Source organism: Ascidiella aspersa, chromosome 3 (assembly GCF_963924565.1).
Source record: "Ascidiella aspersa chromosome 3, kaAscAspe10.2, whole genome shotgun sequence".
Classification (NCBI taxonomy): Eukaryota; Metazoa; Chordata; class Ascidiacea; order Phlebobranchia; family Ascidiidae; genus Ascidiella; species Ascidiella aspersa.
Genome location: NC_139449.1, coordinates 25,779,088 through 25,903,979, shown reverse-complemented (window position 1 = coordinate 25,903,979; position 124,892 = coordinate 25,779,088). Strand labels below are relative to the sequence as shown.

General features: G+C 37.8%; 10 protein-coding genes across 18 annotated transcripts; 4 read left to right on the top strand and 6 right to left on the bottom strand.

Moving 5' to 3' along the window:
- Window positions 1–4,458: 4,458 nt before the first annotated feature.
- On the bottom strand, window positions 4,459–8,033 carry LOC146161155 (transmembrane protein 33-like). The gene is made up of 6 exons (XM_083384553.1): window positions 7,886–8,033; window positions 7,722–7,813; window positions 6,889–7,076; window positions 6,136–6,337; window positions 5,977–6,060; window positions 4,459–5,639 (listed from the first exon to the last, which is right to left on the bottom strand). The coding sequence occupies exons 1-6, from the start codon at window positions 7,952–7,954 to the stop codon at window positions 5,483–5,485; spliced, it is 792 nt and encodes a 263-aa protein (XP_083240679.1). The 5' UTR covers window positions 7,955–8,033; the 3' UTR covers window positions 4,459–5,482.
- A 3,924-nt stretch (window positions 8,034–11,957) lies between these two features.
- Window positions 11,958–21,771, top strand: LOC146161154 (uncharacterized). 2 transcript variants are annotated; one of them, XM_083386085.1, is made up of 13 exons: window positions 11,958–12,176; window positions 12,559–12,714; window positions 13,119–13,230; window positions 13,836–13,971; window positions 14,480–14,663; window positions 15,476–15,895; window positions 17,265–17,463; window positions 17,967–18,099; window positions 18,529–18,649; window positions 19,258–19,392; window positions 19,615–19,728; window positions 19,837–19,947; window positions 20,131–21,771. In XM_083386085.1, exons 1-13 carry the CDS (start codon window positions 12,066–12,068, stop codon window positions 20,854–20,856), a joined length of 2,658 nt encoding a protein of 885 aa, XP_083242211.1. In that variant the 5' UTR covers window positions 11,958–12,065; the 3' UTR covers window positions 20,857–21,771. The 2 variants fall into 2 exon arrangements, with proteins under 2 accessions (XP_083242211.1, XP_083242210.1); XM_083386084.1 differs by having other exon boundaries at window positions 19,834–19,947; window positions 20,131–21,769.
- Window positions 21,438–53,025, bottom strand: LOC146161153 (adenylate cyclase type 9-like). 4 transcript variants are annotated; one of them, XM_083386080.1, is made up of 27 exons: window positions 52,785–53,025; window positions 52,432–52,540; window positions 52,119–52,286; window positions 51,150–51,366; window positions 50,753–50,914; window positions 48,496–48,746; window positions 48,241–48,398; window positions 48,042–48,119; window positions 47,770–47,885; window positions 47,353–47,509; window positions 46,977–47,086; window positions 46,611–46,649; window positions 45,179–45,226; window positions 44,240–44,338; window positions 42,709–42,824; window positions 41,651–41,810; window positions 40,136–40,255; window positions 39,327–39,427; window positions 37,510–37,674; window positions 32,918–33,140; window positions 31,650–31,781; window positions 30,956–31,088; window positions 29,089–29,175; window positions 27,887–27,969; window positions 27,149–27,331; window positions 24,985–25,057; window positions 21,438–24,617 (listed from the first exon to the last, which is right to left on the bottom strand). In XM_083386080.1, the coding sequence occupies exons 1-27, from the start codon at window positions 52,921–52,923 to the stop codon at window positions 24,520–24,522; spliced, it is 3,525 nt and encodes a 1,174-aa protein (XP_083242206.1). In that variant the 5' UTR covers window positions 52,924–53,025; the 3' UTR covers window positions 21,438–24,519. The 4 variants fall into 4 exon arrangements, with proteins under 4 accessions (XP_083242206.1, XP_083242208.1, XP_083242207.1 ...); XM_083386082.1 differs by lacking the exon at window positions 44,240–44,338; XM_083386081.1 differs by lacking the exon at window positions 45,179–45,226.
- Window positions 53,026–55,360: 2,335 nt separating this feature from the next.
- Window positions 55,361–66,043, bottom strand: LOC146161152 (uncharacterized). Of its 3 annotated transcripts, XM_083384596.1 has the most exons (12): window positions 65,917–66,043; window positions 65,291–65,403; window positions 64,073–64,202; window positions 63,082–63,246; window positions 62,384–62,476; window positions 61,621–61,846; window positions 59,682–59,822; window positions 59,544–59,601; window positions 57,850–58,590; window positions 56,842–57,050; window positions 56,709–56,781; window positions 55,361–56,011 (listed from the first exon to the last, which is right to left on the bottom strand). In XM_083384596.1, exons 1-12 carry the CDS (start codon window positions 65,978–65,980, stop codon window positions 55,847–55,849), a joined length of 2,178 nt encoding a protein of 725 aa, XP_083240722.1. In that variant the 5' UTR covers window positions 65,981–66,043; the 3' UTR covers window positions 55,361–55,846. The 3 variants fall into 3 exon arrangements, with proteins under 3 accessions (XP_083240722.1, XP_083240720.1, XP_083240721.1); XM_083384594.1 differs by having other exon boundaries at window positions 56,709–57,050; window positions 65,297–65,403; XM_083384595.1 differs by having other exon boundaries at window positions 56,709–57,050; window positions 65,297–65,403; window positions 65,923–66,035.
- A 7,297-nt stretch (window positions 66,044–73,340) lies between these two features.
- On the bottom strand, window positions 73,341–75,955 carry LOC146161151 (TOM1-like protein 2). The gene is made up of 2 exons (XM_083383862.1): window positions 75,391–75,955; window positions 73,341–75,318 (listed from the first exon to the last, which is right to left on the bottom strand). The coding sequence occupies exons 1-2, from the start codon at window positions 75,906–75,908 to the stop codon at window positions 74,508–74,510; spliced, it is 1,329 nt and encodes a 442-aa protein (XP_083239988.1). The 5' UTR covers window positions 75,909–75,955; the 3' UTR covers window positions 73,341–74,507.
- Window positions 75,956–77,321: 1,366 nt separating this feature from the next.
- LOC146161150 (proton-coupled amino acid transporter 2-like) lies at window positions 77,322–88,838 on the top strand. 2 transcript variants are annotated; one of them, XM_083385694.1, is made up of 11 exons: window positions 77,322–80,350; window positions 80,520–80,620; window positions 80,956–81,042; window positions 81,498–81,674; window positions 82,148–82,331; window positions 82,461–82,637; window positions 83,097–83,195; window positions 83,308–83,477; window positions 84,646–84,806; window positions 85,519–85,690; window positions 86,423–88,838. In XM_083385694.1, exons 1-11 carry the CDS (start codon window positions 80,339–80,341, stop codon window positions 86,691–86,693), a joined length of 1,611 nt encoding a protein of 536 aa, XP_083241820.1. In that variant the 5' UTR covers window positions 77,322–80,338; the 3' UTR covers window positions 86,694–88,838. The 2 variants fall into 2 exon arrangements, with proteins under 2 accessions (XP_083241820.1, XP_083241819.1); XM_083385693.1 differs by lacking the exon at window positions 84,646–84,806 and adding an exon at window positions 84,020–84,189 and having other exon boundaries at window positions 77,331–80,350.
- Window positions 88,839–92,106: 3,268 nt separating this feature from the next.
- LOC146161149 (uncharacterized) lies at window positions 92,107–101,830 on the top strand. Its single transcript, XM_083385095.1, has 15 exons — window positions 92,107–92,155; window positions 93,254–93,423; window positions 94,368–94,449; window positions 94,592–94,692; window positions 94,865–94,952; window positions 95,471–95,677; window positions 96,046–96,171; window positions 96,399–96,524; window positions 97,197–97,334; window positions 97,631–97,824; window positions 98,446–98,680; window positions 99,199–99,393; window positions 99,726–99,818; window positions 100,220–100,332; window positions 100,690–101,830. Exons 1-15 carry the CDS (start codon window positions 92,107–92,109, stop codon window positions 100,813–100,815), a joined length of 2,043 nt encoding a protein of 680 aa, XP_083241221.1. The 3' UTR covers window positions 100,816–101,830.
- LOC146161148 (sodium/bile acid cotransporter 7-like) lies at window positions 101,413–110,749 on the bottom strand. Of its 2 annotated transcripts, none has more exons than XM_083383523.1 (9): window positions 110,645–110,749; window positions 109,307–109,500; window positions 108,033–108,139; window positions 107,422–107,537; window positions 106,842–106,992; window positions 106,076–106,159; window positions 104,746–104,911; window positions 104,101–104,229; window positions 101,413–102,992 (listed from the first exon to the last, which is right to left on the bottom strand). In XM_083383523.1, exons 2-9 carry the CDS (start codon window positions 109,464–109,466, stop codon window positions 102,817–102,819), a joined length of 1,089 nt encoding a protein of 362 aa, XP_083239649.1. In that variant the 5' UTR covers window positions 109,467–109,500; window positions 110,645–110,749; the 3' UTR covers window positions 101,413–102,816. The 2 variants fall into 2 exon arrangements, with proteins under 2 accessions (XP_083239649.1, XP_083239650.1); XM_083383524.1 differs by having other exon boundaries at window positions 109,307–109,494; window positions 110,645–110,717.
- A 261-nt stretch (window positions 110,750–111,010) lies between these two features.
- LOC146161147 (uncharacterized) lies at window positions 111,011–116,460 on the top strand. Its single transcript, XM_083384765.1, has 11 exons — window positions 111,011–111,085; window positions 111,616–111,751; window positions 112,320–112,417; window positions 112,581–112,823; window positions 112,942–113,030; window positions 113,102–113,676; window positions 113,849–114,016; window positions 114,313–114,511; window positions 114,617–114,667; window positions 114,788–114,896; window positions 115,626–116,460. Exons 1-11 carry the CDS (start codon window positions 111,011–111,013, stop codon window positions 115,755–115,757), a joined length of 1,875 nt encoding a protein of 624 aa, XP_083240891.1. The 3' UTR covers window positions 115,758–116,460.
- Window positions 116,461–117,817: 1,357 nt separating this feature from the next.
- LOC146161146 (ras-related GTP-binding protein C-like) lies at window positions 117,818–123,415 on the bottom strand. The gene is made up of 9 exons (XM_083386152.1): window positions 123,188–123,415; window positions 122,293–122,449; window positions 121,529–121,732; window positions 121,124–121,180; window positions 120,759–120,901; window positions 120,415–120,529; window positions 119,763–119,905; window positions 119,199–119,338; window positions 117,818–118,745 (listed from the first exon to the last, which is right to left on the bottom strand). The coding sequence occupies exons 1-9, from the start codon at window positions 123,193–123,195 to the stop codon at window positions 118,603–118,605; spliced, it is 1,110 nt and encodes a 369-aa protein (XP_083242278.1). The 5' UTR covers window positions 123,196–123,415; the 3' UTR covers window positions 117,818–118,602.
- Window positions 123,416–124,892: the final 1,477 nt, after the last annotated feature.

Here is a 124,892-nt window from a genome sequence, read left to right as displayed (position 1 = left end):
TCGTTGTTTTTTTTGCAGTTTTCAGTGATTCAGACGCCCCGTTGGGAGTCGGCATGTCACAGCAATCGTGCAGGACAATCTCAAATCGCAAACGAACCCGTCCCCTTTTTCGACATCTCGAAATGATAGGTAATGACTGTCACCCGCGCAGCATTTAAAAGCAATAGCGCTAGTCTTCTCGTCACACGGCCGAACTCCTGGCACGGCGACGATTTAACCGGATCACGGCATAGGGTATTCGATAAGGATCGCCGGCGTAGGCCACAGGTGTATTCTTCGTAAGTTCTTGAAAGATCCCCATCTTATCGCCAAGTCGAAAACCAAAGCTAGACACCTTATCCGCAGGCGACATTTTGAACTGGGTTGCATAACAAGTAAACGACGCTCATTGCTGCCATTTCTCTCGGCCGTCAGAATGACCTAATACTGTATTACCAACTGCGATTTCTCTGTGGAATTTCGCCGCAGATTTTAACAGGCGAGTTTTCTTACCTTGAACTTTTACTCCTGGCAACTATATATTTTCCCTATGCGATAATTTATCAGCAGTCTATTTAGGTTTGCATGCAGGCGCTGGCAGTTTATCATTTTAAATTTGTCATAGTTACATGGTTTTTTGTGCAACACCACAAGAATATATAGTGGTAAAACACTTCCGTAATTTAGATTGTTATCGCTTTGTTTGTTTATTCGCAAGTATAGTCATTTTGGGTTTACTGCACTATTTTGAGATACCTTTTGGGGCTGCTTTCTGATATCACAAACACAGGTCTAAGCTGTTTCTATAGGGTGGAAGAAGGGGTGTACGCAGCGACTTGATTTGTATGCTCCAACGATATAAGTTACTTTATTCGAGGTAAATATGCCAGGATGCCGAAAACAATATAGGAAATACAATTTCCAGAATGCATACATTTCTAGAAACGTATGCCACGGGCTTACAAAGGTGCGATGGCTTCCTCACCCCTTATTATTTCCCCCACACGTTTGCAAATTCGAGGCGCCACATTAGGGAAGCGTGTTGTGACCAAAGCATCAGCATCAGCAATCGTATGGTGATAAACGCCTTGCCATAAGCCGGTTTTGATACTTTGCTGGCAGCAAAAAGTGGGGAGGGCGTGCGCCCGGCTCGAAAAGGAAACGACGGGCGTTGAGACGCACATAAAGAAAGAGAATGGAAAGTCGTCTGCGATGCAGTCTGTTGACAATTAAACGAAAATTCGCCGCTTCCTATATATGCGAGAGACAGGCGCCCCGGGCTCTCAACATCTTGTCGAAGGCGCTTCTGGCAAACACAAACAAAACAGCCGTGTCAGCGTCTTGAAAAAAGTTTATGATGAAAAACAAACTTGTTTCCAGCTCGACATGAATTCTGAGAGTTTATTTAAAAGCGAACTAATTATTAAGCGCGTACAAGAGAACCTTGCACCCCCAAAGCTTTTTTTCGCAGGCTGATAACATTTAACCGTCAACACCGTCTTATAATCATCTTGTACACCAACACGTTTACTGACAGCGGTGTAATCCAGGCGTGGTCGTTCAGTAATCGGATAAGTGTCGTCATTTTGCCTGTCTATTAGACTCGGATGAACATATTACTGAGCCCGAGGAACGTTCCATTAGGGCTACCGCGAAACCGCTGATCCGGTAGGCATTTCAACCCCAGCCTATATCGACGCCCGACAGTGTTGAAAGTAAGTAAGGTAATCCTCGTGTTACGGGAGTGATCTCCGTATCATCTGAAAGATAAAAATGTTAGCTTTTTCATTTAAAACTCTTTTATGAATAACAAAATGCTGCCTGGTTTGAGAATCGCCTTTATTTTGCCGCGGCCAACTTCTGTAAAACGCCTGCGTCAATGCAGATACTAATCGATCCGTACCATACCTTGACACGCGATTCGCATGGTCAGACACTGCGGAATCAAAACAAATGCCATTATAGTATCGTGTGATCACATTGGGAGAAAGCCTCCCGAAGCGTGCCATGTAGTCATTATCCCATTACTACAATCCGCCCTTGAAAGCAAACTTCTCTTTGCAAAACCTGGCCAATTTACATCAGCAAAACATCCAGACCAAAATAGAGCTGGAAAGTGCACGGCGTTCGTTTCAATTATGGGCTCCCAGAATGCGGGCACTGTTGCCCGATTTTCGTTTACAGTTTATTTGTTTGTTTGCTTGATTTCCGCATTTCTCAATCTGTCATTTGACGGTTCGCCTTTTCTCGAATCGATTCCGATTGGCGCGTCGCAGACGAAACGCAGTTGTGTTTACGTCACAGACGACGACATTGGAAGCGGTAATTGTCGTCGCGTCTGCGAAGAATAATAAGCACAGGAACCGCCCGGCCTCGGCGCCCTGGTCAAACAAGACGTAAGGGTGGACCTTAATACGACACCGAATTTGACAACTATCTTTATGCAGAACAACTCCGGCCGCGGAAGGTGAATAGGCCAGGGTCGCGTATGTGTTTCTCCCCAGGCGCGAGGCAAAACAACAACTGGAGCGACACGCGGCGTTGTTTGGGCAGCGGCGCGCCACGCGGTCGCACTTGGACGCGGAATTTAAATCTGAAAATTGTCCCGGAGTTAGAAAGTTCACGGCCGCGCGATGGCGAACGTGTTGATGAAGTAAACGAGCAGCCGGGGAGAAACGCCTGGCCCATATCTTATCTCCTCGTGTAGCAAACAGCCACTTTGCGAATTAACCGAATAGACTATGCAGATAATAACAGGGGTATCGATTTTCGCATCAGGCGAAACTTTAACGATATTACTATTTACCGTCGAAATCACACCTATGTACAATACACTGTCCTCCAACAGATTGTGTTAGACGCACTGACGCATACAGTAGGCCTACACGACAAGAAAATTCTCGTTATGCAATTGAGGAATTTAAGCAATATGCTGCTAATTCTATAGTTCCAATCTAATTTATGCATTGGTTGTTTGTTTTAACTAAGTTAAAATCTAACTTTTTTATTAACTTTTCATATAAGGCTATATATATACATTATTTAAGGGTGTTTTCAAATTTCTCAGTCACAACATAATGTCATGCAAGTAAATCAGACGGCCTGAAAGGTGCCAATCCTTGTGTACGAATTTTGCCTTTCATATTCTTATTACACAAAACTTTAATGGAACTAAAGAAGTAAAATTCTGATTTAGATATTGGTTTAACCTATGCTTTCTGCGAATTCAGTCATTCTAAGTTTTACCGAATTGGAGAAAGTTGAAAAGCACGCATTGAATTTCTTATCCAATTAGTAAAATCTAAAGAAATTCCGATTGTCCATACCTGGCCACAGAATATGCAGGAGAAAAATAAATAAACGACCGATAAAACTGTACAGAGCTGTCTGATAACATCGGATCAGGCTGATACCCGATATTGCAAAGTCGGGAGCACCCCCGCCAAAGAATAAATATAGCTTCTTCGGTAATGGTTTGTCATCCAACCTCTCGGGTTCGCGAATCGTTCTGGTGTGCCAGAATCTAAAAACTCGCTTTTTTATGTATCACTTAATTTCCTTGATGAATTATACGGATATGAAATTGATAATTATACGGATAAAATCTAAACTCCACGATGTTTTGCCTAATTGAACTTTCGCTTAATTCTAATATAGTGGTGGTTTTGACATATTTTGTTGCGTTATATCAGACAAATTTGCCGTGTAGGCTATTCGTGTCTAGGTACTGCATTTTTCCTAATTGTAAACAAGCACAGTTCGAGGCTATGGGTGAATTGTTACTACGAAATGTGACTTCCCGACACTAGAAAACAGTGTTTATTCTAGACTCATTGCTTTTAACTGGAGCAAGTAGCAGTTATATACTGTACATGGTCAGTTTCGCTTTTTACAGTTACATGTGGCTCTGAGAATTCGCTTACTCATATCTGTTAGGGGTCCTTCTTTAAAACACACGACAAAATTAATATCTAACAACTAAAGTTAGAAAAATTGTTCACCCGTAGCGATCAAGTGTCATACTAAGCGAGATTTCTGTTTATTTAGCTCTTTACGTGGAAATAAAAAAAGGTTTTATACCTTGCGTCATCCAGAAAACATTTTATCAGGCAAAATATTTTTGCTCACTGGCCTGAAGGTCCATTACGTAATCTGGCTAACTTACGCTCTCTAGCGGAAACGTTGGAGGCCGATTTGGTAATGGACTTTTGTTTGAGTGAAGTGCTTTGTCCAAATAACTCAAGTCGGGTAATGGTCTTCGTCGAGAAACATAAGTCAAGTTATTTGACAAAAAATTCGCTAAATTGCAGTCATTGACCAATAGTGACTACAACAGCGAAAACTTTTGTGAAACGAAACTATAACTTTAGCGTCATTATACAGTTCTTAATGTAAACGTCTGACAACACTATAATAATGGAGTAATGTCCAAATAAATTTACGTAAAAAATATTTTGAAAAATCAAACGTACAATGTTTAAATCCTTTTAATTATGACAAAAACAAAACAGGACGGAACGAAAATCACGGTAAGACTTCCTCGGCAGATCAAACATTCGGCGTAGTTTGTTACTCTCATGCAATAAATGTAGGATTCCATCAGTGTGCAAGCAAACAAACAAAATGCTCTTAAAGTGGATGGCCAAAATAAGGTACATTTGTATATCACGACAAATCTCGAAACCTATGTGAACTGAATTGGTTTAAATGAGGCGTGGAATCACATTTTTGTGTACCTAATAACGTTGGTGAACCACAAACATAAAAAACAATAATTAGAATAAGGGTTCTAAACAATTTATTAAAAGCCGTATAAACGAAAGATTTTCAGTGTGATCATTCGCCACGTTTTTGTAATCTGTTTGAGCTTATTACTATCATAAATATTGTTGAAAATAACTATCTTTTTATATTAACAACATGGGAGATTCGACATTAGGACATTTTGAGTATTACCAAATCGCTGTGCGAGCAAATATATTTATGTTTACGCCAAATGCGGCGGTTATTTTGTGGATTGGTCTAATGTTTTAGCCGCTATGAAGTTGGAACACAGTATTCGTTGCATAAAGAGAAACAACTTCATAAAAAGTATAAATTCGGTACTTTTTTGCGTTACTCTGATAACCCCCAGGTTGGTAACAACTTCATGCAAAAAACGTGAGCATATATTCTATTACAAGTTCGTAAGTAAACAATTGATATATATGTTGAATAAAAATAACACAAGTAAACCAAAAGTGAACTGGTATCTGGAGAAGCACACAGGTTTTATTGAAGGACGAATAAATAGAACGTTAATTGTCTTGAATGTTTTGGAAGTAAATAACAACCGTCTCCAACGAATAACAATATTACCGCCGGTGTATAGATATGTCGTCATGCGATTGCAATTAAACTGTTCTATAAAAACGTTTCGGTTAGTTCACCCTAATAAATACTTTATTGCTAAACTTCAATTCGCAAAATGTCCAAGTTAAACCATTCCGGGGTTATCATTTCACTATTGCTGTGGCTGGCTTTGTTGTTGGTATTCCATGGGAGGAGCCATCTTGTAGCACATCGACACGACCTTGTGGATGGCAGAGGTAAGAAATCCTGGGCAGCTGGGGCTTTGGGAGAATGTTTCCATTGAAACACGCAGCTCGTAAAACACCATCCTGTTAAGGAAAAAAAATGCAGTTAGAAAATACAATTTCACGGCAGGTGCAGCCAAGGATCTAATTCTGTTTGACTTAACTATCTGAAAGGCCGTGCTGGTACCCTGTAACAATAAAAGTTTAATTGGACATACAACATCAATCAGTAATGCTGTTGCCTTCAACAAAATAATGTTTTATTTGGTCCAAGTGGCCTATACTTTATACATATAATGTGATATTGTGCTAATTAGGCAGCTCATGTGAGTTTTAGTTAGGACCAAAATATAGCTTTAATCCAAAAAATGAATATTATTTATTAAACTTAATTTAATGATAAAAAATTTAAGGACCATACCTTGAGTAGGGATTCCTCCTTGATACGTATCGGTAAGACAAGAACTTGTAGTAAAGAAAGGGGGCAACTACAGTGGCTTTTCCGCTGTAGGATGCAATTGTGGTTGTGCTAAATAATCCAAAAAAACGCAATACAGTAACAACATTCAAAACAACTTACCCAATCAGCATAAAAATAGTGGTTGGCATTAGCAGGACCTCATTAAGGGCAACAAAGCGAAACAGAACAGCTTGGTTCTTGGCAACAGTGTTGATGATTTTTCTTAACAGCAAGTAGGAGTTGGTGCCATATACATCAAACATCTGACGGGTGAAGTTGCTTGCATGAAGAATAGCGAACACAACCACCGGCATCAAAGCAACTTGAAAATGGATCATTAATAAAGGATTGAGTTGAAAATTTTTGACCAAGTTATTTAACATTTTGTTCCTAGCTAAATTTTAAAGCATTATTTATCTTTTGAAATATATTTTTGTTTCATATCATGGAAAGTTAACATACAAATCAAGAGTTTAATAAATTGAGGTAGATAAACTGAAATGTTATTTAGATTTTATTTTTAATTACTGATATTTTGACCATTTTATCCGAGAAAGTTATATCAGCCGATCTATAGGATCAAAGCAACATGACGATAAGACCTAGTTGTCCAAAATAAATTCTGTGTTTTTTCACGAATTTGATATATATGAAGCAGAAATAAAATAAAAACATATAGAAAAAAGCATACAATCCCATTATCCTACAAATTTATCTACACTATTACATGGCAATTGATTATATTTACATATCAATGACATCCCAATGTTCATACCAATGCATTTTGAACTGACAACAGTTTTCAAGGTGCTTTTAAAAAAAAGTCAACTCTCCCTGATAAAGTGTAGTTACACATGCCTGACTTAAACTTACTAGTGATAGGATGTGAGGTGCAAAATATCATTGAGTAGATAAGGTAGTGACAGCTGTCCTCTTGCAGTAAAAGAGCCAAATGTTCTCTTGTAAAGCGAAACTCTGGAACCCTTTGGTGAAGGCGTAACGCACAAACAATTGCATTTGCAATCATGGCTCGCTGAAAGTACTGACCCATGTCAAATGCACTGAAATACAAGCAAAATTGACAGTGTTTCATATTCAATTACTTGTTGAAAACAAATGTCAGATTTTTACTAACAGAATTAATTTTTAGTGCATTTTTATAACATTCAAATGTTAAGCACAGAGTCATATTTGTTTTGTGTTATTTATCATTGACCTTCTCGTAAATAGTTAAGTTTGTGTAGCATTAGGAAAGGCATTCCATGTTGAAAAGTAAGGCCATTTTAGCGCTCAGTCGCGGTCATAGCCGCGCATTTTGTGTAAAATCAACGTTAAATGCGGCCAGCCGCGGAAAATCGCTCAAACACACAAAACTTTGGTCGCGCTAACAGTTTTCAGTATAGTACTCCATTTTCAGCCGTGCAAATTTTTACAAATAAGGTGATTACAGCCGCGCAAATTTGGACGGAAATGGTATTACAGCAGCGCAATTTCAAGCTGCAAAATCGTCTCCCCGCGCCAAATCCAAAGTTTCCAATCTGGAAGGCATTATTAATTTAATTTATTTATTTAAGGTTGATTTCTTTTTATTGTAACGCCGTTGTCCCAAGCTATAAACTGTGTTTCTAAAATTTCAGTCCTATTTTTAAAACATTTTTTTAGATTGAATAACTCGTGGCAAACTATTAAATCAAAAGATTACAAACCTGCAAAAGAACATGTATTGGATACTGAGAAACAGCAAATATAATCTCATGACCCACATTGCAGTTCCAATTTTTCTTGCTGCCATAAAGTTCTAAAAGGGGGATATTTTGGTATTAGGAATGATCAATTTTATATTATGTTTATTATAATAAATGTAACTTGCCATTATAGAGCCAGTTTCTCTTGCTTCATTATCAGCAGCATTTTGCTGTTCAGATGATGCCTCTGACATTTTGTATGCAGATAATTAGCACAAACAGGTGTATAGATAGTTCAAATTAGAAATAAATAAATTCTATCTATAGATCTTAAAAGCTGTGGATGAAACAGTAAAGTAAGGTATTTATTAATTGCAAAACCTTAACCTATTTAGCAACATTGCAAAAAATGAACATATCTTGGAGATTGTTGCTACCATGGTTACGTATGTGACCAAATAAAAGCACACACAATTAAACCTAATTACCTTATCTAGCATCAAACAAAACGTTTACTGCGTATTAGAGTCTACGATTACTAAACTTAAATGTGTGCGCTGTCAACGTGCGGAGAATACCGGTTTTGTTTCAACCGGAATATTTGTATAAAGTACGATGCCAGTTATTCGTTACGCTCAATAATTATTACTTTTATGCATATTTACCAATCGTGCTTCATTGCTTGTAAGTTGTAACCCTTTCTTTGAACTTTAAAAAACTACGATTTCGAATATTCATTTAGCTTTTGCGGCACAAAAAGGTTCGTGCTTAATCGACTAAGATGTGGAACACTGTTTTTTTTTCTTTTTATGTTCTCTAAAAGAAAGGAAACATAACTAGTGCAAATTCTTGCATCACTGCTAAAAAGCATGATGCACTTTTCATTCACTGGTGTATTTCTATTTCCATAAATCATGATTCAGATCAATGAACTATAACGTAAAAATACAAGGCGTACGATTTTTGCTTATATAATATTTACAAGTTTTTCTTCTAGACTAAACATAAAAAATAATAAAGCAAAAATAACACAAAAATGCATAACAAGTGTAGACAATTTAAGAAAACTTGTCATTACGGTATGTATAGTTTAAAACTTTCTGATATAAAATTCTCGAACGTTCAACGTATCATTACACTATAAAATTCTGACTTTTTGAAAAAATCCCCTAAATTGATAAAATATAATATATTATATTAAAATATTCGACATAAATTGAATAGTGTGCGTACTACGTTTCGAACGTTAACTAGATACCTTGATATTTACTGTCACACAGCTTTAGACGCAGTGAAAAAAATGATAAACAAAACAATACGATAAAGACCTTTATTTAAAGTTCATAAAATTCATACTTTTAGTACATTGTGTCCCAGAGTCATTAAAAATAGGAATGTTTTCTTAGTGGTTATTGTTTGTTCCAAAGTGTCTAAATTTCTATGAACTTTGGTTTGTACTTTAAGTTTAAATGATACGTCATCGCCCTACGTATATATACTAGTTCAGTGTGGTCGAACTGCAGGTCCGCGGGCCAAAGTTGGCCCCGCGAGTTCCACTTTTTTATTCCGCGAACTGGACGTCAGCTTTGCTGCAATTTAGCAATATCACTTCAATTTTTGTTTCTTTGTTATTGTAATGGACAAAAAAGTTCGTAAATCATCCTTTGTGATTTCATAATTATCGTAGCTGAACAAAGGTGTAGATTTCAAAGTTAGTATGCCATAGGCCAGCGGTTCTTAACCTGGTGGGCGTGCCCTCCTAGGGCGCCAAGCAATTCTTAAGGGGGCGCGAGCTCCAAGTCAATATTTTTTGCAATGATTTTAATAGTTTCGTTTGGGTTGTACACCACTCCTACAGCGCTGTTGGCTACCAACTCTGTTTTTGCCATGTTTTTTTTAACATTGAAACTGCAAAAATTGTTCGCGCTTCGCGCCAATCTTGTTTTTTTACTTTTCTTGACTATGTTTTAGCCCCAAAGTCTCTTTCAGTGCCATTGCATGTTTTCATATCATCGAATGTATAACGGCCATTTAATTACAATTTTTCTAACTTATAGATAAACGATAAAAGTCACCCCCCGTTCAAACTATTTTTTATCCATACCGGTATTTTATATATGACAACAGGCTTGCAGCAGGGGGACTCAAACTTTTTTGCGCGAATCTATAATGTTTTTGCAATATGGTCGTTGTATTGTGTGTCGCCACATCTTTTGAAACAAGATAACGTACTGTTTAAATCAATGTGTCGAGTTTGTTGTGTGCCCAATGCGAAAAGACTCCTAAATTTATAGTTTAGCGCCAATCAACCAATTAAACTTATTTTTTTTCAAGTTGTCTTAGTGATATTTAATAGAAAATGCCGAATTGCTTTTCGTAGGGGGGCGAAAGGCATATGAAAATTACCAAAGTGGAGCGCTGCTGAAAAAAGGTCAAGAACCACTGCAATGGGTTATGTATAATTTGCCAGGAATAAGCCTAGAATCTCTATTTAAAACATTGGCCCGCAAAAAAAATTGTTTCTGGCCCACGATGAAAATAAGTTGGACCACGCTGGGCTAGGTAATTATACTAAACGAAGTTTTATTTGCGGGCGAATTTTATATAAAAAGTGAATTTTATATTTTGACACATTTATCAGGCCTACCCGGCCACATTAAACAACACTATTTTGTTTATATTCATGATAATTTTTTAAAGACGACGTCACAAAGTTACTTTATAACGCGACATAACAAGTTTACATTAAAATAAAATGTCATAAAGTTACATGTAAACGTGACGTCATAAAACGTAACCTTGAGAACACAACACATTTCTTTCGTTTGGTTAAAATTTTCGGTTGGAGAGGTGGTGTTATTTTCAATAAAAAATCTACATAACAAAGATGTCAGTGATTCGCGCAAAGCGAAAAAACGCTTTCTTTTTATAGCTTAAGTTGCCGAAACTTTCATTTTCGAAGGTGTGGTCTGTGGTGGGACGCACAAAGCCTTTGAGCTAAAAAAATGCGTTTTCGTAGCTAAACCAAGCAAAAAGTATAGTTTTTTAAGGAGGGCATGGCCACGTGCCTACCCCCTTGGATCCGACCCCGGCCTGATTCTGTTTTTACTTAAACCAAATAGCGTTAAGTTAACCTAAAGTGTAGCCTATCGTTTTGGACTTTGTTTAGGGTCTTTTTGAGCAACGACACAATGGTACAAAACTTTGCGAGAATGTTCCATTCTTTAAAACCGGGTATTTTTTTTCTTTGGCTTAGCGCAGTGAAACAAAACGCGAATCAAACTTCACATGTCAACATTGGTTCGTCGGTGACGTATTTGTTCTGCGATTCGTTGCATCCCATTCCAGCTCAGTCGAGGTTGCGTATACGCGCGAACGAAAATAACCACCCTCCAAGGAACGATCACGTGACTCATCGTCATAAATCTTGATTATCGCCGCCTAATGAATGCGCTTCATCCATTCGACGCCCCACCATTGGCAAATGGCAGAGTGAAATTCGAAACGGTGAGGGTGGACAGTAGACAGAACAAGCAACCTAGCCTTGAAGCCAAGTCAAATATTTTAGAATTTAGATTATATCTGATTGTGATGCTTAACTTAGTCGTTTGGAAATAATCTGAATGTAAACAAGGTTATTAAGCCAACAAAGAATATGTAACATGTTTTGAGATGTTTAGGCAATATAAGAAATATTACCTCGAGAACATAAAAAATTTGTCAGGAAAAATATTTTATAGCGAAAAATCTTTTCAGTGTTTTAATTCCTAGAATTATTTAAACTCACAAAGTGCACCTCAATATAAAGAGATACTGCGTAAATATGTGTAGTATATAGATAAGTTCGTTGAAATTCTATCTCTGTTTTCATATTTACTAGCGAACATCGCAGGAACATAGTGTGTGTGTTCCGAACTTTTACAAACATATGTGTTTCATCAAGTTGATTGACGTGTGGGACTGGTGCGAACCTCAGAACGCGTTCGTATGTGGTAAACGCATTATCGCTGAACTTTTCAAGCGTACGGCCTTTGCACTTTTAAATCAATACACCCTCAGAGGAATTATGAGCTGTGCACTTTTAGCGTATGCATATACTGATATGTGCTAAAAAAGCGTCGGTAAAAAGATGTTTGCGAAAAGAGATATAAGACCTATTAGTTGTCAACTTATCACAGATATTAATGACCGTTTCAACATAAGTTCATGTTTTTATGAAAACACGACATGTTTTTATGTGTTGTTGTAATCAAGGCCGCGGAGGGTAGTTTATCACGGGTAAGAGTAAGAAAAGTTAAAAACAAATTGTAAGGCGAACTTCTGTGATTGTTTTGAAAAGCAATCCAGTTGCAGTTCCCTGTAAAAATGTCTTCAAACGGAGGCGATGGTTATGGACATATGCTGGAGAAATACAGAGAAATTGACGAAGATGAGATTTTGTGCAATCTAACCGCAGAAGAACTTGAGCAGCTTGAGGTATGAGAACATATCACGTGGCAATTGTAAAAATATAAATGCAGAATTAAAGTGGCATTTCATTGCGTTTAAAAAAAATAATTAGTGAAAATACATTGGATAGCTGTAGTCTCACATGTCAGACAATACCACACCAATCGTACCATACCTAAGGCTGCCTAGCATACAATTAGGCGAAAACATTTAGTTAGAAAACTGCATTTGTTAAACATAATATAAAAAATCGGTAAACTGCGTCCTTGAATCGTTTTTCATAATCAGTTTGATGTAACTATAATAAAAACGGCCTAAATCTAATTTATGTATAACAAAACAATTGAACAGAGCTTGATAAAGTCAAAGATAAAATTTAAAGCAAGTTTTTACTACTGAATCAATGCAGGGAGAAATCGACAGGGAGGTGTTAAACAAGATACCGGAAGGTCAACCCGAGGCGGCCAACGGCTACAACTACTCCTCCTCTTCGGAAAGTGAAGAATCTGAATCTGATGATGAGTGCGAAGAGCAAGACACGACACCGTCGCAACATCTTGAGGAGGTACGATGGTTTATTCTAATCCCCGTCTAGTTTATTTTTTACATTTTTTTACAGTTTCCACGATTAACCACTCCATTTAAAGCGGTACAAATGTAAAGACTTCCTCACTCTAAACATATTATTGGTGGTTTGATTTGAACAGGGATAATAAAGATGATGCCAGTTATTAGCTTGGGTAACATTTTGTTTTTAAAGTTTATACGTTTAACAATTCAACTCAGCGCTTGGTGGTAGTAAGACTTTTATTCTTTTTTAACAATTGTTTTAAAGGGGTTTAACACAATTGTTAAAAAAGCACAAATGTTAAAAAATCACAAAAAGTTTTAAAACGGTCTAAAGGGACGAAATCAGCTGTTTGACATGCCTTTTCAAATGAGACTAATTGTATAATTTTTGTTCGCTAGACAAGAGATCGATCAAGGCGCTTATCTTCCCATCAGGCAGATCAGACTCCTAAGGTGCCAGAATTCGCAAAACAAAGACGCCCATCGCACGACATTCAAAAGAAGAAAACAGGTACGTCTCGAGACTGTGTCATCCATTCCAGCAACATGATTGTGTAATAAATTTAACTAACTTTCACTACGACATTATTGAACTAATAAACTAAGATATGTTGAGTGTGTGCTTGAGCAATATGATAAGAGTAAGATGGATAACCTAGGGTATTTTTTCGACTTTGTTAGTGGTTAGCAGCCAATCGATTAAAATGAAGGTAATGTTAAATTACAATGCGACAAGATCAAATAACAGTTCACAATATGTTTCACAAAGCTGTTATCAAAAAATTTAGTTGATTTGGAACATGTCCTCTATAGCATTCCTGCTTTGCCACATTGAAGTTGCTAGTACTCTGTAGTTTTGTTTTTTCTTTTTTATCAAACGGTGGTCTTACCTAGGAGAAACGAATGAATAGCAAAATGCATATTAGGTAAAGGGCGGTAAGTCAGCATTGGTGCAGGCCTAGCAGTCGTCCGACAACCGAGCACTCTTAAGGTGCTGGTGCCGCCAAGGGAGGCAATTTTTGTCAACACCCTGGCAGTATGGGTGTGCGAATTATCTCTCTCGACAGGGCGCACTAAAATGGCAAGTAGACTAACCAAAACAAATCTTCTCACCAGGCAAAAGTCAGCATCACGTCTTCAAAGTGCCGGCGCTGCGCAAGACCAGCTCCCGGGAGCGACTGAGGAAGCAGGGCAGTGAGGATGGAGGCGAAATGAAGAATGAGCTCATGCACGCCGTCAAGCAACGATCCAAGTAAGTTCGAACTGGATGCTGTGCAACCCATTTATCTGCTGGTTGAATCCAACGTCATATCACTGCAATGCCACTATAGTGTTGGTTAGGGATAATGTCAGTTCCGATTCGATACAATTTTCGTTAAAAACAAATTCTAGGCAGCATGTCTATCACGGGATAATTGCGCGCGCGTAGTTTCTAATATGTGCTCATTATTATCGTTCAATTTCGTGCTTTGTAGAATCTTATTAATTAGTGACATTTAAAAAAAATATGACTGTTATAGTTAATTATAACTGTTAACTTACCAATTGTTTGTTTATATTTTCAGAAAACCTTTTGCCGGTTATCCAATTTTATTAGCCATACTCTTTCGTATGTATATTTTCTAAAAATTTATGTTTTTTTATGTCTTTCGTAATGCTCTTTTATGGTTTAGTTTATCCATCAAACTTAAAATGCGCGCAGTAACCTTTATGCGCTTAAATTTTATCCAATCCCTTAACAAAAAAGTATCAATCCGCAGACGGAGAACGTGTAGGGCAAACAGCAGTGGAGTAAGTCGGCGATACACAAGGAAAAACAGTTCAGCCTTGTTTAAGCGACGCAACAAGGAAAAGATCGCCAAGGAATCCAAGAAGGACGCCCAGCCTGTCAACTCCAACTTCATCACACAAGAAATGTTGTCACTCCGGCCCCGTTTAAAAAAGGTAAGTACATTAATGAGGTCATATCCCACTGTAGCAATTACTAGCAAAGCACAAGATGAAACAGTACTGACAAACATATATTATTATGAGCCTTGATTGCGCTTCAAAATGATGTCTATCGTAGAATTAGTTAAGGCCCCATGTTGCTAAGGTTATGCAGGCTTGTATCGGAAAAGCATCGAGAAAATATATTTTTTGTTTTTGTAGAGATTGTAGTTAAATGTAGAATGAATAAACCTTGCACAAAACTATAGGCAGTATTTTGTAACAGTTTCATAAATTTAATTCTACTTTTCGTTTTGTGATTTATGATAAATTTTAGAACTTTTGCAGCGAAAGAATTACTTATTATCTGTTGGGTATAGTCTAGGACTTTTTTACTATAGCATTGTTTACCCCTGGGAACCCGCCCATGAACCAACCTCTTTTATGAGAAAAAGCCAGGTTTACGATTATTAAGTTTAGTTAAGTTTTTGCCAGTGATATGCCTTTTTTGATAATCGTTTTGTTTGTTGGAACAAATTTTAAATAGTTGATCTAAAAAACAAGCAAATAAAATATTTGTAAACGTTAAAAAACGCAGATACCTAGTTAACGCGAATATTCCAACTCACCATTCTATCGGTATATTCAAAACCAGAATTTTAACACGAATCAAACTTTCCGTTTTCACCAAGGCACTTGACGAAATATCAAAAATTTGTTTATAATACTGCTGTATGAGCAACACTCGGTTATACATTATGCCTAGCAGCAATAGCTTATTTCATCAAAATTTAAGTTTAAAAAAAATATCCACATCGCCTTGCCAGGTGGAAACGCGTGAAGCAAAACTGCCAGATGTTCTGCACGGCGTAAGCCTCAAGCACATCACGGAGGGCGTCAAGCGAAAGGAGGAGCAAGCAGCGGCCAACAACAACGACGACGAGAGCGAGTTCAGTAACTCGCAGAGTTGCGTTGACGAGTCGGACGCGGACTCCGAGGGCAGCGTCAACTCGGACCAGCGAGTCGACCGCGCCGTGGCCGAGGCCAACGACCACCTGCACCGCCAACTGAAGCGCTCGCCGCCAAAGGACCCAGTGGATGACGTCATGACGATGACGTCATCGACGACGGCGGGTAGCACAAGCGCCGAGTCCTCGTACGACGTCATCGGCGAGCTGTCAATCAACCCGAACAGCGTCGAGGAAACCCTGCTGCGAATTTGGGAGAACGATCCCAGTCTGACGGAGGTAACCGCATCAGGTCGCGCTTTGCTTTGTGACGTCATTGCCGTTATTTTCGGCGGCAGCTGCTCGCTGCAGGTTAGCGCGCGCCTTTGCGTCTCTCCGGGTGTTTGCGTCACGACGCAAAACGGACGTTGTGACGCACGGCCCGCTGCTTGACATATAAACACATTATTATTTAACAAACATTATATAGTTCAACTAAAACGAAGAGGGAACGTTATGAGTTAAAAGGTTAGGTATCGGATGGCTCAAATTGTTTTTAAAACGTGTCTATTTATTTATGAAAACACGCTGTAAGTTCAAACCATATAAAGTCTTCTGGCAGTCACATGACACGCAGCGCAACTGGCGATATTACTGATACGCTGACAGCTAGCGCAAGTGCGCCGGCACCACTTGGCATCTTCCGGACCCCAAACGGACGACAGGCCCGACTTTCAGCGAATCGTAACCCAGTCACCCTGTCCAAATAGCAATAGACATAAAGCGTGTCGCGTCTGCTGGCGCCTACAGCGACTCGTACAGCTTCAGCTGCTGCTCGCTAACGATGATCTTCGGCCGCACGCGCTCTCATGGGATCTGGCCTGGCGCGATCAAACGGGACTGGAATCGCAGTGCTGGCGGAAAACGCTAACGTAAATAATTAATCCCAGTGTTGAGCGAACCGTTTGGAACTTTGGTACATGTGCAAACCTTGATGTATTGCACTACAACTTGATCAATTGAAAATATTGCAAATAACGATAAGAACACCTAATTTAATGTCGCACAAGCCGATAATGAGCTTATTATTTCACAATTCGGCCATATGTTGTACTCATGCAAACGAATTAAATAAACGCCAGCAAAACCTTTTCGAAATGTAATCACAAATAGCAGGAATTTTACATTTTTCTCTTTTATATTACTGGTTGTTCTTTTTGTAGCCAACCAACACACCAAATGTTTAAAATGCATTTGTTTACAGGTTTTACTCACCTTCCCAAAAAAACTAATAATAAGCAGATTGCGCTTATTTTTTATAGCAAGTGGAACAAGTTTTTTTCTACAGAAAGTTCTTCTCGTTAATTTGTATGTCAAAAAACTTATGAAGACGTTAAGTATTATGTAAACTAACAAAAAGCCTTAATGTTTTTCCTGCTACATATGTGTGGCATTATATACCAAGATCTCTTATAAAAACTCCTTAAGAATTACATCTTGCTGAAAAGCTTCTATCATTTTGAATTAAGGCATGTGATTCACAGCTAAATACTACTTTAGTTCCTTAGAGCTTAACCTATTAAAATTTACTTTATTGTATTAAAATGCGAATTTTGTCGTTACTTGAAAATATATTGATGTCAGTTTGACAACCTTGGTCTTGCATCAGGTCAATCTGAACAACATACAAAACGTTCCGATGGAAGCCTTCGAGGAGCTGGCAGACGCGATGGAGGAAAACACGCAGGTGAAATCGTTGCTGTTGGCAAACACAGGGCTGACAGACAAGGCGGCCCGGGCGCTCGCCTCCATGATCAAGAAAAACAAGACGCTGGAAAACCTGAACGTCGAGTCCAACTTCATAACAGGTGTGTTCGAAAAAAACAGAAAATATTTGAACAAATCATTGCAAGCAACCTGGTCATGTTCATAGTTACGCAAAACGAATGAAGGTCGAAAAGCGTTAAAAATATAGTTTCATTAATAAAAACATCTATGTAAAACACATTATAAAGGAAAAACTTGTTTCAGGTACAAAACAAGTCAAATTGAATTTTAGGCTATTTATTGCATTCGATATATTTTTGACAAAAAGTGTTTGTCATTTGCCAATGTTGGAAAACAACTTAACCTTAACTCAAGCATGCCTTTGTATGAAGATACTTCGTTTTTAAAAGATTTGGTTCAACTAAAAATAAATTAAAAAAGGAGAAACTGTTTTCCTGTTGTCCCAAGACCATCTAGCGTTGTAACTTATAAGGTTTGTAACGGCTATGACTCGAACAGATTTCAAATTTCGTTACCCAAAGTAAAGACCAAGTTATCCGCCTTACACTGCAATGCCACGGATTAATTGGAATTACTTGCGCAGGTGGGGGCGCGCTTCGAATCGTCGCTGCTCTGCGAAAAAACGCGAGCCTTCGCGAAGTGAGAATCGACAACCAACGACACATCTTCGGTGCCAATGTCGAGCACGAGTTTGGCAAGATACTGCGCGACAACCAGTGAGTAAATGCCTGCTTGAAATCTTTCACCGCAACGAATGACGTGATGTTCAGTTTCGGGATTGTCGACATTGAAAAGTGATTTTCTATGTTGGGCTCTCGAATCATAGCGGTTGCGTATTCCTTAACTTGCCTACTAAACAACTTTTTATGATTACCATTGAAACACCGGGCAAAGTGAATTAAGCTGAGCCCGAAAAACTTATATCATGAAATTTATGTAAAATTCGCCCAAATTAGAATAGGTCAAAGTTAAATAATTTTTTTTTATAACGATGTTATTTTGTTATCGAACAGACAACATTTTTGATAATGTAAAAATAGTGATTAAACTGTTAAAATTTATGTCAGACACTGTTCCAGCATGTTCGAAATTCTCCATTCAAATATTGCGTAATGATTGCTTAAAATCTTGTTGTTGTGACGCAGCACGATCTTACGGTTCGGCTATCAGTTTGCCAACCCGGGCTTGCGCATGACAGCATCTAACTCTCTGACCAGAAACATGGACCAAGTGCGAAAGAAGAGACTGGCTGAACAACGCATGAATGTATGTTGAAAATCCCGGGGTTTGTTTGAATTGGGGTTATAAAATGCAAAAGTAGCGAACGACATCGCTTTACCCTTGCAACGAAAGTCCAAAAAATCATTGATTGGTGTTATAAAAAATGACTTTAAATTTCTACTATTCATGACTTTTAATTTCTACCACCTGGTTTACGTGTTTACTTTATTTTGTATTCGTTTGTTAGAGACTGATGATGCCGTGATTGGCGAAATATATTTCTCTTTTATAAACTAGAACCTATAGTGACTGATTTTGACTGAAACAAGAAAGTCTATACTGTTTTGCTACCATTCGAAGTCATTGTCGTCATTAACGTGCATTAGGGCGAGGAGATATCTTCTTTTTCACATATTCAGTTTGCATTGGTATTATAACTATTTACGAACTTTGTATCTAACTCACTAGGCGAAATTGGGTTAAATGAGCAACACTGAATGAAGGTTAACTTGTCAAGCCTCAGTCATTTTCGTAGTCATCCTTTGGGCCAATATAAGAATTTTTTGTTTTATAATGTACACCTAGTTTATTTTTTTTTGTTATAGCTTAGCCGCCTCCCATGATGAACTAATCAATCATTTGCGTATATTTAGCCCACTAGGCCAACACTTCGTCGCCAGACCAGCAGCGAATGGTACAGAAGAGAAAAAGCCCAGCGATTGGAGAACATGAAGAAAAAATGCGTGTTACTTGATGCAACCGGATCAGTGCAGGACAAGGATCTGCAGGTGCACACATTAACACCATGATCGTCAGAATAAACATTTGTGCTTTGACTTAGAAATGTGATTAATAGAACTGCAAAAATACAACTGATATGACACAATAAGATGTGTCATTTCTGAACAGCCACAGATTGAATAGCTTCATACAAAAAGTAAAAAAACTTTTGAAATTTTATAAAACTTGCATTCTATCTACTTGCGTATTTGACAGATGTTTTGTTTCAGAAAATTCTGGGCCAGATGAATCCAAACGAATTGAATATGCTGGAAAACTGGTTTTCAAACAGACTTCAAAACTTAGCTACTGGTGAGCCCGAGAGAGAAAACAAAACGGGCAAGGTAAGATTTAAAATGCAGACGAACGCCCTTTCGTTTGAAAAATGTCCTTTTACGTTTTCCCTCAATTGCAATGCTATATATCTATGACGTGTAATATATTTTTAGCAGACGCAACCGAAACCGCACAAAACTGCAAAACGAGCCAAGCCGCCAGTTGATCTCAGAACGCAACTCATGGACTCAATTCGCACCGAAAGTCCGATGCTAAACCTAAAAAAGGTAAGTTAGGTATGTTGTGGTTCTAGATTCTTGTCGACGGATTGTTTTCAAAGTTGCCTCCAACGGCATAAGTGATCAAATAGTGCGATAAAAATCATTATTACTTCGACGTGAATAGTTTTAACACAGTGTCAGTAAACTCTCCTTTGATCTCGGATTGTGCACAACCTTCATCGTGTTCAGGGCAAAACGATAGCGAGCGACTTCTCGGCCACCGAATCCGAGGCGGAGCAGGAGAGCGCCACAAAGCAAAGGGCCCAAAAGCAGCAGGAGCTCATAAGAGAGGAACCGGCACCAGCGAAAGACGTTAACACGAACAGGGCGAGAGTTGCACCCAAGCTGGTCATCCCACCGACTGAACAACCAAAGTCACCCCAGGTGCACGGAGATCACACGCCGACGCGTTCTCTCCCGCGGACGCCGGAAGTGGCGACGCCGTCATCGTTGAGGTCATCTTCCGCTGCGAAATCGAATGACGTCACGTCGAGCGAGAGCGATGACGTCATCGAGTGGAATGAGGACGAGGAGTACGATCCGGACGAGTACGAGGTGGTCGAGATCGAAGTAAGCGAGAGCGACGGGGACCTGACCCATTCGTCATCCTCCGAGGAGAAAGATGAAGATGAGCAGAAGCAAGATGCGGAAACGAAGAAGAGCAAAAAACGAGACGCTGTCCAGGCTTTAGAGCGCTTGCATATTTTCGACAAGTACCAGGGCTTGTTGGGCAACGAGGAAGACAAGGAACAAAGCCCGCCTTCTCTGTTGAAGTCCAGCCAGCTGACGCCGTTCACGTCGCCTACGTCATCCAGGGTATCGATGACGTCAGCTAGTCCGTCGACTCCGCGGCCGCTTCGCGACGACGAGTCGTGGATCTCGGGCAGACCATTTTACAAGTTAGGGGCAAAATAGTTGCTTTGGATAGAAACTGAAAATGGTCGTGTTTTTTTTTTGTATATTGTTGTTCGTTCGTTTCGCATTGTACCATAAATGTACAGTTGCTGGTGTTGTGTTATGCTGCGCGCGTGCACTAAGTATTGTATTGTTGCGAAATGGAAAGAAGCACTTGTGTAAAAGCAAAGATCCAGCTTTCAAGGACTGATGGTTAAATTGTAATTGTACTCATGCCCCTAACAACAACATTTTTATCAGATCTGTTATGAAAAATTTAGCACAGGTACAATTTCCAGATTACGAAGTATGCCAACTCTTTAAGATACTTCTAACACTTGGTTGTTTGCCTTGACGGACGTAAAAATGGAGAAGCTATTATATAAACAAGGTATCACACCATTAGCCTGAGTTTGTATCTAAATATTTACAAGTGTGGCTCACTTAAAACATATTGCCTGTGCTAAGTTTACATACCGAACAAAAGGTAAAACTAATTAATCACCGTGAATTCTGTAAAAACTCTTAAAATGGCCACAGTTAGCTATCTGCGTCTCTCAACTTCTCAACCTGTTAAGGTGCTATTGCAACAGACAAACGCACACAATGCAACAGTCGCCTATATTGTAAGTAACGAGGTGCGCTCGAAAACAAGTATAACGCTAAGAAATTCGGTCTCGGTTGTTGTCGACCGGTGTGCGTGGCGCTAAGGAGGAAGCTGTACAGAAAAAAAGTACTACACACAATAAGAGCCAAACGCTGCCCGACTAACGTGTCGAGATTTAAGGAGACTGTACACACAGTACACGCATTTTTTACGCACACAAAAATGTTATCCATAAAATACTTTTATAAAATTGTCTTTAGTCGACATTATGTCTGCATATGCAAATTGACGTCAAATAATGAAAATTATACTTAGTGCGTTGCGAAATAAACGGGTCAAACACGCGTACTGTGTATATGAGAACCTTTGAAGTGCAAATCTTCGACGTAGATATCAGGAAATCGTAATTGGGAGAATATTTTCTTATCGTTGCAATTTGCAGGAGTTGAATTTACAACGTCGTACCGGAACACTTCTGAAAGAAACGCGGTTAAACGGCCGCGTGGTATGGATTTGAGGAATGTCGAAATAGGTCTATGTTGACGACAAAACGAAAAAAACGAATGGGTTTCACCAACGAAGAAAAAGCGAAAGTTCCTAACCGCGTTATTTTATGTGGTAAACAAGAGACACTATGGACAGATGTTGGTGGTTTGAATTCTGCCTATCCAAAGAGGAACAAAAAGAAGAAAAAAAACCTAATACCTTTGTGGAAGTTAATTATTGCTGATGGGGAAAATAAACGGCGTGTTATTTAAATCGAGTATTGCTTTTGTACTTTTTGTTTCTTACGTTAAACGCCCGCGAATGTGTCATCAAGACAAGAGGTGCCAAATCTTTAATGAAGAAAAATACGGTTGGAAATCGGAAATACGAGTAAGCAGCAGCTCGACTAGTGCTGCCTGTAAAAAGCGACCGCGCACGAAAAAATAAAATCGAAACAAAACAATGAGAAATCATAACGTGTTACCCTGGTCGATTTAGGCCGTTCAGACACGATTTGAGTGGACATAAAAATGTATTGCGTTTTGGATTTCGCATCTTTAGGCGTCACCTTGCCAAGCAAAATAAATTCATCGCAGTTTTTAACTAAAAAAATACAAACGAGGATAAATCATTGTCTATAAAGGTATTTCAAGTTTTGTTTACATTTGCAATTGGCTGTGCTTGAGAGCACAAGCATTTTTTCCGCATCGAGGTTATAGTAAAGAAAGCAAATCAAAAGGCATCGAGTTAGCAAAATGACATCCGGATAAGAGCCCGCCGTTGCAGCAAGTTACAGAACGTGCTAACCATTCGTTTGAATATTCGACGCTTCGCAACAATACCACGATAACGTTCCTCGCTTTCTGGCGCATTGCAAAGTAACGTGTAGATTGTCAATTAAAAAAGTCCGCAAATTAGCAGTTCAGGCGTGTCAGTTGATTAGCAGCTGAGCAGCGACACCGGCTACGGGTGCGTTAAAATGGGGAACGAAGATAAACGTGTTTTGCACGCAATTCAAAAGGATCGCGGCATTAGCAAAACCCACCCTAAAAAGTAAACGTTATCGGTTAAAAAACTATAAGTCAAACTAACAACCGCTATATCGGCAGGTAAGTCGGCTGTTTTTGAAATTAATGATACATATGGAAAATTGTTGGCTGTTGACTCATACTAGACAACGCAAATGGTGGTTTGGAGGGCATTATTGATTTTGCAGTTTAAAAAATACGCAAAAGTGTGGTATATAAGGCGAATGATCGTTATTATTGCAAACCGATGTGTTATTTCATGGTAAGCGGCAGAGCATTTGCTTGTTGCGGACAGAAGGAAAGTCGTATTGGAAATATTGCAATGCAAAAAGTGGTTGACGGGGAGTAAAGGTAGTAATCTATGTTGACCAGGTAATAAATGCGATGCGGTGATTTTAGTGATTCAGTAAAGCGAGTAGGGTAAATCGGAGGATATAGCGGGCCAGGCAGGCTGCTAACCCGAAACAGGGTGTTAGGCCAAATAGTGAATATACATAATATAGATATATAATGGTAAAACGAGCAATGCAATGAAAACGACGATGGTAGTATTGCAATGGAAAAAGCGCCTGGGTAAAAGTGAGCGATCTCGCACGCAAAAACAGGAAAAGTCAGTAACAACTACTAGGTACAACGCACGACATTATCGGGAAGCGGTTATTGACATGCAGATGAAAATAGAGAATCGTTGCGGGGAAGCATTGCCGACGCGATACAAGCGCACATAAAGAATCAAATGGGTCGTGCGCCGACCGTGGAATCACCTTGGGGAATCCGCGCGGCAACAGGTAAAACATGGACGCGGCGGTAGAAGACGGAAACAAAGAAGGCGAGCACGAAAAGGGGTGTTGAAGCAACGCAGATAACAACAGGTACAACATCAACGACGACAACAACGGCAAATATCATCGTGGAAAAGAAAGCAATAACATCGGGGTAGTCATAATAACAATAATAATAATAATATCATCAGGTATTATTTGTCGCCGGATTTAGAAGCGAGCAGACACGAAACCGACAACATCAACAACGATAGAATAAGAAAGAGTAATAATCTTGGTTAAAACGCGGGCGACGAAAAAAATGGAGAGGGGTATAACACGCATCACAATCACATCACGTGGTTAGAAACTTTCGAGATCGCACACAAGGCGACGTGAAGAAGACTGAACGCGAGGTGCGTAGGGCGAAACGACGAAATACTGAAGGGAACGGGGGACTTTCCAGACTGTGCCATCGTAGCAGGAGTTTTAACCACTATTCGCGCGACGTTACTGCATTAAATCAGGAAAAAATAGTGCCACAAAAATTAGATTGTTTCGCGCTTATAAAGGCAGGCTTTACCGTTCGGGCAGTTAAGGTTTAAAACGCCGCGTTTCGGTTTTATGTTTAAGTGTGCAAGGAGGATAACGCGTTCTGTGCTCACTTTAGCATTTGTCGGGCGTGATCAAATAATCTTCGTCAGGTAAGTTTAAGTTCGGTTCACATTAAAACTGTAAAATCGTCGCAGGGCGTGAAGCGGTTGTTTGCACAAATATGGAAAGTTCTCGAAAGCGGAGGCCGTCAGCAAAAGGGGTTGTAGTCGAACTTTGGGTTAATGGGGAGCTTTCGGGTGGACTCGTCGTCTCGCACCATCAGGTACGTCTTCATCATTCCTTTGCCTGCGATACGAAAAAACGGGCGTTAAACGTATACGGCTCCAGAGCGCTGGGTCAACATTGTTAGCTTCTTAGAAGAAAGGCTTCTTTGGACGCTTTGGGTACGGTTTTAAAAGTTGTAGCATGCAACGAAAGTAGATTATTTTTGGAAATGGAAAATTGAAACAGATTCTACTTGGTTATGGAAAAGTGAAACAGATTTTACTTAGATAATTTAAGCATATGTCAATTAGAAATGGTCGAACAAACGCTGACACGAATTGCAACCAAAAATATTTAGACTCTTTAAATACAATCACCTGTCAACCCGCGAAAATATTACTTTTTTACTATTGGAATAGCAGATCAAAGCAAAAACTCTTCAACGAACCTTTGACTCTTTTTTCGGCGAGGAAGGTAAAATTGTAGTGCTCATCCAGCGCCAACTTGCTCTTCTCGGAAACCTAGGTTATAAAAGGACATAAAGTCGCATTTAATATGACAAATAAACTAATAAATCATACGGAATGACACATCTGTTTCACGTTGTGTTTGCTTCATACCAGGACAAAAATAGATAGAAGGGTTTGAGGACTTTAGCTTTAAAACTTTGGAGCATAATGGTTGGAGGTTGTAGTAAGAAGTAATAAGAATATCAAAGCCCATACAGAAGTAGGTATCATTTTGAACGTTTCGAATAACTCTTTATTCACTTTCAACATAGCCTATAGCAGGGGTGGGCAAACTGCGGCTCGCGAGCCACATGTGGCTCTCCGGCATGTTTTTTGTGGCTCTTCTAGTTGAATCGTAAATTTCGACAAAATTGTAAAGGTTACCAAGAGTACAGTTTATAAACGTTTCTCTCTTTTTCTTTTCGTTATTTAGGCTAACATTTCGTTTATCACGTATCACTAGACATAGAGTCCGAAGAGTTAGTTAACAAAAGACTGATTTTAATAAATATTGTGCGCATTATTATTATTGTGTTGATTATTACCGTTAAGTTTTGTTATATTACAATTCTGTTATTATATGCAACCAACCTTTTTTTAAGAGTTTTTGTATTGAAATAATTTTGAGGCTCTGAGGTACTTGGAGTTTCTGCAAATGGCTCTTCCATTGATTACATTTGCCCACCCTTGGCCTATATCCTTTAGCAGTGGTCTCCAACCTTTTTTATAGGCGACCCCAATTTGAATAAAATGAAAGAAAAAATTACATTGCGACCCCATTTTGTTTTCATATACGAACAAAAAAATCATTGCGCCTGTCTAGTATCCACTAGGTTTTTCATCCCTTTGCATAAGCATAGTCGCATGTCATGCTCTACTTTCAAGCGATTGTGATGTTTTGTTTTTAATATGCTCATTGCGCTGAATTCCACTTCACAAACCATTAGTTTAAAAACGAAATAACGGTTCAATAATAAAATCTGATAGAGTCCGGTACGTTAATTGCATCTGAGGCCATAAGTAAATATTTGTTGAAAGAGCATTTTACTTTAATCGAGTTATTTATAGGAAATGTGGTTTGCTGCATAATATGAAGGCTAGTCCTTATATCTGCAAACCACATTGCCCAAGTTAAGTAACAAAAAGTAGACACTTTGAAAAAACAGCAAATTTATCGAGAATGTCGCAATAAAACAATTTGAGATCGCTTCGCTAAATCAAAGAAACCTAATTTTGTCAAATGTCACAATAGCTGATTTGAAAAAATGTCACGACAGCTCTTATAAGAACTAAACACAGCAATTTTACGTAGAAGATGCGCTCAGTCACGTTTAATAATGGGGCGCCATTCTAAAGCAAACGAAATACATAAATCGTAAGTTCACTCAAATCAAGTCATTTGCCAAATTACCAGAGTCAAGTCAAGCCGTTTTAAAATAATGACTTGTTCACTCAAGTCAAGTCATTTGTCATCAGTCATTGCAATTCTGCTGTGTTACATTGCAAGTAACAATAAGGACCGACGCAACTCTAAATCGATCATCGTTTCTTTGGGTTTTGTTGACGCACAATGCACGTCATACGTGGAGGAGTTGTAATAGACAATGCATTGACGTCACAATCGATCTGTACTGAAAGAACGCCGTATGGCCTCGAAAAGGCAAACCAGAATCTGTCCAACTGGGTAAAAGCGACATTGGCCTCTAGAAAATACTAACCCTCAATCACTCATCGGGAGGCGGCGCTTAAAAGAGAAAATTTAGCATTGTCGCGGGGAATCAAGTACAAAACGGATTCACGGAAAAAATAAATTATTTTTTACATAAATTATTCTAGATTGTTTTTTTTGCAATGTGAAGTTTTTGGAAGTGCCTTTAAGCAAAAAGTTGTGCGCAAAAACTCGCATTGGTTTATAAAAGATCGCATTGGTTTATAAAGGATCGCATAAAAGCTAAAATAGGGTCGTGTAAGGTCAACAGATTGGAATCGACTGCTTATTCAAATGAGTTATACAGGGTCAGTTGTAATCGTGACAATGCATTCATAGCCAAGTGTTTGTAGCCACGTTGAGCACTGGGTAAAAAATGCCTCCTTTTTTCCCACCTGAATTCGCCCGGGCTCGCCGGTCGAGTCCATTCGACTGGCGGTGTTGACGGTGTCGCCCCAGATGTCGTACAGGCGCTTGGTGGTGCCAATTACCCCAGCCGTCACCTCGCCGTGGTTGAAGCCGATGCGAAGGATCAGCTGGAAGTTGAGCATGTTCTCGTTGAAGCGATCGACGGCGTTCTAGAGAAAGCGATTGCGAAAAGAGGCTTGCTTTAAATTGGTTATTTGCGCCCTGTGAACAAACTCGAGCGAAAGCAGCCGGACACGCAAAAAACTTCGAAAGGTTTCAATTTAATTTGTTAACCATAGAGGAGAAATTAAAAGTGACATAACATTCGTAAAAACTAAAGATTTAATAAAAAGGTCTTGCTACAGCAGAGTTTTGTCAATCCCTGGTGTTGTCAAAGCCTTGACGGGTGAACACTGTTTTACCAGTGCAGCCTCGGATACTGTTCAACATTATCCCCTGGGACTAAAAAACTCGTTATGTGACGTGGATCACATTTTATGCCCAATATATGGGGCCTTGATTACTGTCAAACACCTGTGGCCTGGTATACTTTCTAATACCTAGAGAATGGGATACCGGGACAGGGCAAGGACAGTAAGATTAGCAAGTGTTAAATCTTCCAAAAGGCACACATCTGGCCCTGTTTACTTTGTTAAATGATAACAGATCTTTTTTATTGAAAAGCTATTAAATCGTTTAAAAGTTCAACGTTTTTTCACAGTCACCTGCATGGCGATACAGAACTCCATGAGCCGCGCAAGGTGTGATTCTGGTCCGGTTGTTTCTTGGTCGGTGTCCGGGTGGAGACCTTTATATTGACAATAAACAAGCGAGAGAGAATAAGCTTTAATTGATAAACAAACAGTTATATCTTTAACTATACACATATTACGTTAAAGAAGCGGGACGAACTTGTCGGGAATTAAATATTTTTATGTTATATTACTCAAAAAACAGCTCTTCTGGTAATTGTTATTCTTGCCGTTGCCGAAACGTTGATAAAGGAATACAATTACCAGAAGAGCTGTTTTTTGAGTAACATTACTATGCCTGGTAGCAAGAGTTTATATACTTTAATGTTATAATTTCCATCTTAAAAGAATACGTATTGAAGAATTATGATTTTAACGTGCTACGTTCTTTCCTTTATTTGCATGGGCAACCGACGCACGCAAAGGCTATCAGCAACAGCAAACAACCGCGCGATGCGAATCGCCCGAATCGGTCGAATCTCTTTGGCGCGGCGCCGTTTAAAGGTCGGGAAATGTCAAGACAGCCGCAGCACGCAAAATCACCGCAAAGTTTCGGCGAAACGCAGCGACGGCAAGCTATTTGAGGCGAAGCAGCCCTGCGTCACTTCCAATATATTTCACGACGTTCTGCGCCGCAGATTTTGTGTCATTTGGCAACGAGCGCGTTTTAAGACAAGGCGCGCTCCTGTCAGTGACAAAGCCGCGGGCGGACCCACAAAGGCGCCAATTACCGTTCAAATTTGACTCTCTCAAGGATAACAAAAGCACGATTCCACAAAGCACAGTTTTTTTTTTCTTTAATTTGGAGTAATCTCGGTGTATTGTGTTAGAATAAAGAAAATTGAATCGGAATACACGGATTCTTGTATCTGCACTACAAAGCCGGGTTCGTCCAAGGTAGTGTTTTTTTAACAAGATAATGGAACTGTAAATGTTTACAATTACAAAGGCACATTTGGCCATCCACGTGTTTCTATTTCAATATTGCACTAATATTAATGATTATAATTAATAATTAAGTACTCCGAAGACGAGTATAAAAAGGAACTAAAATCCAGATCTTTAAACACTGGTATAATGGGTAGTACCCTATTGCTATCTATAGTACACGGCTCAAATCAACATTTTATTGCTAAACTGTGGAACAGATTGACTCTGGTAGTCAGGTAACCAACCTGACGCGAGCATAAAAGTGGTACCGATCGTCTTAATCTTCTCGATGTCTTTGAACTCCTCCTTGTTGAGCAACTCGTCGACGTCGCCTGAAACCGGCAAAAGACAACCGTGTTAAGCGAATCTTGGTTGATAGACGTATTTGTCCTAATTAAAAACTAAAAAAAGTGACACTTACGAGCTTTCGCACGACTGTGCTTCATAAGGTTCTGATAAAATGATGTGAAAATACAATTTGTCTACAGTGCCACTTCTTTTCCTTGTTATACGAGTTTTGTGAAATAGAAACAGCAGAACAAACGTTATTCCCTATAACCTTATATCAGGAACTCGGAAAAACAAACGCATTTGTTTGTGGCAACAGAATGCATGTTCATTGCTCATTGCTCATAAAGCCACAGGCCTCGAGTGGGAATAGGTAAAAACCGGTTATTGATTGTTTTTGAAACAGTTTATATTTTTGATTAAAAGCCTTTTTGTTGTTTTGTTTGTGATGAAGTTAATTGGGTGGCAAATAAATTATGTATATTCTCACGGCGTCCAACAATAAGGCTTTTAACGACCTTACACAAAAAGGTTCGAATAGCGCGTTAATGGATGGATATTTCGCAATAGGTAACAGTAGCTGTTTTAAATTATATTTTTTATTTTTGTTCAAGCAATCGAAATGGTGTCATTGTTATTGGAAATCGAGACGCGAGAGAGGAATGGATGATTTAGATCACTCTCTAATCTGATTTAAATCTTACTTAGCTTTTAGCTAAATTACCAAGAAGTTGCACAGAAAACAGTTTAGGAGGCATCAAAAAGTTTAAACGCGCGTCTCGCGTGCCTTTACTAAGGCTAAAGCGAACGGAAGTGCATTACCGTCTGTAGAAGGACGTGCTTTGAGCTTCCGCATAGGCGCAAAATCACGTTTGGGGGATTTTGCCCGAGGTACTACGTATTGTGGTTTACTATGGGTAAAAAGGGGGAGTCATTGTAGGCGAAGTAAACTCGCGTTGCTCAAATAAACATGTTTCAAGTACTTGCCAATTCGGTATATTGCTATGTGTAGTATTACATTAAAGCAAATACGTAATTAAAATCAGTTTAGTAACTACTTATTGTAATGTTTCAGTAACGATACCGACGATTAGACAGCTTTAATTGCCTCGACTAGTTATTTGCTCAACCCTGAAGCATATCCTAGTGTTGTCATGCTATAATACAATAGTATAGCGAAAAAGGAAAAGCACTTTTTTAATATCAGAGTGTGATGACGCACACGGCGGGTCGTGGCGCATTTGAAGTTTTAAGGTGAAATCATCTGAGTTGAGGGAAAGGTACCGAATATCGTTTTACATTGTTTAAAGCCCCGCATGTGCTAAAGTTGATTAAAGTTCGTTTGAAGCTCCGACCACTATGACGCCTCTTGAAAAAACGACTAGGCACGAAACTCACCAAAAGCGTACGTTTTACTTAAGGCTTTGCAAACTATTGACGAATCGCAAGACAAATTACAATACAAAACGCACTGAGCTTTACTCTGTCCACCTAACGCCGGAGTTCTTAAACTGAGGTCCATGACTCCTTGGGGGTTCGTGAACTAGTTCCGGGCCTAATGGAAATATTAGTGTATAATATTAGTGTATATTCAAGAAGTAATCAAATTTTATCAAAGAATTTAACTAAAAGTAGAACGGTTTTGCACTGAATCTAGACTCCATTACACTTTCACATTTTTTAGCTCGAAATCAGCAGATATCTGAAGTCTATTTGTATAATTACGGCATTTTGACGTCATATCTGAAAATTGCTTGGCAACCGTGCTGATTTCCGAGGTAAAATAAAGCTCTAGAACCCCTGATCTAAGGGTTTTTAACTCGCCTATAAGTTCGCTGAGGACTCGGATGAACTCCATCCCGCCGGCGTAATCCTCCTCGTATAGTTCGTTGAAGTTGACGATGGTGGCAAAGATCACGCCTACTTTCTTGTGCGTCTTCGAGTAGAGCAGGTTGTCCTGCAAGCAAACACGTAAAACCTTTATTTGACGAACCGAATTGTTGCGAGTTTGTACGAGCAGTGGCGAAGAAACGGGCCGCAAAAATGAAAATGCATTTTGTTTTATTCTTGTTTAACTTGCACTGATGCGAATCTAAGAGAGGAAAAATTGTGCGAGCCTGGACGTGATAACACTAGTTAAGCTACATAATATACTAGACGAGAGAGAACATTTTTAGCAATTATTTATTTTTTGCGGCATAGTTATAGGCTATCAAACATGGACCGTAAAGTCAAGTTTTCTACATAAACGTCATGCGCTTTAAAACGTTAAAAACGAGATCCTCTGTTAAAAGCTTGACTGTTACAGCGAGAAACGTCATTTAATTTCCATGTTCATGACGCAACAATGTAACTGTTTTCCTTTCCAATTTCGCAATATGTTGCCAGCGAAAAGCACATGGCGCAAGTTGTTAACTTTCAGTTCTCAACAGCCTGAACCGTAACACTTGGCAATACATGAAGCGCGTGTGTTTTATTTAAATCCGCAAACCCCCAAACAGGAGCAGCAGCAATTTACCTTCATGGCGCCCCTGACGTGGCTCGGTATAAAGTTCTCGAGCAGCCACTCGACGTAGGTGTGCTGCGTCTCTGTCTCCTCACGGATGCGTTGCACCTTCCGCTCACCGCTGTAGTGGAGGCGGTAGCCCAGCTGTGAGAAGGAACAACATGAGGATGATTTATGGCGGGTGCGCTTACTCGACGGAAACGCCCGCTACGTTACGGACACACCTAGGTGCCGAACGTGGGTGTGCAGAGCGTTTTTTCAAGCACTGGATTTCTTACATGCAAGAAAAAACTATATTAAGAAAACGCAAAATACACCGCCAGTAACACAGCATTATATTTTAGACGTTCGTGTCTGATTAATAACTAGAACATATAAATGACTGATTTCGACTCAGACAAGGAAGTCTAAAGTATATTGCTAGTTTGAAGTCATTGCCGTTATTAACGTGTAAGGGCGAGGAGATCTTCATTTTTACATTTTCAGTTTGCATTCCAGTAACACAGTTTAGGTTTGTTAACACTGGGTTACCACACATATTTATAATTCAAAGGCATTCAAAGACTTTTCTAAGAAAATTTGAAGGTTTTTAAAGACCTAAAATTGGATCGCTGGACGTTCTTTTTTTAATATAATTTGAAAACAAAACAGGGCAAATGCCATGGTCAAAACAATCAAATTATTTTTTACTGGTACTTTCTAAATACATGACTTAAGCTGCACAAAAAATAAATTCAAAGACGTTTCGGAAAAACTTTTAAATCAATTAAAAACATTGAAAGACTTTTAAAGATCCAAAGACTTATGACAATCCTGTAACAGAGTGCGATACCTTCCTAAATTACAGAACGAGTACTAGTATCATTTGCGAAAATGTTGGTCCGCACCTACAAATATATAAACATTGCTCCAATGAATATGTTATAATAATACTTTTTATTTTTTTATTTTAATTTTATAAGAGCTGTTACGTTTCGTTAGAGATTAAGCATTTTGTTCTGGTTAAAAAAATACCCTGGAGGGGGGGGGGTAAAACTATCTTATCATATAGGTGTATATTGAGTATAAAGCGTTAGGATATGCATATCGCGTTCCAGCTACATTATAAGATCGACAATGCCTCAATCTTTCAAACAAAATAACGTAAAACGACATGCAAAGCTCGTGTGAAAACTCAGTAGCTTCATTTTAGGAGTGCAGTGTCAACGCCAACTCCATCAAAGTCTCCCTAAAATACTTAGCTGGAAAAATCAAACGCCATTGAAGGCTCGATGGTTTACCTCGTTGTGTCGGTTGAGAAAGAAGACGAAGACGACGGCCAACACGAGGTCGATTATGAACTCGTAGCGCTGGCCTGCCTCCTTGTCTAGGAACTGGCAAAGGCGAGCGCTGCTTCCGTTGGTCGAGTTGCCCGAACCCGTCTGTGCGCCAGCCGTGGATGTGCAAGGGTTGGCGTAGACCAGGGCCAGGATGACCAAGGCGATCAGGGCTGCCAGCGCCGTCCTGCAAAAAGCGCAAGTCTCGTTTGTATCGTTGGCCTCAGTGCCAAGATATCCATTATGGAATATTCTAAAAGCCCAAACGTTTGTTTTTGGACAAAACTGTATATAACAACCAGTGATTCTCAATCAGGTGAATGGTTCAACCCAGGGTAAATACAAACTTTGCCTGGGTGAACCAAATAAAAGGGGTGAAAGGGTGAACCTGCAGAAATGGATATTTGGATACAATAGATTGCGAGCAGGGCGGATATTCCGGGTGTTCAAGCTGTTCAGTGAACAGGTGATAATTTCCAAAAACAAAATAAATTTTAAGTTTTTCATTTTTTATGAGACAAGGGTGAATGAAATCTGGAGATAGATGCTAGGGTTGAACAAAACTAAAAAAAGTTTAAGAAGCACTGTAAAAAAACTATACTCGGCTTGTAATGATCCAAACTGCAAACATTTAAAAAAAATATATATATATGAATTTAGAAGGTAGTTAATGAGTATAATTTTATTTTTTCTAAAAAAATAAGCGTATTTTTCATTAGGGATAGTACGACAGATGTTCGGCCGCATAGCGGCCAGGTTCCTAAAACCTTTTTTGCTTTTATTATTACGAAAAGGCAAAGGCAAAACGGATTGCATATTTGCCAAGCAAACAAAACACGATTTATTGTCATACCACAAAAGTCTTTCCAGAAATTGCGAATCCTTAAACGAGCGAAGAGTTCGCATAGCCGAGAAAAGCGAGGTGGCGCTGCTGGTGTGAAAGCGTTACTTGTTCGGCTATTTTAATTATTTATAGGCGTCTCGTTCGGAGACGATGTGGCAGCTAATTCGGCCGCAAATAATGTACGAGGAACAATTACAGGCGGCAAATGGCGATGTTGTGTTTAGGCGACAGTAGGCTCATTGCGACGATAAACATTTGTAAAGAAAATAGGAAAGTTTGCCTGAAGATATGCCCAAGCTGAACATGGGAATGTAATGTACACATATTAAAACCCTATACTAAGGTCATGTGTACGTAGGAAAATTGATCACTTCTTTTAGTAAATTGTTAATTTTATGCAGATTATTATTATTGCTAATAAAGCTACTCTACAACCATGGTACAATTTTATTACGGTTATAATAATAAATATACGATGAGAAACCCAATGCGTTAAGGTGTAGGAGTGTTGCAAAACATAATTGGGTCAGGTTTGGTTTAGAAAACGCTAACGCTGACCAACACATTACTGCGATTACCTTTTTCTGAATACATTACTGCGATTACCTTTTTCTGAATAACAATTTCAAAAAATCTAAAGCTTTTTTTAATCCTTTTATGTGCCTGAAAATATCGAATGCTCCGAAGCCTGCCGGGGTCGCAATAGGATTATCACAAGCCGACAAAACAACACTTATGGCACATTATCGTTAGACTGTCATTTTCTGTTTCATTTCCAGTGCTTCTTGGGTGGGAAACCATAATGACGGGCTGCTGGCGCATCAAATAAAACGAACTGTTCATTAAAAAAAAAAATTCTGAACAAACCCCGCCTTTCAAATGACACATGAGCACACCAACAATTGGTTATTTCCGGGCATATTTTGGGGCAGTGGTTCTTAACCGGGGTGCCGCGGCGCGAATGCTCAAGGGTGCCGATAGGTATTTTGAGATTTTTTAAGAATCCGATTTTTGCTCAATTGGTAAGCTTCTTGATAAAACTATTTGTGTACGATTAAAAAACATTATATCAAATGACCTTTTCCTTCGTGTTTTAGGTTGATTGTGCCAATTGCATTTATAGTGACATTTCAGTAAATTATTCAACAAAAATTTCAGTCGGGGTGCCGAAAATCTATTTATTATTTTTGAGGGGTGCCGTTAGCCATAACTGGGGCGCGTTATGGACTTTGTCTGTTCAAAAAACGGCAATGGGCTAGTTCCAAAAGTATCTATATAGCCGCGGACAACCATCCTTGGCTACTCGTTTATTCACAGCACCAACAAGTGGTAGGGGCGCGGCACTCATAAAATCGCCGACGCGTGGAATTTCGGCGTTTGAAACGCAAAGCTTGTTCGCGTCCAGATAACGCTTGCTTGAGCTGCGGCAATGCCGGGCGACGAGTCTTGCGTGAAGAAACGTGCGGCTTGCCGAATTTATACCCCGGGTTTTTTAGCGATGCAGCAATAGAAGGAAGCCCAGGTTGCGTGCAGTAAGGATTTCTCGGAATTTCCACGCAAATTGGGGCCACCTGCCTCCTTTCGAATTCTTAACTTCGCAAAACCAGCAGCCTAAACCGAGAATACACTTTACGGGGTGAAGGCAAGTGTCTAGGTTTCTTCATCCCTGTATTCAAACCAGCTCAAGCGTCAATTACGATAAACAAGCCTGATAATTCTACAACGTTGTCAAACGCATGAAGGGCCGATTAAATGAGTTGGACTGTTAACGTGGTTGATTGGTTGCATACATTGTTATAGGTGTTTACATCAAAACTGAACGCATTGGGCTTTACGCTCTAATAAATCGCAACAAAGTTAGATCGCCGACTTAGCGTACGAGCCAGCGCGACAGAACGCAGGCCTTTCGCGCATTCAAGCCGAACAAAAACCTCGGCAGGTAAATTAGGACCAGTTCTACATAGCAAAAGCGGCAAAGGCCATCGACCCGGGGCTTATAAACGATAATGCGTTCTGGGCGCTTTGGCGAAAGAGTTTTGTATTATAGGATGAATATTTGATGAGCGAAGCTATTACGGGACGCCGGCGCGGGTAATGAGCGGGTCGCGTACCGCGGCAAACGAGTTGCACCAATGCCGTTGGGACGAGGCCGGAGTGATTAGCCGCACGGGAGAAAGAATCCCGGTTTGGCGCGGAGCGAAGGGACCCGGGTTCGGGTCCTTTCTTTGTCGTAATGAATCGGGGCGCCGACGACAATCGACGTCAAATCGCATTATGCATACACAATGGCGGGCCGGAATCGATAGAGGTAATCCAACGAGGGCGTTTTGCGTCGGCGGGCTGCTGACAGGCGTGATCGGAACATGACAGCGTGGCAGTGTTGTTTGTACCCACATGGTGCGCGATAACTTGATTCGGCTGGAGGGTCACGTACACCACGCCGTAAATTCGTCAAAGGCTATAAAATCATGGGCAACTCAGTCGCTAACCAACGAACCCCATAAACTATAGTCATTAATAATTATATTATCAAACTGCGTGACAAGTGTACCTAGATAGATTTTTCAAAATTGGTGTACATTTTGGTCTGTTATCCGTTTAGCAGCATTAACAAAATCGCCGTGCTGTCTCAAATGTTCGATCGAGGCTGTTGCCGTCTTAAACCGCCCAATTGAGTGTTTTTGATTTGCACCAGATAGTGGGCCGCGGGTCACTGATTTTTGCAGAACGAGTTATCACCAGACGGGATTTTCCTAGGACCCGGTTATACACGCTGGAGAGTGATGCGGAATTTGGTTACATTGATAACTCTTGCAGTCGCTTTGGAGCGTGAAGCATGAAACGAAAGAAAACCGGAGTATGTCGAACGCGTTTTCAGATCGTTCGTGCGCAAAAAATTCCTATATCAGAGACCAATTCTGAAAACACGTCGTTTGGCGTGACGGATTTCAGCGGAATATACCCTATCGAACTTTCGCGTACACAGTCAGTTCTAAAGCAAGCGTTTGTAATTATGTAAACAAGCGACCCTCTGTACTGATAAAGACAAAACAATATCAGCGTTTATTTGTCACCAGGTAAAATAAAATGGGGCAACGGTTGCTTCCACTCCTTTTTTTAAGTTGCACTAAAAACAGAAGGAAGCCTGTTTCGCTTTAGAAAGTGAAAGAGGCGTATTCGGCGAATGATTAGGTACGGCTTTAAACAAGAAAAAACTTTTTTAACCATCGTCGCTAACAGTGTAGTTGTACAAAATGTCCACCCTAAAAAAAGTTACCAGTGGCCGCATAAAAGGTTAATAGCTACCATGGCCTCTATTGCAAGGCTGTTGTGGGAAGGGGATTAAACATGAAACTAGTTTTAAAGTTTGTCTGAACGCCTTGGCTATTGGTTGAAAACAATTGTACTTGACATTTAAAACAACTCACATTGACTTACAACAACAACGTTTAACTTTAACACTTCTGGAGATGTGATTAGCGACCTAGGCTTGTGAATGTGATACAATAGTAGGTGGGGTTGAGCATAATTAGTCTTGTGATGACCACTTTAATTGGGTTACTATTTTTCACTTACTCGCCTGAAAATATTGGCTATTTGTTGAAAAACTATTGTACTTAACATTTAAAACGTTTTACATTAACTCGCAACAATACTTGACTGACGGGTAGTTTTTTTACAGTTAACGCAAAACCGCAGCCAAACAACTCACCGCATCCAGGTGTTGAGTTGGTCGAAGTTAAGAAAGTGAAGGATGACGACCGCTCCCACGATGACGTAGTTGGAGCACGAGGGGGCGCTGCCGAGCGGCTGGCAGGCGTAGTGAGAGAAAACGACGGCGGCCGGAAAGAGGAGCAGGAGTCCTCCGATCACATGTCTGGAGGAGTGGGAAAGAGTGGACAGTACTGTTAAATTTAAAACAAGCACTTTTAACCGTGGTCAATAGTTTTCAGTTAATCTCGATTTGTTGTTGTTATTATTATTTCAGAGACCCCCTTAATGACGTTCATATACGCTTAATGACGTTCATAGAATAATTTGAGCTAGAAGGCACAACATGTTGAGAGACATTAAATGGGCCACGACTTACACAAGTTTTAACTAATATTTATTTTAAAACCTATGCACCTTACAATGGTCAGTTGTTGAATAACTAATAATAGACAGCGACTAATTTCCAAAAGTTTGAGAACCACTGATTTAAACTGACTAATTTAAACCGTATACCTCCAAATAAACAACAATGGCGAGTCTACTTAAACTTTAAATTAGTACACTTATATTAAAGACAACATACATGGATAAATGCCTCAAACAATCAGAGGACAAAAAGTGAAGAAAGCAAAACCTTAAACAAAGAGAGATATTTTAAAACGTCATTCATCCGAACTACAAGGCTTTCGGTGCGTGGAGAATTATGCAGTTGTACATCCCCAAAAAGTTATGAAAAAATAAAATGGCAAACTTTTTTTTAAATAAGGCTAAGGTTTAGCAAAAACCTTAGCCGGTAAAAGGTAGATTAAAAAATAGGAAAAAACCCTAAGGAACAGTGGAAGAAAAGCAAGCCGCTGTGTTCGCATGTGCCATAAAACATAAACCGAAATTACGGAATATATAAAATCCTTGGGTAGACTATGCACGGATCTGTAATGTAGCTTGAAAATAAATTGCAAAGCCAAAAAGGTCGAGTAGATCGACATCATCTCGACATTAACTGAAGATGATACAAGCTCGTATCGAAACGTCTTAATCAACCTTTTTGGCTTTGCAATTTATTATCAAGATATAAAATCCTGTTTTGGATATGTTCTGGGAGGCAATTAGCAAGCAAATTGCTGCGCTCGGCTCAAGCGATTTTATTGGCCTTGGAAGAACTTCGAAATTCGCGGAAGGTTGGAATGCAATCAACACAGATTTCCAAAAGTACAGCCGTCGATTATGTGCGGATGAACGTTTAATTTGAGCTTCGATCGAACGCCTGGAACAGGAATAGCACATCGCCGCTCGATAAAACAATTCGATCTAACTGTAAACGGGCGAGGCGCGATATATAACTGTCATTTTTGGTGTTAACAAATGACACACGTTCCTGCGGCAAGACATACGTATAAGCTTGGTTTAGATTAGAAGATTGGCCGACAATGTTGACCCGGAATCAGTTTTTATTGTAAGCCTCCGTTTTTTACCCACTGAGCAGAGTATAGTTATGGTAAAAAACACACAAAAATTAAAAGGAATATACAGTTGCTGCAATGCATTGTTCAAACTGTAAAGTTGTAAATTTAATTAAAATACCAACGTTTCGACTACATAGTGGGGAATCTTCTTCAGGGCAATATTATTGCAACTGTAGGCGAACAAAACATATATAAACCACATAAACACTAAAAGGAAAAAAACACAATGGACCACGTTTTAAATAAGGCAAAAAACGTTGTCGCTTTTACAAAAATAAAAAACACTAAAAAGCGTAAAAAACGTAAGTGGAAGTCAAATAAGTTTGTAGTAACACAAGCAAAGTTATCTTACCGAAGCTCCCAGTTGGCCAGTGCTCCCGCAATGGATCGAGGTGTACCGGTCAAATCGGACTTGCCGTACACGTAGAGCGCCGACAGCACACAGAAAGTAGCCTGGATAAATATGAGCAAACTTACTGACTGGTGTAATCAGGGTTTGCAATCCAAACGCATTTTTAGCAGTTTCAACGTTTTCCGTTAACAACGTTCTAAGCTTAAACGGTTTTCATCCCATATAAGTGGCAAACCGCATTTAGTGGTACACGATTAATAATAAAATTCACTGGAGGTTAATTTAGCTCTTTGTAGCGCGCTAAACCGCCACTGCAAGAAATTGACACGGCCAAGTATGGATGGAAGAATGCATCTGAATGCGCTTATACAGCGTTGATATATAAAAAAGAGCGCAAAAACGCACGATTCGACAACATACAACAAACAAACATCGTCGTAATGTACGATAACAACATACTACTATCTTAAAATGTCTTAAATCTAGCAACTAAAAATCAATTCATATACACTCAGTGTTGTGAACAAGTCATTTTTAACTGACTTAAGTCCAGTCAAGCATTAGAATAAATAACCCAATTATACAAAAAACGCTTAATAAAAACACATAATTTGAACCCAAGTCATTTGTCTAAAAGACTTAAGTCAAGTAAAGTCATTTGTCTAAAACACTTAAGTCGAGTCAAGTCATTTTGCCCCGAAAAATAAAGTCAAGTCAAGTCAAGTCATTTGAAAACAGTGACTTAATTGCAAATGACATTGACTTAAGTCATTACAACACTACACTAGAGCGCAGGTGAAAGTACTCACCAATAAGGCGAAGAGGATGACAAAGGTCACGATCCACGAGACGTCGGATGCTGGAGAGGCGAGTAGGAGGATGGAAGCCACGAAGACCAGCACCGTCACCAGGGATGCGGCGACCAGGTCCTGGAAGAAGAGCCGCGATTTTATCAACAGAAGGAATTTCGGCAAAGTAAAACTTAGGATGAGGCCGAACGAGGTTAAAACGTGAACGGATTTCGATTAACCTATAACCAGGGTTACCCTAAATAAGCACGGGTGCGAATCCAGGATTTTATTTCGGAGCCGCATACCTTACAGATAAGCACGGTATGGTAACCCGGTCTAAAACACTGGTTCGAGGTGCCGTTCTCGTTCCGATACTACAGTTATCAAATTGCAGGCAGATTTGGCAACGACAGTCCATTAATGCTTAAATTATCACTTTGATTATTGTTTATAGGAAATTCCGCGGAAATCATGTCTGCTCCCACTACATCGCTTATGTATACGTAAAAAAAATATTCCGCGTAAAAAACTATAAACTTAAAGAAGGTCGACAGGGAAAAGAAACACAAACAAAACATAACCAGTTGATTCGCAGCCATCTCATTTACTGCTGTTCTGTGAGCAACCCCAATTAGAATTGAAAAATAAAAATAGACCTGTTTTTTTTGAGAGAGTCGTAATTTTAGTATGGCATAATTATTGATGAAGATTAAACACTTTAGTTATACGTCAGTAACCATGGGCCCGAAATAAAGTAATGGTTTATGATCTTTGCTTGTTTTAAAATAGTTTTTTCACTCCCGTTAAATTGGTGTTGGAGAAACACTAATGTATAATTTATGATATGTTGTTAAATTTAGACGGAGTTTTAGAAATGTTGAGCTTGTCAAATTGCTTTACAGGTCTCGCTTTAACTGTGTGGATACCAGCACTCCCTGCGTAAATACAAGTTGTTCTACAAGGCTATCGCGTTCGCACTACGGATGTTTACGTGTACCCGATCTGTTTGTTTTGATTAATGAACAACAATGCGCAAGTGCTACTGAAAAACGTGTCGGTTCCCGCCCAAGAAGTGCGCGTGCCTATTATCGCGCGTATACACCTTTAAGTGGTGTCTTAAAAGCGGGGTACCGTTTTTGTTTTCTGAAAGCAAATCAACCTTAAACTTTACTCTTTGTACCTCAAATGTAAAAAAGAATAAGCCTGAAAATAAACCAAATAAGCCTGAAAGGGCAGCCACGAGATTTAAGCTTATTTTCGCTAGTTGGATATACTCACCAAATCGGCACGCCTTTTTATAAACGGCAAGCAAATATAAATCTAGAATTTGCAATTTTTTATTGAGATTATTAAAGAATAAAACCCATCCTGCCTATAAACAAACCAATCGCGCATAATGGGATGCTGAGGTGACACCAGGCAAGGATTTCGAAGAAAACTTGCGACAATTTTGCCCGTTAATGCTATTTCGCAATATCGCAGCTAACTAACGTCACCGATCCCTTGTAGAAAATCCCATCAACACCAACTCACCACGAAGATTCTGTAGCGTGCCGATACACACATTTCAATGGGAAGGTCCGACCTGGTCTCGAGCTCACAACTTCCCTGGTAGGATTGTTCCAGGGACGAATTGGCGAAGCCTATGGTCACGTGATCGACGTCGCTGTTGTCGTAGAACTCGAGCACTTCCCTGAAGCAACATACACGTACAGTAGAAGGAGTGTGAAGTGGGTGGGAGGGAGGGTTCGCTGGGGCATATGGTACCATCCGAAAAATGAGGAGCGGACAGCGCGTGGGCATAACGACCAGGGATATATTGTGGGGAATTTTCCTTTGTTGGAAGTCGGCATAAAGTGACTGGACTCTTTGAAAGTATTCCACTCGGTTCGCCTTGGACGGTTGTGAGGCCGTAGTCTGGCGTTGTAAGTAAAGCATGGTTACAGCCATTTAACTTTTTTTTACCCAGGCCCAAATGTTGAACACCAGTTACTGTTTAGATCTAAATCGGAGCTCGCAGATACCTACATAATCAAAACTAACCAAAAGTTACAACGCGATATATTTTATACAGTTTTTCGCCAAATATAATTTTTAGTATGTGAAAGCCGCGTTCGGGTGCCTTAGAAATACGTAAGAAACACAACAGCGGCAAGTGAGTCTTTAAATTATGTAGTAGTGTATTGGTTCACGACTGCGCGTTCGCACACAGGTTGTACAAGCGACAACTAAACAAGATTGGATGCATAGGCGTAGCCAGGGGGGGCACATGGGCCAAGCCTCCCTCCCAAAAAATATAAATATTTTACTCTTAAAAATTTGTTTGTAGCATTTTTGATCAGTACCACTACAGTCGATCACAGGCATGCCACACCTTCAATTGTCAATGACAAAGGCTAAACAAAAAAGTTCAATTTTACAGGCGGCCATATTTAAAGGTAAATTCCACGGCGCGCCAGCAGAATTGGAAATGTTGACATTTCGAACACATGGTGATGGCCTAAACTCAGGCGCAAAAAATGATGTGTGTGTGTGTCGTTTAGCAGGCGGTCGAAACGAAATAAAGAATATTTTTAACGATAGAGACGCACTCATATTTTCCCATGTCGTCGACCACCTTCTTGTCCTCGAGTTCGCGCATTCGCGAAAGGGCACCGGGCTGGGCGAAAGGGCTGGTGTGCTGTTCCAGGTACTCCATCAGCTGATCCTGCGAGTAACACACAAGAGAGGCTTTCAGTAATCGTCGGCTGTTGTGCTGGTTCACGCGCGAGTTGGCCTCGAACCTCTAGGTCTTGATTTAAACTCTGAAGGGCCGCCGGTAACTGTTTTAAATTGCGGTGACAGCGCCAGTAGGGAAAGTTGCAAATGTTTTCATATTAAACAGGTAAAGACCCTATTTAACCTGGGCCACGCCGCGTCTAGTCATAAAAAAAACTAGATTTGCAATTTTTGCTTGCTGCTTGCGCTTGACGTGGCAATTGTCAACTTTTGAGCCACCCTGTACAGAGCGGTGTCGCATATTAACGGCATGAAACCAGGCAGGAGATATGGGAATACATATCGACTTAACGGCGCCTTTAACCCTTCTAAACGTAATCGAGGAGTTTTAGGGTGTCGTTGTAAATACGCTCCAGACATACATTGGTATGTGGGCAATTTTGCTTAGTTATTTATAACCTTCGCAGTATGCAATAAAAACGGATTATCCGTGTGCGTAAGACAAGACAGACGCATTTGTTTTAACGGGAAAGTTGGCCAAAAGCGCTGCAATTGTTGCAATATATTTAGGCCAGAAATTGATTCCGATCACTCTTTATGTTAAGTCAGTCCAATCCCATTGTGCATTAAAAAGCACGCGTATAACCGTGCTTTCACCAGAACTATTTATATATAGCTGATACCGTCTGACGCCCAGCAACTCAAGACCCTGATACACTGTATCGAGTTGTGTGGATCGTTATGCAACGGCGAATGCTCGAAACCGGCAAATGCGTGAATAATTTAGACGAAAGGCCGACGCGGCCAAACGAAATTGGAAATCTGGCCGAAGAGCACTTTACTTCGCAAAGGACATTTCTTTCTCATCGAAAACTAATTGATGGGCGACGTAGGCAAATTGACAACGAGGGTCGCTACTGTGAAAGAAACACGCCAAGCGTGAAAACACCCAACTTCGTTTTTTCTGTAAAATCCATACCTTAATGAGTTACGCGCATAGAAAGTCTCAGGTGGACTCAGTGCGTGGTTTTAACGAAACGCATAAACGTATATACCAGCGCATTAATATAGAGCGCTGATCGATTTATGCAAAGCGGAGATTCCTAAACTTGGTTCGCACAACGGGTTTAAACGGCGGCAACTAACAACAACTTTACACATAGTGTTATATCCAAATAAATCGTACTTTCTAGCTTGCGATAAGCAATTTTCAAAACATCAAATCGAAATCATCTTAAATTAAAAGTTAATGAAACAAATCCGTGCGGTAGCAAAAAACGAGACATCCAAAAGTAAAAGTTCACAATTTTTTTGGGTAAATTAAAAAGGGGCACAAACTCAAAAAATTGCTTTAAATTAAAAAATACTTAAATAACAAATAGTTCGGTGTTCGGCGGCATGCACCTGTTTAATCATGTATGCCAGCGAATTCTGGCTGGTGGACATGTTGCTACCATCCTGCAAGTTGTTTGCCCCGCCATGTTCGAGGTGACTTTTTCTCTTCTGAAATTTAAATCGGCTTGAGAACAGAACAAAGGGTTAAGAAGCCAAATAAATTTACCAAAACGGAGAAGACATTTTTCGAAGTGGTAAAGTAAATCGCATTTTAGCGGCAGAATTGGTGAGCAAACTGATACGATCCAAAAAAAAAAATCAAACAAAACTTGTTAATTCGGCCAAAAAGGGGAAAAGAAAATAAGTCATTGACGAGTACAGGCATTCATCAGCCTACAGCGTTACAAACTCGAACGTGAGTTAAACGCCAAAAAAAATCGAAGGCATTGAATTAGAAGAAACATAATATCCACTGGTACACAGCTAGTCATATTTATATCAGAGATTGTAATGTAGCATTACATTATATAACAAACATAACAGAAAGAGGCGGTGGTGCTCGAATGGACATGCAAGCAAAATGTAATTACGTGGAAGCTAACAGAAAAACATGCCCTAGGAAATTTTATCACCCAAAGTCATGCGCATGCTGAGAACATATTGTGCATGAATAGCGTTAAAATGTCAATAAAATAAATGAAACAATGATGCATACTGTTACATGATGCTAGTTGCGTTAGAAAATCAAAAATGGTAGGACGGCATAAGTGCAGTCCTATTTTGCCTTGTAAAACTTTGTCATTGTGAGCCGCCCATTACAATTGCAATTGACCAATACAAACTATGGCTGTTGTTACATCTATCTACTATCACGCAAGACAATTTATTACAACGGTGATAAAAACATATGAAAAATTATAAACCATTAGGATTTGAGAAGCCAATCAACCATGACACCCTGGGCTTATTTTTTGTTACATCACAATGGCTTAGAATGACAACACCTACCTTGGAGGATAAAAGCGGTTCGGTGGAAGGTACGTTGTTGCTGTACACCTTTAATCATTCACACAACACATAGAGATTGTAAGACACAAAACAACAATAAGATGAACTTTTAGAAAAATATCGTAAAGGAAAGTTTTCAAAAGTTTTTGGTACTTTTAGAATTAAAAATGGCAACAGATAAAGGTTTACGCTTAGCAAAGCCTAATGGACGATATGGAGTGAAATTAGTAACAAACTGGAAACATAGATGGAGTTTCGATATAACACGATGCTATGCTTTCATGGTTAATGAAAACATAAAATGCAAATGAGGTTATAAAAAGGTAAGACTAAAGCGAACTCGATCTAATACGGATAAAATTGTTATATTTAATTAACCTAAGCCACAATAAAAAAGTGGACAGAAAAAATGGCTTTTTTACAGGAAATATACAGTTAAAATAATTTGATTAAACATAGTATAAAAAGCGGTTAATATATATATATATATATATATATATTATATATATATGACTGCTGGACATTTGTAAAACCAAACTGTTATGCTATTTACCAGGTGCAAAACACATAAACTTAAGACTAAAAATACACACACAGTTTAACAGTGTATTATGTTTGTCAACAGCTCTGTTACATTACACAAACAGAAATGCAACAGGCAGTTTGTTTGTGCACACCAGAAGCACCAAAAAGTGGAACACATTTTTCACACCCACACCAACAGCTGGCAACAGTTGCTGGTCAAAAGTTGAGGTTAGGCATTCAGTTAGCAGGTTTAATTCCCGAAGTGTTAAAACCAGCACTGCAATCAATGTTCATAGAGAACAGAAACTGTATACAAATTTGATGAGGAGTAGGCAATTTTACAAAAAACTAAAAAAACAAGCTCTATTATGCCCAGTGTAAAACCAATACATGTGTTTAAAATAATAAGGGCATATAACAGAAGTCAAGCTGCATTATAAATCATTGGCTATTTGAAGGACAAATGATTTTCTTGCTTTTTATTTTTTTTTAAAACTTAGTTTCTTAGGTTGTCTATCTTAAAATTACTGTGAAAAATGCATAACGTATTACTTACATTCAATTTATCTCACTGTTTACATTTTCTCTATTTGATATTGAAATTCACATTGTTAAGTTAGCTAAACATGCAATTCTTCACGTATTCAAATTTTTTTTGAAAATTCACAGAGAAAACTTTTCCTAACTTATTAAACGGTTCATTGGGTCATTATGTCATTCTCAAGAAAAAGAAGGAAACAAAGCAGAGAGCCTATGTTGTTGCAGGCAAAAACTGTGCGCTATTTGTACTGATAAATACTGAATGTGTTAAGTTGTTACAACACAAAGTCACTGTAAACTGGCAATGAGATAGAGATAAGTACATATCGGACAAAGTCAATAATTACTGGGCAGTTGGGATGCTTACCTTTGATCTCTGTTTCTCCAGTTTTATTGGAGTTCCAACCTTAAACATAATTACAGGGCGAGAATTACATTTAAAGCTGATTAGTAAATCATCAATCAATCAATGAACCAAAAACATCAGTTCCAAATTTAGCACTGTTAGTTTGGATTCAAACAAAACAGAATTTGGATCTAAAAAAACAGGACAACAAGCAAACAATTTTCGGAAACAAAAGTGTGCATTAAAGAATAACCAATTCTTAACATAAAACAGACATTTCTTTCTCATACAAGCTTGATTATATTAGTATAATGCTTGGTTTGGTATTTAAAGGTAATATCAGTGCTTTGTACATTATTGAAAGAAAGTTTAAGTGGCCTGACATACATTGTTTTCAGAATTTCCATCAAGAGTAGTGGAATTATTTGTGTGGGTCGTGTCCTCAGCGTTTGGTTTGTCTTTTCGTGCCACTATCAGGTATGTAGTTCCAGTTTTGTCTAAACAATTAAAAAAGTATACAATGGTGTACTACATATTACTTTGTATGTTAAGATGATTTAAAAAAAATCCTACACCTAATATAGTAAAATATCTGGAGTAAAGAACCAAACCAAAATCATTAGGGCTAAGAGTAAAGTTTAATTATATAGGTTATTCGTCAAAATATAGGGAGCACAAACAAACATAAATTTATAGCTACATTCATCTGGGAAAGAATTTTTCATTCCTATTTGGAGCTAAAGAATATTAAATTTGGAATTACTTTTGAAGTTCTCATTTCTTGTTTCAAGTTTGCTGTCTTCCACCTCATAGGAATCTCCCAGAAAATCAAGGGTCTGCTGTGAGATGTGAATTCGTCCTGGAATTCCCCATTGCTCCATTCCATTTGCCAACGACACATCATTTGACCACACATCAAACTAGAAAGAAACAGGGTTTTAAAATTGGGACACAAAAATTAGCAGCATATTCCAGTGCATTGCTTTTGTTTTATAGGTGTACCTATTTCCAGACTAGCCTATTGCAAAACTGTTTACATTTTCACAAAGTTACTGCTAAAACAACAAATCATAAATATGTTTTTGAATTAGTATTATCACCAAGCGTAAAGCAATCTTGTTTGGCAACATAAATTGCTGAAACAACTGCTGTCAAAATGAGTTACTATAAGCAAATTTACCTTGCGTCGTTTTAGTCCTACAATACCACAAAGAACATAGCCTGTATGAATTCCAACCCTCATGTTAACATTTGTGTTGTTCTGGATGCAGAATTCTTTAATGGCAACTATCATCCCTGGATAAAAATTAGACAGTTATGGCAAATGTGCTTAAAATAATTTATATGAACAGGGAGCATATACAAAAAGCCTGCAGGTAGTCTTAACCAAGAAATCAATAAATTATAAAAAAACAAATAAAAATAGGAAATTTTTTCTTATAAAAAACTTGCCTAATCCCATCTCCACACAACACTTTGCATGATCTGCATTTTCGATTGGGCAACCAGCCACACAATAATAGCAGTCACCTGCAAATAAAGTTTTTTTCAACATTGTTAAGATACTTATTTTAAATATTATATACTTGTTTACTTATTTGTTAGCAAGCATGCTTGAAACATGTTAGAATTGTCAACCTTGACAACCTACCCAGTGTGCTGATTTTTTCACATCCAGTTTCTTCACAAAGTTTGTCAAATCTGCCAAATAAGTCATTGAGAAGACCAACAAGTTCAGCAGCCGTTTTGTTGGTGCTCATTTGTGTAAAACCGACAATGTCAGCATATAAGATCGAAACATTGTTCATTCTAAAAATAAAAGCAACATTGCTGCACTTTTGCTTTTTAAATTTCACACAGCGGTGAATTGCATTGGGGTAATTCACCACAAGTAAAAAAATCCTACCGCTTCATTGTAAATGAACGGAAGTGGGGTTTCTCTTCGACAACTTGCTTTCTTTTTCCATTTTTGTTCCACCACTTTAATTTTAAGCCTTTGCTCGGGGCCTCTTGAAGTTTTTGCTTATTTTTAAGTTCTGATTTCTCGTTTTCCTCCAGTTCTCTTGCAACAGAAATCGGCATCACGGTGCTAATCATCATGTCCTTGAACTGAACTTTCTTTTCTTTTGCGTGTATGGATTTTACAAGTTCCAAAACCTAGAAAATGAAGAAGATGTTAATTCTCGTCAGGTACTTTATTTGCGTAATTTTATTCTTATGTATGTTAGCATGAAGGATGGGTTGTTAATGGTAATAAACTAAATAAACACATAAATTTCTTGCATCATATTGTTTTTATGTAAACCCGTAACTATGAAATGCAAAAAGCATTACTAAGTTAACTAAGGCAGGTCAAAAGTCAAATTACAAAGCACTGATTAAAAATTTATGAAGAAATTAAAGATTGGTTTCAAATAGAAACTTTGTAACCCGTCTTTTTATGCTGAGTATTTCCTATTGCTTTTACAATATTCTTACAGAAAACATAATTTACAAAAACAACAAAAAAATAATGTACCATAACTTTTCCATAAAGACACTTTACGGTTTGCTAACTTTAACTGTATAATTTTTCTCTGTTAACATGTCACAACCTGTGTTTATTATATTATGTCTAAACTAATAGATAGTTCTAAGACATATACATTTTGGTCTTATTACCTTTTGTACAAATAAAAAAGCAACTAAATGCAAACAGAATAGCAAAGGCTGTTTGGTGAAACAACCGGTTAATCCCAAAACCTGAGGTTAAAAATAGACATCAGCAAAACCTCATAAATTGCATTAAACCTGTTGTTTCTAGACCTTTGACACCTCAGGCAAAAATTATGAGCGACTCATACTACAGTGATCAGACGATTTTGATGACAAATCACTTGCCCTTAATACAGAAATATTTGACTTGCTACAACAAACATGTGAGTTTTAAACTAGCCAAGTTAAGGTTACAGGCATTCCAGGGAGTGCTTAACACAACAGACTTCAAGAGATTTTGAGGCCTATTCATGTATTGCGTCTGGTAATTGGAAAAGTTGGCTAAAAGTCATTGTTGCTTTTGCACAAACAAAACAAACATATTATTTTATTGAATGACTTTAATAGATCTGGCTTTACGCTATTGATTTACCAATATTAGTTTTACAACAAATGTGAAACTATGTTGGTTACACTTAAAAGTTTAAACAGGTTGGTAAATAGGTTGCATAAGATAACAAAATCCAATGCATAACATTTACAATACAATAAATATTTGAATAGTAATGTAATATATATATATGTGACAAACTAGACAGCCAAGATATTGCTGACAGAAAGCTGAAAAATTGCCAATATCAGACATGTAAGAATACCTTAGATAAAAAAGTCTAACTAATTCCCAGCACAGAACAGTCACACATTGGGTTTACATTGGGTCATGGGTTCCAAACCATATAAACTGAAGCCTTTTAATTTAATGCATATAACATAACAGCACAATGGGAAAGTCTCTTGCCATTTAAATCACTTGACTAAAAATTGCATCTACAACGAATGTGCATTTTGTGTATTTTAAGTTTGGTGTTTTATGTTTAAAATGGGGTGCATTATAATACAAAAGCAAATTTTATTTAAACACTTTCTTTAATATTAGTCTCAGGCTTAAAGTATGATGGCGGTGGGTATTTTAAAGTGACTGCTATTAGGTACAAATTAAAAATTTACTAAAATAAACATAGTGGTTAATGCACCAATAGCCATTATTGGGAGGTGATGGGTTACACTTATGCCTTTGCATTTTACCTGACCTTCATCAGTCAGCTAATGGAGCCATTTAGGAAGGTAGTTAGTTAATTGACAAAGTGTACTGTATATATTGCATCTGCATGCAGTGGATTAGGTGTGCAGGAAATCCAGGCACTAGCTTTAATGGAATTGGATAGTAGAGCACAACACACCCACTCATGCGTCACACAAACATTAAAAGGAAGTCTGGCATTATGTGATGTTAAAACTTTATTTGAACACCAGGCCAAAATTCTGCATGATGGCCGGTCAATATATTATATACATGTAATGCACAACTATTAAACAAATTTATAAAACTCATGTCATAATACACATAGATAAGTATATATATTTATCAGATCAGGTTAATGAACAGGTAAAATCATATTTTTATTTACCTTTCCAAATGTGCTGTACCTCAGGATTTGAATGTTAAGAAGGGCATGCAGGCCGACAATGTGTATAGCAATGAGCAAACACAAACGCCCAATAACACTCTGAGGTGGGGTGAAAGGGGAACCCAAAATGATGAATTGATACTGTCCGACATGTAAGAGTACCTGCACATAATGAACTTATTTAAGATAATTATTACCTGGTAAACAATGTAACATTATATTTGACAAACATGAAAACTCAGAATATATATACAAAAAGTTAAACAGTAACAGATTTGGTAAAAGTTGTATTAAGTATCAAAACTTATGATGAACAAGTGTCATGTGTTTCCCTTGCTAGTCACATACAGTCATACAAACACATTCAAATATATAACATTTTTCTGACATACAGCACCTCATGAATGATTGTAAAGATTACTGCAACAAGAAAAGTGACTGGAACGGGCAACGGTGAAATGATGTAAGTCAAAAGAATGATTTCCGCAGCGATAACAAAACTGCCAGCACTGGACATCACCTCACGGGTGAAATACGCTGCTAGCAGCCCACTGATCATCAAAAGACAGATCAAAAGTAAGGCAACATGAATTGTGTATTTTTGATGAAATTTTCTAAAACCAAAAAAAAATATTACTCAATTTAAAAAAAAATATGCAAGTCAAGTGACAACAAGCTTGCTGTTACTGCTAATAGATTTGAGTTATTTGCACAAAAATCATTGAAAAAAAAACATTGTTTATTTGTTGGATGCAAGAGCAGTTCTTCACCAAACTGAAATATATGATGTGCTCATTCCAATGCAATTCTGCAGAGGTCAGATGTTGATCTTATATAATGTAAAATTAAACATACTTGGACACACGTTGCAGTTAATACCCTAATGGCATCGATGTGTGTGTGTAATTGGATGAAAATTCTTTAAATTAGAGATTAATTTATTAAAAGAAAGGGCAGAGTAAAATAGAAAAATGAACAGATTTTAGCTATACAAGCCTACACTATACTTAATAAAAATAACAGGACTTCCATTTCTAGACAAGCTATAATATAAGCTGAAAGTTTAGGCTAGTGGTTTTCTTTGGTGTGCAACAAGAAACTAAAATATTAACAGTGGCTAAAAAAGGTGGTTTTGATATATATTTAGATACATAATATTGTCTTCAACTTTAAACTAGGTGTCAGTACACATCACATCAATTTATGATAATTTATAGAAACATTGTTTCAACCAAAAGGTTGTTTCAACCAAACATTTTTTTTGTGATTTAATATTCCCTTTAAACCAGATCCTCAGTGAAAAAATGATGCTGGGTCATTTAGCTGTTGTTGGATTAGATATTCTACTTCTATTTTAGGTACTTACTGTTTTGTGAAAATTAACAGGACAAGGCATATCACTGCCAAAACAATAGCCCATATTGCACCTGCAAGCCACCCATTCACTGCTGAGGTGTTTAGCAAAGACAAATTGTACACAGTCCAGGTGATGCAAGACAGGCATATAAAAAGCAGCGACTGTTGAAATAGCGCTCTGAAATAAACACACTTCATTTAAGTTAAATAAGCGGTTGTTGTACAAAATAAACATTTTTGCCTGCATTATTTTGTTTATTTACAGTAATGAATTAATGATACTATACATTCAGTAAATATATTGTTTTTTAATTGACACTTACCGAACTTGAAGTAAACTTGACTTTAAATATTGTGTTTGCAGTAGTTTGGAATCAAAACTGGGATTCCACCATTTCTTAGAGGACCTTTCAAACATCTTGGGTTGAGTACCTTAAAAAATAAATTAAAAAAAAAAAAAACTTCTTATTGTGAAAATATAAAAAGGACAATACAAATAGGAAAAGGCTATTTTCATGGATCGCCCAGGGAGCTTACTTCAACATTAGCACTTCTATCAATAGGCTAACTTGTAGCCTAACCCAAATATTGTGTGTTGATTTTATAATTGTGTTAAGATTCTAGAGACCAGCGCCAAATATTATAGTGGCAATACAAACAATGGTAACATATATACCCTTTTTGAAAGACGTGGCATTTTTGTCATTTGCTTGCTTTTCATTGTCATGTGAGTTTCTGCCATTCTCGTCACAATGTATACTGACATTTGGTGTTGGTGAATTAGGCTTATACTCCACTGTCGTGTTTTTCGACATTATAATTGCATTCCGAAAATCTGAGTTACATTATCGTTGGAGTCCTTAGCATTGGTGACGGCAATTCAGTTTTACCACCATAAGCAACCTAAAAACTTTGTAAAAGCATTCTCAAAAATACATAAAAAATAGATATAAAATTACAGTTTTCGGAGGACATTAGGAAAAGTATCCCATATCAAATTAGGATTTTATATAATTTTAAGTACTCAGTCAACTTAAAAAACACACTATATATCACTTTCGGTTAAAATGCAACTGTAAACATAATGCAATTTCAAAACAAACTTATTATTATGAAATAACAGGTTGTGCTGAACTTGAAAGTAAACTACTAAACTATCTTAATTCTAGGCGATAACATTTTATAGCAACTCCTAGCCTTAATACGCAGGGAGAAAGTGAATGTATGTCACTCTAATCAGCGCAAATTACTGTCATTGTCATTAGCTAACTTATCAACAGGTGCGATCTTTGCAAACTGTAAACACCATTTTTTCCCATAGACACTGAAGTGCGAAAAAATTTCCCTTTAGCCGCAACTTGCACCCCTAGCGGATATTTGACAAATTATTTCCCTTCAAAATATACATTCTGGGCATATCGTGTTTTCTCTTTTGTACTTTTTTATTAGAACAAACTACTCTTTAGACAAGTTATATTTATGAAGAAGTGTTGTTGCACATTGTGCTTACATGCAAACGAAAAAGTTTATTACACGCTTTTGGGGGAAACCGATTGTTGTAAAATACCGAAATATTGCTAATTCGGTTTTAATCAAATATCGCTTGTTTGATTTTAATCATTCCCCCCAAATAAATGCTTAGATGTCATTTTGTTAGACATTTAAGGCAGTGTAGCCCCTCATCACAAAGGTTGTTCCATCTGAACAGCTATTTTTTTCGCATCCCTCTACTCGGGAGTGTTCGGTAGGCCTATGGGATTCGGCAATCTTTTTTGCATTGTGATCGGCTTAAAACTAATATTTTACTACGGACGGCAAAAAACAACAACGTCAAAAATGGAAATTTAGTACAACTTTGATTCTATGAGAATGATTGTCTTTTTTGCCGCAAAAACATCTTAAAGTTCTTTATAAGAAAACATACAGTGATGTCTTCAAAAAGCCTAAAATAATTTCAATATGAAAAGTACGAACGTCAAGCCGAAACCTGATAAAGTATAGAAATACGGATCGGTAACGAACTCCTTGTGGATCTTAGTATCATACTTATAAAACGTAACTAACAAAAAGAAAGCTTCAAACAACATAAGCAGCATGCTAGTCCCCACATTTAGGCTTAGTATAAATAGCTGAAACCCAAAGCCCTTCTAAGGTGTAGTTTTAGATTAGTCGAACAATAACTATAATCTCAAATACTGTGTATTAAACCAGGGGTCGGCAACCTTTTTGGCCCTGCGGACCGGTTTGAAACTTAAAATTTTCCGCGGACCGGCTTTAAAAAACAACAAATGTTCAGTAAAGGTAGTTGATTAAAATATTTTTTCAATGAGCTAATTAAAATGCATACGCTTGTGTCTAATACTTTCCTGCCTGAACATCAAAATAATAAATCGTTTTTTCAATGCATCTCATATGGTCACAGCACACTGGTTTAAACGAAAATTAATCTGTTTTGAATAGAAAACTGCAATTAGTTGATTTTGACTTATTTCTTAGTTTTTAAGCATTTTACGTACGGTTTGGGTTTTGAATTTTAAACTGGCAACCCTGCTACGGACCGGTAACGAACTCCTCGCGGACCGGTGGTTGCCGACCACTGTATTAAACAATAAAAAACTAGCAGGTTTTTTTTTTTTTATTCTTGAATTTACTTTTTTTTGCACGTTGAAAGCTCAATCTTGTATTTCGCTAAGGTAGTTTTTTATTCGGTTCTGTTTTGAGCAATTTCGTTTTATTAATTCAAGCAAGATCACGAAATCCAGCTTCGCAAAGATACTTATAATTGTGATTTCTAATAATGAAGTTTTCTAATGCCATGACCTACAGTATGAGAGTTATGCCTGTGGCCCCCCAATCACCGCTCCGTGGCCCCTCAGGGGGGCCGAAACCCTGGCTTACACCTTCACCGCGGCATTGGAGAAACTCCGATTGACAACAGTTACTGAATTTGTGGCCAGTGACGTATCATTGTGAAAGCTCATTTATTTAACGAACGACAATGTTCGTAAACGTTGGAAACGATTTATTTCAATCGGGGTTGCCCAAAATCACCAGAGTGCCAGTAAGATTGACTTGCTCGTGTACCCACGAAATATCTCTTGGGTAACCCAGTTTGAGAACCCCGAAGATAAACTGTCTACACGCGGACTTGCATATAACTTGAATAACCTACGTCCAAAAAAGTAGGCGATGAAACAGGTTTAAACACTGTGGTTGTTTTTATTTAATTTTTTTTACCGTAAAGCAGCAGCTTCCACCAAAAAGTGCATTTACCAAATCGAGACATTAACTCGGTCGGTACATAACTACACATACACAAAGGTCAGTTAACAGTGGTTGAGCAAAAAATAAACGGTCACAATGGCACGTCGAATACGGCGGGGTAAGGTGTGAGTTAGGAAAAATACTTCGGGCGTGTTTGCTGATGCCGTTACTACTACGCGTTGTACAATACACGAAACGCCACAAGAGTGGCGCCATACTTTCGTTTGGGCACATCGGACGCAGTGATAATAATGCGACTCCGACAAGCAAAAAGTAGTAAAATACAAATGAAAAGAAAGAACCAAGCCACGAGTGGCCTTATTTGAATTCTACATTTACGAAACCTATGTTGCGAACAAAAGCAATGTCTAACAGCACGGTTATGTGGAAGCCTCAATATAAAAGTGGGGCTAACGAAAACCAAGGTACGGTCATGCGGTGCAAAACTACGACGCTAGCGGCAACAGCGAGTTGCTAAATGTCGGTGACGTCAATTTCCTCCTCGGATTCGACTTGCAGCTTGACCTTCTTCTCGTTGACGAACAGGCCGCTCTTGTGTTCCTTAATTTGCTGTCGATTTTCCTTGCGCTGACGTTGCTTCATCAGTTTGGCCCACTTTCGCGCCTGCCGCTGTCGGCGCTGCAAGATACGCAAAATACAACATGTTTTTTTGTTGATGTAAAACTATGCCTTTAACTAAAAACTGAGAAATGAAAATAACGTTTACGGGTGTCGCCCATAACTTTAAGGTATTACCTTGTACGCGATTTTAGATGATATTCAGACCACATTGTTGTGGATGTTTACAAAAAAGTTTTTCTTTTATGTATATAAATGATGTATTTTATGGGATCTGAAATCATTGACAATAGGTTTCTTCTGATCCATTAATAATGAGCTAACGCGTTGAATAAAGAAGTGAAAGTCAAAGTTTGCAACAACAGGTTTATACTTTTGACACATTAAGACAACTATTTATTTAGAATATTTCGATATAAAGCATAAATAGGTGTTGTGGTTGGGGTTTGTTTGTAACGCAATGAATTTATGCGATCGTGTTTAACTTAGTTCAAATGTCCGACAGGTCCAACCAGCCAGCAAAACGCAACTCGTGGTTTGCCACACCACAAAGGTTAACATTTGAAAAGAGTGGATAATAAAATTACTGGGTAGCAGCACGACACTCGCCACCAGGACGAGTCCGGTGTATCAAAACATGGATAAAGAACTATCGCTCTTCTGGTGTACAAAAAGTATAAACCGAGCGATTTCTATATATTGATATGTTACCTGGTGGAGCTAACTCTATTTAAAAACCTATCTCCAATTTCCTCACCCGGTGATCTTTCTGCGCGTCCGACAAGGTCTTGGGCAGGTTACCGTCGCTGTTGCTCCGTCTCAGGCCGCCACTGCCGCCACCGGCCCCAGAAGTTGACGCCGAGATGTCCTGCTGCTGTTTGCCCACATACCTCGGCTCGTCTGCGCTTTTGCTCGGCGAAGGCTGGTTCTGGGGCGTCGCGCCTAAAGGTTCGGTATAGGCGCTCGTCAAAGCCGCGGCGGTCGAATTCAGTTTGCCCAGTTCGCGCGAGAGCTTGTGGCTGTCGATGTCGTCCACTGACATGCTGGTGACTGGAGGCCGGTGCCCGGCGCCGATTATATTAACGATCTTCAGTTGCTCCTGTAATTCAACAGAGGATGCGGTTAGACCAGTGGTTCTCAACAGGGGTGCCGCGGCGCAGATAGAATTTTTAACAATCTGTTTTTTCTTTATTGGTAAGTTTCTTTATAAAACTATTTGTGTACGAGAGACATTATATTAAATGTCATTTTGCTACATGTTTATAGTTGATTGCGTTTTTCCAGTTCCATTTATAGTGACATTTTAGTAAAATACTCAATTAAAATTACAGTCGGGGAAAATCTGTTTATTATTTTGAGGGGTGCCGTAAAGGCTGAGAATCACTGCGTTAGAACAGTTGTCACCAAAATACGGCCCGCAGAGTTAAATCTAGCGGTCCGCGGCATATTTCTTATTTACTAAATTTTCATGAAATTTTACATTGAATGGCAATTTATTTAAGCCAATGATCAAAACTAAATCTTTGAACATAATTTAACCAAACGCTCTGATGCCGAAATCCCCAACAAGCGGCGTTCCAGTCATTAATCAGTTTGAAAAAAAATTTAAGTGAAAAAAGATCAATTGTACATAATGCGTCAGAAGTCCTTTTTAGAATTTTTGCTCTCAAGTCTAACAGGAAAGACAAAACATGGTATATAATAGAAATCAAACTAAAACAAACCAAAAATATTAATCGAGGAGGATCGTAAAATAATCACGTTAATCAGTGCAAAAGCTCAAGGCTGCCGTCTGTGTTACGATAAACCCTTTGGGATTTTGCGGCCTATATACCTGCCATTTCTGCCACAAACACACGATGAATATACACTAATGTAGACTTTAACGCGACCAGCACCTGAAGGCCCATCGTCTTGTTAATGCGCTCGCTAAGCTGCTCGATAAAGCCAAGTCGCTCCTCGGGCGGCATCCCGTTCCAGTTGTTGATGCTGAGTACAATCGGCACCTTGGATGACTGCTGGGCGCCGCATCCCGCTCCGTCGCCACAAGCGCTAGTCGACGTCGCCGTGGACAGCAGCAGCTTGGGGCTGTTTACCTGCAGCTGAACCTGAACGGGAGCGTCCAGGTTGGTGCTGGCGAACTTTCGCGTCTGGTCCGTTGCCTGGTAAGTGCCCGGGACGCGGGGTGGTGCAGGTGTCGTGGGGACAACGGGGGTTAATTCAGGGGGCGGCGGCGGAGGAGGGGGAGGCGTGGTCAGGGGCGGCGGCTCGACGGGCAGGACTAGCATTTTGGATTCCACAACCGGCGTGTTAGGTTCGTCGGTTCTGTACCCTTCCTCGTCTTCAACCGAAGCCGCGTCTATTCCGCCGTTACCAGCGAAGTAATTAGGCGTGTCAGCAACAACTGGCATCAAGCGGAGTCCCAGCTGTTTTTGTCTGCTCGCCGGTGCCGGGTTAATGTCGGCGTTGCCGCCCAAATCTCCAGTGGACATCGGAGAGTCGAATCCCAGCGGATTGTTGAGCGCGTAGGGCAACAGGTCCGTCGGCTGCTCGACGTGCTGCATCGTACAAAGCGAACTTGTAGGTTTGTTCAGGTACATCGAAGCGCCCTGCCTTAGGTCCATCGGCGAACACTGCTCCTGCATCGGTAAATTGTCCGTGTTAAAGTTGGTTCACATTACACGCGTCATTCAATTTGCACAAAAAGCGTTGCCAGCGTTAACGGCAAATTTCCTCGCTCTTAACCGAAGGGGTCAAAGTTGAAATATTTCAACTGAACCAACCATTACGGTTGACAGCACGGAAAAGCTACGGTTGCCGCCGACAAGCAAACATAACTATAGACCAAGGCTTTTTAGTCATAGAAGGCGCACGTTTGGATCTTAAAAAACGTGGTGGCGCACTGGCGTAACCTCTCGAGCCAAGTATAGCGGTATTTCTCTTGGATTGCTTGCTATTTTTATTACAAATTTGAAAGAACGAGGCATTGTTTTATATCATAAAACATTTTTGACTTTCTCGTGGAGTTGCGGTCTTCCATGGCGCAGCGGTAAAGACGCGCTGCTATAGACTAACAAGATACTCGACGTCAAAAATAAACAGGAATATAACGGAAGACCATCTTGTTGTCATAGTATGTCAGGAAGCATCAGCATGTTTAAACAATTCAAGGAATGTTCGGAGTTTTGTTTAACACACATAGCCTTGCAACTATATACAATACATGTTTTGGTTGTAAGATCTACTTTCCTATGAATATATTACAAACGGAAGCAAGACGTTCGAAACGTTTTGCTTGGTTTCGCCTTATCCCTTATGTCTTATTTTTTATATAGCAATAAAATTCGTTTTGGCTTGAAATAACTATCACCAAACCATATCACCAAGACGGCTAAGTTAACACTCCTACTCCTACAAAATACATTTCAAAGATAATTTTGAGCAGTTCTTAACTAAAATAGTAAAAAAGTGTCCTAAAGAAAAGTTTAGTATCATTATGTCACCAATATTATCATAAGAATATCAGACAAGCAGTTTCAACCAGTATCGAATATAGGGTCTGATCAAGTACATCCACAAGTTGAGCACATACCTGCGTGGTATCGGACACCGTCGGTTTTGACATCGCCCGAATTTGCCGCTTTTTCAACCTGAAAGCATTTAATAAATACCGTTCGTTAACACTTTATTTGATATAAACATACAAAATAGGTTGGAACAAAGCGTGTACTTGTTTCTGTCGGTTGGCACGGAACAGCTAGGCCCGATATCGGAATGCGCGTCGCAGTTTGAAACGTCGGTTCGCTGCTCACGACAGTCGAAGTCCAGCTCGCTCATCGAATCGGGCCAGTCCCCGTTGAGAAATGGTGTCCTGGAATGCAAAAGCTACAGGTCAGAACGCAAGCCCCCCTGACTCACCAAGCGCTAGGTATACTTTTGATCAGGGTGGTCCGAATTTTTATTCTAAGGGCTACATACAATACTCTATAACAAGTGCTTCCTAACCTTTTTTAGTTCGCGACCAACTTTTAGTGCAAGTTTTATTGTGCGACCCACAATTATATGTGACAAAAAGAAAGAAAAACAAACTAATGAGAAAATAAGCAATGCATATACACATGCAATTTACTAATAATGCGAAACCTGGGCTTTCACATTGGATTGCTACCTTTTTGTTACATTGTTACACAAATGTCACATAATGACAGGAAATGATTTCCAAATCTAATAGAAAACTGTAGCATTTAAAAACCGCTCGACCCACCTGAAATAGCTTCGCGACACACTGGTTGGGAAGCACTGCTCTATAAGTTCCCGTGTTACAAGAATATTTGTCTAATTGGTTAAACCAGTGATTCCTGAGGTTGGCATCTATGCTTTTTATCGAAATTAACAGCGTTAATGCAAACAGCTTTCGCCTTTCGCGCAAACTTCGCATCATGTTTTAGTACGTCAAGACTTTTTGGGGAAAGTCTTGTTCGAACTTAATGCTAACATTCCAGATTGCTATAGTAACCTGTATAGTGTATATCATACATATTTGTAAGTGTTTTTATAAATATAATCACTTGCACTAGTTGTACTAGTAAAAAATTTTGCCTTTCTGGCTAGCGGTCCGTGAAAGTTATTTTGTGATTTTACTGATCGGCAAGCGTCAAGTAGTTAAAAACTTACTGCATATTTTTTTCACTTAATATAGGGTCGTACGTGAACTGAACACTTTATAAAACCTTCTGATTGTGCGCAAATAGAAAAAGATTGTGTTTATTATTAATTAAACAATGTTCCGCGGGACATAGCTAACGATATGGCCCGTGGGCCTGACGTTGAACCACCCTGCTTTATACAACAAATTTTCTCAGCATTTTCAATCAATGTAGCTACGATAATGCGTTTAGTTTGACTACAGACAGGTTTGTATTTAATAAGCAAATAAAAGGTATGTCGCTTGTGAGGTTTAGAGGTTGCCCAGTGGGTAAAGCAATGGTCGCGTATATAGTTTGACTTGCACTTTTCGCTTTTATGGTTGGTATCTTGTCGAAGAAAATAAGTGTCAATATACTTTCAGTTAAATTTGTAACATCGCTGCAGAATCTCTGAAAATCAACCAAACGGAAAATGCAAGAAATAAGGGCGGGGCCTATTAATTATTAATATGAAATTCACAGAACATGTTGGCCTGACGCAAAAGCTGGAAAAACTGAATCAATAGTGCGACACCAAAATTGGCGTTGGAGATACGTGACTGCGCCTACAACGCGACTAACGTCTGCGGAATAAGAGCCATTCATAAAAAAGTTTAAAAAACCACAAGCTTTAAACGTCAAGCCTTATTTGGCTGCAGACAACGCAGTTTTAAATGTGGCCATAAACGCGAACCACAAACAATACAGCCAGAAGTCAGACAATAGTGTTTGTTTCGTTTTTTAAATATTTTATTATTTTGTGTCTTGTATATCCATTTATTTAGTTGAGCATTTGACTAACATTTTTTATATTTACAGCAATATCTGTACATTGTATGTTTTTATTAGTATTTTTGTAGCAAAAACAGAGGAGGGAGGGTAATGATAAAAATTTTTTTTAAAAAGACAAAAATGCATAGAAAAGTTTTTAAATATAAACAAATTTTTTCTCTGAAATTAGTGGCAATGTGCGTTAATTTGTACCTGCAACTTATGCTTCCTTCCTCCAACAAGCTAAAAATGTTGGTTGAAAAACCCGAATCTGTGTCCATGACGCCAAACGATTCAGAAAATAGAGAGTCGGAAAACAGGGAGTCGCCATCGAATAGCGAAGAGTCGTCATTCATGCTGAAAAATGCCATGTCAGCTGAGTCGATATCTGAACTGGCGATAGAGGCACAGCCTGATGTAGGGCTGGAATGGTGATATGCTGAAAATAAATTGCCTTGTCAAATGCCAAAAGTGAAAAATATTTTTTGGTAAATTCCACTTGCATAACTTTTCAAGCAGAACTGATGATACCGTGTTTGACTGCAGTATTCTGAAATATTGTTTCAGATATTTTTTAACCTTTGTGGTCCTTTTTGGATGATAGGTAATCTTGTTGAATTGTTTACATAATAATTAAACAGTACGAATTAAATCAAAACCATTCAATTAGGTGAATAAATTAAATACAATAAGAAACCACATCAAGACATATGCTACCATGTAACCAGAAGGTTTTTGTGGGTTGACCTGACATTTAAATCTATTAGTTTATGCTGTTGGTGCAATGGCTTTATTGCCGTTGGTTTCATATTCAATTTTTTTTTTTACCTGAAGTAAACGAAAACCCACCAAAACCACAAGGCTTTTGTGGGTTGAACTGACATTTAAATCTATTCGTTTATGTTGTTGGTGCATAGGCTTTATTGCCATTGGTTTCATATTTTTTTTTTTTTGGTTGAGTATTGCTTCTACTAACCTGAAGTAAACGAATGTCTGAAGTTACCGCGCTGACTGACTTGTGGCCTAGAGCATTCTGGAATAGAGCGAGAATCCCATGCAGAACATGGCACTAAATAAAATATTTTGTTACTTTAAACAGAGATCAAAAAATAGCTTTCTGATCAAATGTAATATTAACTGGTGCGAAAATTTATAATAAAAACATTTAATATTCTAACATATTCATTTTATGAGGAAAGATTGGGTTTGACTAGCGTTGCATTGATACAATCCAAGTTAGCTTAGTATGACCCAGTTTACTAAATTCAGCATATTTTTAAAATGAAATTAGGCAATCCAATTTATTGATTTTTAATTAAGCATATGACATATGGTTAGATTCATGGGAGGGTGTATTGTGATAGAGGAACCCAAGACACCAAACAAACAATGTGAGATTTTGGAGATAGAGAATATTGATTTTGTAAACAGAAAGCCATGGATCTTTGCCAGTAAGGCAGCTTAGTCTACGAAACCATGTCAAAAATAGATAATTTATTATCTAATAACATTGATTTTTTTGGTAAAATAGACTGATCTACTAAACGCTTAACCCTGAACAAGTAAAACAACATGATCAGAACATAATCAATAACAGAACATTATTCCTTAAAATGTGGAAATAATGATTTAGGATGTTCAATTTTGTTTTCACGCATTGTAAATTACACTTACTTGTCGAACTAATGTTGCAGAGGCTGCCAGCAGTCCTTCTGGAAGCGGCAGTATGTGCCTGAACTGGGGTCAAGTCGTAACCCTCATCCCAAGGTAATTTATCGTCGTGGTTCCATGATGAAAGGGATGTGGTGTTTATCAGATTAAGGGTGCTTGCAATGTTTGCTATACAAAGTACATGTTTTTATTGTTACTTAATGTCACTTTTGTTGCAGTAAATTGGGGTAGTCAGTCAAGCAAGACATAACTCGCGAGTGCCCTTTGAGCAAAAATTAGTCATTGTAATCAGACCCACTGTACAAATTATTATGACAATTACTGAACCAAAAAATTACATAAATCGCTTACAATACAGGCTGCTGAACTACAACCAAAATTGAATGAGTGCATCATACATTGTAATAAGTCCTATGTATTCAATTGTACGGTTAACCATCGATGCAGTTCATACATAACTATGCTAACACACCGTAGTAGTGGGCAGGTTAAACCATTTGCGCAAAATTATTGCAGAAAATTTGCAAACAACTGTTATTTTATCAGATTAAGGGTGCTTGTAATGTTTGCTACAGAGTACATGTTCTTATTGTTACATTTGTTGCAGTAAATTAGGGTTGAGATTTTCTATTCGTCAGTCGGACAAGACACCACTTTCGAGTGTTCTTGAACAAATATTAGTTGTCATTATTAGACCTAATGTACAAATTATTTTTGTCTGAGAGGCGAGTGCAAATTTGAATTCAATATCAACCCTGCAAATTATCACCACTACAGCAAGATTCAGCCCAAATAGCCCAAGCACAAATATGCAGCAATTGAGCAGCACAGAAGGCAAAATTCTAAGCAAATGTTAGCTGAAGAACATGTGGTGTAAACAAGGTCTGTTGTCAGAAAACACAGGCATTGTCTAAGTTTGAACAGGCCATGTCGCATAAATTGTAGATGCTTATATATATATATATATTGTCAAAGCATTGTTTTTTATTCTCACCTTGCGTATCTATTTTGTGGCTGGTGTAGGTGGCGGTCGATTGGGTTCTTTGGACAGCCTTATTTCTATCTCTGCGCATTCGAGCTGCAACTGAACCATGACCAAGACTGTTGTCATCCCAGCTGCGACCCTGGACAAAAATAAAATATTTGCCTAAACTATCTCAGTTTTGACCAGTGAAGCCATATATATTAATCAGCAAAATTAGGGCTTTTTAAGGTGCAAAAATATTTTAGGTGAAAACGGATTATTACTGTACCATATTCTAAATCTAATGCATACTTCACATTGACTTTTTCCTATAACATTCTGTATTTACCTGGCACTGCCATATTTTTTAAAAAGTTCTGTATGGAGAAAGACATTCTGGCAAGGTAAGCCAGGCTCACAGTTTTTTTTTTTGTAACATTTAGTTATGATCTTTACCATCTAATAAGTGAATAACATAAACCTACAGAATTATCTGCAGCCATTTTGATGCTATGTTAGTACTTTTGTGTGAACAATGCTGATACTACATTTTATGTAGTTTATGTTTTATCTGTATGACTATTTAGTGGGATATTTTTTATATTTGGGCGTTCAATAAGGGTTTAAAGGTAAAACTAAACAATTAAATTTGCTAAATCAGGGATTAGAAACAAAAAATAAAAACAATTGCACTTAGGCAATAGTCATACACAACACAGCTAAATGCAATATTAATTATAAAGTTTAGAGATATCGTTGTCTGTACATTTCAGCCGATATTTTACTACGAAAACATGATATAGTTTTTTTTTCTATTTCACGTATATACATATAAAAATTGGTATCGAATATCGGTTAGCAAAAACAAAAATCGGGTATCGGTGTTGTCCGAAAAATTAATATTAGTCGTCCCTTTAAAATAGATTCCTACTATTAGCAGAGGGATATAAAACAGGGATATAAAACATTCAGTTTTGTTGGCACAGTGCTGGTTTCAGCTCCACACAAAGTACTGCTAAAACACTCCGCCTTAAGTACACAACAATTACAAATCACAAGCAGTGTTCAATCGAAAAATATCACTATAAATATTTATTTCTGAAATTGCTTGAATAATTTAGCTTAAAAGAAAATCAATAAAAGTAAATTACTATGTAATATATAGATTTTAACTCAAATGTTCTGTCAAACAGCATAGATTTAAGTAATTAATTAACATGGACATTTGGACATAAGTATTTAAAAAACACTTACAGTAATAGGTTTTTTTCTTGACCTGGCAGTAACATATTCTCGATAGTTTGAACACGAAGCATAATCATAGGAGTTTGTTGTGCTTGTCCTTTTTCTTGTTAACGAACCTTAACAGTTACAAAGTAGAAAGTATTACAGAAAAAAATTGTATAAACATTTAATATAAGTATAAATATGCTAAATGCTACAGTACCTGGCATAGTATACTAAAAAGAAAACGCTCTTCCGGTACTTTTTATTTTCTCCAGCGTTTCAACCATCTATGCATGATGCCTTTGTCAGGGAATGCAACAACACCACGCAAAGTAAATCGACACAACAAGGAGATAAAAATGTGATAAGAAACAAAAATTTAAAAAAATAAAAAGCATATGGCGACACAACACACAAATCAGTTTTATATTTTAACACCTGTTTATTTTCCAACTTCATACAAACATGCGTGTTAAAAGATAACTGACTTTTTATTTGCTTTTTTGCGTTTTTTTAGTTTCCATGGTGTCAATCATTGTGTTGTTGCATTTCCTGATAAATGCATTGTACATAGGTAGCAGAAAACATTGGAGAAAGTCAGTAGGTACCAGAAAAGTTTTTTCTTGTTAGTATCTAAAAAAGTATACCCGTACTAGTTCTTCTCATGTTCGTCAATGACGTTGGCAGAAATTGGGAATCGGGATCATCCATACTGAATGCTCCTGTTTCTTTTTATCCAATTCATTTATATCATAGTACTTTAATAGGTTTCACTATAACATTAAAATCAAAACATTTAGTAGGTTAAAACCTATTACATGTATATATAAAATTTAAAAAATGCACTACATTAGAAATAAAAGCGTGTGTGTAGAATTGCACCACATTTATTTTACAACTGACGAAACAATGTGTCAAAGTTTAAATTGCAAGGAAGGCATAAATATATAAGATTAAATAAAACTTGACCCACCCAAACCCAAATGCTAACTCTCACCCTAACCGAAATATTGTTAGCAATATAAGCCCACGGACGAACATGGGCACCAAAAACCATGGGACTCTCTTTAACAAGATTTCAAAAAATTTGAATCTTTCAATTATGCCCATGTGCAATAATTATTTTGTTCATTTGTAGTTTGCAAAAATCTGTAATTATCTAAACTCTTGAATTCATTGGAAACCTTTATAAAATTGTGCAAACTTATAAAAATATCTATAAATCAAGGACGAAAAATCACTCTAGAAAAATTAAAGCCTAAGCCAACTTCACGTCGCACAATGTACTTGTAGCCTCTCTGGCTAATAACGATAAACAAATAACGACTTACAGGAACACACACAACATAAGAATCAAAACTTCGCGTGCGGCTGATTTATAGTTAAACAACATAGCGTCATTTTCTCTACAGACGAGAAACGGCTAGCCTAAAATATTTTGTTAGAAATCTTGAGAATAAATCACAAACCGCAACGGAAAAGCGATCAAGCATATATAATATGTGCTGTACCTTAAATTGTGTTTTCTGACACTAAAATGTGTTTTCTGACACTGTTTTTTCTCGTAAAAAATTGAACTGATTAACAAAAACCTTTGGTAAAACAATAATGTTAAAACTAATCACACAAATTTACGTTTTCGTGGCAACTGAAGTTTGCTAAAGTTTTACACTTGCCTTCCGATTTGGCGGGAATAAAATACTCCGTTTAGAAAAATTCTAAAAAAGTTTATTTTTACAATAATTTTTCGCGAAAGCAATTATTCAACAGATCAAACTATTGTACTAACCAGTGAGTCGAACCGTTTAATTTATCCAGTGCAGATTCGGTTCGGATTCAATGTTTTTTTTGGTTCAATCAAAGAGATTTAAGTCCAATCTTTGGTCCAATCCAGTTCAGGATTGGGGTTCGGTTAAGTTTTAGGTTCTTTCAAAATATTCGGTTCAGTTCCGGTTCGTCTCCTTAAAATCTTGCGAAAAACGGATCAGGTTCTGTTACTGTTCGCAAAAAATGGCCCAAAACCGTTTCATAAAGTTCCGGTTCGACTCCCTAAATTTTAATCTAAGAATAGTGGCGTAATAAAAACATGCAGCCTGCAATGAAATATTTAACAAAAATAAAAAAGTAACACATATTTTATTGAATTTTTTTTTTTTTTATCCTTTTTTTCACACTGCCAATTATCACGAACACTGACAATTATCACGGAGGACGTTTTGACCAAAAATTCAGTCAAAGCCTACTGTGTGAATTTTTCTCAATAATTAAAAGTGTTTTAAACCTGATTAAGTTTAAAAAATAAATAATTAGTAAAAACTAGCAGGAGTATAAATATAAATTTACTACAATTATTTTCAAACTTTAATAGCAATTAAAGAGGAAAGGAAAATTATTCATACGCTCGAAACCTTTTAGATTTTAACATCTTCGGAACAGGGAGACCATTTTACCGCAAATGAGAATTAAAAGAATATAGGCCTTATAGACCTACATCAATATTGGCATATATTAGATAATGCTGCTTAATACGTCTTGGTATGCCATTCCATATATTAGTCCGGTAGTATTTTTTGGCAGTTTACATTTAATTAAGATTACCGGTACCGAGATAAAGTCATTTTAGCTGTTTGCGAAGCGTTTTCGTACAAACAACTGTGTCAAAACAAATAATAATAAAGGCGAATTTTCTCGCGTGAATTTTTCGTGGCAAACAATTGCAATACTTTTAGACTTATTTTAATTACACCGTATGGATCTGGGGCAATATATGATTATGTAAGGCAAATTATTTTCCTATTAAAAAACCTGTTTAAAACATTTAACCTATGACTTTACAAATTCCGACATAACATGATGTCAGGTGTAACGTGTTTCTACCAGGTATGCCTGCAGCAATATTAATCAAAAATAGCTCCTCTGATATTTGAACTAAAATAACCAGAGAGAAGCTGTTTAATTATTAATATGATGTATGTCATAAAATATAACATTAGAATATGGTAACGCTAGGAACTGACATTAACCCAGCACCACGCGGCAGAGGCTACTGGAAATTTAATACATCACTATTAAATGACCAGCATTACAAGGAAAAAATAAGAAAGGTAATCACTTATTATAAAGCGGAAAACCATATAGACGAAACCGATCCTTACGTTAGATGGGACGCCTTGAAAGCAGTGGTTCGGGGAGAAACTATAATACTCGGCCGAACTAAAACGAAGGTCAAATATTAAGAAAAACGATTTGGAAAAACTGATTGGGGAGACGCAAGACGCTATTTAAAAAAATTCTAAAACAGAATTAGGCCCCTTGCACGGAAAATTGTCCAAACTTAAATCGGAACTTGACCAACTAATACTGCGCCAAACCAAAAGCGCCGTAACGCGAAGTAGGGCTCGCTGGGCCGAGGAGGGCGAGAAAAATACAAAATACTTTCTAAATTTAGAAAAAAGACATTGCCAAAAGAAGGGTATTAACAGACTGTTGATCGACAATAAAATGATAACTGACCAAAACAACATTTTGGACGGCCTAGTCGGATTTTACAAGCAACTCTATAAACAAAACGGAAATTTATTAAACAAAACCTTAATCGCTTTAAAATTAAAAACACTAGATCTCCCAAAAATTAAGGCAGAACAATCAAAAATATTAGAAGTGGAATTCTTCACTGCTCTCTGCAACATGGGTAAAAATAAATCCCCTGGGCTAGACGGTTTTCCAGCAGAGTTCTCTATAACATTTTGGGACAATATCAAATGCCTCTATATGGCAGCTTTGGCAACATACTGTAAATACGGGTAGACTGTCACCTTCGCAGTCAGAAGCAGTAGTAACTTTACTTCCAAAAGCTAATAAAGACCATCTTGAACCGGGAAATTTTAGACCAATAACGCTATTAAATGTAGACTACAAAATTGCTTCAAAAGTAGTTAACACCCGAGTCCGAAGTGTACTAAACGACATTATCTCGCCTGCGCAAAATGGTTTTATTCCGAAACGATAGACACTAATATTCGTTTTTTGTTCGATATCATCGACTGCGCCGACTATTACAGTATACCTGGCGCGATACTGTCCTTAGATATGTTCAAGGCCTTTGACACGGTGAATTGGGACTTCATATATGCAGCCTTAGCTGCTTTCAGGTTTGGTCGTGAGATTATTGAATTAATCGAGTGTTTTTATCAAAAGCCGTCGTGCGTAATTGTTAATAACAACTTTCTATCACAATCGTTCAATGTTGAACGTGGCGTACGCCAGGGAGATCCTCTCTCTCCAACTTTATTTGTTCTGTGCATTGAATGCCTCAATTGCCGCTGCTTTAAGACAGGGTCTTTACAACGGCATCACGATAAATGGCAAGGAATTTGAAGTGTCCCTATTTGCTGACAACACCACAGTATTTCTATCGGGTAGTGATCAGGATTTTACAGAAGTCTTTACGATAATCGAAGACTTCGGCGAAATGTCAGGCTGCAAAGTAAATATGTCTAAATCAAATGCGTTTTTCATCGGGACAAATCGTGAAAACAGTTACAAACCCATGGAACAAAGTGGTCTTCTATGGCCATCAGGCACTATCAAATACTTAGGCGTTGAAATTCCCACTCGCCCGAGTAACGACGCCAACTAATTGAAAAAAACTTCACACCACTTCTGAAAAAAATTCAAATAGTATCAAATATCTGGTCCGCAAGGGGTCTTTCGCTCTTTGGAAAAACAACAGTTATTAAGAGCCTCATGATCCCAATTTTAACCTTTAAAATCAGTGTTGTCCCGGTCAGTGTACCAAAATGCTTTATCTCCAAAGTTAAACGAATCCCCTTTACATTTTTATGGGGGTCCAAATGGGAGCGGGTGAAAAGAGAGACTTTGAGTGCGAGTATTGCCAATGGGGGGACAGGCATGATCAATACAGATAATTACTTGTTAGCTCTACATACAAAATGGATCTATACACTACTCGACGAAAACGCGGAAGCGGATTGGAAACAAATCGAAGGCCCCTTTATCCAAGGTAATAGATTGGAAGCGCTTTTTAATGGGAACATAGGAACAAACAATGCAATTACAAGGCATATACTCCCCATGCGAACATTACGTTGCGCAATAACGGCGTGCAAACAACTCCTGGAAATCATAGATACAAAGTCAAACAGCCGTCCGCTTTGGCTAAGCAAAAAAGTAAAGTACCACTTAAATGTTTTTTTCATGCCATCACTTATAGATTCCCATATATTTTTTCACCAGGATTTATTGAACATAAACGGCCAATACCTACAATATGACGCATTGGTAAATAAATTTAACTTTACTCCTAACAACACAGATTTTGTCCAACTCATAAAATTAATATCGAGTCTCCCAGAAGACTGGGATTCGGGTAGCGCAACAACGTCCCGATCGTATAAAACCCAAACATTAAAAGTATTTATCCAGCGGTATAACTCCACCAAATCGGTCTACGAAAAAATACAAACAACAATCCTCTTTCCTCCAAAAGCTGAATTAGAATGGCACCGGACCTTAAGTTGCGGGAGTGCACGTCTACCATGGGAAACAATTTACCGCAACCTCTACAATTCAACAATCGAAAACAAACTAAGAAGCTTTCAGATAAATTTAACTTGGGCGCAATTGTTACAAATGACTCCCTTTATTCGTTTGGTTAAACCGAAACTAACCAATGTACTTTTTGCAAAAAGGCCACGGAAACCCTGTAGGCCTACCACTGGTTTTATGTGTGTCCTGTTACGTGTCTATACTGGGAAAACGTGAGTGCGTGGTTAAGTACTAAACTACGAATATCGTGTGTTTTTTTCCCGCGAGCAATTACTCTTTGGAGTGCACAAAAATGAACCGTGCAAAACATTTGTGAATTGTGTCCTTTTATGCGCGCGATATGTTATTTATCAATGTAAATATGCCGAAGCTGTCCTATGTTACGCTTTCTTATGATGTTATCTTCTGCGCGAACTTCCGAGCGATATTCGGCTTTAAAAAGAGGAAGTATGACAAAACACAAAAGTAAATGGTCGTTAGCTGCTTGAGAGCTTTACTATTTTGATTTGTTTTTCTTGTTCGTTTTTTTCGCTATTTATTTTACTAGTAAAATAAAAAATATACAACATTAGGAAGTGTGCGTTGTCGAACAAACTGCGACGTGCAATCATGCAACTCAAGATAGGCTAAGTTCGCGCGAAGCGCAAATAACCTTGGTTTCAGGCGGTGAAAACATTTAGCTTACACTTGTCTTATAGGGGGCGACTTAAACAATTGGCCACATAAAGCGATTGGAAAAATTGGCTTGACAGCCAAAAAAATCGCACAGGGTGCAAAAAAATATCTTCTGCGTTTATCTTGGGTAAAATGGTTGGAAAAGTGTTACTCACGATGCAGTGGCCATATTGCAAAGACCTCAAGTGTAAATTTAACAGCGTCGAACGGCGTTAAACTAGACAATTAGGCAGAACTTAACTCGTAGAGAGTTTGTGTCCACATAGCGGCAGCGCTATGCTGAGAATCTAGTCTCGGCAAACTTTTCGTGGTCGCTGGCACAAACCAAACTTAAAAGGTTCCAACTGGCTGAAAATTTTTTTTGACGATATGTTGTTAAAATCATTAGTTTTAAAGCATAATATAATAACAATTTTTAAATAAGGGCAGAGCCATGAAGCAAGTTGGTATTTAATTGCAGATTTGCGTAAACATGAAAGTTTTGGGGATAATTGATGTGCTTGGCCCCGCTTCACCATAAATAAGACCGTTATAGAGTTTTCTTGGTAATTGCCTGGTTAGCGCATAAATAACACAGAGTTTCCTAAACTGGACAAGTATGCGTCGTCCTTCGTTCAAAATCTTTAAACGGGGTAACCAGTGTTCCCTCTAAGGGTGCGCAACTGCGCCATTGCGCAGTAAAATTTGCTCTTTTCTCCAATTGAAACTACAATATCTTTACTTTTTACCACAACAGGTTGAGAATTTCGCATTGGCCATTTTTTCGTTGATGTTTGTAGCTAAAAGCAAGTAAACAAATGAAATCCGCATTGACAATTGTGACGTAATAAAATACTTTGTCTGTTCGGTTTTCATCATCCATGCTGTGTATGTTTTTTATCTCACATAGAATTAAATGTCTACTCCAGGGTTGCCAGATTGGCTTTTTTGACGTCAAATTATACAAATTTGGCTCTTTTTAAACATTGTTGGCGTCAGAAAATTCGGTTATCTCTTTGGCTTTTTTGCAAAAGCTTGCTAAAACTAGTCAAATGGCATAGGTGTATACGTTTTTCTTCTAAAAACATTCGTTTTAAGATCTGTATAGGCCCTATCTTGCCCGATTTTTTATATAATACAATCGCTACTGTAGGTCTCCACTCTCCAGGCCGCAGTGTTTCTTAGCCCATGGGTCGCCAACCCGTTGGTTTTGGTTGGTTTGCGTTTAGATTTTTTAAGGTTGGCATTGGTGACAAAATCATCTTGATAAGTGCAATTGAGCGAATAGTTCGTAACTCTTGATTGTGCGCTAAAGGCGTCAAGCATCCTATTTTTAAAAATTAGACATTTTATCAATTTAACCCAAATATTCGGATACTTTTTGCACGACCGCTTTGTTGTCATATCCTTACACGTATTTAGCTCGATTGCAGTTGCACATACAATAAGTTTATTGAAAAAAATTGTTTTATGGCGTCACGCTTTGTGACGTCATCTTTAAATTTTTCACGCCTCGCCCCAATACAAAAAACATTGACCTGCCGCGGGTCCCTCCCTGCCAACGTAGCCATAAAATATTCTTGCGCAATACAAAAAAATATTTGCGCAGCAGAAAATTTTCTCAGAGGTAACACTGGTAACAGGTGAACTGCTAAGTGAAACAACGATAACGAGCGATGATTAGGCGTTGGCGGCGATAAGCACCGACGTGTTTTCAAAATGTTTTCGATGTAACATCGTAGCAATCACGGTTTTAGTTTTAAGATCATTGTTTACTGAGATTTCAAAGAGGGATGTCAAGACTACTAAAACACACGAGTATCTGCTATCTAGGCCTGGCTTCGTTATGTTCTCCTTGTTTGATTCTCGAAATAGTACCGTAGTATGACAATTTATCATGTTGACAGACAGGTTGTTTCAACAAACGGCGAACATACAGAGTACAGAAATTCACTTGAAAATTTATATATATAAGATAAAGAGTAATATGGAAATTATTGAACTTATTTTATTGGTTAGCAACAGATACATAATAACCAGTATTACTGGTGTTATAAAAAGTACTTTGTTTTTTAAAATTAAAGATATGAGTGTACAAAAATAATGTTATGGAGTATTGGCAATTTTAAAAACTTAACCGTAATTTAAATTTGGAAATTAATTTACTTTTGGAAAACAGTTTGAATAGTTTTGATTCTATTAGGAATCTAATGCAAAACAACTTCCTATATTCAACTTTGCTAATAAAATGGTTAACATAAGATAATATTCAATACCATCAAAAACAATACATGACAATTTGAACTCTGAACTACTGCAAACAATTACAACACATACATTAAATGGTATAACAAAAACAGGCTGAATGACATCCTAGAAAAAATTGTTGTTCTCCAGCATTATTAAAATATTTTTTGGTAATGTTATTAAAAAAAATTATGTTAATTGATTGAGATCGACAAGTATTTTAAAGAAAAGCCGAGAATAAACATCAGAAACATATTCTCTTAACTTAACTGTAAATAAATTTTTTAAACAGAACATTAACTGGTGTCATTTTTTTAACAGCAATCTGAAACAATTTACACAAAAAGTGTTGGTCGTTTAATTTAATTATAAAAGTGTTTAACTAAGCTTGACTATTTCATTTTAAATGTGATGAATACTTCTGTTTATACACCAAGATGTAATTGAAAGCATTGCCTAAAATAGTCAAAGAATCCATTCTATATATTTCTTGAAAAACACTCTCCTAGGATTAGAAAGTTTGGCAGAAAAGGTATAAAAAATGGCCATTGATATGTCGACCACCTCTGTTATACATAAATACCTTGCAAACAAAACACTTATTATCTACATTTACAAACAGCAGAACTTAAAATCCTAAAACAAATAAAAAGGCCATATTAACACAAAAACAGCTGAAATGTTGGTTGCATAATTATGATTCTCACAAATATGATCTCCGTTCACCTAGATTTTTTCCAAGAATAAAAAAATAGTTCAGATTTTTTAATTATGTTGCTGTGTGGCCATGACTTGATTGGGACACCCTCTCACCTAGAAATGCATTAAACTCATCAGTGGTTTCCCCAGAAGGTGGCTGTGTTGCCTCAACCCCCAGTTGGGAACCATTTGCTGACAGCCATTGCTCAATTTCATCAACTGAAGAGCCTAGTTGTAAAACTTCAGGCTCTGGTGCATAAGCATCCAGCTGGTTGGACAGGGTAAGATCAGAATTTACACCGTTACTTGAACTTGGTTGGTACGAGGGGTTCAGGCTCAAACCTGCAAGTTCCTGAGGTAATGCCATGCCTTGTGCAGCTGGCATTTTAGGCTGGCTGTTATCGGCACTGAGATCGATTAGGTCTGAAACTTCTGGAGTGGGCTGCTCTGTGTCAGAGTAACTAGGTGGAGGTTCTTCCACTGGAACAGGCAGGCTTGCAGTGTTTGCCGCTAGTTCTGGGCGATATGAAGATGGGCCAGCTGAGGGATAAGCAGCAGCTGCTGCAGGCATTGCATGCTGAGTTTCTGGCTGGGCTGATTTCTTGTTGGCACGAAAGCGTTCAAAACGATCATATCTTAAAAATACATTGTTGAGATCGTCGTTTATTTTCAGGAGTTCAATGGTGATTTCCTCATTTCCGACCTGTTCAAGCAGCTCAACCACCCGCTTTTGCATGGCTCGGCAAGTGCGGTTAAGATCCTGCATTAGTTGAACATCAGGTGCATCGCAGTTTGAAGGATTCAGCTCGGTGAGCATTTCTGAAAACACCTTTATGTTGCCAACCACCACACTGATGTCCTTTTTCAACTTGGATATCTGACTTTGTGTTGGTGCTGTAATATAGGCTGCATTGTGTTGTTGCTGTGGTTGTTGTTGTGGATGTGTTCGTGACCTGGAGGAGTGTGAAGGGGCTTCTGTCATGCTGCTGCCCAGGGCTTGGGTTTTAGGAAATTCCACGCCTTCGCTTTTCAGCTCTTGATAAACATGCGCTACTCCAGACATTTGGGGGTTAGAACCGAACGTATCTGCCAACTGCTTGATCATACCAAGCACCTTTTCTTGCAAAACTATGGGTGGGTTGTTTTTGGGCTGGATTACTTTTAAGAGTGTGTCCTTGCTAAACTCACGGGATGTAACCAATATCCGAAACTTGCTTCCACAGTTCTTTATACAACTTTCAATCACTGAAAGGGTGAGAGCTATTTGATTAAAGTTCTTGTTTCCAGACAACCTTCGTTTAATTGCTTTGACAGCATCTCTTGCACCATCTCCATAACTATTTATTGCATCACATAATTCCATGTTCAGTGCCCAATCTTCAGTAGCTAAATGACCCGCTGTGGCCTTTTCGACCAGATGCCCGGCTGGTGTGTTGTATGCATTGCTAAACATGGATTGCATTCGCTCCATAATAATGTAAAGTTGAAGTTCTATTTGGCATACAAAACATATATTGATTTTATCTGGATATAAGGTAGAAAAAGAAGAAAAATGATATTTTTTTAATGTATTGAACTATTTTAATCACTTAGAACTTAATGGAGTTTAACAAAAATGGCTATTGTTTCCTTTTATAAACAATTTATTTATGTTGGGTTATTTTTTGCTTAATCAAATATGTATATCGACTTAGACTTCCAATAAATTTGTTCATTTCCTAGTACGGTTTAAAAGTCATTTCCTGAACTAAAGTTGTCAGTTACACTGTTTATAGTTTAAATATAATAAGTTATCTCAAAGTCTAGCATTGATAAAACAATTTTGGTCAATTGCCGATGAGTCATCATATTCTTCAGGTTCGATAAGCTTGTGTTACGCTATTCCAAGTAATGTTTTGCGTTACAAACACCGTAAACGAAACTAAAACAAACCTTTAATAAGAACTGGTTATTTGAGAACAAAATTAAAACAAAGACAAAAGTAAGGTCATCAAAAAATTGTAATTAGTCGTTATAAGGTACCGTAGGTATTTTATTGCTTTTCCATTACAAATACTTTGAGATATGTTTAGGAGCAACCAAGCTTTAATCACGTGATTTAACATTCGTCACGGCCTGGTGCCACTTAGGGTTGTTGTGACGTCTTACATGTATCGTAACTTACATGGGAGTTACACAGAACTCAACTTAAATAAGATTTAATGTTGATTGACAGACGACTGTCTCTGTATTTATCTTATTATACGAATTAAATGCAAGTTTGATGAATATTAATTACCTTTTTATTAAAAAGGAAATACACCTTATTAAATACAAAAACAAATCTTTATAACAAACAAGCAAATTAAGAAACTACAGTATCGGTTTCAAAACTGACGTTGCAGTTACTAAGATTTTATAATTAACGTTTAGGAACAAAATCGGTCTAGCAGACGAGCAATATATACAATTTAGCCTTGGGGTAAAACGAACTTCATTCGGTCGTGGTGGCACGTCATGTTTGACGTGTTTAGTTTAAAACAATTGTGTCTTAGTGAGTACGGCACTTTTAATCATGTTAACTAAGTTGTGTGTTTTTTTGATGTATTGCCTACACATCATTCTTACAGGGTTTTAAACTCTAAAATAGATTATTAAAATGTTTGATTGATAATTGTAGGATATCCGCCAAGAACTAGGTAAGTACTGCTTCATAAGCACTGCAAAATGTTCTTTAACATTAACAGATTTTAAATAAAATAAAATGTTTGTAGTTTGGAAGTAAAAAGTTTGTAGTTTAGGAGTGAGAAGTTTGTATTTTGGAAGTGAAATTTCAGGTGAGGTTTTTGTAATGCAAAAAAGTTGTCTGGTAACACACTTTAATAAACATTTATTTATAGTTTATAATGTATTTTACACAAAGCTCAAGTTTGTGAAACTTTAAACAGAAGTTGAAACAAAATTCAACCAATCAGAAAAGCTTATGCTATTATTGATGTTTAGCTTGTTTATTAACATTGTCATTACTACTAGCAAATCAAATATATTTCTAGATTTACATTATCTAAATTTTCCATTCATATAACAATAATAGTCTGAGCCCTTACGGCACTGCATTTTATATTTTATTGTCAAGATTTTAAGCATTGCAATGTTTGACAAGCAAATATTATTGAACATTTATAAATAGCTAATATGCTTGGATCATGTTTGCTTTGCTATGCATATAAGAGTTGAATAACTCTGAAATGGTATAACTCAAATCACCAATACATTCGCACAACTTTGAAATCTTTTTAACTTCCAAAACAGTTACAAACAAGTCTTGCATTATATAATCTGTTTAAGATGAAAGCATATATATATACAATAAAAAACAGCAGCAATGATTTACAGACACACATTTTATTTTCTTCCAACTCTTGCTTCACATAGATATTAATTTCCTGTATTTCTGTGTCTGGCATATAAATATATACATATGTGTTTTACATTTTTTGAGTGTAACATCTTTTATTTAACCCTTTTATACTAAAATAAAACAAAAATAAAACATTTAACGCAAAAAACAAACTATGAAGCCATTTTTTTTTGAATTTTTATTTAGTTACTAATTAAACACGATTTACAATGGCAGTGGTTCTTTGTAACCTAACATTTGTAATAAGTGTAATAAGGCAAGAGATAAATGTCCACACTCATATAACATGTTGCAAAGATTTTATTTAGTTTTAAAACAAATTGTGTTTGTTTGACACTGGAAATCTTTGATCAAATACCTCTGTTGAACAGTTTTTAAAATATTTTATTGTTTTGCATCACATGGAAGGCAATGTAGTTTGTTTATCGGATTTCAATATAACCTTTATCAAGTTATGTAACGTCACTTACAACAAACTTTACACCATTTAATTTTTTCTTGCAATTCTTGTTCTGTTGTATCTACAAACACTTCTTTGGTCGATACGACTGAAAACACTTAAAGCAACAAAATTAAAATTGAACACAAAATCCTTCTTCTCCTATTAAAGTGGAATGACTGTATCTTGCTTCTGTTAGGGTTTACTCACAACCCTTTTATGACCATTTTTACGATGTTCCCGATGTTACATTTTGTTTGATCATTATGGTGTCAGTTGTTTTATAACGAAATAAACGCAAATATTGGGATTACCGTACCCTTGGCAATACAAAACGTTGCACGAAGTTTCCGGGTAAAAGATCTTAAAAGGGTAATAAAATAGATGGACAGAGGTCTGTCGTCTTTAATTGGAAGTTAAGGAAGTTAGCGGCTAACTATGTCGCCCAGATAAGAGAATGCTATGTCGAATTATTATTATTTTACGTTGGTAAAAACGATTTGTGTTTGTTTGTTTTGACTAAAGTATGAACAGCGAGCGTTCGTATTTTAATTTCTGCAAAGTCGTTTCCTATAATTGTTAATAAACCCAAACTTACACGTCATTTTAAAATCTGACAATGTGCACTTATTTTTGCGCTTTATTTCACTCATTGTCCGTTGACTCCGTCTATGAATGCAAAATATAAGATTTCGAGATAACGTGGAAATTTCACGACGTGGTTTTAACACGTATTTAATAAACATTAGGCAGCGCAAATAATTGACAACGGCCCCAATACCAATCCGCGAAAGAAAACAACTTTCTGTTAACAACAACTTTGAGCCTTAAATGTATATGTTTGCAGTTTGACTATCGTACAGGGATAAATCTAAATCTTCTCAATTTTAACTAGTCAACGGCTTGCTTTGTCTTGTAACGAACGTTTTTAACCGCATTGAAATATAATGCATACTTTTGAAGTATTTTGAGTTCGGTGGCATCTGTTTTTAAACTGGCCGCCTGCTAAAACTATACGATATCCATGGCGGAAGTCATTCGTTTGAGACAGGCGTGGGCGTGAAGCATTAAAACTTAGTTGCAAAAAATACTTATAAACGTTAACATTTTAACATGCAAAACAATTGTGGGAGCGCTATAGCCTTATCGCATCAATAGTCAAAAGCTTTGAAATGCTCTATTCCCATAATGTTCGAGCTTGTGTTGATCGCCGCCCGATCTTCCATGTCGTTTGTAATGACGTAATGCTTTTCTGGCAGAAGCGAAACACGTTTCCTGATGGAAAGGCAACTAACATTTTCGTGTAGACGGGTGAGACTAAAGGATGCGAACCGCCAGTCGTTAACTTAGCAGATTTCCCCAAGACGCCCACGCAGCACTTACCTTTCGCTTGTAGCGCTTATTGGTCCATATTTGCTCAAACCCCGTTGCTGGTATTTTTGCCACAAACTCAAAGTCCACAGTGTGCATTTGCACGCAAGGCAAACAAAACATAGCCGGTCCCGTGATTTTTGTTGTTGGCCGCCCTGTGACTTTTGCGTTTGGAAAAAGCAAACTGAATTTTAACGGTGGCTTTACAATGCTTTTTAAATCATATCCTGGTAGCCAGGCCGCGTCTTATTTTTTTATCCGTCCTCAATTATATAAAATAAAGTAATAAACGAATTTGTGGTTGGTATCTTATCCTGTTTCAAAACCGATTTAGGCAAAGGCTTTTCGCAGAACCTTATTTAAACTTTATTCCGTGAGCCGGCAGCTTTTCTCAAAACGCGCCACAAGTGCTTGGAAGTACATCCCCGCAACCCAGAACCACGAACGTTTTACCCGTCGCACGCCCTTTGTTTGCTCTATTATGACGTCGTATTTTTTCTCTGTGCGCTAACAGCTGATTGCGCGGCCGTCACAACGGAAAAGTACTGCTACGGCTATCGGCGTGTACGCTCGCTGCTATTCTTTGTTCTTTGACACTTGTATATGTTCTGTCTATCCCGCGATATCGTTAGTTTCAATCGTAGCCAATATCTGTTAAAAGTTTAACGAAAGGAGTTGCAAAAATCGTGTTATGGAGTCAAAGGTTTGAAAACTACCAGTAGTTTGTTTATATTAGTGGCGTCTGATCGGATGCATGCTCATGTTGTGTAAACCGATCAGTTCGTAAAATTATTATAAGCTAAAATAAGCTTTTGAGTTTAGTAGAAGTTTGTTAAGTGTAAATCAGCAATTTATAGTGTCGTGTTTTACAGAAAATAAACTCAAGAAGTAATTCTTACAACACTTTTCCCACAATGAGCAAGGAACAAAGAAAACCGCTTCTTGGCTCAGACGACGAGCAAAATGCAAATGCGTAAGTTGTAATGAATTATTTTTTGTGCCTTCCAAACTGATGCTCACTATTTACTTAAAAAATCCAGATGTGATGCTTATGCTAGCTGTGTTGCCACAAGATTTTGTGAAAATCTATTTTTATTTTGAATTAAATACTCTAACTATCTAGTTTGCTGTTTTGGTGATTTACTCAATAATTAAGTGATTTATTCAATATAGAAATCTTAAGTCTTAAAAGCAAAAATAGGATATGTATTGCAATTATAAAAATAATCCGATAGCAGTTCCCACGCGTCTAAAAAAATACAATTTGTGATCCATTACAAGAGCATTTTTTCCCAATTTCCTGTTTAGGAATGTTGAAAAATATGACTATTGCAGCGATGACCCACCAGATGTTGAGCTGCACAGCCAGAGGATGTACAACCCTCATGCAACTTCGTAAGTTAATTTTTTGTTGCTGGTCAGCCTTTGTTATGATTTTTCCGTGAATGCATTTTATAGTCAAAAAGTGGTAATCATTTTGGTGTTCAACAAATAAAAACAAAATCATAAATCATATTTGCACCATATACAGATCTGTAATGTAGCTTGAAAATACTGGTCAAAACTAAATAGGTTAAATAGATGTCTAATGTCTTTATTAAGATGGTTTCCATTTACTTTATATATTTGGCTTTGACATTCATTTTCAAGCAGCAGCAATTTAATATGTTAAAATGGTTGTTACATAAACGTTTTTATTTTATGGTTTGTTTTGAAACTGCTGTACAAAATATTTTTTGTAGGCCATATGTACATTTTTCCGTTAATATTTATTTAATCAAAAAGTATTTTAATCAAAATTTTATTTCTATGCTAAGGTTTTGTCAAGTGTAATTTATTTTTTATAACAGTGATGTGGCTACTATGATGCATCTTTTAAAAGGCAACATTGGAACAGGGTTACTTGGTCTTCCTTGGGCAATTAAGCATGCTGGAATATTACTTGGTCCCATACTTCTGCTATTAATGGCAATTATCTGTGTTCACTGCATGCGATTACTGGTCATATGTTCAAAGCACTTTAGCAAGTAAGGCTGTTATTTTATGCTGTCGCAATGTGCCACTATGGTCTGCCAGCGCTGTTAGTTTTTGTTTCATGGAATGAAAACCTAAATTTTAAAATAAAATAAGATTTTAAAATGTTGTTTATAGCCTAAAGCAGGGTTGTTCCTACCCTGGTCTATTATATTCTGTGGTGTACAGAACACTGTGTAATTCAGTGAGGTTTAAACTTTTCTATTTGCGTACTATTTAGATCATGCAGTTTTAAACTACAACCAGAACATGAAAAAAGTTAAACAATAAAAACAAAGAAAGCTTAACCAATTTAACATATAATAAACAAATATTAGGACACCAGTTGATTTATTCATTTTGTGTGGCATGCAAAAACATGTGACTGATTTTCTGTCCGTAAGTGCTTGAAGTCTTGGACCACCCTAACCTACATAAATACACTTCACATTAAATCAATTGTTATTTTTTTTCATATATTGAACAGACGAGAAGGTATAATGTCAATGGATTATTCAACTGTGATGAAGACCGCTGTGCAACATGGCCCAATTCCTGGCATACAGAAGTATGCGAATGCGGCAGGCACAGCGGTCAATGTGTTTCTAATGATCACTCAACTGGGTTTCTGCTGTGTTTACTTCGTCTTCATGGCTCAAAATATTAGACAGGTTAAAAGTATTTAGATTTTGCATCCCTGAAATATATCTTAGTTTGGTTAGCTTGTCATAAAACCAATGGGTAAAATCTCTATTTTATAATAATTAGGTATAAGCAAATTTTTATTGGTTTCTATGCAGGTTGTCATCCAGTATTATGCATCTGCCCCCAGTGACAGGTGGTTCATGGCCATGATATTTGTTCCTATTGTTTTGCTCTCCTTTATAAAGCACCTAAAGATTCTTGCTTGGTTCTCCATTTTTGCCAATGCAGCAACGGTTGTGTCCCTTGCCATCATTTTATACTATGTATTGCCAGTAAGTGCTTTCTGTATCTTATTTAAGTTCACATATAATGTCCAGCCGGTGTGTCCCCAAAGCTTCACCGTTAGGTTTAAGCTTTAGTTTTTGTGTCGCTGAGTAAAAGCGTTGAGAAACACTGTTTTACCATACCTTTGTGCAGAAAATTGCACCTTTTCCCAAAAAAATTCAGCATAACAATGTATGGCGTTTAGTGATAACTTTAAACTGATTTTACTTGGTTATTGTATTATTTCTAAATTATGAAACGCAAGAAAGGCAAAGAACAACTAAACTTTTTCTAATGTTACTATAAAACATTTAAAACGTCTTTCTGCTAATTAACCTCAGTAGAACAGAAAGAAGGGTTCATGAATGCTTGATTTGTGATTTAAACTTACTTTAAATAATTTACCCCATACTGTTTTTGTCTAGCTTATAGAAAAAAAAAAAAAAAACTTTATACCTTCGTTTTAGAATCTTCCACCAATTGATTCTAGACCTTTAGTTGGCAATGTAACAAACATTCCAATGTTCTTTGGTACAGCTATATATGCTTTTGAAGGCATTGGTGTGGTAAGTTAAAAAAACAATTATTTACATTAATGCTATTTAACAGGCTTAACTTATCTTTTATGATCCTAAAAGTGACATTTCTGAAATTATATTTCCAATTACTGTATTTTAGATTTTGCCAATTGAAAATGAAATGAAAAACCCAAGTCACTTTCCTGCCATTTTATACTCCGGAATGAGCATGGTCTCTTTCCTCTACATTGGTCTGGGTTTGGTTGGGTACCTAAAGTTTGGTGATAAAATTTGTGGAAGCATTACCTTGAATCTTCCAGTGGCAGATCCGTAAGTTGAAACATTTCTGTTGTCTTTTCCAACATGTGTTTTTTTGGGCAAATGTTTTTTTACTAATACATGTACATGTACCAACGTTTCGATAACCTATTTAAGTTCAACAGGGCAAAAATGTAATTTCAACAGGGCAAAATGTAATTAAGCAAACACATTGGCTGTTGTTTACTGTGTACAACATCATATTTTTTATATCATTTGCATTTTACCAATATATAAGCAAGGCTATATTAAATTGTTTGATTTTTAAAGTCTTATTGGTTAGACCTAATGACTAATGACACTATATTAAAAGCAGTTCTATTTTGTTTATTAAAATTAAAGAGGTCGTCTACAGGAAATAATTATTCATATGTGAGACTGGTTTTATATGGTTGTCAAACAACGGCCTAAAGCCAGTTTACTTTTTTGATGTAAACAAGTTTTACATCAAGGTTATCCGGAGCCCGTCGAGGTTTTAAAGCTATTGTTTGCTCGAGCGTACGCTTGGCCCTTTTTACGAGCGCCAACCCTGACCGTTAAATTCTTCCACCCAGGCTTTACCAGTCGGTGAAGGTGCTCTTAACGCTGGTTATCGGCTCCACCTACCTAATTCAGTTTTACGTGCCCGCGCAAATTCTCTGGACCAAGCTGAAGCGACGTTTCATGCCGAGCAACGAGCTCTGCTGGCAAATCGTCATGCGTCTGTTCCTCGTAATCCTTACTTGTAAGACACGCGTTTTGGCTCCCCCGAGCACATCGCACGCTGGTGTTTGTTTGGTAGCGTTGGTTGCACCGACACTTATTTCTCTTTCTTTTCACTAACGGTAGCGGTTCGCCTAACCTCGCAATTATAGTTTAATCGTGGTTTGTTTTGTGTTTGCTCTGTCGATGCATGACCGGTAGCACGCGAAACGCGCTGCTTGAATGGTAAATTTTGTGAGTTTCAGACTATTGCGCTAAAATACCTCTGCTACCCACCCTGAAAGCAGCGGGTCAACCATTACAAAGGCCGATCGACTCACTCGTATAGCATAATTTTATGCCTAGCACCTTTATCACCACCACAAAGATCCTTGCCACATTAGCTAATAGGCTTGCGAAATGTCTAACAGCGAAATGCCCGCAGGACAGGTGTCCATGCGTCTAATCTGCCCATAACCAATGCCGTACTTTTTCTAAGACTCGCTCAGTCGACCAAAGTCCTCTACTCTGCGAGCATTTTTATCGGCTGGCTGATCCAGTTCTACGTGCCCTTGCATCTGCTCCAGCCCTGGTTCGAAAGCTTCGGTCGCCCGAAACTGATGGACGCCCTTTTTCGAGTCATGCTTTCAATTGTGGCCTGTGAGTTGCTGCTCGTTCGCACAAGCGAACGGACCTGGCGCAATACAAAACTAGGAATTTGGGCACGATTTACCAGTTTCTAGTAAATTAAAAATACATAAAAATGCAGTTTTAAAGATACGAATCACGAGAAATTATTCCTAATTTTAACCCTTTGCTAACTTAAAACATTTTATTTAACTCCATACTGACATAGGAAATACCAAAATGCATTTGCTTTATTCATGTCAAGTATTGGTTTGGTTTACATAATTGATATACGGAAACATGATCGAATATTTAAACTAAAAGAGCTAGCTTAAAGCATGAAAATTTTCTGTTTTTTTTGTGTGTGTTTGTATAGCTGCATGTTGGCATGTCATTTTTAGCGTTTGGTGACGGGAAAGCCCTAATGTTTCATATATCGTAGATTACAAAAACTAATATTACTTGGTGTAGAAACCTGCGTTTTTTTCCTAATTTTGGTTGTAGATTGTGGCTAATTGTAGAACAAATACCCAGACACAAACACCACAGCGTTGCTTAATCCTAAGCACGACTCACATTGATATAATTAATGGCCAAATTTCAATTTTAATATGTGAGCAAAACACCCGGTTATGTTTGTGCCTGGCTATTAACTGGTGATAACAACCACTATACTAACCAAAATATGTTTATAACAAGAATTAGAATATAAACGCAATTGTGACGAATTTTGACGCGCGCGCAGGTCTCCTGGCGATTGCCATCCCGGACCTGGGTGACTACATCTCGCTGATAGGCGCCTTCTCTTCTTCCTTTCTGGCGCTTATATTTCCGCCGATAATCCACATCCTAACCTTCTACGCACCCGACTCCGCCCCCTACACTGACCCACTGATCAACGGAGCCGTGAGCAATAAGTAAGTATGGGTCGGTCCGCGAACGTCCTCACAACAGGTTTATCTGTCAGGGTGCTTGCGCTGTTTATGGTGTGTAGAAATCAGGATTAAAACCCGCCCGGAACCGACCCCTGTCTGTAACACGTGTTAAAGTTTTCTACCCGAAATCTGATATTTTCTGCAACCATTTATCCTTGAATTGTTGCTTTATCGTCAAGTAATTTATTGCCCACTGGGGGTTGGATATTAGGCATAAAAAAAGTTTATATTACCCGCCACTAAACGATTGTAAATCTGCATAAATTGTAGTAAAATATCTAATTACTTAATACGACAGAATAATTGATTAATCCATCATTTATTATACTTGGAATCTTGTTAAGGTAGCTCGATTCAAGGGGGATTCCATTGTCTTCGATTCTCTCGCATTAGTGTCCTTCGAACGATCGCCAGAACGAAGCTTTGAAAACAAACGGCTGTTAATTGTTTTTCAGGCTGTTTTACATAAAACGTGCACGTTGTGCAAGCCGCGAACAAAAATCGCACGACACTTTTTTTTCATAAGGGGCAGCCCCGTGTGTGCCGCAAACTAGAAAACACCATTGTTGAGAATCGCACTACACAAACGTTTTTTATGCGCAACCTACATTGCGAAATCGACGGACCTTAATAACCCTCGTAGTTTAAACGAGCGTCGACCTGCCATGCAACAACGACCGCTTCTGTTTTAGGCCATTTTCTTTGTTGTTGCAGCAGCAGAACGGCGAAGATGTCCAAGTGGTCGGTGGCCAAGGACGTTTTCATCTGCATCTTTGGCCTGGTGGGCTTCATTGCGGGCACCATCGTGTCGGTACAAACCATCATCACCGATCTAACGCACGAGAACAACGACAGCGTGTGCAGCGGCGGCGCCGGCGAGCACACGACCCCACTGCCCTTTAGCAACGTCACCTCTACCACTGCTGCCTCTTCCACTTGGCACACCAACCACTCGTATCCCGTCACCACTGCGGGCTTCGTCTGAGGCGCTGGGAAACGGGCGTGAATTTGCCTGGTAATTCTCGGTGGCTTTGTGCGTCGGGGATGCTGACCGCTGACCGCACTAGTCCGATCTAATACCCCCGGCGTTCGTCCGATACTGCGTATCGGTGCACCCGACCGAAGTAGACAGCGCCGTTTTTCCGTCGTTACTTCCGCCATTCAGCAATACGAATTTAAACTGAGCCGATAGCCGGTCAGTATATTACAGTATAAATATCATCGTAGCCTCACATGTTTGTTAGCAAATTAAGGTTTCTGCCTCTATCGTTTTGAATCCTTTTCAAACCAACAAACATCGGATCGCGTCGAGGTGAAATGCAAAGTGTTTTACCATTTATAGCAATTGCCATTCCGTCTCATTGTGCGAAGTCTAAAGTCCAGATCATCGGCCCGCCTAATGCAATCGCACTGCGTCATGGTCCAGCATGTACGTCTAATAGATAGGCCGGCGTATTTGTGGTACGTCATTAGATATGCAACGATTTCGAAATTCCAAACATTCCGCGTGTTCTGGCTTGCATGTCTGAACGGTTTATTTTAATCACACCCGTTTGACACGTAGATAAACTCTTTCTTAACTAGTAAAAATGTTTTTATATATACTTCATTGGTTTTATTTGTTTTTGTCGACCGATAGTTTTTAAAATAATCTGACGGAAACGCTCAAGTCCCAAGTCAAGTCATTTGCACCAAACTAAAATATTGAATTATTAAAAGCTGTCTGATTCCAAGCGATATTTTGATTAGCAAGCAACGAAATGTAACATATTTGAAGCAAACTGGCTACCAGAGAAATTCGATGAAACACTAACTAACATCTACCAATTTTTTTTTAATACAAACACCCCAAATACTTCATTCCAAGATTCCAAGCCAAACCATTTAAAAACAGTGACTAACGTTCGAAATGCTGAGACCTAAATTCATCATTTGTATAAATTACATGCAAACTTGTCTGCTTGATGCTGCGTAGCAATATTTAGTTTTAGAAAAGTTTGGCGTGGCCGTAACTCTTACATTCTGAGCAACACTGATCCGAACTTAATCGTAACTTTGATGTTAAGTGCATTAAACGAAAGTCCATGGCCTTATTGTGCGCTCTATTTATATTTATCAGTTTTGTCTGTATGCTAATATTTCTATTTATGTGTTAAAAAAAAAAACTATTTATTGTAATTTAAACCTTAACCTAAAATCAACTTTGTTGGTCAATTGTTTTTCGGAGGTCTTGTTCCTAGTTATATTTATTCAACAACGAAAATTTTATATCTGTCCAATACAACAATTCGATATCTGTCCCAACTGTTTCATCGTTATTGTCCCTTTATCCTTTCCTCTCTTTTCTAATTTAAATTTGTTCCTTCATATTTTGTCGAACAGGAAACTCTTTATTTGTACCAAATTAGCCAAATTTATCCTTTGGCAATGTGTATGTGATCGAACAAACCAGACGTGGGCAAACTATGGCCTTCGAGCCGCATGCGGCTCTTTGATATGTTTTTTTTTGGTCTTCCATTTTGATAGTAACATTTAAAAACTTGTCAGAGAGTTGTACCTCATATTTAAATGTTTTTGTTTTTCCATGTGCCATTTACATTTTTATTGTTAATTCATTGTAACAAAGCAAACAATAATGTTTTTTTATGAAATCCCGCATTAAACTAGCTTACCCCGGTGTAACATTGCAATGTTGCTTCTTTAAAAAACCAAGCCACATAATTGTATCCAAGTTTGAAATTTAAACCCTTAAATTTTAAAATGCGGCTCGCAGACAGTTTGCCCACCTCTGTAAAAACCCATAAAGTCATTACGCTTGGGTGTATCCCCAAGTTTGATTTCCAACCTTTTTACTTTGCGTACTGGGTATGCTTGTATTTTTACATCAAACAACAGAAAATGTTATTGTGGAGGTTTGTAGTGTCTATATACCTTTCTATTTTATTCGTATTAGCATTTCTGAACCCACAATAGAAGGTATTACTTATCTGCGGAAAATGTTATTTGGAAAGTGTTTGATGATTTTACCCCTGCTGCGATTTACTAGTTCGCCCCGTGCAATAACTTGTGCGCTCTCATATATGTCGAGTTTGCTTCGCAAATGATTCTATTAAAAAAATGCATTCTATTATTTACAGTTTCAAGAGTTTCTGAATCTTCTAATATAAAATAAATAATTTATCAACCATTAGATATATAATCCGGTGAAAAATGTATTTAAAATATTTTATTTATACTAAAACATTCAGTTGTTTTTCATACCACGGTTTCTGAAATTGGCAGAACCTGGTTTATATTGGATTGCGAAAGTTAAGGTAAATTTTGTTGATCAACCTTCAGGCTAGCTAGCCTGTTTAGTGTTTGTAAACCAAGTGCTATTATATTTTCCTTCTTTATTAGAGATACCGCATACACAATGGCGAAAAAGAAGTGTAATGTAATATTTACCTAACCAAGTCGTATAGCGCCTTATTGTTTAAACTTTTACATGTTTTGTTAAATCAGCTTTTTTTTCTTACTGTCGTCTATCCGCCAGATGGCAGAAATAGGTAGCACTTGTCCAACAAAACGTGACAAAAAAAATAGTATACTTAAATATATATTAAACTGCAGGTATCCACTATCACTCTATCAGGTTTAATGTTTAGCTTTAGAAAGACTTTCACTCCATCGAAAGTATGTAGTGATATATGTAAGTCTGATGTTGTTCAAGCGAAATGAAGGGCAGCTAAGTGACAAGGGACATACGGTAAAATAGTAAATTAAAGTTTCTATGTTCACAACAACCGAAGATTGATTTTTGACGTTTGTACACCTTGAAATGAGATACATTCGTGTTTTAATGACTTTAGGTAGTGTTTTTAAATGAATAGACTCGACTAAAGGTTTATATATGACAAGTTTTTAGTTCAAATTATTGGGAAAATTAACTTATCTTCCTGAGTTTTGTACACTGTATAGATACGTAATGTTAGGGTTGGCTATGCGATGTATTGATCGGAATCGACTAAGCTTACTAATTTAAATAATTAAGGATTCAACGTTTTAAAGCAATTATTTGGATTTGTACATCCGGGTAACTCGTGTCATAGACTAGGACTTGACTTCCAATTTGGTAAAATCGTTTTGAGTTGTACTTATATGGCCTAAATTATTTAAAAAATGACTTGTTTACAACAGTAGGGGTTTTCACGCGTGTTTTTTTATTTGTTTTCGTTATATTTAGTGCTACATAGGCGAATGTGAATTTTTTTTATCGTTAAAACAATTCAGCGTAATATATCAGTGTGTCAAATTGCTGACTTGTCAAAATAACCGCAATTGAATATTACAATCTAACACGTCGGCTTTATATGTTTGTTGCAGTCAAAGCTGTGTAGGTTTACAGAGATAACCACTGTATTAGGTTGTTTGGTGAGCAACCTCAGCTACTTTTATGTAGTGTGCAAACAGAGCGGGGCATTCACAGTTCAGTGTAAATCGCGGTTAGACTACAAAATAACGAGGTTGTCATTCGAGCGACGGTCTTTCAACTTCAAGGGTCACTGTATGATAGATGGGCTGAGAAAAGCGTATACAATGCTATTCAGGTGATTATCATGTCTGGAGCTTTCAAAAATGTAAGGTGCTCTCTGCAGCGAACTGGCAGTCTCGGTCGCTGGCTGTCGGTCGTTAAACGAGACCTGACGCATTTTGCTCGGTTTTATGACTTTGGGCGCCTTTAGTTTGGCAGCTTGATCGTAATCGACAACGCAGTATGTAATGTACTTCCAGCTCTCGATTGCTGGTGAGGTTTTTGAAACTAGAGTAACTTAAACCGATTTTTATTTGAGGAGTCTTTGGAGTCTTTGATTCGAGTTATTCGAGCTACACAAGGAGCCGTCTTTACACAGTTAAGCACCGTTATTTCGCATTGCTTTTATTGGCGATAATAATTATCATTTTGGCCAAGTTTAGGGCAAGGACTAATTGCAAGCAGCAACCTGTCTCCAGGGCTAAAAGAGCTGTAAGCTTGGCGAGATTGGATTGATTCGCATAAAGAACAGTTGTCGGCTTGCGTTATTGACCATCAGCAAAGGTTAGTCAACGGCCAACTTTATTTAAACATTAAAATGCACCAGCAAACGGTAACGGTAATCTGCAGTTCCATCTGATCTCACAGTAGAACCTAGCACTGGGACGTTTCGTTGGCTTCGATGCAGTTTCTCTACGCCATTATTAAATATTCATATGTATAAGTGAATTTCAAGGCTAGCAGGCTGAAGCGAATCTTAGTGCAGGAATTTTAGTTAAAGCTAGAAATAGCATATAATAATTAGTAATATATCGACTGTTGTTTCACATCGATGCGTTTTCAGGAACGTGACGTCGGTATTACAGTGGTCAGTGAATCTTCAAGAGCATTCCTCAGATAGATGAGTAATAAGTGAAGACTCAACATACCAGTCTTGTGTAAATAATTCGTCAGTAAATTACCGTCTAGGTTTTACTATGGAAAAACTGCATCGTGTTTTAGGTAACCGCGAATAGTTCTAATTAAACGTTTCTTGCTACTATTTTAGTGGTCAGTAATGGTGACAGTCACTATAAACTACACTTATGGCAACATACCAAACTAAAGGATAGTGCACAAATTTACGACAAAGGAGTTTATTTGTTTACTCCCTGTTTGAAAACATTTGGACAAAGCCTTGTGTACGCGGCGCCGTCGTTTTTGTCGGGTTAATGGCGAAGTGTGAACGCTTTTTCTCACAGTCTGCACGGCAGTTCAAGGCTACAACATCAACAAAAGGCATAAGCGACAAAGGCAAGAGTCTGATAAAACAACTTTTCAAATAGACTGCTATTCTTGTACAAAAAAACATCTGAAAAAAGACCTTTGGTGAAGCGGGAAAAATTGTGACGAATTTATATATGTTACATTCGACACATTGGTTGATTTTAGCTGCGGTCGAAAAACAGTCCAGTTTCTCTACGAAATGTAGTTGTTTCGTTAACTATGAATATTTGAAACAAAATTTGACAACGGTAGCCGTATATAGCTAGGTTCTCATTTACCGATGTACAGTATTTCAAAAAGTCAGTTGTTTATCATCATATTATGTTTTGTCGCTTGGTGTTTGTGACGGTGGCCAGACTTCTGAAGGCGAACGCCGTGGCCATCAATTACATGACTAACGCTATATTTTTGTTCAGTCTTTCAGATATTAACGTCTCTGTATAGCAGTCCTGTTTTGGCGTGTCTCAGGCATGGCGACGTAACGTCACTGCAGCGTTGTTGTTACGATGAATAATTTCGGCGGTCGTGAATAAACAGCGTCACGAGTTAGACCTTGCTGCGAGACGTTCCTCTCCCACCGAGTAAGAAGAAGATGCTTATCAGGGCTCGGTGCGAAACTATGCGCCTCTTCTTTGTCTGGCCGAGCATCCTGATTGTTCTGCTCTTAGGTAGGTATAGATCGATGGTCGATGCGAGCTGTGTATCCTATTCAAGGCGCCAACGACTTGTCGGGGCCGCGCTATTGTGTCGCGGTTTAAACAAGCGGGGGTGGGTATCACTTTAACTAAGTGCTGCTATATGGGCGCGGGGAATTTTTGTATTATGGCGGGCAATAAAATCTCGTTGTGTGGTCACGCGGTGCAATTTCCTTCGAGAAAGCACCTGGGCGCAGCTTCTAACCGCGCAGACAAACATTTTCTTTTTATTGGCGCAAGTTCGCTTGGGTGCCGAATTGCGAGATACACCGTTAAGAGAATAATGGCCCGAGTAATAGCTATTTATTCGTGGCGCACAAAACGAAAGCACCACTTGTGGAATGAATGCCACACGACACTGGAGGGTACGGTTACACAACGCGTTCACCTGAACCGTTTCACGACGCGATTAACTCAGCCGTAGTTCGTTTGGGGTGGTTAAAGTTTAGCGACCATTCTTGACATGCTGCGATAATCTGAAACCCCGTCGATAGCGGTAGCTATAAGCTCATAGAATCAACAAGCACTCGCAAATCCCTTTGTTGTCGTCGCAATTGCCCGCTGACCTAAATTGGGGCCATCGGGCCAGCACGAAGTATTGTTTGAAGTAACGTTCAATCCACTTAAACTGACAGTGCGAGGGCCCAGAATGGCAATTATCAGTGAAATTTCTTGCCTGTGCACATTGCCAAATTCCGGACACGTTTGCACTCTATGTGGTTAACGGTATATATTTTTGTAAATGGAAACATTAAGACTTCTTTTCAACTTACTTTGGTTTCAGTATAGATTACTTTATCGCCATACCCCACCACAAAGTATTAAAGTATATTCGCAGTTCTACTAAGAGTGAACTGATACCATAAATAAGAGTGAACTTATACCATGTCGCTTTGATTAATCTCGTGGTAGGTATAAGCGACAATATTTATTACTACCTCTTCGTAGCTCACATGGATGTTCCAAGAATGTTACGTATTGTTTAAACTGTTGCAGTTATTTTTGTCAACAATATAAAGCATAAGTCAACTTAAAATATTTCCTATTTATTTTTTTGTAATTTGTCCCTAGGATTTCCCGCGCATTCTCTGGTCGTTCTAACTGCTCCAAAGCGCATCTCAGCTCTGGCGGAAGATGTGTCAGTAACGGTTGTTGGAGCGCGAAACGGCGACGTGGTTTTCCTGCGATACGAAAACGAAAGTACACCCTTGACTGCCCAAGTCATCACTCAAACTGCACAGGTGGTTTGCCAATAACCGCGATATTCCGTTTATAAGCTCATACTACCGTTAGATTCGACGCATTATTATTTAACCATGATCGCGCGTTAGTTTTAAGAAACGAAAGATTTTAATCTTCAGTAGAAAGAGAGTGGCCCAAATAATAGATAAAAGATTCATTCTTTTATTAGCAAACGTTTCGGCAATTTCTTTTGCCATCATCAGTGCGATAGGTGAGGCTAAGATAAAAACGAGTCACTATATAGACGCTCGGAACTTTTATCTATTATTTGTGCCACTCTCTTTCTACTGAAGATTATAAACAGATCCGTGTTTAGTGTTCCAAAGATTTTAATATCTTCCTAAAGTGATGTCGATTTATCACTCAACCTATTTGTCTCTGTTTTTCATACTAAGGCTTTGCTACAGATCCGTGCATAATAAATGGTGTACATAACTATTTTAAGTACTGCCATCAAAGAGTAAACTTGTATGTTATAATGAAAAAAATTTAATAGGATTTATGTTAATTTCGTTGTTTTTTTGTCAAACAGTGCTAAGTGAGACACGTCGCTCTATAGCTGCGGTCCTTAAACTGGGGACCACATACTTCTGGGGGCAAATTTAAGTCGTTTATGCAACACCTTTAACTTTATATGAGGACAAAGCATATTGGCCAGCTCTTATTCTTATCATCTAGTCATAATGATATAATAAATCAAGTGCTAAGCCGTTTATAATTTCTGTATTCTGATTTGAATGTTAACTTTTGTAGCACTATTTGGGCCATAATTTCAACTATAACCAAAAGGGGTGCGTCAGGTAAAAGCGTTCGACAACACTGCTTTTTAGCAGGAAAAACCTCTTATATTGGTGTGGCCAGCGTCTCCCGAAAGTTTGTTTTAATTGTCCGTGATAGTGCTGTGAGATGCCTTAAATGTACTCGAGCACCTTTTCAAATGCAGATAAAAGACATTCCACTGGCCTTCGACTGCGGCTACTTCTGGCGCATCGGCGTGTATTTTGTGGAGCTTCTTAACCGAACAAGTGGGTTTTTCGCCATTTCAAGTGACATTTTCTCACTGTAGCCAGTCAATACGTTTTTAAGCGGTTTCCGTTAAGTGTATTTTTATTGAATTCTATTTGTTACAAAAACCACCCGCAACATCACGCGATGTTTCTCATTTAGGCGGAAACATTACATCACGCGCGACCATCCACGTCCACAAATTTCCAAATGTTCGATTAAAGACCAAACGCTTCCACGAATCCTACACCACAGATGTCAAGGTTACTGACTAAACGTATATAACCAGAACTGTACAGCGGGTGCTAAATCATTGAAGGGCTGTGTGATGTACGTTGCCACTAAATTTACGCCTTATTTGTCAATTAGTTAAATACGTCAGTATTAAACATACATTTCATCAAAGCGCTGATACGAGTTTTATGTTTTGGGCAGGTAATTGTGTCGTATAACGAAACCGTATGCAGGTCCAGAGTCGTATCGCAGTACAGAACCGAACTCAGAATTACTGCAAACAACACGGGTAAGTTTGTCATGAATTTACATACAAGGGTGGTTCTTTTAAAGCATGTTGTTTAACTTAGAGTGAATAAAATTGTTGTTACCTCCCCTCAAATAATAACTTTATAGTCATGCGAACAATTAAAGACAAACCATAACCTTAAGTTAATGCCTGGGCTAATTCCATGAAAACATCATAAAAGCGTTTAAATATAGTTTAAATAAACAAATCGATTAAGCATCAGAGGATGTTTTTGATTTTAAATGGAAATTTGTATACCTGTCTTAAAATCAGGTTTCACCTCACAACATCTGGTCTTCCCAGTTTTACTGACAAATTAGCGTTTACATGCTTGCAAAGTTCCAAAACAAGCCAAACTGCACGACACGCCCACAGGGTTTAAAATGCTCGGCTTACATGCGCATTAAGTCACAGGTCAAACGGTTGTGTCAAGTACTTGGCTCGCACAAAAAGTGTGCTTTGGCGTCCCGCACCAGTATCCTTTGTTCACAACTTAATCGAAATACTTTGTACGACAGAAAGGAGCTCCATTGAGGTCCCGTTTCCGCCCGAATCCGGCATCTTTCCATGTCAAGCGTTTAGCGACCCTGGACCTTACACTGTTGCCCTTGTTGTCTCCCGCAACGGTTACTCGGTGACGGTGGCCGACAGTCGACCGATAAATATCGAGTGGAGTAGCGAGTACGATATCGAACTCGACCGGAAGAGTTTCCCTTCCACCCGCGGTATGGCGATACTGTTTTGGGTACAGTAACAATGAGACGTTTGTTTTTTGTACAAAATACTGATACGAGAACTTTCTTGTTTAAAACGTTTAATTAGGACAAAATGATGTAAAGTGAAGCTACCTCGAGTTGCTTTGTGTTATACTTGAATATGTTTACATTTACTGTCTGTTTATAATATTCAACGTCAATTGCAATTTTCTCCAGTTTTTTATTTTATGTTTTTGATGCATGAATAATTCTACACGGAATCACTTACTCTTTCTTCCCGATACTCTCTAATAAAGCAGAAGAGTAGCTTTAACATGGGAGTTAAATGTCTCTCTACGTATATTTCCACTAAACCTTCTATTTTTTTTATTTTGCAGCCAAGAGTTTTGTGGTCCGACTGAGTCGCCCTCCCTGCGTTCCGGAACAAGACTCGGTCGAAGTGGTTGCCATGTTCACCAATGGAACCGACTTGGTAGTAGCACGACAAGTAATCATGAGAAGCGGTAAAAAGTTAGGGATATCTGTAATAGATACATTCAGGACGTTTATATTGTTATTGTAACCTAACGTCATGTAAGCTGCGACATTGTTGAATCTTCACTATGTATCTTTAGGGATATGGAGCTTAAAGCATGTAGAAATATTCGGTGTTTTTTTTTATTCGAAGATGTATTTCGTTGATACACAATTACTGTTTTACACTATTTTGGTCAAATATTTTTTTCCTTAGATCAAGTGGAGTTTGAAAGTCGAACTATTCTCGAACGAAGCCAAAACGCTCCCGGTTTGTGCTTTCGTTACGTCACGTCTGACGTAGTCATCAGAACTAAATGTTTGCCGATTCGTGGTCGCAAAGGTTGGTGCTTTCACTGTTGAAAATAAAGTTAAATTTGTGTTACGGGTAACTGACTGTTCAGGTATCTTGGCCTTTTTGACGCCTTCGTCGCGAACAACATTGACACGAATCCGTAAATTATTTGTCATTTCCTCTACGCCTTTAGATAACTTTGACGATAGCGATAAACATTATGATTGAACGCCAAATATCTGAAATTTCCCGCCCTCCTTGAACGGATGATCATGTTTGGAAAAGTCATTGGAACAAAACAGTTATGAAATTATCATCAAGCAAGCGTGACGCAAATCGTATTAGACCTCACCTGTCGCGGTACATACTAATATAATTAAAGAACCAAACAAAGACTTCCCAAAGGGGGTCGCGATTTTTCCGAGCGACAAAATTTGCCTATAGCAATTTCTCACTCAGTGTTACAACTATATAAATTCTTTTTGATATGCAAAAGTATAAACTATTGAATCACAATTAATCTTAAACGAGTTGCACATTATTTTAAGAAATGCTTTAACAATGAGCAATGTTCTGCTTATCCCTGTTAACCCAAAAGGATCGCAAGAGGCTACAAAACAAAACAAAAAAGGTCAAAGACTGAAAAATTTGTAAAGCCCAATATTGTAAACCAATTTATTTTAGCAAATTTTCTACCTGAATATTTATATTATTTTTTAGGTTTTATTGTGAACGGGTCGTGGACAGCCTGGTCCCAATGGACCTCCTGTCAGCGCCTATGTTCCAGCGCAGTTCAAAGGCGAAAACGAAGTTGCAACAATCCAGCACCGCACGGAAACGGGTCAAATTGTAATCGAGGTGCGGTTTTATTCGCAGGCAGCGAAACAGACTCTAAAGTTGTTGCGAGGGCACGAGATCGTGCATTATTATTTTATATTCGTTTAGTGAATCACCTAAAGGTTTGATGTAACTTGATCAGAGTTCATAAAAATATTTATTTCTGTCATCACTGCTATTTACTATGTTTTAAGATACACTTACGAAACAGGCTTGGCGTTGAGGCCTGTACGTGACTGTCGATCTATTCTTTTAGCAACTGCACGTCACTTGTTTGCAACTAACATGACTTTTAACGCAGTTCAAACGAATTTCAGATTCGCTGAATACCATTGAACGCCAATTCCGAAACAAAACAGAAACGACGTTCAAACACTGCCTTGGTCACACGTTGCCCGGCAACAGCACAGCCACGGTTGACTGCACATGCGGGTGCTTTTTGTACGCCACTGAACTGCCAAGAACGCTGATATCGCCCCTTCCCGGACAGTGCCAGTCGTCCAACGAAATAGTAGGTTATTTTGCTTCTTAATTTAGAAGTTACTCACGGCGCTCTGTTTGTGTGCGTGCAGTTGCATGTTTCTCCTTAGGATTTCTTGTTATCCTGTTAAATCTGTTTCTGAGCGGGACAAAACTAGCACTGAAAATTAATTTCCCGATTTGTTTGAAAAGCGAATTAATATCTCGCTCCTTTATAGAACCTTGTATTTCAAAAAGGGGCTGTAGTTTTATTTCAAAAGGGGGTGTAGTTTTTTTTACTTTTCAATGAACTGACGCCACCGCGATCACGTAAAGCAAGTAAACCCGAGCCTTTTGTGGCAGGTTTTTATCGGCGAAACAATCTCGGCGGTTTCAACTGTACGCGGCCGGACGCAGATGAAATCTCGGATACAATATTTCATCCGTGATATAGCCTCTTTGTCAGCTTTGAAATGTTTTAAATCAATCGTTTTTTTGATTAAATGCTTCAAATATATTTAGGTCTTTAATGGATTTAGGATTTGCAGTATACTTATCTGTTCTCGTTGGAATTATAGCACTTGACATTTTAAAATGGCTGTGTTAAAGACTTTTATTCCTTATTTAAATGGTTTTCAGCCCCGGTGTACAAGACGTATCAATTTTATTTCAGGTCTGGAAGGTCTTTGCGGGTCTGATTGGTCGCGTGATACGTTTCCACGTCATCGACCTTCAAGTAGGCTACGATGACGTCATCAGTATCTCCGACGCGAATCGGACAGCGGTGGTCACTCATCGAAATCAGACGTTCACCAGCAATTACTACGCGGCGACTGTGACGTTTGCCATGTCGATGTCGTACGCGCTGTCGGAGCCCTGCGGTTTTACCATCTTGTACAGAGCAGTTGGTAGGCAAATTCACAAGTGGTTTTCTCGATTTGTTTGTCGGCCTTATCGACTAACTTGCGGCGGTCTGTTTACCGATCGAAGATGTTCAACCACTTGTTAAGACCGAACTTTAAGCCCGCCGATGCCCGTGACTAAAATTAAGCAACGGCTGACGAAATTTCTCGACAACAAGTTTTGCTTGGTGTAACGCGTATAGGTTGGGAGAAATCGATATCAATTAGTCCTCCCTTTTGCTGAAACTTCGACACGTTTGAACCCCGAGAAACCTGCTGCTAATGGGTTTAGGAGCCTTATCAATGTTAATCATAGCATATTTTACGCGGTGTTAACGCATATAGATCAATAGTGTTCGAGGAAAACTTGCATAGTAAAACAGTATGAAGCAGTTTAAAAAAAAAACTGTTCGTACTAAAAGTCCATTCAGCCTTTCTATGTTGACATTTGCTTTTAACCTTTTTAAAATATGAACAACAATTTATGCTTTATGGGCTTTATACTTGACTTGTGTTGTTCTCAGATCGCTCTGAAGTGTTTACCGCCGTTCCCGAAATAAGGAATAATTCCACACAGCCGTCGGATTCAGCTGTAAATTTGTGGATTTCGTCGCTCGTCAAAAATCCAGTACTCTTTGGCGCCATCGGCGGTTGTGCGGTGATAATTTTCATCGTATCTTTGGTGATCTTGCGACACGCTTGCAGGCAAAAAAACGCAGGTTAGACAGATTTTTCCTTGATATAACTGCAATGACAGGCCACGAAGATACGATTTTAAGTGTAATAAGGGCAATTGAAAAAAAGAGGCCCGCCAACTTTCGCGCGAATTGGCAACTAATAACCAAATCGAAAATATTTGCATTTGCTTCACTTACAGAGTTTTTAATAGCGGGTCGTTTTTCTAGACTTAGTGGTTGTTAAGAAATTATTGTAAATACTGATAAATATCGGATAACTATTTAACAATATTATTTTCCTTAAATTTAAGTGAAATGCTTTCCAAATTAATTAACTTTCGCAATTTGATTGGGCTTACTGAATTGTTGTATAGGCCAAAATAACAATAAAGAATCAGCTGAGCTTCGATGCAGACTCACAACGCCCCCTGACGGAAAAAGCTGCAGCAACATCGACACGGAATCCGGTGAATAAAATATTATTATCGATATGACGCACACAAATGTTTGAGATATACTTTATATATTTGTTTTTATGGCTTGCTTGTGGCTATACACCTAGCAGGACATATTTGAAATTCTTTATCAGTTTCGCACATAGACTTGTACAACACAATCTCTTGATAAGAACCCTATTTGTCTACAATATAAAATAATGTTATTGCTTTCGTTATTGGCTTTATAGCCCTTTTTTTGCATAGGTTTAAAGCTATCATTTTTAAATCCGAATCTGCGACGATGCAGTTCATTAGCCAATATAAACGGCTTTAAAATCGACCGACCCTTCCCCAATCACCTAATTACGAAAACATTGGCTTAAAAAGCTGTCGTTTTTGCAGTACTGCAACTTAATCTTTTTCTCTTTTAGATCGTGTGCCACCAGTTGGTGAACAGATGCGGACTTGCACAGTGGAAAGGCCGACCACACCGCGTCCAAAAGCGGCTTACTACCTCGCTCAGCGGCAATTGCAACTCATGAAAGTAAGTGCCACACTTGTAAGAAATGTAATAAAATAGTTTGACCAAGTTGGCTCTTCGTGATATAGCAGTAATAAGTTACCCACAAGGATAATCAAAATTGTAGGAACAACATAAAATCTTTTAAGCATGTCTAGGGGTTGTATGTAGACTTAAATGAAAATAAGCACATTGATTACAAGTAGCGTTAGCTAAATCTAGCTTTAACAACGCAAAAAATTGAATAACTATTATTGTCGAACAGAAGTATATTTTATTTGTTTTTCACGGACGTAAAATAATCTTTACTGTTGACGTTTAATATCCATGCACGTTACCAATGGCTTTTCGCTTAAATTCAATTTAATTCGGTCCTTACAGCAACATGGTCACGACAACTCGAGCCAGATGTACAACAGCAGTTGCCTGGACACCGATACGCTACGAGAGCAAGAAGAATTACTGTTTGGCACCCTCAACACAAAATCGACTCCTGGAGAAACGTGATTTCGCCATATTATTTATCGAGTTCTCTACCATACCTTTGCTGGCGGAGGTTTCGGTCGTTCGACGTGTCTTCAAGTGAGCCACGGAACGTCGCAAGTACCACGCATCGTACAAAAGTTGAGACTTTTGTAATCAATGGCAGCTTTGGATTTTTTGCTTTTAAAGAAAATAGTCCGAATGGCTCAATAAAGGAGAGTGTACCGCAATAATTGTGGAAAATTGTCACATGAAAGTTTTGCGTCCCATAAATTGCACTTGTGTAATTTTCCGCTGATACATTCCCCCCACAACTATATTTCATTCAAGGCCACAATAATTGCCGGGACTTGCGATGCAACTTCCGTCGTTATATTATAATCCTATATACTATCTATATTTCATACAGAGCTCTAATTTTTGCAGTCGAGAGCCGCCGGGTAATGTTGGAACAGTACGGTGGATTTTGGTTTATACTGGACCCAATGAGTTTTGGCCAAGGGCCTAATTTGCATTCTACTTTTGTCGTGCGTACTTTACGTATTGTGCTTGTCACTGTGATACCTTTCGGACAACGTTGTTCTCCAAACGCCAGCTTTTGATGTACTGTTTTACTCGTTTGCTGAATATATATGTATTTGCATGTAAATATAGCACGACTTTGTTAAACTTCAAGACATAAAAAGCGGGCGCAAAACGATTTGTGCAGGCCACGACGAAAAGGTCACCCTCGCGAAAAACAAATTCTCTAAAAATTATTATGGGCAGTTTAAAACATATGGAAAAATCAAGCGACATTAAGTTCAGTTTTTTTTTTCGGTTTAAAAAGGCTCAATTTATTACAGGAAAGAGTCAGTTAGCTTCAACTGGCATTAAGTTAAGCTAATTGTTCTAACGTAAGGAAAATTATTAAAAATGCTGGTTGTGTTTTTTTTAAAACACTTTAAATATTTCATGTCACAAGTAACAAAATATTAAAATATTAAGCTACATGGGAGAGTTATTAACTTCAACTGGCAATTTCACAATGTAGTTAATTGGCTTCACGTAACAAAAAAATAATGAAAAAATACTTGTCAATGTTTTTTTTAACCCTGGAAAAGCCGTAGATATGTTTTAAGATAAATAACAAAAAAAATAACTTTCTTAGTTACACTGCGCACTATGGAATCGTTGCAGAGCACTAAAGTTCACTTGCATCACACAAAGACCCGTCAAATATAGTGGCAATAAACAAAAGGGGAAGTAAAGTATGCTTGTCATTCCAAATAATCACGGTAAAGATTAGTTTCGATTATGCTAAACCCGCAAACAGGATATTAGCAGGACTTCGGTATTTCTAATTACGATTAAATTCAAATTTACTGTCATGACATACACTACTTAAACCTAGTTTACACTAATTAAAAAAGAACAATAAACACGTAGACGGAAAACTTGTGTTTCGCTATTCATAAAAAGTCAATGTGTCATTAGGATCTGCTTTAAATCAGCAGTGTGTTTTCAGGCGGCATTCGCTCAAGCACAGTAACATTTTGAGCGACTAAAAAGGGTATATCATCGATAAAAGTAAAAGCGTTAAGGCACCTTAGACATTAGAAATAACACGAGACGTGTTCAAATCAATGCTGCTTCAGCATTAAAATAAAACTGGGCCTGTCAATTCCGGCAGGACGCCTGCTTCAAGAATAAAAACAAACCTAAGAGCATTTACGTATCACTACGGAGGATTAGGATAACTAAGCGACCTGACGAAACGCCTAGAGACAAGTCTAAATGGTTTCACAATGATCGAACTGCTTCGCAACGAAAACTGAACTAAACTGCAGCAATGAGTACGCGTCATAAATAATATAATCAACTCGTCAGAAAAGGAGAACTGCTAATCTACGCGGCTACGAGATAGGCGCAGCCAAGGCCGCATTTTCTGGTGGAAGAAAGTGAGACGTCTTGCCGCCCTGTTTAGACCGATAAGACGGGTTAAAGGGGGGCGTGCAAATATTTGCAACACAGACATGTGTGGGGTTAGTTGAGAGGGGGCAGGCCGGAGGCCGTCTTTTGGGCGCGGTGCATCCAGCCGCGAACCGTTTGCACGAGGAAGCCGCCCAGCAGCATCTGGGTAGGGTGGTAGATGAGCAGCGGGATGGTGAGTAGGGAGAGGTAGGGTGAACCTTGGTAGATCACCTTGATCATCGGGATACCTGGTGGAAAAAAGATAGCGTGAAACCAAGTGATTTTCCCTTTCTGTCGCTTTACACGGTAGCATGCATGACGGCCAACATTGCTTCTTAATGTAATAATTCGTTGACAAAACAGGGATTTTCTTACACGTGCGTTTGGACATGACAATTATAGAGGCATACAGCAACACGACACCTTTCCCTATAAAACCAGTAGAAAGCAAAAAAGCGGCATGAAATGGTTTATATTTATAGCGTAGATGTAATTTTTCGCTTCTACCGCTTTGGATGGCAAACTGTATGCCGGTAGGCATAGCTTAATTTATGAATCGGCCGACTAAATCAGCAGGGAGTTCCCCACCCACTATTCGCACCGCGTGTGTATACGTTGCAATAATAAAAAGTATAAAGAGTCACGATAGCTTGGTCCGAAAGGGCGTGAATTATTTTAAGACAAAATCAGTTTCAGTCGTTAAGCCAAGGTGAGGCACAAGCTAAAAATAGGGGTGAGGTGCTCACACCTGTAGACCAGAATCCTTGAGCATTCTAAAAGCTACTGAATTACTTTCGCAAACAATCCGTATTCGAAAGCAGTGTTTTTTGTAGGCGAAACCAGTAGTTTTATATAGTTAAATTACCTCTTAAAAACGAAGTAAATAACACGCGGCAAAAGCAAATGCTTTGCTTTTACAGTATGCCAACAGGTGGTAATGAATTGTTAAATTCACTAAACATTTTAAAATTAAATGTATAAAACGAGTGTATAATAACAAAATTGCCAGCGACTGTTCAAATGCTGTACAATAAATTCAACTCGAGTATGCGAAAAACCAGTTTCAGCAGAACGCGAAAGGAATTGTTTGCCCGTGGTAACAATAAAAAATAAATCTACTGTTGCTATGTATTCAGTTGTAAATTTGTTCTTCCGGCAAAATTTTATTAAAGCATCAACGTTTCGACCACCTATTCGGGCAATATTCTTTTGGGCTAATTTTTGCAACTATAGGCGAAAAAATATGTATATACCAGGCAAACAATAAGAAAAACGTTTAATAAAAATTTGGCGGAAGAACAATTTTACAATTGAATATAAAAAATACCTCGAGTGAGAGGAACAACAAACCCTTACCGAGCGTCAGCGATTTGTGGGTTGAGCAGAACATAGCGGCCACTGTGTCCCTTGGTTGAAAGCCAAGCCACTTTACGCGGGTCGTAATCATGAAGACGGTGGAGATGAGGGTCACTTGCACGCAGAACACTGCGCAAAAGAAATATAAATTATTTTAGGTTTATGGGCTAGGAATTTCTTGCTTATATAAGGAACGCTTTATGTTCAATTTTATTGGTTCGAAAAATGTAGGTTTAAAATCAGGAGTTTCGGTATGAATCAGTTTCGATGTATTCGAACAATGTAAAAACACTGTTCATAATATTTTTTTTATTGTTTATGAATCCAGAAAATTTCCCTTTAATTCGTCGATACGCTGTCGACAATGATATAGTTACGATGAAACGACTTAACTGTGATTTGCATAAACGACTGTTCATTAAAATACAAAGCTTTATTTTAGTATTAATAAGGAATGTTGCACAGAAAAACTCGAAAAAAATAAAATGAATAAGCCTCAGGTAAACATTCCAAAGAAAATAACATTTATTCAGGAAATTAACCGCCCTACGCTTTCCCTAACGAAGAAATAAAAAATACTAAGTGCTTTTGGTCATCACGTAAGTAAAGCTGTGGTTTTGAGCAACAGTAAGAGCATCAATATACCAGTTACGGCGACGCAGATGAGGCTGAACTTGTCGATCTTAAGGGCGGAGTTGGAGAAGGTGTCACAAAATGTCGTGTAAATGATCAGCAGCAGAATGAAGCTGCCGATTGTCCCGAATGGGGGATTTACCCTCTCCAACCAGCCTTTGATAAACTGGCGGACGATCTAAAAAAAGTAAAAAAATCGTAACAAGCGAGTATAGTTTAATTTGAAGGTGGCTATTTTTCCTACGTTAAATATATTTTTCTACATTTTTTGAACGCAACTCGCTAAATGGAGATGCCCGATAATATTGAATCGGATACGAAACAAGATGCCAAGACTATCGCTACTCGTTCGGCGAAGATATCGGTGTCGGCCGATACCAAATCAAAATGGGCATTGCACCCTTGTTTGTCCGTCCAACCTCGAGTCGTCTACCTTTATAGATTAAATCCGCGAAAAATATTACATTTCAAATAGAAGGTAAGTTGGCTTCCCAGGGCAAAAGTTAAATTGGGCCTAATACCCTGAAAATCATTACCATTGCACTTAGATCAATTGTGCTGATTTGAGTAGTAACAACGTCATTTGGTATTGGATCGGATAGCGATACTTTTTGTCCGATATATCCGGTACTGGTATCGGAATGTTACACCAAATATCGGACACCCCTATCTTTTAACGAGATAATAGAGAGCGGAATTTAAGTTTAGTTCTGGAGCTCGGTCTTTAATTTAGAAAAAGGTTCCCAGGCTTTTCAAAATGATATAACGAGATACCAAGGATGCGATTCGGAAAAGATATCTAAATTTTATTGGGTTGCCACAAATTTGATCACTTTTTGCGGTGGCGCTCCCCTGGTTGGCGGTGTGCTTGTTCTATGTTTGTTCTTTTACACTTGGGCGCAAAACGTGTCGCCTTTGGGCGTTTCGTTTACATAAGCAGGCACCGCCCATTAGCAAACAATACAATGGGCCCAAAAGTATCACGGTGGCTCAACACGATTTTCGAAATTCAGGAACAAATGTTTTGTTGTTAAGTAACGTAATTAAAAGCGATTTAAAGATTTTATAGTAACCTAATTACTACTATCTGTTACTAAAAAGCCAAAAGATTGAAAAGCTATATAAATTGCTTATTTTATGCATGTTTTTAACGTTGCCTCGGGGCACGTGAATTTTACATGTCGACAAAAACGTCGACAGGAAACAACGCATTCAAACCAGAGTAACAGGTTTAGTTTGGTGAGAGGATTATGCAATAGACACAATGCGCTTCCCCGCGATAAAATAACTATAGCGTAGTGTGACGTGCGCTTTTAATGCCAAACATAACATGACAACTTACTTGTCCACACAAGATAGGCACCACGACGGTAACAAACAGACTCGAGAAAATGTCCACGAACGGAACAGTCGATGACGAACCCATCTAAAAAGCAGAAGAAACTCAAATTGACAGCATTCTTGAAAGGCATACTGATTGAACTTTACATGGGGCTTATATCGCGGACAATTACTGTGCATCACAAAATACCTCTGTGCGTTTTATGGGACAGTTTTACGTATAGGGTAATTATAAGCCCGCCTATTTTAATCAACTTAATTGACTTAGATCACAACATTCCAAAATATTAATATAAAAACCGAACAAAAGATATCATTTAAAACGTATAGTTAAGAATTTACAATAAATGGTCGTTTTTAATACGATTATTTTTAATTACACGAGATTTTTTGATACTTTTTATTCAAGATCATGGTCTCTTTAAAGTGTACTTGGGACGGCTTCTAACAGTACGTTAGTAGTAATTAATACCATGGAAAGGTGATAATTTGCTATTAGATTGAATCAACGTGATATGCAATAATGAGTGGATGGATTAAAATTTTATTCAATAAGCAAATAACTATTCATAAATCAACATAGAACCAAGTTGAGACTGAATGGTCAATATTGTTTTACAAAAAGTCGCTTTTCATCCTTAACACGCAGTGTTGTAAAAGACACGTTATAAATGTAATAAAATTCAGGTAAAAAAACGAAATGGCGGAACCCATGTGCAATCCTTGACCTCTGTAAGTTACTCCTAAAAGTGAACATGAATACTCACAAAGAGGAAAACCAGAATGGGCGAAACGACGATTCCCAGGAAACTACCGAAGGCCGAATTAAAGATGGCGCCGGCGTCGTTGCCCCCCACTGCCTTGGTGAAGATCACGGCCGACGAGACGGGGGGCGGCATGCAGCTCACCACTTGTAGTCTGCAGAGGGAAACGACATTTTATAATATTGAACTAAAGTTTAATAAATTATATTTTGACATTGTAGAGTGTTTGAAATTAAGTCCCATCTAGAACTTACGAGAAAACGTTCGACGAAAACAACACGCGAAATAAACTCTGTTCCCGTTTGGGATTCTCAAGCTTGGGCGCGAAAATTACAAACACAATCGCTTTTTTTGCGAACAATTTTATACAGGCCACTTCGAAACGCTATAGACTGAGAAATAGTAGAACGATGTAGCGAATAAAACTATAAAAAAACATAAAGCCCTACGTAGCATGTTGTAGGTGCTCATTATTCGAGTTATCGTATTTTTTCTCTAATTAACCAACTAAATTCTTTCGCGGTCAATAAGGTGCTACAAAAATAGTCTTCAGAAACTGTAAGACCAAGGAATGTGGACGAACCCCTGAAGGAGAAAAACATTGATGGCGGTCTTGGAGAGGAAATAATGCAAGAGGGCCCACATGAAGCAAGGGGTGAACAGCAGGGTGAACGACTGAATAAAGACGTGCAACTGAACCTGCGAAGCAAAACAACAGACAAACTGGTTAACGTAGACAATTTGGTTAACGTTGGAATGCGAAATGCACACAGATCAATTTTTACTTGATGGCATTTTTCATTTGCGGGCAGGAAATTAACAGGAAGTTATACTTTATGAGACGAGGCTTACTGGCGCGTGTTGCCTAACGCCGTAATCCACTATACAGAAATAAAGAAATTTGGAGGTTTGGCTTGAACCTAATCAATTGTGACAAAGCGGGTAAAATCGCAAAAATCATGATGGTCGATAGTTTTGGCCGTTTAAAAGTTTATTTAATGGCATCATAACAAAAAGCTTTGTGTTTCGTTTAAAGAATCCAAGAATAATACTCTTACACCGTTATCCCAGTATATCCCCGCCAAGTACTGTTCGGTCTAATCTAACCCCTCATATAAAAAACAAACAAGATTTTTAGAAACAACCAACTTTTATGACCGAGTTGGACATAAAACAAAGTAACGAATCACGAACCATCATCAGCGCTTTCTTTAGTTCTTCGGTTTTCAGCGACAATCCACTGTTGAAGAAGATTACCGACACCGCGATGTACTTCACCGTTATCTCGGGCATGAGCGGGCCTATAAAACAACAGTGATTTAAGCGATGTGCAAATATCAATTCAGCTACGTAAACCTAAACTACAGGCAAACAAAAAAGGCTTGGTAAAAGGACAATATTCATTTTAAAACGTTTTTTTCGGACAACATCAACGTCGGAAATAAAACACAGTTCGGAAAAATACCAAAATAGAAGTAATACCTAATAGTTGTAGGAATGTATAAATCGGAATAAGTCCTAAATCTGTCGGAATAGGGCCTAAATAGCCAGAATTTGGCTTCATTGTGTCGTTGGTCTTAATACCAGGTTATTATAGATTTTTCTGATTTAGGTATTGTTGCTTTGTAGGTTGTATTGTGTGTTCCCGTTTTGTTTCTCCAAAGATTAAAAGGCAAAAATACGTTTGAACAAACGGTGCTTCTTTAGCATTTGATCTTAGCACCAAACCTATAAACAAAAAGCTGAAGTAGTTAGGGTTAGAGTTTGGCTATACCGCCACGCCAATGTAAAGTGATTTTAGATTTGCATGTTAACTCGCTACAAGAGCGGAAAATGCCACGTATAAAGGTTGTGGAAGAACAAAGGGCCGGGCGCTAATCGAGGTCGTAAAAACTGGCCAACGTAAGAGCGCACCGTCGTCGGACAATCCGTCATGGTAACTTCTGGCCGCAGATTTCCGCCGCCTTCGCGGATTGAGGCAAAGTTGCGCAACAAAAAAGCGCATGACTGATTAACTCCAACGGGAACTACTTGTCGGACGAGATATTAATTTAACTCTAGATGCCGGTTTCCAATTAAGTGTTGCGCGTCCCGATCAGGCAGCTTAATATAAACTAAAGCCACACGTGATAGGATCGTAGATCCTGAAAGAGTTTAGTCCAAAAGGGCGACTTAAAAAATACCTATTGCACAACGGCCGATTGCTTTTAACGCTGTGTGAAGAGGAGTTGAGTTGTTTTTAAACATGCTTAAATAAAGTTTTATACCTTAAAGCAACACAAAATATTACACCTTTCCACAACAAACCCGTGTTTTAGTATATAAAAATATACAAATTATCCAAAAATATCGAATCAATCTTTACAATCGCCAACAACTTAATTTACATTGGTTTTAACAAAAATAACACAGATGAAGTTTACACTGAACTATACTTGATTTATTTTCAAATTTATTTTAGAGCTCACCTCCTTTCGCACCAAATCCAGGATTGACTTTTGCCATGAGGATGACACCAACAATCCCAATGACAAACCAGTTCTTCAGCAGTTTCTCTTTTATTGAGCCAATGAAGCCAACTGAGGGTGCCATGTCTTTCTGATAAGCTTTCGGCTTGGTCCAAATCATTTAAAGTTAAATTTGTGAAAAAATTTAACTGATTCTGGAAAAAACAAGCAGTTTAGTCATACTTTCCAACTTTCTTTGAGAATACAAAAATTGGTTTTAACAGGATCACTGTCCACAGTTATGGAGAGGGACAAAAATAGTCATACCTTATAAACCAAAACCACTAAAAAATTAGCATTATCAAAAAATGAAGGATGACACTTACTACAAAAATTGTTATCTAATAATCCACATCTCTCTATCAGCTATAAATGTTATACTGGTCATGTACTGGTTTCACTAAAACAACAAATAATTGATAAAGTTCCAATATACGAAGTATAAACACTATATTACACACTATGCATCTAACCTACTAAATGATGCACCTTAAGTGTGCCTACAACCTAGATCTGGTAGCTCGTAAAAAGTTACACTTTTTTAGTTACTACAAAGTTATTCAGCCTTCCTATCAATGGATAATTTAGTATACAACTTGCTAATAGTAGCCCTAGATATGCCCTCAGGGTAAATATGCAAACCCTCTGTTTAAGAAGAAGGCAATAATATGCTTATTGATCTCACAATGAATTCAGAACATGGTGGAAGTGGCTGCCAGGCACTTCCCATGCTTCCTACCACTTTTTGGAAAGTTTTACAAATGATAAATTAATCGGGCAAGAAAACAATTATTTTACAATATCTTTGTGTCATAAAAAAGCCTAATTCCACTTTAAAAACACTTCTAAAAACTTTTTTCTACAAATAAAAATCTTCTACAAAGCAATTTTTTGAACAGAAAAAAAAAGATTTTATTCTAATAAATAATTTGTACTATCACATATACACAATAGACACACATGTGTAGAACATACCTATACTTTTACCAAATCACAAAAATAGGCGCAGGCTTTAAATCCTACAACTTTTTTTAAAGTCACAAAACGAGTGGTCAAAATTGAAAAAAAAATATGTAAAAATAAATATAATAATATTACTTGACTAACCCGAAAGTCGGAACCAAACATAACCAAAATAATGTTAGCAATATAAACTCCCTGACTAAAATGTGGTAGGATTCAAGACCAGTGCCAAAAATTAAATTATACAGTATTAAAATGAACATCTAACAATGCAAAATTTTCGCAGATGCCGCTTTTCTATTTAACTTTATTGTGGTAATGCTAAAACACACTTACATTGTTTTGCTATAAAATTCTAATCCACAGGTGGCTCAATCTTCGGCTCATCGACAGACGCATTCACCTTTCAGCTGGTTGTTAGAGAAACTAGCACTACAGCTGATCCACGTTGCAATGCCAAGCATTTATGACGTCATACTACATCGAATGTAAACAAACTCACAGGAAGATATCGTTACGATTAATCGGGGTTTATGCTCTAAAATAAATACCATTTTTAGTGATGCACGTTTAACGTAAAATTTAGAATTTTTCCAATAAAAAGTTTAGAAAGGATAAAAAGTAAACAATAGTCTCGTGCGATGCGCGATGAAGCGTTTCACTTCATTGTGACGTAACAGATCATAGTACGCTAGTTTTGAGATGTCTGGCGGGAAGGAGCTGCGTTCTTCTGTGTCCTTTACTTTGCCTATTTCTTGTCAAATTTGCCTTGGCAAGGTAATTTTTTATTAAAATTTTGTTTAAAAAAAATGTTTCGAGTCATTTATGACACAAAATATTTTTTTACGTAAAAAAATATTTTTTTGTTTACTCATAACACGCGTATAATGATTCCTAATTTTCCGTGTATAGTGTTTATATCGTGTTTAAGTTGCAATTCGTTAAATCTCGTTTTGCTTGCATGTTACAGTGAAGCCCTTAAAACGTTGCCGTCAGCAAAAAAATTGCTTTACGCGGGAAACATGAACCCCCACGTTGTTTTTTCAGCGTTATCCATGTCATAATTTTCGCATTTTACAACTTATTCGACTTACATTATCGTTTTATAAATAAATCCCCAGGCAATCTAGTGTTTTGGTTCAGCAAAATAGCTCACTACATTAACTTAATTTCTGCCTTTTGCAAAGCCTATCAGGAATTCTTGGCCTCCCCCTCAAACTTTTTTTTTTTTTTTCAACGTTTCATTGCACAGCATAAACACCAGAAGTAAATATTTGTTTGTTGCTAATACTTTGTTCATGTTGTAGGTAAAGGAGCCTGTCACCTGCAGCAACCACCATGTCTTCTGCAGTGTGTGCATGAATGCTTGGCTTGACAGGAACAACCAATGCCCAACTTGCCGTGTAGAAATAACATCACAGAGCCCCTTGAGAGCAATCATTGGTACGACCAAGTAGCCACAGATCTAGGATTTTCGTTTGGTGGGAGGGGAAAAGATTTTTTTTCAGAGATGACATCACAATGTGAAGTTACAAAGTTCTGTTAAAATGTGACGCCACAAAGTAATGTCTAAACATAATGTTATAAAAAGTAACCTGAAGAACACAACAAAGTTTACTTGATTTATTAGTTTTAGATTGGATAGGTGTAACTTTCAATTCTGATGCTACGTTAAATTTCAATAGAAAAGCAACATAAGTATGCTATCGGCTTTGGCAAAGCGAATGAACACCTATTGTTTAAATTACCAAATCTTTCTTTTTTGAAGGTGCAATGAGACACATGGCGCCTTTGGGCAAAAACAATTTAATTAAAATGGGCTAAGATATTCTATAAATATAATTTAGATTCGCTCGAAGCATGAAAACTAATTTGCGTAGTTAACATAGAAAAAACACAGTTTGGCGGCCATGGCCATGTGCTCCCCCCTCCCTTTGAATCAGCCGCTATGACCAAGTAACATACAAAATAATTAATTTATTAACTTTTAATCATGTTGCATTTCTGCTAGGTGGAAATCTACCCAACACAGCTGAAACTGCTGTCAGTAGCACAATTGCAAGGGAGTTAAGAAGAACAAGATACGATTTGATACGAAAGGAGTATGAGGTAATAAATTATATGTTTTTGATGTTCAGTGTAATGTAGTATTTTACAACTGAACAATCGTCTGTTTCCTTTTGTGTTGTTCAAAAATCGTTTTTTTTTCTTTGCATTTCAGTATTTTTCTTAAGATTTTTAATCTATTGTAACACTAGATTTGTTTTTTTAGGATGTCATCTTTGGTTTGGAGAATTCTGTTGAAATGCATAAAAGAGAAATAAATGCATTGAAAGTTCAAATTGCTGTCACACCTACCACCTCAACTTCACCTGATGTGATAAATCAGTGTGAAAAGTGTAGTCAGTGTAGCAGCAAAAAAGATGTCGATCTGATGCTAAATCTCACCAAAAAGTTGCAAGATGCTACAAAGACATTCGGAAAGACGAAAAAAGAGCTTTCTGATGTTAAAAAGGTAATTTATATATTTTAGAGGAGTAAATAAAAACTATTTAACAACCTTTCTTGATATTACATAACTTTAAAATGAACAGTGGTTCTGCTTAAAAATTTAACATCTGATTTTATTTTAGATTAATACTGTTATAGCAAAGGAAAATCATGATTTAACTATAGAAAATCGGCGAATAAAAGAAGAAATCTCAACAAGATCACCAATGAAGTATTTTTTTAATTGACTTTTTTGTTTTTAAGATTTATATAGACAAACAGATAACATATTATACTCTTTAGATTTGGGCGACTGACTGTTGCTACCTTACAGTCACGTCTTGAGGCAGCCGAAAAACAAGTCACTCAGCTCCAGAAAGCATTACAGAAGAATGATCGATATACAGAGGAACTTGAAAATGAACTCACTGCCTTAAAAGGAAAATATGAACTCGCTACCAATGTAGAAAAATCAACTATACCAACTACACTATGCAATGAAAATCCTATCCTCAAGTCCATATTAAGTACAAGTGAAACTGGCACTGACCTAATTAAACAAGCCTTTCAGACCTCTTTGCCTAACACAACACCTTCAAGTAAATTTAATCAACTAACCATAAACACCCCCAGTTCCATCACACAAGATACTGATGACAGTAGACAATCCATAACAACATTAAATGTGGACAGTGACTCTTTGATGGCATCGGGAGATCATTTTGAAAGTTATGATTACACAGTTGATGGTTTCACCGTACCTGTTCCCTCTCCCTTAAAAAATGAAGTGGAATCAAAGAGTTCCTTTAGCAGGAGGCTTCAGTTTGATGAAAACATTTCCAAGGAAGATAATACAATGAGCTCATTTGAGTTTGAAAGTAAGTTAAAATAAAATAAATACCCATGTTGAAAGTTAAATACAGGCCCAATGCTAAAGCAAAAATTTAGATTTTTTATTAAGAGTTGTGTGTATATCACAGTTAAAGGTTTTAGTGGAAGTGTCTCTTTTGAGATTTTGACGCTTGACTCATCTGAGTAAATCTGTTGCAGATGAATTTGGTCTTGATCTCACCATGCAGAATGCCGGTTCGGAAATACAACAAGACATTGTGGATGAATCCAGTCAGTTTAGCATGTTATCTGAAACCACTCTAAACATGATGAACAACAGCCCTTTTTCACAAAATATACCCAATGTGGACGCAAGTCCATCTACTGGTAGGAAGTATCTCTTTTGTATTTATATAATAACTGTAAAACCTGGGATGTTTACTATTAGTAGCGAATAATTTTGATAAAGTATGAAGTGTGTTGCAAAGAATTTTGTTTACTTTTCCAGTCACTAGTAAAGTGTAAACTTATAATTCTTATTAAAGTTTGGTTAGTTAAAATGTGTTAATTTCTTTAAAGATTGTGTCAGTGACTCAAAGCCAAGATTGCCTTTCAAAGTATAAAAAAACTAAGATAAACCCACAATCAAAAGATCAGTTCTTAACAAAATCATTTTTTTTCAGGAATGAAAACCACAATCAATGCTGGTGGTGCCCGAATAACAATGTCGCAACTGAGTGCAGAAGAACGGGACAGTTTTGTGAGGCCAAGTTCTGCCCCAAGTCGCACGTTTCTTCTAAGTGGTTCCAGATTTTCCGCCCTGAGACCCTTAGATCCACCTTGTGCCAAATCACCCCTGAGCGACTTTCAACCAGTCAAATGGTTCGTACAAGCCTTGAGATATGAAGTACCCTGGGTAGTTTTTTTATATGTAGTACCCTGGGTACAATTTTAATAAAATAGAATTTATTGCTGTGATTTTTGTAGCATTTCCCCACTACACATGGTTGGAAGCTCCTTTCAAGATGACGAGAAGAGGTAATATTTAAGTGTATAAATCTAAAGCAAATTGTTTTGTCATTTTACCTAGTGTAATTACCGAAACTAGCGTCATTTACTTCCTTAAGCTTATACGACCACTATACTCATTTATTTTAGGGTAAATTTATCCAACATCGAAAACCAGCCCAGCAGCAGCAAGACGGAGGAAGATCATAAAAACATCTATTCAAGAGTGAATATTTTAAAAAGAAGCACTCACATGAAGGTAGTGCACGTTTTATAACATGTACTATATATGGTAATGCAAAGCTAATTTGCTGTTTAACAGTATAATGTAATTGTGTTGCGGCTTTTCTAGTTTGTTAGTGCCATGTACTGTCTCTTTGGAAAAAAGCGCCCGAAGAGGTTTTTCAAGAGGAACTTAACATTATCGTCTTAGTAAACAAAAATAACAGCAAAGCCCAAAAACAGTCCAAAAACGTTGTTAATACCCTTGAAATATAAAAGTGCTAGGATGTAATATTTTTACTGGAAGGCTATGTTGCTCTTCGTAAGTATTTTACGACGGGCCACGAAATGGTTTCTCTTACAAGCCTATGTACTACAACTGATTGCAAATCAACAAGAGTATCGTCTATAGCAGGGGTGAGCAATTATTTTTGACAAGGGGCCGCACGAAAGACAAAAATGTCTTGGCGGGCCGGATCACGTCTAAGGGACTTAAAAATACACCTACCATGAAGTATTATTCCTTTGTAAAGAACTAAAGATAGCTACAAATATTTTAGTTTTGACAAGCTTTTAAGAGTAAGGAATAAGTGAGGATGTCTCGCATGTCTAATTTATTCAATAAAATATTTCAAAATTGCGAAAAAAGGGGAATTTTTATTAAAAAAGTTTTTTAAAAAATAAGCCGCGGGCTGTAATAAATTGCTACGTGGTCCGGATTCTTGTCTATAGCTTTATGCTTGTTAATGATATCACTTTTTTGCAGCAAAACAACGCCACGTCGCCTAACGCGCCGCTTCCGTCCCCTTCACAGGAAGGCCGCCGCAAGCAGAAGTTCTCCTACAAACGAACCGGCGAGATGCTCTTCCAGAGTCCACTCAAATCTCCCAAGCTCTGAACGCCGCGATTTAATCGCACTAGCAAACTGCTATGCTTTCGCCAAACTGCGACTTTTTATCGATGCAGGTTTAATGGAATTCTTATAAAACGTTCGGTGCTGTTTTTTTCGTTCATCACTAAAAATGAACTTTCTATTATCTACTTATGATTGCTTTAAAATCGAAGTTTGGACGTACATTTTTCGTGTTTTTTATCGTAATATTAGGAATTTTCACTCTTAGGTTATTGCAACAGCATACCAAACAGATTTGTTTTTTAAATTATGCAGTGTATATCTAGATTGGAGTAAGGTAATATTTTAATCACAATCGCCAAGTGTAAACATAACTGTGTTTAATCCGCCATTTACTGGTATTAATTGTTGCCCCAATTGTGTAGTGACACAGTACACAGCATCGCGTCGACTAATGCTGCTCATCGTTTGAATCATTTTTAGTGCTTTTGTTAGTGTGATTTCTTGTTTGATGTTAAGTTACCGCCATTGTCTACCTCGCCTTTTTGAAACTTCTTGCAGTCTAACTCTAAACAAAACAAACTATTTCCCGTCAGAAGACGCTTTCCGGTTATTTGTTGTTTTTAGGCTTTGTCTGACTGCCGCACCGAATGTTCTGCTTCTCATAAAACGATGCATCGTGCTTTAGAATTACTGCGTTATCAGCATTCTGGTTATTTTTTACTTTTGGCTTTTTGATCCAGCCAAACCAAATTCGTCTATTAAATGTTTACTAACGTTGAACAAGATTGATTTTGTTTCTTTTTTAGCTTCTGCGTGCGCCGTGTCTGCAATTTTGTCAAACGTTAACAAATTTAACGTATTGCTAGTATTGTGGTATGGTTCGACACTTCAAAACTGTCTTACTAATTTGTCAACAATCTTAGTGCTCACGAACTGAGCAGTTTAGTTTTTTCTACCACCTGATGTAGTTTTGAATTAAGCCTAAATGGTGTGCAAGTAAAGCCTATAATACCATTTTCCATCCAGTTTAAAGATATTGTTAAGAACACATGGACTTGTTTTCAGTATTTGTAATTAGTTAAAAAGATGAAGAAATATTGGGTCAACATTTATGAATTTAGGTCAGTGGTCGGCAAACTGTGGGCCGCAGAGCCATTTTTATTGGGCCGCGAGTTACTTTTGAATAGCTTGGTGTTATGATGTAGTTGTGGGCCGCGTGATAGTCGTAGGCCTATTCATTGCACTTAATTTTAAAAGTTGATGTGGCATGGAATTTTTAAATTGGTTCAGCTTTGGAAAGGCCCACGTGCCAAACGTGGTACTGGGAGCCTGTAGAACTATATTTTTTGCCAACTTAAACTTTTATGTGAAAAAAAATTTAAACATGATATCCCCAAATTCTGAATTTCGTCAACAATGCAGTAGTAGACGAGTGAAAAAAGCGACAGCCCTATTATGCATATACCCCGGCTTCTAACCGGTATTATTTTGAGAATCGATAACGGATGTTGCAAGGGGTCAATTTAGCCAACCCCAGTGTTTCCTCTAACATGCATTGTACAGCAGTACGAGGCATAGGAGCAATAAAATTTGCGTTTTTGCGCAATTGCAGAGTCCACATTTAACGAGGGTCTGCAATAAATCTGAATAAAGTGAAAAACATTGGAGAAGCACAAAAACAACAAGAAGCTAATGATAAATGTGGACCTGTTTGTATTTTGTTAAGTTTAAAATAAATACACAAATTTTGAAGGTTTTCAGTTCATAAGGACTTTTGCTGTCGTAGCCTTCAAAATTATTTGCTCCCTAAAACATGTTGTTAACCATAATGTCATTTTGGTAAGTTAACATGTTGTAAACAAGATTTCAGGATCCGGCACCATTGGGAAAATGAGCATCGGTTCCTATTCATAATCCCTAATAGCAGCCTTGTGGGCAAGACCGAACGTTATTGCATCACAATTTATACCTTTTTTTAATTTAAAAGGGCAATTAAAAACTAAGTAACAAACAAGGTTTCTAATTCTGGCGGATTTGTTTGTTGTGAAATTGAATCTATTATTCAATATCATTTTCTACAAAACCCATAATATATTGCGGCCAAGATTATAGAGTCCTGTATCAGTAGGAAAATTTATTGATTTAAATATGAACTCGAAGTACTACCTGGCGCATCGAAAACAAAGAAATTGTGAACACCTAATTTGTGTTTTCGCCCAATTTCTTTCAATAAGTTACAGTGTCACACTTACAACGATATAAGAAAGCACATGTCTTGCGATCTGCTTAAAAAGCTGTTCAAAAAAGGACAGCGTTTTAGTTTTTGCGCAAGTATGCAGTAAACAGTTAAAATAGGGAATTTAAGAAATGGCCGTCACCTGGAAGGATCAACAGCTGACCATGGTAGCCCTTCCAGCCTTTGTTAAACACGTGTTCCTAACGACAGCAAGCATACAACACGTTTTAAAATATATAACGAAAATGCCAAAACAGCAGGCTCGTTGGCCGCGCAAGTAACGTTTAATGATGTGCGTGAGTAATAATCAGTACGAATGCGCGCGACGAATTGCTAAATACTGCGAGCGTGGATCTTATTTCGACGCTATAATTTCACTTTTTCTGTGAAAAAATTAGGGCGTTCCAAACTGTGAACAAATGGATTTGGACGCAGGTTATATAATCAGTAAGTTGTGATGAAAATCTCGTACCCAAAGGGCACCGTGTCACTCTGGAGTAAAATGACTTACAGGCGCATCTCGACACCTTTCCACCGATTTTTACAAGCTTTCATAGCGGCGCGATGGCTGTACGTTAAGTGCAATGCGCCGCCGTTAGCGCCGGTCAGTGACTAGCATGTAACGCTTATGATGATAGAGAGGTCGTTTGTTTAGGCGTTTGCCGAGTTCGACATCTGCTGAACGTTATTCAGGCCTTCCAGCGGCAGTTTGCCGTTTAGCTTGCTGGGCTTGCGCACGTCGAACACGCTGTGAATGGCGTTCTGCAGGCATAGTATGTTGTAGTTGATGATGCCTGGACCAAAAAAAAAGTGTTAATTACGCATTCCTTACAGTGGAATTCGCACAAGAAGTGCCCTCCACAAACTTTATATGATATTTTTGTATTGACGTTGTGTATACTTGTTGCAAGCTATAAGCTAACATACTGTTGTACTACAATTTAGAAAGTAAGCCAAATCCAATAGAAAATCCATATTAAAACTGTAAGTAAACAACGTTAAAAATAATTTCAACGAACATCTGTCTGTTCCAAACCTAACATTTAATAAAATACGGGACTGCAAAGTTTTTCATAAAATATCTGCTGAAAAACTGTTTTTCGGCAGGTAAATCTTCATTCAAACTAATGCGATTCAACAAAAACAATCTGTTACTAAGAGAACTTTCATCTTGATAAAAGCTTCAGTTAAGGGAGTGGTGGCGTGGAATACCCTAAAGCAGATTGACTTCAAATGAAATTACTAACCTCGCTTTGTGAACGACTCGTCCCGCAGAATGCAGACGAGCACGAGAAAGCGAGTTATTTCCCTCAAGTACAAAATACTCGAGTTGTTCAGCTTGATAATGCAAGTGGAATCCTGTTTACACGCGCATTCCGACTCGTCACTGTAACAGGAGAAAAGTTCATGTGATAATGCAAATGCATTGATTTAATCGTGATTTGGTTGGGAAATATTTTCAGATATTTGACTCGGTTACATATCGAGTATCACGCAAAGTCTTGTCTTGGGGCCGCTATAATGTCAAACATCACATTTTTGCAATCGACCTAAAACAATGCTCGAAACCGAAATCGGTTTTTAATTCAACAGAATTCTATGTTTAAAAAATAATTTACAATTTATAAGGTTTTGATAAAAATTTTTTTTTTCATAATTAGCATCCACTTCAACGAAAATATTGACCTCAAAACAAATCGTTGTTTCATGTACAAAGTATTATTATTTTTAAGATACGGTGGTGAACCGCAAGTTTATTCGATCGTTTCGAATGCTACACTCTCGAGGCACGAATCTTCTCTCGGTCGTACCCGTAAATGCAGGTCATGTCGATCATGACGTCAATCATTTCGCAGCATAGTTCGTAGGATTGCATGTCGACCGGAGAGCCGTCGGTTGCCACGTAGATCTTGCTCGTAACATCGAAGAGAAACGTCTTCTCGACGCCCGAGTTCTACCGAGGTGACAAAATTGCGTTGAAGTGCGATGAACAGCGGGATTCGAAGTTCAAGGTTCCATGCAATTAGGTGTCGAATTTGCTGCTAGCCTAGGTATTGTTTTTTTACTACCATTGCCAATATCGTAATTTAATCTCTATTGTCAACGCTATTATTGGCTTCTTTAAACATTGTATTGGTTCTTCGGGAGTGATCGTTGCGTAATAAGAGCACAACTATTTTTTAAATAATAGTATTAGTTTGCTGTTTCAGGTAAAATACAGGTTAAAACTAACGCAGATAATCTCAGATATCAAAATCTGTTATTTCTATAGATTGTAAATGAACCGTATCCCAGTATGCACGTTGCTAACCTAACTACTTTAATTATACGTTTGCAAGATACAAGTTGCAATAAAAATGACCGAACTGACCACTTTAGCAACGGACTCTTATAAAACCAAAAAGCAATAGGTTGTAGAAAATTAAATTTCTTAAAAAAGTCATTTAGGGCGACAACACTCACTTGTACGAAAATACTGAGGAGGTTTTCTAAGGTGGATAGTTGAGGGATCAGTTTTTGTACTACTTTGCTGAATGCCTCGAATATGGAATGATCGTAAATGGAAGTCAGGTAAAAGCTGTAAAAGTATGGCAAGTTTTAAATGTGAATAACCACTTCACACAATTACAAAGCAATCAAGTTTACAAAATCGGGATAATCAATATTTAAATTAATTGTTAAATGATAAAGTAACATGGGCCGATTTATTTCTAGTTTCAACCACTTTATATATTTCTCTTTATGTTTCATGTTTGGGTGGGCAAAAAAACAGAATGAGAAAAGATTGTTTATATTTTATTGTAAACCTCAGATGTAAATCATTGAGTCCGGCTTCATGTAGTTCCTCATTTGCTCTTTGCGAAATGTCTCTTTGAGTCTCGATTTTATGATCGTCTGACAGACCATCAACTTTGTGGATGAAAATTTCAAACCGAATATTCGGGTTAACCTTAACAAAATTCAATCAATTACATGACTTTTCATATTATTTCAATGTCTGTTAATAAATTCTATGTGCCATGACATTAACAATCTATGACATCTGTCAAGTGGGATGACAAGCAAAATGCATTACTCCCTTTTAGTGCAAAGAATTACACCTTGCTGCATCCACTGATCAGGAATTTTATTGTTAAAGTTTAAAAGATCAAAATTAGAGGATAATACTCACTGTGTATGCTTTTGCTACAATTCGGTGCAAGCAAGTTAAGGCATCCATGTAATCATCCTGAACAAAGGAAAATTATTAAGCAAATTAAAAGAATATGTTTGAGGAAAAATAAAAAAATTCTCTAATACTATAAATTATGTTTGTGGCATATTTATGTATAGATGCCTTGTTAAGAATATAATTTTGATGAAAAAAAACACAAGAAAACAGTTTTAGAACTAGTGATCAATATTTTTGGCAAACATTGAGAAATTGAAATCTAGTATATAAATTTCAACATCTAAGTATAATAACCCTGTTGTTTTACATTGGTTTAGCTTCACAAAACACTCGTGAATTACTTTTAAAACACAGTAGGATTCGCTTTCTGGCATAATTCATGACTATTTTTCCCCTATAAATCACCTGAGCATCTACAACAAAAACCAATGCCCCTGTGCCATGGAATATCATGGCAAGGTCAAATGTCGGCTCAAAAAGATCAATTTGCCCTGGAATGTCCCAGATTTGAAAGTTTATGAAAGAATTGTTTGAAACGTCGTCTTTGCAAATTTTTGCAGTGCTTTCTAGAAAGAGGGTCTCATTTGGCGACATCTTGTGGAAAACAACCTTGAAACAGAAGTAGAGAAAAATACATATTTTATTTATTTATTTAATTCTGTTACAGAAATCAGAACAATTAGGAAAATATGAGAAACTGCATTAAGATAGATGCTTTCTTTAAACCAACAAAATGCCAACTCGGCATATTTCAAATTATCAGTTGAACTTTGAACCAAAGAACAAGCTTGCAGGACCCATTTAAAATGTGATTTTAACGAAAGTTCAGCAGAACTGAAAATCCTGATCCAGATGGTAAAACTACTTTTATTCACCCCGTTAATATTCAAGTGCCTTTCCGCCAAAGAGTTTAGAATGTAATGCTGCCTAAACCATACCGGTGACAATATTTAGCCTGTGTTGCAACAAATAATAGCATTTCCGGTGTATATATCAAAAAATGGTGGCAAACATTTTTTGCAGGAATCTTTGGCGGCAACAAGTTATAGAATGCAGTCCTGATGTTCACTATATTGCAATCCAATTATGTTAGTTCAATAGAAAAGAAAGAAAACCTACAACGTTTATGCTTTACCTACATTTATGTTACATTAAAAAGCACAACTAACTTTCTGAATAGAAGATTTTCCACTTCTCCTCAGTCCCATTATAAGAATTCTTGGTTTTGCATCACCAGAGGCTGCAGCAACAATTGTGTCATCATCTACACCCTGGTAGAATGGTTTGTTGTATGATCCAACACTAAATCCTTCATGTGGGTCCATGCTGGAATAAAAATATTTAATAAAGGTTTTTATTTGATTTTGTATTTTGTTAATTGTTTAATATTTCGTCAGTTACTCTCCGATTTCTTGTAATGAAGCTGCCAAATAAACCCAGTAAATAACACAATTACTTAAATACTTATATTTGAACCAAAGAAAATGGCAAGTTTTAAGTAAATATGTTAGATTACAAGATTACGCTATATTTCTTTAATATCATTTATAAAACAAGAGGCTAATTTTGTCCAAAAAGGATTGCTAATCTCCAATACAATATAAAACGTTGGCGCTCTTTCACTTATGTACGTGAAAATTAATAAAAAAAAATTTTTCTTCAAATACCGCTTACCACAACGCAAATTATTTGGCTTAGAATGCGGGTTAGCGTTTGGGTGAGGGTGGGTGAAGCGGTATTATTAATAATAAACATAATATTACTTGACCCACCCTCACCCGAAAGCTAACCCGCACTCTAACTCAAACAATAGGCGTTGTGGTATGCGGTATTATTTTGAATCCTACCACAACGAAACATCATTTGGGTTAGGGTGCGGGTTAGCGTTTTGGTTAAGGTGGGTCAAGTAGTATTATTAAACAAAGAATATAATAACCCGCACCCTAACTCAAATTTTATGCGTTGATTTTAGAACTGTGGTAGGATTCTAGACCAGCGCCCAAATTTTAAACAACCTGACAATAAAAAAGAAATACAATAAACCAAAATGACTCATCGAAATACCTTCCCATTATAAGTTGCAATTTTTGTAGTACTTGACAGTTTGAGTCAGTGTATTGCTCCAACGATTACTTATTCTTTGTGAAGATGCTGTGTTACTTTCACTGTTTTTAAACATTCGTTTCAGTTTAAGAACACCAATCACGTTTGCAGACTTCTTATTCTGCTTAGAAGCATTCGCTTGCTATTCACAATAGACAGATTTACTGAACTTGCAAGCAGTGCGTTTTAAGTGATGTCACAAGTCATATGATGGATAAGTCCTTGAACGCTCCATCTAGCGGTGTAAAGAAATAAATATTACAGTCACTAAACGTGCTCTTGCGAAACATTAAAAAAAACTCTGAATTAGTACAAAAGTTGCCGAAATAAATAATGCTTTGTTTCACAAAAGTGTTTCTAACAAAGTTAACAAAGCAATAAAATTGAGATGGAAGTAAGCAGATAAAACTGATTTAAAAAAGGATCTTATATGGCAGAAAAAATAAATCAACATCAATCATCTAAAATAAATCTGCTAGAATGCACTTTACTGTAGAATGTTGACAGACATCTGCTCAGCTTATAACCAACACTTTTAACAGACAAATGTACCGAGCCGGGCCGCTTGAAGTTAGCAATTACAGTTTGCGTTTAATAGTGCGAATCCGCAGAACAGGAACCGGAAGTCAGGTGAAGTGCTCGAGCCATCAGGCCACTTCTTCTACGTCTAAGGTTTTACTTTCAGCGCACTTTCATCTTCGCGGCAGCAAATACCTTAAGTCAGGTGCGGATCTGTTACCCTCATTACTCTATAGGAGCTGACAGCTGTTTAAGCGAAACTGAAGACGGCCAGTGTCGACATGGAACAATTTAACCGATTGTAGCACTGGGAATAGGCATTTACGACAAAATAATCTGATTTACGTTAAATTTGCCACAAATTTTGGCACGATTATTTGCCTTTTCAGCAAAAATGCTTGCAATCTCGTTTTACCAATTCTCCTTTCAAGTGTAGCTTTATATACTGGCTGTTCAACACTAATTTGCCTTGTTTGTATTGTAAAGCCTTGCCACACGCGACTTTCAATCTAATTTTCTTCAAGGTTGCGTTTGAAAATCCTTACAACGATAGTAGCATGCCATTGTCAGCGTTTCGAACAAACCTACTATTCAACATTTGCTCGTGTGGCTGGGATTACAGCCATCGTTATAGAACCCCAAAACGGGCCCGTGGCGTCATACCCGTACGGCCTTGGCGGGCTCTTGTCATGGGTGAGATGGGGCGATGTAAAACGTGTTTTGCACACAATCTTTGAAGTGGGGTCGTGTTCTCGCGGTGGTGGGGGCAATTAGCGTCTCGTCTTCAGTAGGAAGCAGCGTGTCAACCGCAAAGCGCAAACAGTCAGCAAAGGCAAACATGTTTCGTAATGCGCTTTGAATAAAACCAGACCGCCATCAGTCAATATACTATAATTAGACAGTTTGTTTGTTTAGTGTTAGAGGTATTTCGCCCAGTGCTGAATACCTAATGCGAGTCAAGAAACGCGTACCTTCTGTCTCAAACATTTACCTATACCCGATCAATCTTTTCGTTTTGATTAATCTCCTCTGAAGACAATCCCTATGTATATATTTTGACTTGTGCGTGTATACGCGTTCACATTTTACTCTATTATTTTAGCTTCAAGTGGTTCAAAGGTTTGAAAAAGACAGTGTTACGCAATGA

Bases quoted from the DNA above. Each gene is read 5' to 3' on its own strand.
- LOC146161155 (XM_083384553.1), bottom strand. From the start codon at position 7,954: ATGTCAGAGGCATCATCTGAACAGCAAAATGCTGCTGATAATGAAGCA. The intron at 7,077-7,721 runs GTTTGTAATCTT...CTTGTATTTCAG, and splicing joins CAATACATGTTCTTTTGCAG to TGCATTTGACATGGGTCAGT. The intron at 6,061-6,135 runs GTAAGTTGTTTT...TGCATCCTACAG, and splicing joins ACTATTTTTATGCTGATTGG to CGGAAAAGCCACTGTAGTTG.
- LOC146161149 (XM_083385095.1), top strand. From the start codon at position 92,107: ATGCGCCTCTTCTTTGTCTGGCCGAGCATCCTGATTGTTCTGCTCTTA. The intron at 92,156-93,253 runs GTAGGTATAGAT...ATTTGTCCCTAG, and splicing joins CCTGATTGTTCTGCTCTTAG to GATTTCCCGCGCATTCTCTG. The intron at 93,424-94,367 runs GTGGTTTGCCAA...TTTCAAATGCAG, and splicing joins TCATCACTCAAACTGCACAG to ATAAAAGACATTCCACTGGC.
- LOC146161148 (XM_083383523.1), bottom strand. From the start codon at position 109,466: ATGATTTGGACCAAGCCGAAAGCTTATCAGAAAGACATGGCACCCTCA. The intron at 108,140-109,306 runs GTGAGCTCTAAA...GTTGTTTTATAG, and splicing joins TGGATTTGGTGCGAAAGGAG to GCCCGCTCATGCCCGAGATA. The intron at 106,160-106,841 runs GTGAGTATTCAT...TCTGCTTTTTAG, and splicing joins CCATTCTGGTTTTCCTCTTT to ATGGGTTCGTCATCGACTGT.
- LOC146161147 (XM_083384765.1), top strand. From the start codon at position 111,011: ATGTCTGGCGGGAAGGAGCTGCGTTCTTCTGTGTCCTTTACTTTGCCT. The intron at 111,752-112,319 runs GTACGACCAAGT...CATTTCTGCTAG, and splicing joins CCCCTTGAGAGCAATCATTG to GTGGAAATCTACCCAACACA. The intron at 113,677-113,848 runs GTAAGTTAAAAT...AATCTGTTGCAG, and splicing joins GAGCTCATTTGAGTTTGAAA to ATGAATTTGGTCTTGATCTC.
- LOC146161153 (XM_083386080.1), bottom strand. From the start codon at position 52,923: ATGTCGAAAAACACGACAGTGGAGTATAAGCCTAATTCACCAACACCA. The intron at 52,541-52,784 runs GTATATATGTTA...TTATTTTTTAAG, and splicing joins TGCCACGTCTTTCAAAAAGG to GTACTCAACCCAAGATGTTT. The intron at 31,782-32,917 runs GTAAACCATCGA...TCCTTCTCACAG, and splicing joins TTCTCAACCGACACAACGAG to CTGGGCTACCGCCTCCACTA.
- LOC146161146 (XM_083386152.1), bottom strand. The intron at 121,181-121,528 runs GTGATTTATAGG...TCCTTTGTTCAG, and splicing joins TTTTTGTTGTAGATGCTCAG to GATGATTACATGGATGCCTT. The intron at 119,906-120,414 runs GTGAGTGTTGTC...TCACCTCGGTAG, and splicing joins TCCTCAGTATTTTCGTACAA to AACTCGGGCGTCGAGAAGAC.
- LOC146161154 (XM_083386084.1), top strand. From the start codon at position 12,066: ATGTCTTCAAACGGAGGCGATGGTTATGGACATATGCTGGAGAAATAC. The intron at 13,231-13,835 runs GTACGTCTCGAG...TCTTCTCACCAG, and splicing joins CATTCAAAAGAAGAAAACAG to GCAAAAGTCAGCATCACGTC. The intron at 19,948-20,130 runs GTAAGTTAGGTA...CATCGTGTTCAG, and splicing joins CGATGCTAAACCTAAAAAAG to GGCAAAACGATAGCGAGCGA.
- LOC146161150 (XM_083385693.1), top strand. The intron at 81,043-81,497 runs GTAAGTTAATTT...TTTTTATAACAG, and splicing joins TACAACCCTCATGCAACTTC to TGATGTGGCTACTATGATGC. The intron at 83,196-83,307 runs GTAAGTTAAAAA...ACTGTATTTTAG, and splicing joins CTTTTGAAGGCATTGGTGTG to ATTTTGCCAATTGAAAATGA.
- LOC146161151 (XM_083383862.1), bottom strand. From the start codon at position 75,908: ATGGAGCGAATGCAATCCATGTTTAGCAATGCATACAACACACCAGCC. The intron at 75,319-75,390 runs GTCACGAACACA...ACCAACACAAAG, and splicing joins GCCCCTTCACACTCCTCCAG to TCAGATATCCAAGTTGAAAA.
- LOC146161152 (XM_083384594.1), bottom strand. From the start codon at position 65,980: ATGGATGATCCCGATTCCCAATTTCTGCCAACGTCATTGACGAACATG. The intron at 61,847-62,383 runs GTTAGTAGAAGC...ATTTATTTTCAG, and splicing joins CAGACATTCGTTTACTTCAG to CATATCACCATTCCAGCCCT. The intron at 56,012-56,708 runs GTGAGGAAATTG...CGTATCTTGCAG, and splicing joins ACGCGCAGAAAGATCACCGG to CGCCGACAGCGGCAGGCGCG.